At 41.3% G+C, this 125,000-nt stretch overlaps 2 protein-coding genes across 2 annotated transcripts; one reads left to right on the plus strand and one right to left on the minus strand.

The window, feature by feature from the left end:
* Positions 1-35,369: 35,369 nt before the first annotated feature.
* LOC123754977 (carboxypeptidase N subunit 2) lies at positions 35,370-116,606 on the minus strand. Its single transcript, XM_045737335.2, has 2 exons — positions 116,168-116,606; positions 35,370-39,341 (listed from the first exon to the last, which is right to left on the minus strand). Exon 2 carries the CDS (start codon positions 39,339-39,341, stop codon positions 37,227-37,229), a length of 2,115 nt encoding a protein of 704 aa, XP_045593291.2. The 5' UTR covers positions 116,168-116,606; the 3' UTR covers positions 35,370-37,226.
* Positions 60,632-61,315, plus strand: LOC138369418 (uncharacterized). Its single transcript, XM_069332656.1, has one exon. The coding sequence runs from the start codon at positions 60,632-60,634 to the stop codon at positions 61,313-61,315; it is 684 nt and encodes a 227-aa protein (XP_069188757.1).
* Positions 116,607-125,000: the final 8,394 nt, after the last annotated feature.

The raw sequence follows: 125,000 nt of genomic DNA on the forward strand, positions 1-125,000 counted from the left end.
AAAGGTTGAGAGGTGGCGCCCGAGAGCTGAAACTCACTTCCCATAGGTACAGGAAGGTGAGGGCACACACTCAACTACGCCATGGCCACCTATTCACTCCTGACCGGTTGGTTCCTCCTGATCTACCCTCCCATGTCTGCCAGTCAGTAACGTGGCCTCTCACTATCATCATCTGAGTGCTGCTCAACAACTGCTCTCTGTTAGTGGTGGTTGGTGGTAGTCGTGTTCGATGGTTGTTGATGATAGTGGTGATAATGTTAGTAATTGTTATTGTTAGTCCCTGGTGGGGGAGAGGGAGCGTTGCGTAGTGAAACTAGATAACGTGATTACTACTGAAAAGGTCTATAAGGTGATCATGCCTAAATGAGAAAGAGCAAGAGGTTCACCTTGAAGGAAGGAAGGAGAAAGATGACTGGTAGTAATTACGTGGCAGGTATCCACCAGGTATTACATTCACCTGCAGGCCCACCAACCTCATCCAGGTGGCAGTTCCTCATGTGTGAAAGAGAGACGCACTTGGAGTTGATATTGGTTCCGTGCAGGAAGGGTACGCCACGTGATCCCGGTGTAATCCCTGAGCTGTCATTGGTTCGGTGCATGAGGTGTTCAACACGTGACGCGGGGCACCCCCCTCGTACTATTGCTGTGCAAGAAGGCTTTATCACGCAGCTGGCATACTGTAGCTGAGTCCTGCTCGCTAGGGACCTGCAACTTAGATTGCTCCACACAACTGGGGATGTGAGGACGCATATCTAATCGACTAACTTGAAATGTGACGAAGTGGTTGGCGAGACAAAATGACTTCGAGATTGTCTCGAGGCTGAGCTCCAGCCAGTGTTTACACTGCCAACACAATATATATACTTGTGAAGCCTGGTCTTATTATCTTATTACTGTACACTTTACCCATCGACGCTGATTTTCACCACTTCAAAAAATTAGTACATTCCCATTGTTTTTTCATATGTTATAACATTAAAATAATATCCTCGCATATCTAGCGTGCGAATATGACATTAAGTATGGGGTCGGTTGTCCAGATAAGCGAGAGGCAAGGGGTCCGGATAACTGAAGAAGAGTGTCTGAATAAGTGAGTCCGGAATGGCTAGACAATGCAAGATTTTTTACATTTTTGGAAATCACATAAAATACTGAGGAGGAAGTTAATTAAAATGCCGTGGAATTTCAATTTAAGCACCTACTAGGTTTTGAATAGAGTGGATAATTCAGTTTTTTTCGAAAGCCTTTCTTCCGCCTGCTGTAGAGCTCTCCTTCCTAGGTGTGACTTGAGGTGTAGATGGAGAACTTGGCGTCTAAAGTGGCACTTCAGGTACAGAGGATTTACTCTTTTCTCATGGAAGCTCGAGTAGTTCAAAGCCAGTCAAGAAAACAAATAACTAATTAGGAGAAATATCGCAAAAATCTAGAGAGAGAGAGAGAGAGAGAGAGAGAGAGAGAGAGAGAGAGAGAGAGAGAGAGAGAGAGAGAGAGAGAGAGAGAGAGAGAGAGAGAGAGAGCGAGAGAGAGAGAGAGAGAGAGAGAGAGAGAGAGAGAGAGAGAGAGAGAGAGAGAGAGAGAGAGAGAGAGAGAGAGAGAGAGAGAGAGAGAGAGACTTTTCATTTGATATCACTCATCTATGACTACAAGAAAAAAATACCATCTGATCTCATTCATCAATAGCTCTATTTAAAGCGAACCATTTCTACCCAAACATCTACGCTAATATATAGGAGAGAATAGCATGTCCTCCACGGGTGACGGCCGCTCTGTGTACTCTACCTGAGTCAATCGTCTGTACGTAAAAAATCGATATACAATGACCGCTGCTTTCACTGGTTATTTTAATTCTCTCATTTACATGCAAATGATACTCTTGTCAACCATGAATGAAAGAAAGACAATATTAAATGCAGCGTTCCAATTATCACATGTTTAATGTTCGTAAATTCTTTTTTATTTCGTACATGTGCTTATTAATATTGTTCAAATGATTAATATTAATGTTATTGTTTTATAATTGTTTGTTTTTGTTAAGTATTCTTTTAGATTTTCTTTATTGTTGAGTAAATCAAGATTTTTGGTTCATTTAGTAATTATTTGTATTTTCATTACGTTGGTGAAGCATTTTTATTGAGGTATTTTACGAAAATAGGATGTGGGTAATGAACTGTTAGAGACAAAAATTGATCTCCAGTTGACAGGTATTTGTAGGACATCTTTCATTTATACACAGAGATGAAGCGGATGGGTGATGGCCGCTGGATGGACATAAAATGTTTTAAAGATGGACTTCAAAAAGTCAATAAACGTGATCGTCTTTTTATTCCTTGTCTTAGCGTCTAGAATGAAAGCTTTTACAAATGTCTTTTGCTGATGTCACGGTCATATTTGTTGGATATTTAGTAGGAAGTTTAGCTTAACTACGGCTCGTTCTAATAACTAATGATGGTATTCATATTAATCCAGTCGTCAAACTCACTGTTGCTGCATAAAAACACTTTACAAATATTTCAAAACTACTACTTTCAAAATTACTTTCAGATTTAAAATTAAGATATTGCAAAATTACTACTTTTTAACTTTTTTTTTTTAGCAGGGGCTACGCTCTCTTCCTGTTTTCTAATGGCACCTCTCTAAATGCTTCAACAACCCGCTACAAATGAACAATTGCAGAATGAACCAAGATACCTAACCTAACCTATTCTAGGTATAACTACATAAATAATCATATCCAGTAATATGATTTTTTTTTAGAGAAAATACCGTTTTGGGTTTTATTGTATGTTAAAACTGACGAATTCGTCCATGAGGTCAGTCGCAGCTTGGACTTTTCACAGAGGAATCCAATTCCTGGCTAGTACAAGCATTAAATTAGTATATTATATTTGTTTGTTAAGACTAGACAGACAAGGGTTTATTCGGTCCAATTACACTTGCCCCATCCAAACTGCCTCGGGAAACTATCAGTGGTCACGAAGGTAAGGAGAGGACACCAATTTCAAGTGTTTATGATTCCTTCTCACGTAATCAAAGCAAAGTTGCTTCCATTCATAGCTTCATAACGAAAATTTCCTTAGTTAGGAGTTCATTACAAAAAAAAACACTTAAAGGAATCAGTCTTATTTAAACCTCACAAACTAATATATTTTCTTATTCCAACAGAGTTGGTGCTTTTTTTAATAAAAAAAGCTTGAGCATTTTCTTTATTGCACAATAGTATTTGTTTTATCATGACAAAAAATGAACAAAAATGAGAACAAGAAAAAAATAACTTTAACATATGGCAATTCTCGACCATCAAAACTTTTAAAGAGATGACGGTGAAGTACAAAAACACATTAATAATAATAATAATAATAATAATAATAATAATAATAATAATAATAATAATAATAATAATAATAATAATAATAATAATAATAATAATAATAATAATAATAATAACTTACTACTTTGAAAGCACAAGGAAGCGTAGACTGAATATCCACAGTGTTGGGGATAAATTATACAAGAATTATCCCATATTATTTTGTGATCGCTCTCACATGTTAATATAATACTGAGCTTTCTTGGCCGTAACACTCATTGTATATACATATATGTCCCACTAATCACTGGTAATTAAAGTACAATCAAAACAACAAGATTACATTAAGTGTAATTAATAAATCACGTTACCCTCTCCCCGAGCAACTTACAGCACTGGTACAAAATCATAATAATAATTGGATTTGCATCGACCTGTCAGACTGTATTTGTAGTCTAATGAATAGAGGCAATTATCCTAAGTGCTAATGAAAACAAGTTGTTTTATTAAATGAATGATAACAAGACAGCTTCAATTAAATATTATTTATGGAGAGTACAGCTTGTTCTGTCTATATTGGTTTATTATTTTACCTAATTATTACAAATTTAGAAGATAATGTATAACTGTGATTTGTAATATTATTTTTCGTACTGATATGTTATCTAATTGCATAATGTTGTATTATATAATTGTATAATGTATTTTGTAGACAAAGATAACTCGGAATACGCAACTATTTATGAATGAAGACTGTTATCATTATTAATATAAAGTATTATTATATTTAGCAATTTATGTGTTTGTCGTGTAACAACCGTAAAATCTTAAATTATCAACCGTACTATAACGAATGGACCTACACTAACCTTTAGCTGACTGGTTAGTTAGCTAACCTTTCGTTACATGACCCAGAATCATATTTGTCCGAGAAAACGTATAAATCAAATGTCTTTATGCAGTAATTTTTATGCAAATGATGGAGTCACGTTAGTGTGATTAGTCTCTCTATCAGATGTTTTTATTTTTCATAAAATCGTTCCTACTGACCTGAGAAGAGTTGAAGGTTTTTGCTAATGGATATTGTTGAACAATGAGAATTCTAATGCATTTTTTGACCTAATCTTTAAGGTGCCCTTAGTGGACTCTATAACTAGAGCGGTTGCTAGTTTTAATGTTTGAGAGGTTCTGGATCTGATTGTTTGAGAGGTTCAGGGTCTGATCGTGTGAGAGGTTCTGAAATCGGTTACAGTAAGATATTGTAGGTCTTGTAATAATATTATTTTTGTTAGTAGTGATACTGTTGTCATTGTTAACATTATTGTTAGTATTTCTGCTGTTATTTTGTAGTGTTTATATTACTGTTTTAATTGTTCATGTTTTAGTTATTGTTTTTAAAGTAAATTATTATTATTATTTTATTATTATTGAGAAAATCTGTAAGAGACGTGATGAGGATTCGAACCTATGCACTGGGTGTTCCAAGGCACACACGCTAGACGACTAGACCACTACATGGAAACAATATTGCAACCTGGGGTTGCTAGCTTTAATAAAAAAAACGAGGAATCCTTGAGGCTTCCACCAGAGTTTCACACACTCCCCCCCATGCACCCTGGCTCTGTCATCAAGGGAGGTGGAACCTCTGACGCTCCTCTTTCAATACACAGTAAAATGAGTGATGAGTTATCCTCATCACGACTTCTACGGATTTTCTCATTGATGCGATCACTTTCTTGTGATTACTCTCTGTGTATCATTATTGTTATTAATATTATTATCATATTGTTATTATTAACCAGTTTCAGTTTAGCTTCACAACTGAAGACAGGTGCCAGATAATAATGATGTTAATAAGTAATGCTTATTAAATTATCAATAATATTTACAGGAAATAATAACAGTACCATAAACATTAAAAATAATAATAACAGGGGCTTCAGGTGATGAAAGAGACAAGCTACACACACTCAATAGACAACGAAACTAAATATTAGACGGAATCACGAGACGAAGGAAGCCATTGCATCACGTTCCTTGTAATTCTCAGAGACAATTATACTTTCCAACAAGGCACAAAAAGCAGCTCGATGGTAATATAATATAGAATGATATCGTTTAATTTTACCGTTTAATTCTTAGCTTTGCAATTATGGGGATCTTATCTCTTCTTGGGGAGGTGTGTAACTGAGGCAGTGGCAAGGGCGATATGTGTGTATGTGTGTGTACTAGTTGTGCTAGCGGGAATTCAGCTCTGGCTCTTTGGTCCTATCTCTCAATCAACTGATGTACAGATTCCTGAGCCTACTGGCCTCTATCATATCTACAACTGAAACTGTGTATGGAGTCAGCCTCCACCACATCACTGCCTAATGCATTCCATCTGTAAACTACTGTGACACTGAAAAAGTTATTTCTAACGTCTATGTGACTCATTTGGGTACTCAATTTCCAGCTGTGTCCCGTTGTGCGTGTACCACCCGTGTGTGTGTGTGAGTATGTGTATGTTTTCGTATGATAAAGATCTCGTTTTATATTTGTGTTTTTGTTGGATTAAATGGCGGGGTGTTGATATGTTGGATGGGCGGGGGGAGGGGGGGATAGGGGAGGTGGAGGAAGGGTGTTCGGTTGGAGAATTGAAAGGGAAAAGGAGGAGAAAAGAAATGTGAGAGGGGTGCTGGTGAACGCGAAAACAAGAATGAACATTTTGTTTGATGACGCCTTCTCATGTATTCTCATACATACGCACACATACATATATAAGTACGCATGTGTGTATATATATACATATATATATATATATATATATATATATATATATATATATATATATATATATATATATATATATATATATATATATATATATATATATATATATATATATACGGAAAATCCACAGAGAAATGTGAAATCACCTCATTTCATATTTCTCTGTGGATTTTCCGCATAAAATGATCAGTGTTTTGTGATCGTCAATTGCATATATATATATATATATATATATATATATATATATATATATATATATATATATATATATATATATATATATATATATATTATTGGTAGCAGTCTTTCCTGTATGTTTATGTCATGGAATGTGACAAAAGGTGAGATCAGTTATTCTTGCGAGAAGCTTCTCTAATTTCCTTACATCTTCACTTGAGAAGGAAGTTGAACAATTAACTCTCCATAGTTCATTTTAACAGTTTTATTTAACATGACGCAAAGAGTTGCAATTCGGTAACTCTTGTTAACATTGTAAAAGACAGAGTTCGAATGATTACAAAGTGATTGATTGATTGATGGAGATTAAGCCACCCTGAGGTGGCACGGGCACGAGTAGCCCGAAAGATTACAAAGTTGTTGTTATAGATTCAGCTACTCGGAACAAGTTCCAAGTAGCACGGGCTATGGTGAGCCCGTAACTTACCTGGCACAGGAGCATGGCAAGAAGCACGGGCTAATGTTAGCCTCCCATTATAAAGTTTCTTGCTGCATGATAAATATCATGAGATGAGGTGAAGGTGATGAGGTGAAGACGGAGCACTTCATTTATAGGTCAAGTGAATCTTGTCAATCATGCACTGGTTTGCATGATGCCTCGGGCAGTATTTTGTATGTTCCGTCGAGTTCTGAAAGCTGGTCGAGTTGATACATGGTTTGTCTGTGCTTGATACTTATAAATACTTTAGACAGCATCCAAAACGCACTTCTAACTATTATACACGCAAAACATTAATATATATGTGTAGCCATATCTGCACAACTGCGCAAACACATACATCGAGAAACTGGAAAGGTGCAAAGACATGCTACTAAATTGCTTCCGGGAACTGAAAAGCAAGAGCTACGAGGAGAGGCTAGCGGTGCTAAATTTATCAAAGCGGAAAGATAAAAGAAAAAGAAGAGATATGATCACAACTAATAAAATAGTAACAGTAATCGACAAAATTGGCAAGGAAGATATCTTGAAAAATGCAACTTCCAGAACAAGAGGCCATAGCTTTAAGCTAAGGAAACAATGATGCCGAAAAATATTAGAAAATTCTCATTTGCAAACATAGTGGTAGACGGTTGGAACAAGTTAAGTGAGAAGGTGGTGGAGGCCAAAACCGTCAGTAGTTTTAAAGCGTTGTGCGACAAAGAGCACTGGGAAGACGGGACACCACGAGAGCAGCTCTTATCCTTTAACTACACTTAGGTAATTACACACATATATATATATGTAATCACAAAGTAGGATACAAATGAAGAAATTCATACACATGAGAAGTCATCGCAAAGACTTGCCAAGAAAGGTTTTCCTTGTCTCTTTCAGATTTTAGGATTTGAACTAATGGAACCTGGATTCTTTGTTGAGTCTCTTTCGCCAACGATACATTCCAGGAGAAAAGGACTTTTTCCCTGTCGTGTATGACATTTCTTGAGAAACATGTATATGAACACAGACACACGGTTAGAGACCAAATGACACACGCTCGAAGGCCAAGACAGACAGATAGACACACACACACACACAAAAAAAAAAAAAGTTCAGAGGTATGCCACCAGGCTAGTCCCAGAACTAAGAGGCATGAGTTAAGAGGAAAGGCTTAGTGAACTGCATCTCACGTCCCTGGAAGCCAGAAGAGTTCAGGGAGACATGATCACCACATACAAAATTCTCAAGGGAATAGACAAGGAAGACAAGGAAAAATTATTTAACACGGGTGGTAAGCGAACAAAGGGACACAGGTGGAAGCTAAGTACCCAAATGAGCCACAGAGACCTTAGAAAGAACTTTTTTAGTGTCAGAGTAGTTAGTAAATGGAATGCACTAGGAATTGATGTGGTGGAGGCTGACTCCATACACAGTTCCAAATGTAGATAAGATGTAGAGCCTAATAGGCTCAGGAATCTGTACACCAGTTGATTGACAGTTGAGAGGCGGAACCAAAGTGCCAGAGCTCAATCCCCGCAAGCACAACTAGGTGAGTACACAAACACACTTACACACACACATACATACACACATAAACACACATATAAATATGCGTCCGAACTGCAGAGCGGACATCACTTAACAGTGGGGGTCGTAGTCCTAAGGGCCCGGGGCCGAAAGAAATGGGCAGCGTTCCTTTCGCCTGATGCATCTGTTCACCATGCAGTAAATAGGTACCTGGGTGTTATGGACAGCTGCTAAGGGCTGCATCCTGGGTATGTGTGAGTGTGTTATATAGTCGTATATGTAGTAGATATGATTGAGGAAAATAGGTCCGGAATTAGTACAATAGACAACCTACTTTTTGAAAGGCGGAGCCCAGGAGCTAACAGCTCGACCCTGCAGGCACAAATTGTAAATATAAATATTAAATACACTAGAAATGTATTGGGTTCACATAGAAATTCATCCAAACTTGTTTCATCAAATAATGACAAGAGACAAAGCTCACAGAAACAAAAGCAGAGCAGAAATATAGAACAATAATAAAATAAATTGGAAAATAGATGACAACACAAGAAAAGAACAGACTAGAACAGATAAGAAACAGAGAAACGATTCGCAAATTGTATAGCAGCCAAGACTTAGGATCGACAAAACTACAGCATGAGAAAACTGTACATTGACAAGTAACAAGTCAAATTTCCGACATTTCAGATATTTTGAAAACTGCAGGGGAGCTTGGGCAAAACATGACCCATCGCCGTTTTTAGTAATTGGCAAAATTTCGGTATAAAAAGTCGTAATTTGAAAATTAAAATTGATGCAGAGAGTCAGAATTCGAATAAAAAATCACGCCCAGGAGTCAAGTTCCCGACATTTTAAATATTTTGAAAACTGCAAGGGGGTTTGGGCAAAATATGACCCATCGGCTTTTTAAGTAATTGGCATATTTTTGGTATAAAATGTCCTAATTTGAAAATGAAAGTAGGTGCAGAGAGTCAGAATTTGGCTACAAAATCACGCTCAGGAGTCAAATTTCTGACATTTCAGATATTTTGAAAACTGCAGGGGGGTTTGGGCAAAATATGATCCATCGCTGTTTTCAGCAATTGGCATATTTTCGATATAAAAAAGCGTAATTTGAAAATGAAAATGGATGCAGAGAGTCATAATTCGGCTCAATAATCACGCTCAGGAGTCAAATTTTCGATACTTTACATATTTTGAAAATTGCAGGGGGGTTTGGGCAAAATATGACCCATCGTCGTTTTCAGTAATTGGCATATTTTTGGTATAAAAAATCGTAATTTAAAAGTGAAAATAGGTGCAGAGAGTAAAGATTCGGCTCAAAAATCACGCTCAGGAGTCAAATTTCCGATATTTCAGATATTTTGAAAACGGCAGGGGGGTTTGGGCAAAATATGGCCCATCGTCGTTTTCAGTAATTGACATATTTTCGGTAAAAAAAGTCGTAATTTGAAAATGAAAATAGGTGCAGAGAGTCAGAATTCGGCTCAAAAATCACGCTCAGGAGTCAAATTTCTGGAATTTCAGATATTTTGAAAACTGCAGGGGGGTTTGGGCAAAATATGACTCATCGCCGTTTTCAGTAATTGGCATATTATCTGTATAAAAAAGCGTAATTTGAAAATGAAAATAGGTGCAGAGAGTCATAATTCAGCTCAAAAATCATGCTCAGGAGTCAAATTTCCGACGTTTCAGATATTTTGAAAACTGCAGGGGGGTTTGGGCAAAACGCGACCCATCGCTGTTTTCAGTAATTATATATTTTTTGTATGAAAAGTCGTAATTTGAAAATGAAAATAGGTGCAGAGAGTAATAATTCGGCTCAAAAATCACGCTCAGGAGTCAAATTTCCGACATTTCAGATATTCTGCAGGGGGGTTTGGGAAAAACATGACCCATCGTCGTTTTCAGTAATTGGCATATTTTCGGTATAAAAAGTCGTAATTTGAAAATGAAAATAGGTGCGGAGAAACGGAATTCGGCTCAAAAATCACCCTCAAGAGTTAAATTTCCGACATTTCAGATATTTGGAGATCTGCAGGGGTGTTTGGGCAAAACACGACCCATCGCCGTTTTCAGTAATTAGATATTTTTTGTATGAAAAGTCGAAATTTGAAAATGAAAATAGGTGCAGAGATTCATAATTCGGCTCAAAAATCACGCTCAGGAGTGAAAGTTCCGTCATTTCAGATATTTTGAAAACTGCAGGGGAGTTTGGGCAAAATATGACCCATTGCCGTTTTCAGTAATTGGCATATTTTCGGTATAAAAAGTCGTAATATGAAAATGAAAATAGGTGCAGAGAGTCAGACTTCGGCTTAAATATCACGCTCAGGAGTAAAATTTCCTATATTTTAGGTATTTTGAAAACATCTTTGATATTTTGATATTTTGAAATTTTGAAAACTGAACCCCCTAAAGATTGAGAAAAGATGTACACGTTCGTACGTGCTTGCGTAACTGCTTCGTGAATCTAGTCCCTGGTATCTATTTACTGCTAAGTGAACATCTTGAGGTTATCTTGAGATGATTTCGGGGCTTTAGTGTCCCCGCGGCCCGGTCTTCGACCAGGCCTCCACCCCCAGGAAGCAGCCTGTGACAGCTGACTAACACCCAGGCACCTATTTTGCTGCTAGGTAACAGGGGGCATAGAGTGAAAGAAACTCTGCCCATTGTTTCTCGCCGGCGCTCGGGATCGAACCCGGGACCACAGGATCATAAATCCAGCGTGCTGTCCGCTCGGCCGACCGGCTCTCTTAGGCATTAAGATAAAATGGAACGTGCCAACCATTTCTGTACCGCCTGCGAATCAAACTAGAGATCCCTGATTGTGAGTCGATAACGAAGCCAACTGTATTTGTACACATCCTTGTCCTGCTGCAACTCGTTGCCTGTTGGATACATGATTCTCCCACTCTCAAACACACACGTTAATCGTCAGTGTTTCTATTATAAAAGAATGGTGAGGTATTAACTGGCTGGAATCCTTTCACCAGACGTGACTTCAGTTTATACCCTGATCTCATGTGGATGCATTTAAGAGACAATATCATACAAGGAGTTCATATCATAACACTGGTCAAATCATAACAAAGGGTCATGTTATAACAAGAGGTCACGTCATAACAGTAGGTCATGAAACCAGAGCAGACATGATAGACAATGACTGGCCAACATGGAGACCATATGAGACAATGGGTTATATCAAGCAACAACGATCCTGTCCTACAGAGGGTCGCGTTTTCCATGGACCATTGAATACAAAGGGATCTTGCACAACATAACGCCTGTTGAGCCCTAGGTAGCAACCATCAGATCCACTTCCAGAACTGACTTGGGAGCATATCATGGGCCATCCTCTGGAATAGTGTGCTGGAACTACCGTCAACTGGAAACGGCGTCGTCTGCCGGAACATATTTGGGGATGAAAAGCGGCTATTGCGAAGCATCTGGAGGTTGCAGGAACGTATATCGGAAAGTACTTTGATGAGTATTGTGTAAAACAGATGAAAGACGTATTCTGCATATAGATTTATGTGCAAGAACAAATATTCAAATGGAACATCAGTATGCTGTATATTTCTTGTTATTTACCAAGACCGATTGTAATATGTAATAATACAGGTTTATAAAATATATATTTATTCCATGTGAATATTATGTTGAAAATTATATTGAAATTATATTGAAAATAAATGATTTCTTTTGAATATTATATGTACAATAGTCTTCGTGTTGTATAGAGGGCTTCTGTGTCTGTTTGTAGGATATACCATTGGGTTTTGGCTTGAGGTGTTGTGGCAGAGACGAGCGCATCATGGTGCTGGGCGCTGTGGCAGGCGGTGTTGATGTCAGCACCATCACCTGCACTGTGAAATGGTCAGCACTGATTGTGTCAGGCAGACGAAGTGGCTGACATCGCCCACACCAGTTTATTCTCGTACCTCCCCTTCGCCTCCATCATCTCTCTGTCTGTCTCTCTCTCTCTCTCTCTCTCTCTCTCTCTCTCTCTCTCTCTCTCTCTCTCTCTCTCTCTCTCTCTCTCTCTCTCTCTCTCTCTCTCTCTCTCTCTCTCTCTCTCTCTCTCTCTCTCTCTCTCTCTCTCTCTCTCTCACTGCCAGCAACTGGCTGTTAGTAGCTGAGCGCCTTGTGTTGTAGCAGCACTATTCTGGTTGTCCACTCTTTCTCTCGTTGTTCATTCCTGGTTCCTCTGATTTACCTATACAAATACAAACGCACACTAACTAGCACCAATTAAAATAGTGCAATTGCAAAGCTCGAATGGTGTTTGTTCGAGTGTTCAATAGGTGTTGTTTTTCGTTGTGCGGGACATCCTATACAACGTCTCCATATTTATTTCTCAAATATATAGTCAAGAGGAAGCAAAAACATTATGTTGGGAATTCATTTTACTTGAGATACATGTTCTGAGAAGTGGCAAAGTGTTTGTAAGTATGTTAGTCTGTAAGAGTTTTCCCTTCAGCATCTGAAAGGCTGATTTTAAGAAATGTTAAATTTTGTTTTAATTTAACAGACACAAATGCAAATTAGATATTGGATCTTATCATACTAGGAGGAATGTTGTTAACTACGTATGCAACTGACCCTTTTTCTTTATTTCTTAGTGGTTATTGCATTAAACATGTTTAAGGTTGGCATCAACAAGAATATTAAGATTAGCAATGATGAATTTTATCTAGGTTAGATATTTCCTGTTCTTGTTTCCAAGTTGGTACCAAAAATAGATTTTTGGATGCTAAAGCACCTTCTCCTGTTATATTTTGACTGAAGATGCTTAAGACGCGCATCCTCCACCCCAAGATCATAGTACAAATTCTGATTATCACGTATGTTAGTAAGTCTGAATGTGACATATACAACAAATATCCGAGAACGAGTTTTGTATACGATGTAATATTAATCCTTTTTGTTTCTCAAACCTAAATTAATTATATGTCAGGATTTATGCACAGTTTGATCTAAGAAAGGTTAAGTAAGTTGTTTTAGCTGTGTTGATTTAGGTGGTTGAAAAACGTTTATAGTCATAACTTCGAACAATTAGATTGATAAATATATAAAATACAGACTTTTACCGACTGGTTAGTCCACATACTCAACATACACATCATGATGTTTCTGTGACTGGCTAACTTAAGTTGGGAGGAAAAGTTGTAGGTTTTGTACTTTGTAATCTGTCTTATTATTGCTTTGTTGTCATCATCGCCATTGATGTTTAACGCTGCTGATACTGTTGATGTTGATACTGTTGATGTTGATACTGTTGATGTTGCAGTTATTCTGCTGCCACAGGTTACTTGTGCTACTTGCCCCTCTGATACTGATGATACTGCCGTCTCAGCCACTGCTGCTGCTTCTCTGATATATGCATCCTCATCTTCCACTTTCTCCTCATAATTTTACCATTCCCTGATAAACTCTTGATTCACTTTATGAGATATATACGAATCAGTTATGGAAATTTTTGAAAATGCCTTTGTTAGATCATGTTAAACGAGCGTGATATGTAGATTAATCCTCTTTTAGCGAGATCACTCTGTGTTCTTAATGTTCATTCGCGCATACTAACGAAGGCGATATTTGCTTCCAAATATTATAGACACAAATTATGTTATTTCAGCAGCAGTTGATCAGCATTATGAATGCCAGAGTTGACGCTCGAGGGGTAGTGGAGCAAGTCTACTTTGGGTGGATTGTATTGAAGGGTAGATCTGGTGATAAAGCGATACGTACATGCATTGTCTATCAGTAATGGTCTTAGAGAAAGGCTGGTATGATCTTACATTACATACTGAAGGGTTTTATAGTAACAAACTCTGCCAGACGATATTAACGCTTTGTTCTAGCGGGGGAGAACAACCTAATACATAATGTTGGCAGGAAGGACGGTGAGGTCTAGTGAGCGACTCTAAGCAGGCAAGATCTACTCCATTCGCTGCAGTCTAACGAGTAAGTGAAGAAAATACTGTCCACTGGACGAAAAATGAGTGACGACCTTATGAGAAAAACGTCGGACGAGTACGCGAAGACAAGACTATTGAGTGAAAAGAGCTGCGTTTTAACAAAAGGATCTCATGTCATTAAATTCAACACTATCGTGTCTTTGAGATATTCGCCGCTTTTCCTTTTACTCTCACCCATTCCCACCTTCCCCAATTTCTCCTCCTCCTCCTCGCCTGAGTAGTTATAATCCAGAGAAGATCCTCAACGCACCTCCTAATAATTTCCTGCCTCTTATCACGGCCCAAAAGCACATGAAAATTGTTCTAAGTATTTTCACACTTCTGAATTCACTTATATATCTGTTTGGTGTTACATTAGACAGGAATATTTGAATCTGAACAAAATTATATACGACAGAAAGAATATTACCAGTAGAACACACAAACACACCCATCTGATTATAATTACTGATCCGGTTCATTATCCCCCAGCCCTTCAGCCTCGATGGTCTTGGGTTTGTGACCATAGAGCTGAATGTACTTCAGTTGTCCTCAGCTGTGAAGGTAAATCCAGTATGGCGCAGCGAAGCACACTGCCGCCTTCATCATGGGGGTAGCCAGGAGGAACTAACACCCCCTACACACACACACATATACCATGAAAATGGTTAATCACGTCTCTTCAACAAGGGCTCCCATGTGTTCTCCGAATGGTATTAACAGATATCGAGTTCTCTGATTATAAGTCTCGGATTTTGTCTCGTGGGTTTTATTATAGGTCTCTCTCTCTCTCTCTCTCTCTCTCTCTCTCTCTCTCTCTCTCTCTCTCTCTCTCTCTCTCTCTCTCTCTCTCTCTCTCTCTCTCTCTTTCTCTCTTTCTCTCTCTCTCTCTCTCTCTCTCTCTCTCTCTCTCTCTCTCTCTCTCTCTCTCTCTCTCTCTCTCTCTCTCTCTCTCTCTCTCTCTCTCTCTCTCTCTCTCTCTCTCTTTCTTTATCTATCTATCTATCTATCTATCTATCTATCTATCTATCTATCTATCTATCTATCTATCTATCTATCTATTATCAACAGCCTGCACGGGCAAACTTCTGGTGTATTATATAATGATATCCTCTAGAATGGATAAAGTAATTGTAGAGCTCTGTATACATAACACCAGCAAGGTGTAAAACCTTTATCATAGGCTAGGGGTTTTGTACATCAATGTTTAGGGGAAAATAAGTAGGTAATAATATAGCTGATTCCATCTATCGGTAAAAAAACACACTATTAACAACAGGCTAGGCCATCTGAAGCCATACGATACAGCATATGCCATCTATCGACATAAAATTATACTATCAACAACAACCTCTACGATTCACAACTGGCGCCATCTATTTGCAGAACCTTGCACTATCAACTGGCCAACAGCCGCCCATAAGGCGGGTTGTTGGGCTAAAGGAAGCAGTCCCGAGCTTGCATTTGATTGGTAGAAAATCTTTGTTGACATTCGCAACAGCCAATCACAGGAAGGGATCAACTAAAAGTTTCACCCACTATATAATATCGTTATTAAACATACCAGCTCTGCCTATGACATTCTATTTCAACTTGAATCTGTCCAAAAAGTTAAATTTCAACTATCTGAATTTGTTATTTAAGGGATAATGGAATATTTTAGAATACAACCGTTGCCATACAAAAATGTCCTGGCTACCTAACTGTGACGGCATCAGCTGGTGGACTTTATGCTAAATTCTGCCACTAGATGGAACTTCTTGTTAAATGCGCGCGCGCGCACACACACACACACTCATATATTTTATTATATATATATATATATATATATATATATATATATATATATATATATATATATATATATATATATATATATATGATTAAATGGATAAATAGAAGAATAGATAGATGAACAGATAGATGATAAATAAATGGATGGATAGGAGCATGTATGGATAGATAGCTCGAAATTGATAGACGGGTATATATAGATAGATGCTAGCCCCTAGCGTCAGGCCTCCAACTTTGGACAGAGACCAATGTTTACCCAGATTATTTCTGAAACTAAATTTCAGCAATTTTGTATCAGCTGTTTCGTGCTCTATTTTGTATTGATTTATTAACACATTATTTATATAGCCTGTTTTTTACTACTTCGCCTTTTTAGAGAAATTAAGTTAAGCTTTCTTAATCTCTGTTTACATCGAAGGTTTCTAATGCTTGGGGTTAACTTTGTCATCTTTTTCTATACAAATTCTGGTAAATCTATATCAATTTTAGAGTACTGTGACCAAAATTAACTGCATAAGGAAAATGGGCCTAGCAAGAGCTAGATGAAAGTAATGAATAATAACTATGTTCTAATTGTTTGGTTCTCTGTAAACAAATTCCAACACTTCGCATTTTAAATGTTGTTCAGATTATATTCAGTAACTATATTACAAGGAATCAGTATCTCTGCTCATTTAAAATCACATCTAGATCGTCTTGAAGCAGTTTTGAGTCTTCCGAATTTATTTCCCGGTTTATTGTTGTACTGTATGTAAAATTTACAAATGTTGCTGTTCAATTGTGTGTTCAAAACTTTTATATTCATGGCAACCATGAGAGGCCCCCTGGACAGTCTTCGGGGCACTCCACTAACAACGGTTTTAATTTCATTTGTGGTTAGAATTTGTTACCTGTGAAATAGGCAAGTCCTAATCTTACTTAGGATAACTCCTCTATATTATACTCCTCTGACTTTATAACGTCCTTCGTGAGATACAGTACGAAAAGATTTGCTACAGTCAAGGTACAGAATATCGCAATCCTTTCCAATCCGTGTAGGTTCGTACAGAAGGAAGTATGTCAGGGTGTTGCACATTGTGTACAAGGCTGGTGCAAGATGACAGGGCAATACCTAAACTGTTGAAGAAATTCAGATTATTTAAATACTTGAAAGTAGTTCGAACCAGGAAATGCGACCATCATATTTTCCCCGTGAGCCTTGCAGGGTGATAATATACAAATTTAGCCAGCACAATGGAACTTTAATAAGAGTAAATTTAAATTGATAATTTTTAAGCATGCTCATTATATTTAATTGGCTTGAAATCAACAGATCTATTCAGCGTTAACAATTGAGATCATTAAAATGGTACTTGATAATTGGATGTTTTGGTTATGCCTGTAGAGTTGATATGGTGTTACTAAGGCGTTACCGAGAGTAGTTATCGTGACCTGCAAAATTGTCAATTAAAACCTTTCGTGTAAGTTACAAGCAATACAAGTTTTTTAACTTCAAAAATCATCACCGTCGGTTGCTTACTGCATTCTAGCACCATTCGTTCTGACGAATGCTGTAAATTGCTTTTTTTAAGACAAATTCATAAACCTTACAATCAAAGGAAATCAATAAATACCCTTGGATGTAATTGAATTCCCAATGGGGTGAGAATAGCTTGAGCTACCTCATCCCTTTGTGTGTATTTTACCTCAATAAACTTATTTCAATTTCAATTCAATTAATTGAATTCATAATTAAAGTTCTTCACTTACTTCCTATGGTCCAAGCACAGCTCGTATAATGCTTCGTCCGCATACTGGTAACATAAGGGTAGTGCATAATATTGATTTTCATTTCAGCTTGAAATAAGGAGTGCCTGGTTTCCGAGACCCCGGGCTCTGGGACTCATAACCCACAATACTCATGTTCAGGAAGGTCACGGGGGCGGCAGTATTAGAGAGGTGTGGAAGTAGTGAAGATGCATTCCGCATTAAATATTGTTTGTATTGAAGAGGTATGATGTTGGTGGCTGTGTAAGAGAAGTGGTAACCCATGAAATTTGGGTTTGAGAGACAACATGAGAGGCAGGAAAGTAATTGCCTGTAGCAGCGAAGATGTTGCAGTGAAAGAGATCATGAATAATGAAAATGTTACACTTAATTTGATCAGGACTTTATGCGGAAATTTTCAGTTGTGCTGGTGCTAAAGTACTAGACTCAAGTGTCTTGGTTTCTGCTTCAAACATTCACGTTCGTATCGACTAACATGCGACACGAAACATATCAGTACATTATTTTCGAATTTAATTATTAATCGCCATAGAAGGTTTAATAGAGCACAAGAGCCCAAATAGAGAAAAAATACGTTTTATTGTCTACTTTAATAAAAACAGTTTGCATTATTTTATTGAGTAGATATATTATCGAGTCCTACATTGCTTTTCCCAGAGATGCTTCTTGTATATTCTTTTCATCAGGTTTCTCGCTCTTCGTCCCTTCACACTATCTTTGTTCCAGCTGGGCAGCATACTCAAAATGTTTTTGTTATGAATATGCATATGTGCTGTATCTTTGTCTCATCAACACCACACCTATCTACCACCTCCATCACATAATACACCCACTAATCTACCACCACCTTATCTGTCAACACCACCTAATTTCCCAACTTCTCCAACAGCACAGAATTCCCCAACAGTAGCTAAATCTCCAACACCACCTATGCTGACAACACTACCTAACACGACAACACCACCACCACAGTGTTGACTTTCTTCACCACCATCACCACCACTACCACTACCACCACTACCACCATCATCATTATAGAGCATTGAAGATTCCCCCTGACGATCCCTCTCTCTGCAAACTCGTCTTGACACTCAGAAATATAATCTACACTGAAAGAGCACCTGAAGATTTAGAACTAGAATTTATGTAATAGATTTCAGAATTTAGATTGTTAATGTACGCTTTTTTAATCTAGAGTTCAGCATTTTTGCCACGAGGAGCGAATGGTAATTGCTAAGAACACGGGCAAGGGTAATAGGACAAAACTTTTAAATAGGATGCCACGGCTTGTCTTGGGGCTTATGAGGGAGTGAAGATGCTTCAGAATGTGGTGGGTTGTGCCTCCTGTGCAGTGTGTTAGTGTGTGTGTGTGTGTGTGTGTGTGTGTGTGGTTGGTATTGGTATGTGTTTGTTGGTACGTCGAACGCCCTTGCACAAACTTCTTTTAGGACTCTTGTTCAAGTTACATACAACATCGAAAACTTCCTTTCTCGAGGAAAAAGATTTGTATTTTAATTTTTCTTATCATCAGTTTAGATTATTGGAATATTTTCTCCGTTTCCAGACAAAAATATTTATAAAAATATTAACGTCTACCCGTGTATGTAAATTGCACCTTTTTCCTGCCAAATTCTTGTTTAAATTAAATGTTTATTTTTATTTTTATCATTGCACTGGTGGACCCTCTGTTTTCTTCTTGAACAGCTGTTTCTCCTTAAAGCTGCGTTCTGCTCCCTCCGCACTGATGTGTACTTACTTACAGTCACCATAAACGTTCCTATTCCCGTCAAGCTGTTTTCCCTTCTCTTCCACTGAAACTTTTTCCTACAGTAACAGATGTTTGACATCACTTCCCATATTATCTTCCCCCCCTTCTCTCCCAATCATACATTCTTCTCTCTCTCCATCTTCCCTTAATCCACTACCCTTAATCCACATAATATTTGCATGCTTCCCCAGAAACGGGTTTCCCCTCAGCCCCATAATGTTACTTTCCCTTATCTCTCCATAAACATTTCTCCCCCCCCCCCCTCCCTAACTTTCCATATTATTATCTCCCTTCTTCCCTGCCCTAGTTGTGTTCTCTCTCTCTCTCTCTCTCTCTCTCTCTCTCTCTCTCTCTCTCTCTCTCTCTCTCTCTCAAGTGGCTACTTCCATGTTTTTATTCTCAGGATCTTGAAACCTAATCCCCATCTTATCATGTGGAATGGACCTTATATGGACCTCTACAGCTTCCGTCCTCTATCTTCCAAGATCCGTCTATGGAGTTGTTATTTTTACTTGATATTTGACTATTTATTCCTCTTAACCCGGAAAACTAGTTACATATACTACCTTAATTTTTTTCAATGTCTCGATTCCTCTACTGACCTCATAAATACATTGCATTTTTGCGTGAATATTTACTTTAAATTTTGTGTTTTCAAATGTCAATTTGTTATGTTAAGAATTGCAGTATTAAATGTTAAAATTCATATTATCATTTATTTTTTCCAAATATTAGTAAAATAGAATTAAAACCTTGCAGGCTACTTGTCTTCTGAAAAATAAATGTATTTTAAATGAATTGTCACTTCAAATTTCATTGATTTTTTTATTCCTTGATCTTTTATTAATTTTTAACGTTTTACGTTCTCATAATTGTGCACCATATATATAAATTATTATTATTATTATCATTATCCCCGACTTGCAATTATTTTAATTGCAGTCAAATAAGTAAGGCTGAATAATGTAACTTAATAACTAATTACCATTACTAATAAAACTCCAATTCTTAATTACAATATTGCATTTAATATTTGAAAATTATTATATTATATAATCATCTTCCGGTTAATTCTGACATATGTAACTTTACATATATATAGTTACATATATATAGTTATATAGTTACATATATATATATATGTAGCTTTATATATATATATATATACATACTCCAGTATGTATAATCCATCAATTATTGTTCTAAATAATTAAAAAATAATTATATAAATTGATTTCAAAACTTCCATTTTCTTCAATATCCTTATATATCAGCATAGATCTATGTTCTTGACTGAAATACTGAGCAGACCTTGTTACAGTGAAATTGGTAATAGCCAATTATGACCATATTTATATGTACTATATAATAAAAAGAATTATTACGATTTTTAATTACGATTCAGCTTTCCTACCTCACTACATTCTTTTCCTCCCTGCTTCCTCACCAGCCTTTCCCTCCCTCTCCCTCACTTATCACCCTCTGCTTCACTCTTCTCACCCTGCTTCTCCCACATTCACTGTCCTCACTCTTATATCCCATCTCTCTCCTCCACCACTTTCTCCAATCTCTTCTCACTCATCACTCTCCTTTTCCCATGCCATACATAACCCCATCTCCTTCTACCATCCTCCCTCCCATATCCCTCTATACTTCTATCCTTACCTATTTACCCCCTCCGTCCCATAAACATATTTCTTCCCCCTGCATTTCCTCACCTATTTCTTCCCCCTTTCCTATCCTCACCCATTTTCTTTCCTTCCCGTTTCCCTGCCATAAAACTAGGCTGGTGGGTGCCCTCGGGAGTGGCAGCAGCTGGAGGTGAGGGCGGGTCTGGCAGCCCAACTATCAGGTACCATTACAGCACTCTTCACCGTGGCGTGAGCCGGACTTATGGTACTCCCCGTGTCTTAATGTGACAATGTGGGTGGCAGCTTCTGGGTATTATATATATATATATATATATATATATATATATATATATATATATATATATATATATATATATATATATATATATATATATATATATATATATATATATATAGAAGGGAGTACCACCTCTAGCTGGAAGAAGGGGGACCCATAGCCTCGGAGGAAACCACGCATAACGCATTAGAGGGAATGTTTAGATCCCCTCCAATACAGTTTCTGTGTGCTTTTCTCCTACCACCCCCTTCCTATATATATATATATATATGTACAAACACATACACTAGAAGGGGGTACCCGGCGGTGCTCGGAAAACACTGTCTCTTTCCCTCCAACCCCCCCCCCATTCCCCCTATTATCTCCCTACGTACCCCATGGTGCCTACACCCTCCCCTTTTACCTTCCCCCCCTTACCAAACACGCTCCTCCCCCTCCCCAGTGTGTGTAATTACCTGAGCATAGTTACAGGATGAGAGCTACGCTCGTGGTGTCCCGTCTTCCCAGTACTTTTTGTCGTAAAAGTTCTTTGAAGTCGACTTGAGAATAGTCCAGGACGGACCGAAACGTCGTCGTCCCTTCATCTTCTAGTGTGTGGTCTGGTCAACATACTTTAGCCACATTATTGTGACTCATCGCCTGCATTCTTTGAAGTCGTTTTGAAAGTACTGACAGTCTTGACCTCCACCTCCTTCCCATTAGCTTGTTCCAATCGTCTATCATTCTGTTTGCAAAAGAAAACTTTCTAATATTTTTTTGGGGACCTTTGTTTACGGTTTTGAAGTTCTGCAGATGCAGTTTAATGCTGACAAATGTAGAGTTCTTACATTATAAAATAATAATATTACTAGATAGAAGCTGGATAATAATGAAACTACGAAGTCTTAAATCGAAAGGGCTAAGGAAAGACATTTCCTTAGCCTTAGTGTGTGTGTGTGTGTGTGTGTGTGTGTGTGTGTGTGTGTGCGCGCGCGCACGCACTTCACAAGACGTTCCACCTAGTGGCAGAGTTTAGCATAAAGGCTACCCACTGGTGACGTCACAGCTTAGGTAGCCAGGCCATTTTTTTTATAATAACGGTTATATCGTATACTATTTCATTGTCACTTAATTGATAATTTGAAGTGATTGAAAAGTTAACTTTTTTGTACATTATAATTGAAATAGAATGTAATAAGCAGGGTTGTTGTTCTGAACACAGATTATATTATTTAGTGGGCAGAGCATCTCACAGACCCCGTTCTGTGATTGGCTGTTGTGGTGAATGTCAACAGATTTTCTACCAATAAAATCCCACGCGGGAATGCATCCTTCAGTTCAACAACCAGCCAAATGGGTTGCTGTTGCCCTGTTGATAGTACAATGTTATGCCAACAGATGGCGCAAGCTGTATCTTATTGGTTGGCTTGCTAAAAGTGTAATTTTATGCCGATAGATGGCATAAGCTGTATCTTATGGCTGTTGTTTGTCTGGTCTTTTAATAGTGTACTTTTCTACCGATAGATGGTATCAACTGTTCAACTACCATGGAATTTCCTTAAACACTGATGTACAAATTCCATAGCTAACGATGGTTTTATACCCTGATGGTATTAGGTAGCTGGAGCTCTGCACTTATTTTGTACACTGCTAATGATATCATCTTAATGCATCAGAAGCTAATATATATATATATATATATATATATATATATATATATATATATTCAGAACATCTCTTCACTATATCCAGCAGGATTGACCTGTCAGCTTCCCTACATGTCCCGACTTTAGTGTACATCTCTATACAATCCATCTCGCTAGTGTATTCCCTCGCCCTCTCCTTCCATCATCACAATCTCCCTTGCCTCGTCTTTTATTCATGAAATTTCAGCTCTCTCTCTCCATCTCAAAGGACGAACAAATACTGCATAGCAGAGATGGTCAGACATGCATGTAGCTTCCTCAGATGTCAGCTACGTTACCTCCACATCTTTCACAACTGTTTTTGACATCCGCTACGTTCTTTTTTATGTTGGCAATACATATATTTATATAAATCAATATTTCAGAAATTGATTTTCCTCCTGTAATTTTAATTATATTATAAACAGTATGATGAGTGGAAAGGCTACATCTTCATTTTAATAAAAATGACAAGTTTCGGAGTCACAAACTCAATGGTCAGTACTAAAAAGAGAATATATATCGTCGCCCCTAAATCAACAACACCAGAGAATATATACAACGTAGGATTAGCTTAAAATATTAATATATAAATCAGAATTATATGCTCCATGAAACGAAAAATTAATACAAATCGAAACCTAAATCTTAACTATATACAAAATAAAAGAAAGAGATATTCACAAGAAATTAATAATAACAACTGAACAACATACTTCAGAGAAGACGAAAATTAGTGTCAAAACAGCAGAGTCGACGACTCTGAGCTGTTTAACTCATGTTTCACTCTAATGATCGAGATACTTTCTGAAATGTTTAGTTCAAGGCCCAGCCCGTCCTCTAATCAAAAACCCGAAGTCCATTCCATGCACAGCCAAACCCCCTGTTCATGAATGAAAAACGGTTTACACACGACTCACAACTGATGACGTCCGAACACTTGCGGAACAAGTGCTTCACTGACGAATTTTGTTCGAACCACAACGCTGTAAATGCTTCACCCACGTACTACAAATACAAATAATCGCCAACAGAACCTAAATATCTAACCTAACCTATGCATTTATATAGATGCACAATATTCTAATATATTATAATATTAATTTACATTTGAGAAAATTCCCGTTTTGAATGAACAGCATGTAAAAATTTATGAATGCGTCTGTGGGGTCGACCGCTGGATGTAATGAACTTGAGTCGAGGACGGGTTGACAACTACAAATAATCGCCAGCAGAAGCAAAACACTTAACCTAACCTAACAAGTGCCTAAATATGCACACTATGCTAATATATAATAATGTTAATTTATATTAAAAAAAATTACGAACGCTGGATGGAGTGAACTTGATCTGAGGACGGGCTGAAGCGACACGAACTGGAAGACAGAACAGCGAAATCACTGTGAGTGAAAAGGTGGCTGTTATCCTCGCTGTGATCTCTAATAGCTGAGGATACACACATTACCTACGAGGCACACCAGTAAGGTAAGATATACCCAAATGTTTACAAATACGGTGTTTAAGAATATAAACTCGGTCGCGAATACAAATACGGTCGCGAGGCCTTTGCCATATATCGAACATTACAGTTCGAACCTTAAAACCGGTTAACAACACCAGATCTGAGTTCAAAGGGTACTTGATCTTCATGTTTTAAATATCTTCCAATGGTGTTATTGATAATGAACACGAACTGAAAATTAATTTGTGGATAAGCTTGTCTGAGAATGTTCAGAAGTTTCTTCCTATTGTAATAGGTAGCAGTACGTAGTATAAATTTAACATAATGTATGTCTTAAGGGACTGTGGAGACGTCGATAATAGGTTTAAATTTAGTATTTAAAAATCTCATCAGAAATCTATAAAATATCTTACTAAGAAACGCATTTGAAAAAAATATATTAATACAAAACATAACTTCACTATAAAATAATTTCTAATTCAAACATAGATTAAAGGCTCAATTCATTAACGTTTTGATCTTATTCAGTTTATAAAGATTAACGCAAAAATTAAGGTAAATCTAAACATTTTCAGTGAATGTTTGCTTATGGTAAACTGAAGTAACAATTTGACTTCCAATATTAGTAACTGCCGAGTCAAGGAATGAGATTTTAAAATTATCCTCAATTTCGTAAGTAAATGTCAAGTTTGAATGTTTAGAATTGATAAACCTCTCAACGCGTGAACGATCATTAACTATAAGAAAATGAGTCATCAACATACCCACGATGAAAAATATTCTGGAACTGATCAGGACAAGTATCTATCCACATTTTTGTCGACACATATTTTTCTCTTGTGCATCATCACCTACTCTCACAGAAACATTTTATTATGGTTGGTAATCTTTATGCAATATGTGTAATAAAGGAAAATAAGCGATCATAAATATCATTGATATTAGCATTTCAATGCATAAATGTAAATGCTAATGAGAAAAATTAACGAGGTTAAAATGTGATAACATTAAATCAAAATGTTATATAATATAAGCGTGTGTGTGTGTGTGTGTGTGTGTGTGTGTGTGTGTGTGTGTGTGTGTGTGTGTGTGTGTGTGTGTGTGTGTGTTTGCGCATATATGTGAGTGTGTATGAATATGTGTGTGCATTACTTACATTCACTACGTTATCATACCCGCTCCGGTGGTTCTCTTCCTATCAACCCAACACACACATTTCCCTGACAGTTCTTTCCTCTGAAAGCGAGGACGTTTATCTCTCGTTTCATTTGGGGTGGCTGCAGCTTCAAATTACACAGCTGCAACACTTCAGTTATCGCAGCTCTCATAACGACAACCAAATTGCTCTCCTCCTTCACCTCTTCCTTGCACATTCTCTGCCCCACCACCCGGCCCCTTCCTCTCCTCTCCCTTCCTAACGGCACTCCACTCACTTCCCATCAAATGGCAATCCTTATCGCAGGACTCCACAAGCAGGGAGGTTATGTTGGAATGGGGCGTGAAAGAGGCTGCATAGCACTAGAGGGGGCTGCTGGTTTCATGGCCTCTCGTCTTATGGGGCAAGATACTCAACCTCATGAAGCTGTTCTCACGAAGCTGTTTTCTCTTTGCATTGTTAAAAAGAGAGCATTATGATGCCATGCGCATCATCCTGGGTTGTCCTAGAACTGTCAGAATTGTTAACATGAGAAAGGAACTAAAATTACCTTCCATTCTCAGATTAGGCAAAATTGTAATTAATTTTGTCAATAAAGATGTTAATAATAATAAAATTGTCAAAAGAGCAAACCACACGTTTACTACTGAAACGAGAGAATCATTTTCTTATGGTTATTAGCTGAAAATTACTTTACCAATCTACCCCAAATCGCTAGAATACATGGAAGATTCGCAGCTCAACTCTCGGTTTGGGATGGATAATTATTTTTCTTTCCCTCCCGAGTGAAACGTTTGGTTAATTACCGAAACTGGTTCAAATGGTGATGTTTGTAAATTAGCGGGAGCGTCCGGGGTTCAGGTGCGCTTGTGTCTGCATTCTAATGGGTCTCATTACTCGAGTATATCTCACCTGTTGATGGGCGGACGCTAGGCGGGACGATCAATATCTGCACCAAAGGTCACGTACAGGAGAGCACTCATACGCACACCCAGACACACACACACACACACACACACACACACACACACACACACACACACACACACACACACACACACACACACACACACACACACATACACACACACACACACACACACACACACAGGTGGTGGAGGCTGACTCCATACACAGTTTCAAGTGTAGATATGATAGAGCACAATAGGCTCAGGAACCTGTACACCTGTTGATTGACGGTTGAGAGGCGGGACCAAAGAGCCAGAGCTCAACCCCCGCAAGTACAATTAGGTGAATACACATACATGGACACATGAAATGATGAAAGGAGTGGAAGGGGGAGGCGGGAGGGAGGCAAGAGGCAAGAAACAATCACATCCCCCAGCAATTGGGAGCGCAGCACCCACACGGAGGCAATTTAGTGCAAAGACAAGCGAATCCCGCTACAAACACGAGAAGAATAAATTCTAGGCAGGAGGACTCAGCTTCCCAGAATGACAGAAAACATAGCCAGAGTTCTGTGTAACGCGGTGGTTGGCGCAGTCCTGGGTTCGATTCCCGGACAGTGGGAGACGTTGAGGGTACGTTTCCTTACACCCAATGCATCTGTTCACCTAGTTGTAAATATATAATAGAAAGTGCCAAAGTTCTGTCCGTTGGACCAAGTTTTCACAAGTCAAACCTGGCCCCAGGCGGGGCTTAGGGATTAAATTAACTCCCAAAAAATCTCTCCAGGTAAGATCCAGGTAAGAATTCGACTGTTGTGGGTTGCAGGAAAGCCAATCGCATGAAAAGGAAGGATCTCGATAAGCCTAACAGGCATCCTATCCTGGACAATGATAAGCAATTGATTTCCTTCGTTGTGATATACAACTCTACAGGGATGAGTTATTTCAAGTGCAAACTGTGGACGATCTCTGGGCGCATTTTCCCACATCTCTCTCGCCTCACGACTATGATAATTGAAACTCGACTTCCCTTAGACAGTCTCATTAATTAGGTCGTAAGTGTGGTGATCTTTGTAGGTCTTCTTAGCTCGCGTGTTCAATTAACTCGAAAATGAATGGAATGGGGACAGCCACACTCGGGAGGAGCGAATGCGTGTGTGTTGATCTTTGAGGGGGGGGGGGGAGGGTTGGTATGGAGTGTGTGTTGATCTTTGGGGGTATGGAGTGTGTGTTCGTGTTTGGGGGTGGGGGGTGGGGAGTGTGGTGTGTTGGTGTTGGGGGTATATGGAGTATGTGTTGATCTTGGGGGTATGGAATATGTGTTGATCTTGGGGGTATGGAATATGTGTTGATCTTGGGGGGTATGGAATATGTGTTGATCTTGGGGGGTATGGAATATGTGTTGATCTTGGGGGTATGGAGTATGTGTTGATCTTGGGGGGTATGGAATATGTGTTGATTTTGGGGGGTATGGAGTGTGTGTTGATCTTGGGGGGTATGGAGTATCTGTTGATCTTGGAGGGTATGGAGTATCTGTTGATCTTGGAGGGTATGGAGTATCTGTTGATCTTGGGGGGTATGGAGTGTGTGTGTTGGTCTTGGATAAAAGGTAGTGTGTGTGTGTGTGTGTGTGTAATAGTCTCGTGGGAGAAGGCTACGTGAGTTTAGAGAGAATTTTTATTTCTTGATGGGGGAAAGGTGAGGGAAATTGAGTTTTGTTTTGTTTGTCTAGAGGGAAGGAATTGTGTTAGTCGGGGTTAGGTCGGAGTGTGTTCAGATCCCGGGGAGGAGGGAGTGTGTATTTAATATTTGTATTTACTATTTGTGCCTGCAAACTCGAGCTATTGGCTCTTGGACCCGGCCTTTCTAACCAATCTATTTTCCTCTATTATATCTACTGAATATATTTCTCCTAATGCACGCACAAACACACATCCCCAGGAAGCAGCCCGTAGCTGCTGTCTAATTCTCTGGTCCCTATCTACTGATAGGTGAACAGGCGGATCAGGGTGAAATAAACTCTGCCCATTTGTTTCCGCCTCTGCCAGGAATCGAACCCGGGCCATTAGGACCTCTAAACGCTGTCCACCACACAGCCGCGAGGCCCCAATTCTTGCTGCCAATGTGTGTGTGTGTGCGATACTTGTTTTAATTCAATATTCTGATGCATTGCATGTGTCTCATGAACAACAAATGGAAGAAACAAATTAGCACATATTATTTTCGTGCTATAATTTTAATATATGTTTGTACTTCAAATATTACAGGCACAAATATTACAAGAATTTTCTCGCCTTTTAATCCGATGTTTGTTTGCTGGGCTCGACGCTATTTTTCGGACGTTAATGTACTCTGTTTTTTCGTGATTTTTTCTTCTCTGATTTTTTTACAATTCAGAAATCGAGCAGTATTTAATATTTTTAGTTATCTTAATAAGAAATTCAGATTATGATTTATCAAGGTAGTATCTTATTGCAACAGCCCTCAAGGGTCAGCATTGCTGGTCGCGTCTATGCAAATTATATGAAAGTAATTGTTTGTTTTGCCATATTTTGAGTTATTCAAATTTTCGCTTAAAGTGCAAATACCGAATTTCCCTTTTTGTTGCTAAGGAAGAAAGGTTTTGAAGAGAATTAATTCTTTTAGAGTTCAAGGACGCATATGTTTTGGAGTTTGAAAACGTGTATATTTTGGTGTTGTAAAACGTGTATGTTTTATAGTTGAAGGATGTGTATATTTTGGAATTGGTGAACGTGCATGCTTTTGTATTTCCAGGAAGATTAGACTTTTGGTGTTGGAGAATGTGTATGTTTTAGGTGTTAGAAGACGTGTATGTGTTGCGGTTAGAAAGGGTGTAATTTAGGAGTTAGTGGACGTTTATGTTTAGATATTGAGAACGCGTATGATTAGAACTTTGAAGACGTGTTATATACAACATTCTGAGGACGTGTATATTTACTATTTATGCCTGTAGAATTGAGCTATTAGCTCATGGATCCCGTCTTTCTAACCAATCTTTTTTTCCTCTATTATGTCTACTACATATATTTCTTTCTAACACACGCGCACATACACACACATACACGTACACACACACACACACACACACATCCCCAGAAAGCAGCCCGTAGCAGCTGTCTAACACCGAGGTACCTATTTACTGCTAGGTGAATAGGACCATCAAGGTGAAAGAAAATTTGCCATTTGTTGCTGCCTCGGCCGGGAATCGAACCCGAGCACTTAGACCTACGACTCCCGAGTGCTGAGTACTCAGAGGCGAGAGCCCTGTGTGTGTGTCGTTGAGTGTAAGAACGTGTATGATTAAGGCATTTTAACAGTTATATATCATAACAAGCAGTCCGCTGATAGTCATGGACGATCTTGACCTATATTACTTTAATTTATTTGAAGAATAAATTTTAGCACCATATTGGTAACAGATTAATATTTAAAGGGTGACGAATGTTTACTTTTCATGGGGTAACTCCCAGATTTCTCCTGAAAAATGTACAGCTGAATTTTACACCAGAAACAAGATGTGATTTACATTCACTGTTACCTGAGGTACTTTCATAACAGTAGTTACGTAACAGTTAGCATTTTTTGTGGAAGTGGTGACGGAATGTTTGCACCATATAGAGTGATCTTGGTGTACTGACATTTGATGGAAGTGTTAGCATTCCATTAAATGTTAACTCACGCATTGATGTAAGTAATAATCACTCATTCAGGGACAGAACCAGCAGGTATATGACTGAAATACCCGAAGAAAACTGCAATACTATTAGAGATTTTCTTATATGAAAACTATGGAAGACAGAACTCGGAGAAAATACTACACAATATACGGTGGTCAATCACATCGAGAAGTGTCAGGAGGAATTCAACAAATTTGTGCTATCCTAAGAGATAAAAATGAAAAACTCAGGATTAACCCGTGGTTTAACCAAGGGTGAAACAAAGCAAAGCAATTAAGTAAAAAAACATATAGTAATTTAGGGAAAAAGAGAACAGTTGAGGGCAGAACCAAAGGAAGAGGGAGAGTATGTCAGTGTAAGAACGGAGACATACAAATTGAAAATAAATAAAACAAAATAAATAAAACAAAGACCTGACTCAAAACAAAGACCTGACTCAAAACAAAGACCTGACTCAAGCTCCTTCAAAGCTATTTCTGGAGAAAAGTAACGCTCATGGAATTGGTAAGATAACAAAGGATAGAGGATGATACGCCTACAGGGAATGACAGGGATCTTTGTGAGGAACATAACTAGAATTTCTATGTCTTCAAAATTAAACGAGGAAGAGTATTACACCTGAGTAGGACAATGTCGAACAAAGCAGCACTTGCCAACTTTCAGATTACCAAAGATGACGTAAGAAGATATCTGCTGGCACTAGATATGCTTACGGTTGTTGAGCCAGACAGAATCTCAACATGGATAAGACCACAAGCAAAGCAGAAAGAGTGGAGGCCCTTGGTTGGGTAATTTCGTTGATTATAAAATAAATAGAAATAGGACAACTACCAGAATGTTGGAAGAAAGCTAATGCTGTGCCAATATACCAGCAGGGAGACAGACAGGAAGCACTTACATACAGGCCTGTGTCCCTAACTTTCACAGTGAACAAAAGATGTAAAGTGGTGAGCACAAACTAAAACCACAGATTCATATATAATAAAGGAAGATTCATATAATAAAGTCCATTTGGCTCCGAGATTTGTGTACCAGTTAATTGAATTTTGAGAGGCAGGGCCAAAGAGTAGAAATTTAACACCCCAAAAGAACAATTAGGTGAGTACATCAATCATCTATTTGCTGTCTTATCTTTATTCGCTGAAACTCTCACAAACTCACAGTCTCATGCATTGAAAATCTTATGAACTCAGTCTCATGCACTCTCACCCTCCTATTTACATTCATCCCATGTTCAATCACTCATTCCCTGAATACCCACAACACAATCTTCCTCTCTGATATAGTCAATATCTCTCAGTCCCCCATTTAATAATCCCTCCATAAGCTCTTCCCAGCAGTCACATTTATAGTCATCCGCTGACACTAAACTCCGTATAATTTATGCCCCTGTGTACGCTTCGTTCTCTAGTATACATTCTTTCACTTAAATAATCAAGATAAGGTATCCCAGCGTCTCAAAATAATTACGCCAGGCTTTCCTAACTCCTCTTTGTCCATGAGAATATCATCAACGCCCTCAAGGCATTATAACCTTTGTTCTCTCAAAACTATCTCTCCAAGATGGGAGTCTTGTGTGTGTTTTATCATAAAACCGCGAACCTTATTGAACAGAGCTTCTTTATTGGATGGCAGGCTGAGGGTCGTGAAAGGAATTGAGAATGCTGAATCATTTTGACATTATAATAAATGAATAAGCGAATTACCTATATAAAATGCAAATTTAAGAAATATTATCTGTATAATCAAGCACAGAGAAAGGTATCTGTGGTTTATACACATTGTTGTATACTTTAGAATATCGGAAATTGAAATTCGGTCCAAAATGTGGAGTGTAAAGCCTATCACTTGCTGCAGCCATGAAAACTGCCATCCACCATAGTTTTCAGCAGTTAGAGTACTTCAATTCAGAATAGTGATCAGAATAAAAGTAAATTGTGGGTGTATGTACTCTGGTGGAGTAGTAATGCATCTTTAACTAATGCATCATTAGTTTAAGATGAATTTTTTATGATGCATTAGTTAAATGACTTTATAAAGATTTAACAAAATGTGAGAACATCTTGTTTTAAACAGTATACTTTTGTTCTAATACATGACAGCTGTTTAGACACGAGCTGATTAAATGATATATGCTTCCCCTGGCCTGTGCCGTCTTTTGATAATTACTTACTTGATTTGGCCTAATTAACTAAATTATTCCAATCAATATTAATATTTTGATTAATTATAGTGCACAATTAGATCACGTTAAGGTCGGGTATCATTGAGAAAATCCGTCGGAGCCAAATGGAGGATTTGAACCCGCTGACTTGGTACTCCCAAGCAAACGCCCTAGACCATGTCGTGGTGTAGTGGTCTAGGGCGTTTGCTTGAGAGTACTAAGTTAGGGGGGGTTCGAATCCTTCTCATGGCTCCTAATGATTTTCTCTTTAATTATAATAAGTATTTTTATTGTCATGTTTCCATCTGCCTTTTGGTCCTTCTGTTTATTCAACAGTTTTTCCCAATTGTTATATATCCAAGCTTCTACAGAACAATCTTTCTTATGATCTCCATTCCATATTTATTGCCTAATTTTTTTCTTTACATCTCTTTCCCAGTCTCTGCATCTCGATCTCTTTCTCAGTCTCTTTTCCATCTCTCTCTCGCAGTCTCTCCATCTATTTCCTAGTCTCTCCCGCTCCATTTACTTCAAGTCTTTCCCTCACCATCTATCTCCTGGTTCTCCCTCATCTCATCCCACCAGAGAATGCATAAATCGCCAACGCATCACCAGCTAGGTTTAATTTCCTTCCCTCGATCATCCTCTCAAGCTTGATTTCTCTCAAGACACATTCTCCTCCTCAGTTTTGTGCACACATTTCTCCATCTCATTTTCCCTTTATCAGAGCACTTTCCTCTAATCCCGCCCTCATCCATAGAGGTACGTCAACAAGTCACTTCCCTATATCCATATAGGCACTTTCACTTATCAGTATTTGGGACACTTTCTTTAATCTCATCTTCAGCCCTGAAGAACTTTCCGATTCACCATCTCTTCCTAAGCTTAAAGATATTTTCATCATTTTCTTCTCGCCTGGTGAAGATCTACGTCTTTGTGGAAGCAGTCTTCATCTGCATGTTATTGCCTTTGGTTGGAAATAAAATTACTGAGCCTGGATCACTTCGTCTGCCACTGCTGCTCGCTGCTGAGTGAGTGAGTGAGATGGAGTGAATGTGTGTGCACTTACCTAGTTGTGCCTGCAGGGCCTAGCGCTTGCTCTTGGACCCCCGAACTTTTCGGCTGTCAAGTCATCTAATCAGTGGTGACCGACCATCTAGATTTCTATTATATACATGTATGATAAATCTATGTGTGTGGCATTAGTGTCAACAACCCAATTCGCAAATTTATTTACTCACTACTCTTGTATATATTGTTCTAATTTATGGCCTCTCATCCTGCTCTCATTCCTTGTAAACTGTTCTTATCTACTCTGTGTATACTTCTTTATATATATATATATATATATATATATATATATATATATATATATATATATATATATATATATATATATATATATATATAGTCACACTGGTCACATATTATATATTAAATATATATATAATATGTATTTAATGTGTGCATGTGTGTGTTGCTGCTGCTGCTCATGCTGCTACTGCAGTTGTTGATGCTGTTGAGGTTTTTGTTGCTCTTGTTGATACTAATGCTGCTGTTGGACTTGTGTTTATTTTATACTTTTGTTGCTGCTGCTGTTGTCACCACTATTTATGCGGTATCTATTTAGTTAACTAATTTTGAATGAAATTGCTTAAATTATAAGGAAATATTTGAAAATATCATTAATTTAAACAAATTACGGGCCATAAGGCACGAATGAGCTCGGCTCTGTAACATCATTAATATTCCATGTCTATAAAAGAGAAGGCCTGTTTATTTTTCTGTTTGTTCGAGGTTGGGGCCAGACGCAAGGAGCTAGCCTCACCAAACTTTGCAAGGTGACTGTTCTTTGTCTGGGATGGTCATAGGTTGGTCTGGATCAAGCCCCCTTGCACCCTCAATGAAATTGTCAGTCATACTAATTTCCAGTCTCACTAAATAAGGACTCCCTCCTCACTAAGACTCCAGGGGTGAAGGGAAAGCGCATAGTAGAGAAGATAAAGGGTAGGGAAGTTGGTGAATAAAAGGGAAGGTGGTAAATGGTATGGATAGTTGTGATGGGTATGGAAGATGATGAAGGGTAAGGTACGTGGTAAAGGTAAGGAAGGTGGTGAAGGAGGCGAAATGTGGAGAGGGGAAATCATGAAGGGTGCAGAAGATGCTGAAGGATAGAGGGGATGGTGAGGAGTAGGGACGTTGGTGAAGGATAAGAAAGATGGTAATAAGATGAGAGAGTAGTGAAGAATAGGGAAGGTGGTGAAGGGGAGGATAGCTTGTAAAAGAAGAGGGATAGTAATAAAGGATTATGAAGTTTTTTGAAGAGTTAGTAAAGAGACGAAGAAGGGGAAAGGTGTGACGATGCGTGTTAAGATGGTTACTGTGATGAAGATAGTGAGTGGCTAGGATGCAGTGTTTCTCATAAGAGCAGCGCATGGTACACCCCACCCACACACACTAGTTCCAAGAAATACAAAATTTTACCACTGAAATTACAAATATTTTTTTAATTAAGAATAATTCCTAATAGTTGTGCACGCGTGTGTGTGTGTGTTGGGAGGAGGGGGGGGGGGGGGAAGCTCAAGACCGGGGCTCGAGAGCTAGATCTCGCTCCCTGTAGACTCAGATAAGCATCTGATAAAAGTAATGAGTTTGGATATTGAAAATATTTGCCTTATAGTCATTAAATTGGTAATATACATATAATAATTTATAAAAGGATCTCACTGGAATACATATATTTATTTGACTACTGTTGCCACTGATTCACGACTGGAACCCCTTTACTATTTTTTTTTTTGGGTGGGGGCAGACGGGAATAAATAAAAAACAACATATATCTGATGTATTATTATTCATGAGTAGTATAAAATTTGTACATTTAAAATAAGCATAAAAATAACCTATGCACACATACATACCGTATATACAGAAAAAATAAGGACTGGAATAAGAAAAACGTAAGATGACACAGAACATTTTTTGAAAGGAGAACATATGCTTTATAGAGTAAATAATTAGCATCAACCTCAAGAGTTATGTTTGTTGTTGACGGGCCAGAAGGAAACTGTGTTGACCAGACCACACACTAGAAGTTGAAGGGACGACGACGTTTCGGTCCGTCCTGGACCATTCTCAAGTCGATTTGAAGGAAACTGTGTTCGAGCTGAAAGTCCCGAACGCACCCAAATCACTTATAGCTCTTACATTTATGTTGTATATATAGATATATATATTTATTTATTAATATATTTTATAAAAAACAAAGTGATTGACTAGTACAACAAATATGTCATTAACTGCAGGCTATATCATTCTCTTCACAGATACAAAAGTCCCTGTCTTGTTAAGAAAGAAAACTAAATCCGCTCGATGCTTGAGTGCCCCAGACTCCGAGGAGAGCTTAAAGGCTCATCTTCGAAGCACTGGAGATGAAGCAAACGACACAACCCATCCTCAGCTTGTGCTTGTCCTGCCATGACCGCCTCTTAAGACGCATTCGTCAACGTTTCCATACTGTATAATCAAAAATAGTATGTCATCAAATGTAAGTTAATATTATTATATTTTATAGTTTAATGTAGGCCTTGGGGTAGGTTAGAATTGGTGTTTTGGTTTTGTTAACAATTGTTTGAGTTTACGGTGCGTGTGAAGCATTTAGAGAAGCGTTCTTCGAACATAGGAAGTAAAGTTCAGGAAAAGCTGGAATGTAATTAGTTGTGAATCATGTGTAAAGTGTTTTACAATCATCAATTGTGATAACGGCTACTGGATTAACAAGCATTTGGCGATTTTTTTTTTTGAGGATGGGTTGAAATCCGAGTGATAAACACATGGGCCCCGAATCAACAGCAGCATGTTAACTCTACGAGAACGTGAAAAAATACGAAACCACTTCTGCTGCAACATACAAAAACACCCACTTCACAATCGCCAACATTATAGAGTAGGAACGGCACAGACTTACATATGAAAGGCATTTTTTTTCTGTTTAATATCATTATCTATCAAGGAACTAAAAACTCATGGTTCAGGTCACTTATAAAAAGTCTCAAGAGTAAATTGGGGTCAAGCTGCTGCTGCCAGCCTAATGAAGTTATGAACTCAGTTTTTGGAAGACAATCTCGGGTTCTATATTCTTGGCTCAAGGTAACCATTTGTCGGTCATAATGGTGGTGGTCCCAGAGAGAGGAGAACACGCACATATAAACACACACGCACATACACACACGCAATCTTGAAGAACTCATCACAAGCACAAGGAAAGAGGTATATATATATATTTATTTATATATGTTCATAATTATTTATTTTTACATATTTCACGACAATTTCGATTTGATAAAACATCTTTTTTTATCAAGCCGGAGAGTCCATGGAGATCAGTTTGACAGCAGATAATAATCACCAGCCTGAATGGAACATAACTTCCATCAAGAACACCGACAAGAATTTGAAACATTGAAACACTGGCGGCACGAGCAAGTCCCCCCGCGGCTCTAGAAAGCCCGACTACGAAACACCACAATCGTTCTCGCAGTCTTCACAACCCCTGCCAGCTCAAGGAAGATTTTGCTATGAGACCATTCGGGAAATACACTTACTCTGGAAAGTCTCTTTGTTTTCTGAAGTATATCTCTTCAGTTAATTTTCCACCCATAAACGCCTAATATACTACACCGGAACGTCTCACTAAAGGGTTGGATTGCTAGGTCGAGTCTCCATTGGGATATTTTGTTGCTGGCTATTGTTGATTACAGGCGTGTGAGTGTTGTTGGAGACTGGAGTGTGGTTCAGCTCATGGCTGAAGTTGACAGCCGACGTGTGATTGGGAGTGTGGTTTTGAACAGGTGCTTCGATATGGTTCCTCACAATCTCTGGGGTTTGGTTTGGGGCGTGGTTTTGGTCGATCTGGTCGTTCTCTAGAACTTCTTGGGATCCGGCAATGTCTGTCATCTCATCGATGGTGGCGATGGTAGCATCGAGCTGGCTCTTTGCAGGCGTCTTCGGGGTGCCGTTGTTGTTCTTGCTTTCTCTGAACCTCATTAGTTTCTGCTTCTTAGCTGGGTCACCTTCATATGTATAGTAGAAGGCAGAGTGCCGATTATACAGCACGATACCTACTACTATGAGTGCCAGAAGCAAGAGAACGAGAACACATCCTGCTACGATCACCAAATAGATTTCTTCTTTCATCATTTTTTTCACCGACCATCCAATATCAATGTCCTCCTGGCGCGTCAGTTGGCCTCGAGGCAGTTCGGGCTCATCAGTCATGACATCGAGCGAAGGTTCCACCCAGGTGGGCCAAGCAGGGACTGCTGCAGGCGTTGTGAAAGGACAGGCAGGGAGGTCGCCAGGAGGCAGAAGGGCCAGCACCAGGCCTGACACGCCTCGAGGTCCTATACACTTGATGCAGGTCCACACACGTGGCTCGTCGCATCCAGACTCCTGGTCAGGCGCATCCTGGAGCCACCGAAGCAATGGACCCGCGTGGCACTGGTCACACTGCCATGGGTTTCCCTCCAAACGAAGCGTTCGGAGCTCAGTGGCACTGGTCACCGACTCGAAGAAGGCATCATCCAGCCCCCGGAAGCTGTTGAGGGAGAGGTCTAGAGAACGTAAGTGAGGTGCATTGTATAGGACATCTGTAGAAAAAGTTGTAAGGTAGTTGGCCGACACGTTCAGGTGATGTAGATGGCGTGAGTGTCGTAGTAGCTCCGGGGGTAGTCTCGTCAGCCCCATGTCGCCGAGTCCTAACCGGCGAAGCTGGCGGGCCTTTGGCAGCACGGTGAGAAGTTGGTCTACGTGGAGTGAGTTGCCTGAAAGTTGGATGTCATGCAGCTGGTGAAGGGTGTCGTCGAGAGCACTGGACTCCAGGTGAGATAGTCGGTTGTATGACAGGTCAAGGTGCTTAATAGAACTATTAGCAAAGGCATTAATCTCCAGTCGACTGATGCGGTTGTGCGCTAGGTGCAAAGATGTCAAGGGCGAGCCAGCAATGGCTCCTCTTTCCACAAACGAAAGATGGTTTCCGTCAAGTCTAAGAGTGACCAAATGGGGTAAAGCATTGGAGGCAATTCCAAGAGGCACTTGCGTTAGGCGGTTATTTCGAAGGTCGAGGTCACGTAATTGTGGTAAAGTCTGCAGTAAGGAGTTGCTGATGGAGCTGAGATGGCACCCAGCACAAGACAGCTGCCGCAACTCTGGCACATCCGTGAACCGCTCCGGTTGCAGGTCGCCGAGGGGATTATGGCTTAGATCAAGTCGTTCCAATCTTGCCAGACCAAAGAAGATTCTCGGCACCAGCTCCGGGACTATGTTGTTGGCTATGGTGAGAGTACGGAGGTGCCGCACGTAACGGAAGACTGCCGACGGTACTGACTGAATACGATTATGACTCAGATCTAAATGGCGCAGCGCATCGGCGCCACGAAAGTTCGTGTCCATGAGGGCGGAGATGTGGTTGTAGGTGAGGTTGAGGACGTGTAGGCGGTGTAGACCCCAGAAGGAGTGGGCGCCCAGAGCCGGGATTCCTGAATGTGTAATGTGCACCTCCTCCAGGCGACGCAGGTTCTTGAAGATGGGTCCAAGGGTGAAGCTGTTGGGATTACCGGGCGGCGCCGAGATCAACAGCAACTCTGTTTCGGCGCCCATGTTTGTGACCGGAAGAGGGTCCCTCATTCCGCCAGCCTCGCACCGGATGCCTCGCCGCCCACGCTCATCTAGCGAACAGCGGCATTCTCGAGGGCATGCCCACGTAACGCCCACAGACGCCCATAGCAGAAGCAATAGCACGACCGTCATCTGCAAAGAAACAGAAGATCGTTAGATGTCATACATGAAGTTTCAGAATAATCATCAAACTTCCCTGATTCTACAGAGCACCAGGCTGGACTCTATAGAACAAAAAGCAGAATATAAATTAGAAAGACTTTATAGAGCAGATAGGAGGAATGAAAGTAGCAGTGGGGGGTCTAATAGAGATGCATTAGTTTCCAGAAGATTATTAAATAAAGTACTTGTAAAGATAATAATAAACAGAACGCATTGGCATGCTGGAGCTGCTGTTGCTGCAGTGCGTGAGCTGTTGTTGCTAGCAGGAGGGAGAGGCTGCCTTGGATTACGTGACTAGTGCTCACTGTATGTAATTAAACAGATCTCTCACCCCTGTCCATGGAGGACAGAAGAAAATAAAAATATGCTGGTTAGCATTGTAAATGGATTACAATGCCTTTGGAAGGGGGATAAACATGTAGGCTACAGTTGAATAACGGAAATAGCTACTATGACATGCTCGTATATATATATATATATATATATATATATATATATATATATATATATATATATATATATATATGTATATATATATATGTATATATATATATATATATATATATATATATATATATATATATATATATATATATATATATATGTATATATATATATATATATGTATATATATATATGTATATATATATATATATATATATATATATATATATATATATATATATATATATATATATTCCTGCCCGCCATCTGAGGAGCTGGAGGAACTCGACAACCTATGATAGCCATCTTTGTAACCTATATGTAACTCCTTTTTTGTAACAAGGTTCAAATAAAGCAAATATATATGTGTACATACAAAAGAATGGGGGTGGTAGAAGATAATATTAGTGTTCAGTGAGAGACCACAAGGTCTCCTTTGAATACTTTTTATTTTCTTCTCCGAGGCTATGGGTCCCCACATTGGCACCAGAGGTGGTACCCTCACAAATTTATATATATATATATATAAATATATATATATATATAAATATAAATATATAAATATATAAATAAAAATAAATATATAAATATAAATATGTAAATATATAAATAAAAAAAAAAAAAATATATATATATATATATATGTACATATATATATATATATATATATATATATATATATATATATATATATATATATATATATATATATATGTGTATATATATATATATATATATATATATATATATATATATATATATATATATATATATATATATATATATATATATTACAGTATACATATATACTATGACGGTGAAACAGTGTTGGTAGATAAAATGACTCACTGCCTATATATATAATTGCTGGTGATTGTGACAAACAGGTCGGAAATGATGGTGTTAATGGTAGGGTTGATTCGTAATTCTGGAAGGTATTGATGACTGGCTAATCTGCTTCCCTTAGCAGGTGTTGTTAGTCAGCCTGAACGTGCTTTTCTCAGGTGTTACAAAATATAAGCGAAGAGAGAGGCATATGTACTCCATGTAACATAATTTTGTTATATATGAATACATTCGGGTAATAAATTGTGGAAACAACTAGTCACTAAAATTTCAAATTGTCACATTTTAGCATTAAACCCCCAAAAATATTAGAAATGATTGCGTCAATATACTGTCATGTCCATTACTGTGACGGTGAAACAGTGTTGGTAGCTAAAATGACTCACTGCATACAAATTCCAGTCGTGATATATCGCACAGATAATTTGAATGGGAACATTAGTTATCCGTCGGTGAAATACAATGTATCTGCATGGTTTAGCTCATTCTCAATTTTGACTATTAAATTCACGGTATATGCACAGAGCAACAGTGGCTTGGTTGGCATTTACCAGAGTGGATACAAATTCTATTTACTGTGTGTTTCTATACTTTTTGGTGGGTGTGAGAGATAGAGAACTGCCTTGGTTATTGCTCTCAGAGTATTTACTGCTCCCGAGGTAGTGAATTGTGAGCTAAAAAAGGATGATAAGCTGTGCATTGACGGCGCGTATTTTCTGACACGTTGGGGTATGTTGTATTAACGCAAAGTGCATGTTATAACTGGTGCAGGCAGCGCACTAAACATTAGAACTTGGCATACGCATAACTGGTTGTTTAGTGGTCCGGGGAGTATGCATGATTGCCGATTAAAGTGAGTACGAATGACAGCTGGTACAGGTTAAAGTGAGTACGAATGACAGCTGGTACAGGTTAAAGTGAGTACACATGAGGCTCAACATTTAATAGGCGTCATCAAAATACACGTTCAATAACAATATACCTGATCAGCTGGACTTTGTTCCTATGACCAACATCAACAGTTCAGTTGATCAGGTAGTTAGCCAGGACACCAGATGAGAGATAAGGAACGGCGCGACTAGGATTTCAACAACCACATCCAGCAAGAAACAATTCTATTAGCAGTAGCAGCACTAGACACAATAACCTGTCGTTGTTAGAAGTAGAGGCAGATGTGTCGTACAATCACAACGGCGGATGAGTGCTATGAAACAATCACCCATGATCTGTCAACACAATCAGACAGGAGGATGACAACTCTTGACACAATCCCCCATGACCTGTCAACACAAACAGATGGAAAGATATCGTCCCTTGACACAATCACCCATGACCTGTCAACACAAACAGATGGAAAGATGTCGTCCCTTGACACAATCCCCCATGACCTGTCAACACAAACAGATGGAAAGATGTCGTCCCTTGACACAATCACCCATGACCTGCCAACACAAACAGATGGAAAGATGTCGTCCCTTGACACAATCCCCCATGACCTGTCAACACAAACAGATGGAAAGATGTCGTCCCTTGACACAATCCCCCATGATCTGCCAACACAAACAGATGGAAAGATGTCGTCGCTTGACACAATCCCCCATGATCTGTCAACACAAACAGATGGAAAGATATCGTCCCTTGACACAATCCCCCCATGACCTGTCAACACAAACAGATGGAAAGATATCGTCCCTTGACACAATCACCCATGACCTGTCGACACAAACAGATGGAAAGATATCGTCCCTTGACACAATCACCCATGACCTGTCGACACAAACAGATGGAAAGATATCGTCCCTTGACACAATCACCCATGACCTGCCAACACAAACAGATGGAAAGATATCGTCCCTTGACACAATCACCCATGACCTGTCTACACAATCAGAGGGGAAGATGACCACCAGACGGCCAGGGGAGGTAACTGGTTCCCGAGAGCAACATAACTTCCCACAATAACCGCGAGTTATGCCATATCGGATTCCTATACGGGATCCGCTGAGCGCTTTGTAGGCTCCAGCGCGCCCCGCAATGTTTATGGGGAGGCAGCCCTCACCTGCAGAGTCCGACCACTGCTCTTCTGCTTATCCTTCCCTTCGTGTGGCCAATTCAACCCCTTCACACTTCCCCTTCCAAACCATATTTCACACCCTTGCCCCCATTCTGTACCCCCTTTGGGCCTTCCCAGCTTCCCTTTTCTATACTTTTCAACGTTGCGTGACCTTTGTATTCTCCATTTTTGTTATTTTCTCTAACTGCAATTTCTTTCCAAATCTTCTGTCCTCGTCCTTCTGTCCCCTGTTCTGTCTTCTGTCCCCTGTCTTCTGTCCTTACCATACCCAATGTCCCCCAATCCTTTCACAATTTCTACCCTCTTCCATCTTTTCCTCTTGGCTTATACCCCATCTGAGCTCCCTCGACTCCCGTTGACGTAGCGAGTAAAGAAGGTCCAACCGGTTCCTGGAACTTGGGTGGTCATGTCTTGCGTTTTACTCTTTACAATGATTTGTTGTGATGCTTAATTATCATCATAATTTAGTCATCATTACCATCTTCTACCATTGTTTGTTTTTCTATGCCTTCTACTTCATCATTAACCATTTTTGTCTGTTTTTTCCCTTTCTATGTCGTTTACTTCTTCATATATTTTTGTATTGTATTACAATGTGACAATTATTCACATTGTATTCCTTATTTTACTTTTACCATTTTCATGATTCATTTTTACCTCAAGAAATGAGTCTGCATTTGGTCATGAGTCTCAAATGTCGTTTTAGGTCAATTATGAACGTGTGAGGAAAGTAGAAAAGTTTTTTTCTGTAATTAAAGATGCTTGTTTACGAGAGATAAGATACCTTTCGTAGATGAACATTCCTTTCAAGTTTTATAAGTATATATATAGAGATCCAAATGATGAGCAATGCACTCTGTTGTGATCAATAAATGATCGCGGGGGACTGGCGTTAAATTTGTGAGAAATGTTAAATAAAATCTCTGAAATGAACAGATAACAATGACTTAAGGATAAATGTAAACTTCTTTGTTGAGTTATGAAGTATGACAATCCACTGCCCTACAAATTCCACCAGAGAGAGAGAGAGAGAGAGAGAGAGAGAGAGAGAGAGAGAGAGAGAGAGAGAGAGAGAGAGAGAGAGAGAGAGAGAAAACGAATAAATGGGTTGAGGTGAAAATGTAAGTGAGATCTTTGCTGCTAGCTTTCTTCACACAAAGGATATATTTTCACTATATCTCTATAAATAGAGTAATCCTCGAGAGAAACAAGCGCTAAACGTCCATCTTGACGATTGCCAAACATATCTAAAGAAGTATACATGCAGTAAGAGGCTTAAAGAGGCTCAGACCAGCCTTTTCATTCGACTTGGTTCACTCTCCCCACCTCCAGGAGATACAAAAAATTGCTGAGAGAGAGATCAGCAAACCAAGCTTCTTGAATAGGGAATGACTGGTTCTGTTGCTGTCGCTGCTGCCCTTGAAATGTCGCTGTCGCTGATGTTTGTGAATGGCATGTACTCGCTAAGATGTGCATATCCAGGGTAGAGACGGTAAGCCGTCCTCTCAACTAATGTGCTTCAGTTCGTACCATATGGTCTCCAACGTAAAAAAATAAGGGACCAGATTCACGAAGCAGTTACGCAAGTACTTACGAACGTGTACATCTTTCCTCAATCTTTGACGGCTTTGGTTACATTTATTAAACAGTTTAAAAGCATGAAAACTTCCCAATCAACTGTTGTTATTGTTATAAACAGCCTCCTGGTGCTTCGGAGTTCATTAATTGTTTAATAATTGTAAACAATGCCGGCAAAGATTGAGAAAAGATGTACAGGTTCGTAAGTGCTTGCGTAACTGCTTCGTGAATCTGGCCCCAGGGTACTGTGAAAAGTAAGTAGCTCACAAATATCCTCGTTTTCTATGCGTTGGCTGGTTAGGTTCGATGGGAGGCTTGGTACACTTAGTACCCTTTATTTTGTATTTTGTATCATACCAAGAGAACTGTTTGGAGCGTCAGCCATTTAGTGCCGCATTTCGAACATTAGTAATTTAATTACTAATAATTACTAATTTAATTAGTAATTAATAATTTATTAATGAAATGATTTTAGTCACTCTTTTTATCATGCTTTGATTAAACAAGTTAAGCAGTGAAAGTTTGAGCAGTTCAATCAAGACTTTCACAATGTTGTATGAAGTTTTCTGATATCTCTGGGTCCAATTTGCGTCTCTAAGTTCTTTATTGAGTGAACATTGCGAACATTCAAAACAAGGGCTACATGAGCAAAAAAGATTATCAGACTAAACTACAATGGATGACGCATACAATCACCCGGTCTAGACAGTAACTGGTTGTGCGATCGCGCGAACTACCTTTCCCTTGGCTCGACACAACTGGATAAACATAATTAGCTTTCTGTTCCCAACAATGTGAACCAGGGGCCAGATTCACGAAAGCAGTTACGCAAGCACTTACGAACCTGTACATCTTTTCTCAATCTTTGGCGGCTTTGTTTCCAATTATTTAACAGTTAATGAGCTCCGAAGCACCAGAAGGCTGTTTATAACAATAACAACAGTTGAATGGGAAGTTTTCATGCATGTAAACTGTTTAATAAGTGTAACCAAAGCCGTCAAAGATTGAGGAAAGATGTGCACGTTCGTAAATGGTAGCGTAAGAGCTTTCGTGAATCTGGCCCCAACCTTTATTCGTGTTTCACATCGCTCAAAACGTTTATTTCCAATTAAAGTTCCACTGGTAACACTAATATCAAACTAATCCTTCTCATTACGTTACTAAGTAAAACTGACCAGTCACGAAACACCATGCAGTATATCAAATAAATATTGAACATAAAACTAACTACTACTACTAATTCTACTACCACTAGTACTACTATTACTACTAACCACCACGCCAGTAACACTGTCATTAAGTCTTCGAAGCAGGACGCGGGAATCGAACCAACGTCCTGGGTGACTCCCAGACGCACGCCTTACTCATGGACCACTATAATTTATACGTTACACAACCTCTGGAGTCCGCCAGACCACACTAGTAATTGAAGACACATTATTACCCCTTGGTTCATCGTTGTGGAGTTTGATTGATGGAATGGACGGAAGTTATGTTTACTTAAACATTTTACTCTCAAGATAGTGATCATTTGTACTATATTACAACATACGTTTTGAATCGACGTATTTCAGTATTTTAAGGCTTATCTGATAAATAAAATTTAACTGCACATGTTCAGAAACTTTTCCAAGTTTAGTACTGTTGGCAATTTAGTTTTACATCGAATACCTCGTCTTGTTTTGAAAGGGAGAGATTTAGCGATTAATATATTAATAATATTTCTGCGGGGTCGACAACCCAACATGAAGGGTCAAAGCGGAAGGGACAGAGCTGTGTGACTATTGAGAATATCCCTCATTCATCTCATTCTTTCGCCAAAAGAAAGGCTTCTCGAAACTGCAATCCACCCTCCATGGAAAGAATGTGTTCGAAGAGGAGTAAGAACGAAAGGAGAAAGAGGAGTAAGAATAAAGGGAGAAAGATCTCATTCCAACGTCACCATTCAATCTCAGTTCGACTCGTATTAAGAATATTTCCTCTTCACAAAGAGATGGTCGAGAACTGGACAACTGAAAGCTCTAACAGATGGCCCCAGCTTACACCTCAACTTAAACATGAGCATTGAATTAGACAAAAATAAAGAATACAGCTTAATAATCATCTCATAACAAATCAATGTTTTGGCAAAGGCTTTATAATTATCAGACCGGATGACAGCTTAGCTTGTAAGGTTCAATACAAAATCTGAAAGCTAATCCTACAGAACCACGAGACAGAGAGAGAGAGAGAGAGAGAGAGAGAGAGAGAGAGAGAGAGAGAGAGAGAGAGAGAGAGAGAGAGAGAGAGAGAGAGAGAGAGAGAGAGAGAGAGAGAGAGAGAGAGAGAGAGAGAGAGAGAGAGAGAGAGAGGGAGAGAGGGAGAGAGGGAGAGAGAGAGAGAGAGAGAGAGAGAGAGAGAGAGAGAGAGAGAGAGAGAGGGAGAGAGGGAGAGAGGGAGAGAGAGAGAGAGAGAGAGAGAGAGAGAGAGAGAGAGAGAGAGAGAGAGTGGGCAGGCCATGAGTGACGGAAGCTTATCAACGTGATACATAATACGGAAGAATGAGCCATGGAGGGAGAGAGGGATGGAGGGGATGATGAAAGGAGGGACGGGTTAAGGGGAGTCAAGAGCGTGTCGTTGCCAGGGGGGATGTGGGTTGGGAGGGAGTGTGAGGTAAGGGATGGGGATGTGGGTATGGTGTGGGTAGGAAGGGTGAGGGTGATGGGAGAATATTGGAGAAGGGTGGGGCAAACAGACAGGTGGGGAGGGGAGGAGGGGGAGGAGGGGGAGAGCCGGGGTAGGGCAGGGATTATGGAACAGGCTGGGATAAAGAGCGAATGGAGGGTGTTGGAGGGGGAAGTTGTATTGGTCAGGGTAGGGCAAGGTAGAATGGGGTGGGGAGGGGGGGTTGAGAGGGGACAAGGGTGGGCAGCTGCAGGCTGGGACAACACAAAGACGGCTTGGCCCCAGAGTTCACAGGCATTCTGGTGTACCTTTATTCATAATGAGTTTACTCTAAGGTTAGACCATCTCTTCCCACACGCACAAACACACACACACTTACTCATGCACATACACACTTACACACACTCAAGAGTCAGAGAGAGAGAGAGAGAAGGACTTGGGGGTTGATATCACGCCAGACCTGTCCCCTGAAACCCATATCAAGAGAATAACATTAGCGGCATATGCCAGGTTGGCCAACATAAGAACGGCATTTAGAAACTTGTGTAAGGAATCATTCAGATCTTTATATACCATATATGTCAGATCAATCTTGGAGTATGTAGCTTCTGCATGGAGTCCATATCTAGTCAAGTATAAGACTAAACTGGAAAAGGTTCAAAGGTTTACCAACAGATTAGTACCCGAGCTGAGAGGTATGAGTTACGAGGATAGACTATGGGAATTAAACCTCACGTCGCTGGAAGACAGAAGAGTTAGGGGGGACATGATCACCACATACAAGATTCTCAAAGGAATTGATAGGGTAGATAAAGACATGCTATTTAACATAAAGGGCACACGCACTAGGGGACACAGGTGGAAACTGAGTGCCCAAATGAGCCACAGAGATATTAGAAAGAACTATTTTTAATGTCATGGTGGTTGACATATGGAATGCATTAGGAAGTGATGTGGTAGGGGGCTGACTCCATACACAGTTTCAAATGTAGATATGATAGAGCCCAGTAGGCTCAGGAATCTGTACACCAGTTGATTGACAGTTGAGAGGCGGGACCAAAGAGCCAAAGCTCAACCCCGCAAGCACAAATAGGTGAGTACACACACACACACACACACACACACACACACACATTCTGTCTCTCTCTGTCTCTCTCTCTCTCTCTCTCTCTCTCTCTCTCTCTCTCTCTCTCTCTCTCTCTCTCTCTCTCTCTCTTTCTCTCTCTCTCTCTCTCTCTCTCTCTTTAACCACTTAACACCTTGCCTAGTGGGGTGATTATGTCTGCTCATCTGCCTGTCTGAATTTCTGTGGAGCATGTATTTGTTTTTTTAACATTTTGTGTGGAAGTTTTTACTGTCAGTCTGGATGGTTTCCACGCCCTCGTTTGTTCCGCTCCCTTCCACACTCCTCTCCCTCAGAATACTTTACTTCTCTCTCCCTACCATACTCCCCCACACACTCCTCTCCCTCCAGTAGTCCAACACTAATATTCTCCCTCCATTAATCCTTTCTCTTCATTACTCCCTTCCCTTCACCACACGACTCCTTTTCCTACCATACGCCTTCCTCCCATATTACTCATATTTCCACATTATCTCCTATACTAACCGCACAGCTCTTCACATATATGTTTAGTTTAGCCCCCCCTCTCACACAATTTCTATAGTGGACAGGACAAAAGTCCACTATTTGCCAATAAGAGTATTATTGATCATGCAAGCAACCTCGTATCATTGACCTTGCAAGCAACCTGTGCTTGAAAGTATTAAACACGAGTTGGGATATTCGAGGGGTTCCGATTTTTTTTTTTAGCATTGTTCAATTGTATTTTTCTTTATCTTACGCGAGTGACCATGGTTGAGCAGCTTAGGAGAAACGCGTGTATAGATTGAAAGGGACTCTTAGCATACCCTGGACTGGGAGTCGGGTCTAAGAGGACTGCAACCTATCCACAACTGATATGTGGCAGAATTTCTTGCCAGACAGAATAGGTCTTCACTGTAAAATGCAGTATACACTTACTCTTTGTGCTTTCATGGCCAAAACTACTTCATGTCATACCTGGAACATACCTGAAGTGGGTTCTGAGAGTTTTTCTACTTCCCGAGCCCGGGCTGGGGCCAGGTTTAACTTGTAATGACTTGGTTTGCTATATCTAGAGTTTAACTAAGAGGTTGGTGGTGATATCAGAGGGTCGTGATGTCAGTGGTGGTGGTGTGAGGTCAGAGGGGTGTTGGTGAGGTCATGAGGGTGTTGGTGAGGTCATGAGGATGGTGGTGAGGTCATGAGGGTGTTGGTGAGGTCATGAGGGTGGTGGTGAGGTCATGAGGATGGTGGTGGTGGGGCACATCGGTCCAGTGAACGGACAGAGCTAAGCGGAGCCAGTTGCAAAGAGTCATATCCTGTTTTTTGTCCTCTTGCTTTTTCATGCAGCAGTCAACTACATCGGAACTGCTGTGAAGGTCGAATGTGATTTGGGAGTGTTGTGAGGGGGAATGCGGCGAGGGGTGTGGTGAGAGGATTGGTGAGGGATGTGTGGTGAGGGGACGGGTGAGTGAGAGGGTGTAATGAGGTTTATATATGATGAGGCGCGTGTTGCAACTGACTGTGGTGTTAGAAAAGTTAGTTGTGTGGTTGTGTGTTCGATTAATGAGGTGTGAGGGAGTTATGTGATGACGAGAATGTGGTGAATGTGAAAGTTTTATGACAATACATTGTGGGGGGAAATATAGTGAGGGAGTTGTGTGTAATACAATACAGTAGTCCCTCACTCTTACCATTGTAAACAGCTTAATCATTTCCTGTGACACATAAATGTACCCGGAAAAATAATTACATTGTGAATGCTAAAGTGTTGGGGGGAATGGGGGTAGGCAGACACACCCATGAAGCTTCTAAGCTCAGGAGTATGGGTTGGTGAGGCGGAGGGAGAGTCATTTGTACACCAAACATCAGACGAGGAGTCACAATAACGTGACTGAAATATGTTGATCAAACCACACACTAGAAAGTGAAGGGTCGAAGACGTTTCGGTCCGTCCTGGTCCATTCTCAAGTCGATTGAGACTTGACCATTCTCTCAATCGACTTGAGAATGATCCAGGACGGACCGAAACGTCGTCGTCCCTTCACTTTCTAGTGTGTGGTTTGGTCAACACAAAACATCAAATCTTGAGGGAGGATGGGAAGGTGGAAAGTGTAGACACACTTGTACACCAGGTGCCAAAGCTGCCGACGCGACACGCAATAAAAAAAGATGAAGGTTGAGACAGGAAGCGCCCGCTGCCATAAAAAAAAGTAGCCAAAGGAATTGAGGAGAGTGGGAGCTGCCGGGTCCTGCTGTGAATCTTGTTTTCGAATACCGACATAGAATTCCACAAATGCTTTGGTAAAGCAAAGTTGTTCGGCTTAAGCCAAGGGGTCAACGTTTTTGTCAAAATGTATTGAATCTATACGTTTATCAAAAAGAGAGACGAATCAAGATAATATTGATGGAAACAATCAATTGAGACGGCCGATAATTATATTAGAAAGTAGACATTCAGAGTAAGAATTTGAGACAGTTCAGCAAGTCCCAACTTTGTCTGGGTACAAGTGACAGGATGAACAACCCAGCGGGTTTTCTTCCTATTGGAGGGTGTTGTACACGCTGCTATGGCGGTGTGTCCACTCACAGGATGAGCAACGCTGCCCAATAAACTCGCCACTCGGGTCAAAACGTAAAAAAACAAATTCAGAGTGCGAGTAGTTGTGGAAAAAGCAGAATGAGCTATTTCTCGACCCTTTGAACACAACTAGGAGAGGACACACACGCCTCTACATGAACAGGCCCCCACCATACCCGATCCACTTCCTCAGACGGGCTCGACAGCGGATGAACTCGCCGTAGAAGCCTCAGCAGCCGGCAACGACATCGGGAAGCGGGTAATCTTGTCAGTGACGGAATCACTGTCATCATACCTGAGGCGGGGATGGTGCGTTTGGCACACCTCTTAGCCACCTCTGCTATTGTGGCGATGGTATGGTGTGGATCGAGTATGGTGCGACAATGGTATGATTTGGTATGATATGGTGTCTTAGGAGTATGGTGTGGCAGTGGTATTATGTGGCAAGGTGTCTGGTAGTCGTATGGTGTGGTAGGGGTATGGTTTGGTACGGGGTATGGCGTGGTAGGAGTGTAGTGGGATCACTGGTATAATACAGTAGTTGTATGATTACATAGTTGCCGTGATTGTTGGGGGTAGAGACTGTGGTGAAGGTATGATTGTGGAGGCACGTTGATTGTGTAATCCTCGCTCTGATGGAAGCGTGATTGTGGTGGGATTACGATTGCAACTTGATTATGGTGGAACTATGATTATAATGATTGTATGATTGTGACGAATACGTAATGGTAGTAGTTGTGGCGCTGGTGATTGTTAGCAAAAATGTATTAGATGTTTTAGGAAATAAATTGGTTATTCAATTGTATCGATGTATACACAGGTACCCATAAAACTGGTTGGAGTACATGCATTTCCACGCGCACACATAAAGCCGGTTAAATGTGCACACACACACACACACACACACACACACACACACACACACACACACACACACACACACACACACACACACACACACACACACACACACACTCGCCAATAAATATTCGGTTAGGTTAGTTTACAAGCAGGTTCAGGCCGACACACACTCCAGGTAAAGCCAAAAGGATTATAAAATTTGTCTGACTGCTCGACTGAGTGACACCAGACCCGCCAGCTGGTGTTGATTACCTTATAACCCGAGGGATTGGAAGCGTTTTATGTTGTGAATCCTCGCGGTCAAGTCCCCACCGCTCCTCTTAAGCATTCACATCGTTCTATTGATTTACCGCAGCGTACAAAATACAAAGTTATAACCTAGCAGCAACATACGAACCCACCAACCTGACCATACCAACTGGTGCATGGGAAACTGTGTACATTTGTCAGCCGTTACTTTTCATAGTACTTTGTACGTACATATAACGCACATAATGAGACGTACGTACCTTACCTTGAGGTTACCTTGAGGTGCTTCCGGGGCTTAGCGTCCCAGCGGCCCGGTCGTCGACCAGGTCTCCTGTAAGGCCTGTACGTAACGAAGGGTTTGATAACCAATCGTTATCTTTAATTATCACATTCCTCCAGAAGTTTTTGTTTGTTTTAGTTAAGGATTATCTCGTTAATCTGCGTTTTCTACGTTGTGTGTGATGTTTGTATTAAAACAACAAGGGACAAGTTGAGTAATTTTCTTTATAGGAAAATGTTTAATATTGGCAAACATTTTATTCATGTGTTACTCATGTAAAACCTGCAGGTTTTGGCGGGAAGCTTAGGATAATCCTCGCCCTCATGATTAAAATAAATATGATAATTGGTGCAAACTGCAAGTCACATATATTGTAATTTTGTTGGTGCAATGTTAATATCACCATCAGTCCTTAAGTCATCATCAGCAACAATTACAGTTAATCATCCATCATTATCTGTACAATTATGATATTCCAAAATAAATGTCTATGAGCTTAACTGGAATATTGCCCAACAGTTTACTGATAATCTTTTAAAACAAGGGACATTGCTGACCTGGAATAGAAAATTCTTCGTTGGCCGCAGTGGCTTGGTAAACTTCTAGTACTTGGTAAACCTCCTGACGCTTGGTAAACCTCCAGTACTTGGTAAACCTCCAGTACTTGGTAAACCTTCTGAGGCTTGGTAAACCTCCAGTACTTGGTAAACCTCCAGTACTTGGTAAACCTTCTGAGGCTTGGTAAGCCTCCAGTACGTGGTAAACCTTAAACCTCCAGGACTACAGTGAGCACTACGGAGCTCTCAGGCTTGAAAATAATAGTCCCATTGGTTCCAAATGTACACATTGGAATGATCCTACACGAGGCGGGAGGCTCGACAAAATGGGCAAAATCTATTGAAAACTACCGGTAAAAGTGTAGTTGGTCTAATGGAAGTTTTTCCTTAGCAAAGAGACACACTAAAAACCTACAAATCACGAAAAATATAATAAAAATCAAGTTCATTTGCAAATTTATCGACAACCTTTAAAATCTTACATGTCCTCTCTATTAGTACGTCTAATTTTGTGAGTTATAATCCTAACGTACAAATTACAAAGTTGTTCTGTGGAAAGTAGTACCTCTCAAATATCCACGTTTTTTATGGATCAGTAGATTAGGTTAAGTGGGTGGCTTGGGTTTGTACGTTTCTGATAGGCTAGCATTATGCATTTTGTTCGTTGTGGCAAATCAAAAGAATGGGACTGAATACTCAGGAAAAAGATCCGGTGTGACTTGACCACATAAAACGCTTCTAGTCCCTTCTGGTTATAGGTAACGAGGGTGTTGTTGTTGTTATAGATTCAGCCACTTGGAACAAGTTCCAAGTAGCACGGGCTATTGTCAGCCCGTAACTTACCTGGCACAAGAGCGGGGCAAGGAGCACGGGCTCTGGTGAGCCCGTAGTAGACTTACCTGGCACAGAAGCGGTGCGGTAACGAGGGCTCGCTAACGGGTCTTGTGTCATTCAGTTGCCAGAGTCAGACAACCTCTCGAATCCTTTGGGTATTATATAGCATGGGCCTACCTGAACCTTTTTTTTTAAAGTTAAACTACCCGAGTATTTATTGGTGTGTGTGTGTACTCACCTAGTTGTGTTTGCGGGGGTTGAGCTCTGGCTCTTTGGTCCCACACACACACACTGGTGTGTGTGTGTGTGTGTGGGAGCGTGTGTGTGTGTGTGTGTGTGTGTGTGTGTGTGTGTGTGTGTGTGTGTGTGTGTGTGTGTGTGTGTGTGTGTGTGTGTGTTTAGTAACTACCCGACGGTCATAGTCTCACACACCTTTTCATTTTCATCGGAAACATTTTGGGTAATTTAGGGATTAAATCCGATGAGTCACAAATAACTCGAGAGTTGCTGGCCAGTGAAATGAAGAGTCTACCCACAACCCAACACACACACACCTTCTCCCCACTCCCACTCCCACACACTCACACACACACACACACACACACACACACACACACACACACACACACACACACACACACACACACACACACACACACACACACACACACACACACGCTCCCACACACACACACACACACCAGTACTTGTAAGCTCGTTCAGAGCCCAGGGTTACTTAGGATTAAAGAACGCAGCAAACTTTTCGCAAATGAACCTGAAATATTGTAGTTCTGCCGTTCTCTTCTCTGCTTCGTTATGGCGTGCATGAGAAAACGTAGTTAATTTCGTTCAAGGCTGGCAGGGAGGGAATCAAAGCATGTGTGTATCCTCTCTCTCTCTCTCTCTCTCTCTCTCTCTCTCTCTCTCTCTCTCTCTCTCTCTCTCTCTCTCTCTCTCTCTCTCTCTCTCTCTCTAGGTCAAAACTACTGAATACACATCTCTCTGTGGTGAAATATTGTTGCACACTAACAGCCCCATCCAAAGTCGGAGAAATTGTTGACCACGAGAATAAGGAGCGATCTTTTACTGCCAGAATCCACTCAATAAACCATCAAAATTATTGGGAACGTTTAAAAGTGATCAAACTGTATTTTCAAGAGCTCAGGTAGGAGATATATAATAATTTATTCTTGGAAAATATTAGAGGGACTGGTCCCAAACCTGCAACCGGAATCATCAGCTCCTAAGACCAGGAGACAAGGCACGAAACGCAAGCTTTGAAAAGCAGAGGTGTAATAGGTATGTTGAGAGACAATTGTATCACTATCAAGAGGCCCAAGACTCTCACTCTGAACATAGTAGGAATAACTGGCCGACATCTTGCAGGGTCCAAGAGAGAATTTGATAAACACCGCCAAAGGGTATCTGATCAACCGGGCTGTGATCCTTAAATCAGACTTCTAGTAGTGGCGTTTAATAGCCTCATTTACCAGACCACCAGCCAGGAGGCCTGGTCAGAGACCGGGCCGCGGGATATTGATTCCCGGAACCAACAAAAAGTAAAATGTTTGGCAGAGTCTTGTAGAATATCTTGTAGAATCTTGTAGAAAGAGGTGTGGAATAAATTAGGGATTGGCGTGATTGAGATTTCAAAGCTAATACGGAAAAGCGAAAGTCGGGACCTAAGAGCTGAAGCACATTGCTGGCAAACAAAGTCAAGTGAGGTCATAGTGAATGATATATCTGCGTGAGAAACGAATGTCAGGGATTAAGGGGGAAAGGGAGGGGGAAAGGGGGGGGGGGGAGGGGGAATTGGTTGAGGGAGGAAATGTTGGTCAGAAGCAGCAGTGTGAAACTTCTCACACTAATTGTATTTACACTAAATGTCCTCACGCTAACTGTATTTACACTAAACACATATAAACCTAAATGTAAAGTATACACACCAACAAATTTTATGTAATTAGCAAGAATAAACTTCGGAAATTTAACTCATTTCTGGAAAATCAAGAACGTTCAAGCGACGTCATTAAGTTACCGTTTTTGTATTTTAACGTCAAACTGTAAGTAATGGGCGCTAATTACGTGAGAACTGGCTGAATTAACAGTGCCAAAGGAACCCAAAGCCTGATCACCTTTGAAAACTTGCCATAAACGGCGTGAATTTGTGAGTGTGAGCGAGCATAAGAGAAAGAGAGCAAGTCGAGGACAGTGTGAGTTAGTGAGTGTGCAGAAGTATGAGTGAGTGTGCAGGAGTGAGAGAGTATGAGAGAAAGTAAGGCCGAGCCCACCTCACTACAGCACCAGCTGGAGTAACCAAAACAAAAGCTCCCAAAGGCAGCAATCCCCGTGAAAATATCGACTCAGCGTTCCATTGTCTGCAGTAATCTGTTTATCACATCCTAAATGGCGAAGAAGAAATATGATCGCAACTTCCATTATTTTTATAAAGAATTTTTTTCTCTATTTTTTTTTAGCGGATTAGCGCACCAATTTTGGTCAATAATTGGTTTGAGGTTTAATCAGAATAGTTTTTTAATAAATGTATATATATATATATATATATATATATATATATATATATATATATATAATATATATATATATATATATATATATATATATATATATATATATATATATATATAATGTATATATATATATATATATATATATATATATATATATATATATATATGTATATATATATATATATATATATATATATATATATATATATATATATATATATATATATATATATATATGTCGTACCTAGTAGCCAGAACTCACTTCTCAGCCTACTATTCAAGGCCCGATTTGCCTAATAAGCCAAGTTTTCCTGGATTAATATATTTACTATAATTTTTTTCTTATGAAATGATAAAGCAACCCTTTTCTCTATGTATGAGGTCAATTATTTTTTATTGGAGTTAAAATTAACGTAGATATATGACCGAACCTAACCAACCCTACCTAACCTAACCTAACCTATATTTATAGGTAAGGTTAGGTTAGATAGCCAAAAAAAGCTAGGTTAGGTTAGGTTAGGTAGGTTAGGTAGACGAAAAAACATTAATTCATGAAAACTTGGCTTATTAGGCAAATCGGGCCTTGAATAGTAGGCTGAGAAGTGCGTTCTGGCTATTAGGTACGACATATATATATATATGTATATATATATATATATATATATATATATATATATATATATATATATATATATATATATATATATATATATATATATATATATATAATATTTATAAATAGCACATGAGGCGAAATGTAAAATGTATATTAGGTGTAAATTAGACTTTTTCACTTTTCATTATTCATTTGATCTTTGTGATGAGCCAGCTTATCACAAATGAGCCGGTTGCTTATTCTTATATACGCGAAAGTAAAAATTCATTTTTAAACATTATAGCTTCCATTCCCTTCCTCTTCACACCCTCACCCTATCTAACGGGACCAGTCCGACCTCGCTCGGGTGGACAATGGCTTTGTGTTGGGGAGGTTGGTGGGGTTTTCGGCAGGGGTGGAAGGGTAGTGTGAGAATTGGGGGTGGCGTTCGAGGGTCCTCATTACATTTTACTGGTCTTCCGCTCAGTGCTACGCATTATCCTTTTTTTCTACACATACAACATGCAAACACACACACACACACACACACACACATACACACACACACACACACACACACACACACACGCGCTTGCGGGGGTTGAGCTTTGGCTCCGACCAAAGAGCCAAAGCTCAACCCCCGCAAGCACAATTAGGTGAGTACACACACACACACACACACACATAAGTTGAGTTTACAGTTGAGAGGCGGGACCAAAGAGCCAGAGCTCAACCCCCGCAAGCGGAACTAGGTGAGTAGATCTACGTGAGGTGGGGAACAAATTTAACAAATATAGACTGGAAGTTATAAAATAAGTTTCGAAATGTGTTGGGCGGGATTTCTCAAGTGAAAAATGATGATGAATCTGAGAGGAAGCAGGAATTAATTAAGCCACAGCTGGAAGTGCCAAAACTCATGATAAACGCAGCTAATGAGGCCTCGTAGAGAGGAACTGAGGCCTCAAGGGACACCAGTACCTACACTTGAATCATCACTAAAACCTTTGCTTCAGAAACTGCAAGGTTTTACTTTGATTCTTCCACTTCTTCTGGTCTGCTTCCTCCTCACGTATAACTCCTTCCTCCACTCCTGCTTCCCTCGTGCTAATTGCTCTTCCTGCCACCACCCGAGCTGCAAGTGTGCCATGATATTCAAGAGCGGCGTTGGTTCTTCGTTGAATCAAGTTATCAACGTTAATTTGACGTTGATTCGTTATTGAATTGGCGTTGTTCTTGGATATTTACCCATTGGGCGTTTGGGTCTCGACCTGACCCTTTATCTAATTCCTCTTTACCTTACTTTCTTTTTTCCCCCCTTTCCGTCATTACTGCACTCCACTTTGCCTTCTTCCTCTACATCCTCCTCGCACTCACCCCACATGCTAGTACATTCAGCGTAGAATACACACACACACGTTCTCAACCAACCAAACGACGTCGTGTAGTCTTCGTCCACACACCCATTTCGATCATCTATTCGCGCCACGTTCGCTTTTCAGACCAACCAACCAAGACCACCACCACTACACAACCAGGCTACCATGCAAGCTCTGCCTTGCACCAACTCCTCTTTGGCTGCTCCTTCTCTACTCTGCATTTCTAACATAAATTGTATCAGTACACCTTGATGACCTGACTATTTTCTGCTTCTTCTCAGAACCTAGGTGTTGATTATGCTTTAATGTATTGACTAGATCGGATACCCGGCGGTGGCCGGGTCGATCTGGTACCCAGGTCACGCATACATCTTTCCCATCTCCACATACCACCCTCCCTTGTCTCCACACCCTTCCCTCCCAATCCCATTCCGTCTCCAAACACCTACCCCGTTCTCATCACACCGCTTCTCCTGGTATAGCTTCAGCACACCTCATATCCATCTCCAAACACCCACCTCCTTCCCTTCCGTTTCCCTCATCACTGTAACCATTTTCCTCATAAAATTTTGCCACTGTAATCAAATGGTTGACCTTAAAAACGTAAATCTGTCATCTGTTATTCAAATTGAATTGTTATTCAGTCTATGGACTCGGAAATGAATACTTCACATTCAAAGATATTTGCATAAGAATGGCACCATTGGGGCTCTGCCCCCATTTCAGAGGGCACGGGGCAGACCCTGAGCCCCCCTTATATCACTCACGATAAACTTACCATTAACCATAAAATATTTACTTAATTAAGCAGCCCCCAGGGTCTAGCCTCCTACCTCGAATGGACAAGTATTCTCTCTCACAGGAATAGATAGATTCAGACAAGACATATAAACGGGTAGAAATAAAGATATGCAGCTGCTGGAGACAAAGTATTTCGACTGGATATAGATAGTAAAATACATTATAATATGACATGTACATATTATGTGGATAAGTATTCCAACGGATATATTAAAGAGAAATAGACGAATTATAGAGATGTAGACACACGAATATTGATAGGTATAAAGATAAAAGGATAACGATACAGATAGACGATTATAGATGAATATTAATAAAGAGAATAAAGAGGGATGACAATAGAGATATATATGTATATTATATATATATATATATATATATATATATATATATATATATATATATATATATATATATATATATATATATATATATATGGATAATAAACAAAATAATATATATATATATATATATATATATATATATATATATATATATATATATATATATATATATATATATATATATATATATATATTCATTGGCTGCCTGTTCAGCAACACATTGAATTATTATTATTATTATTATTATTATTATTATTATTATTATTATTATTATTTTTACTATTTTTATTATTTTTATTATTATTATTATTATAGAAGTACGTTAGCAGAAATAGAAACAGACATATTTAAATAGAGAAATACGGATAGAAATCCATACCCGAATATATGAGGATAGATGTAAACTGCAAAAGGCTGGTGGGATGCTTGAAATATCGATACTAGGACACGTTCTATCTCTAATATACGTCGTCCGGAAAGAGGAAAATAGAGTCATCTATATTCATGTTTGAGGATAATGAAAAACTGATGATGGGAATTGGAATTGAAGACCACAGGAAGATTTAGATGCCCTCTAGTGATGGCCAGACATATTCCTACTTAAGCTTACCTCTGATCAAGTTATCATGAGAAAAGCTTGTTTCTTAGCCGGGAGGCGAAACCATAAGAACTTTAGAAAGAGTTAATTCTCTCGACCGGTACAGAGAGGAAAGACTCCAAGGAACAGTGCTAGCAAAAATGTTGGCAACTTCCAGAAACAAAGAGAGAGAGACCTATAGTTAAGTCTTGAACACAAAATCTTCTGCCTGAGATGCATTTCATTAAAATATTATCTGCAGCATACATCAATCTGACATGCATCGAGATAACCTTCAGGAACCTAGACAAAGAGGCCTGTATGCAGGCGATGAATCACAATAACGTGGCTGAAGTATGTTGACCAGACCACACACTAGAAGTTGAAGGGGCGACGACGTTTCGGTCCGTCCTGGACCGATTCTCAATCGACTTGAGAATGGTCCAGGACGGACCGAAACGTCGTCGCCCCTTCAACTTCTAGTGTGTGGTCTGGTCAACAAAGAGGCCTGAATATGAAGATTTTAGCTGTTTCAATTATATGCAGGTTTTAGGCGAATTTGTATCGTTCATTCCTCTTTGAAGGTGCTTTCTCCTCTACTTGGGAAATATTTGGATTCTTAACTCTTCCTTTCATGATTTCAACACATCATAGTCATTCTACGGTCACTCTTTACTGCCTCACTCCGTCTCATTTCCTCTCCCTCTTTGTCGGATTGACCATGTGTGGCCACACGGGTCCCAGCTCAAAAGGGGGGATCCCTGGGCATAATGGTGAAAAGTTTCTGATCTTTGTGTGGGTCCTCTTTTGTTATCTTGGCGTCCTCAATTTGTTATTTTAGGGGGAGAAGAGGATGATCTGTTGAAACGGAGAGAAAGAGAGGGCAAGGAAGACATAGTGGACAAAGTGGATCACTGGTGAAGCTGAGTCGTGGGGGGAGGGGGGGGGGACAAAGAGAGAGGGAGACAAAGAATACGATTGCAAATGGATGAAGAAAGAAGTCCAGGAGGGTCACCAGTAAAGGAGGTGCAGGGGGAAAGGGAAAGAATTGCTAAAGCTTTCGACAAGTGTTGCCATGGTGTTATTGCACTCAAAATGCGCACAAAGGTAATTACAGGCAAATTAGGAAGGTGGATTTATAGTTTTCTAACGAACAGAATTCAGTGTGTAATAGTCAACAAAGTAAAATCCGGATCGTCCACTATGAAAGCTTTCTCCAAAAGTAGTGTGCTTGCTCCGGTGCTTTTTCTCATTCTCATATCGGACATGTACAAAGATGCAACCTATAGCACAGTATCATCCTTTGCAGATGGCACTGGAATTTTCACGAGAGCAGAAAATGTAGAGGACACAGCAAACCTCCAAACTTATGTTAATCAGGTTTTTCAATGGACCACAAGAAATAACATGATTAATGAAGATAAGTTCCAGCTAATGCGCTTTGGAAAAAAAAAGAAAATATCTAAACGGAAACCGCGTATAATACGCAGTCAAATCACACTATTAAAAGAAATGGCAATATGGAAGAATTTGCAAGTAATCATGCTGGCAGACCTTACTTGTAAACAACACAATGAAAGTAGCTCTAACAACTGGAAGAAAAATGACAGGTTGGATAAGAAGAACCTTTCTCACAAAAGATGGAAGACCAATAACGATACTTCTTAAGACACTAGTGCTCTCGAGGGCGGAATATACAGCCTCATTCAAAGCAGCAGAAATTGCTGACCTGGAGAACGTGCAAAAGTTTTTTACTGCCCGAATCCGCTCAATTAAACATCCTAGTTATTGGGACCGATTGAGGAATTTAAATATTAATTCTCTAGAGAGCAGGCGGGAGAGATACATAATAATTCACACTGAAAATATTAGACGCACTGGTTCCAAATTTGCACATGGAAATGACTCGTCATGAGACCAAGAGGCATGGCATGCAGTGCAACATTTCCCCGTTGAAAAGCAAAATTGCAATAGGAACACAGAAAAAACTGTGTACTATGTGTTCATGTCAACATGGAGGGCCCGAGACTTTTCAACACTTTCCCTCTACTCATAACGGGCATTACTGACCGACCGCACGTATTGTTCAAGAGAGAAATTAATAAACACCTCCAAACGATATCTGATCAACTGGGCTGTGGCTCATACGTCAAGCTGCTCGCAGCTGCGTCTTACAGCCTGAATGACCAGAACACCAACCAGAAAGCCTGGCCAATGTTCAGAGACCGGGCCGCGGACACGTAGATCCCCGGAACAAACAGGTAGATGACAACAGGGAAGCAGGTAAGAGGAATGAGGTGCTACGGGCAGCTGGAGTAGCGGTAGGGGCAATAGAAGTGGTTCTGAACTGAGAACTTGACTGGAAAGAAGAAGTTCTTCGCCAGAAGTGGCGTCTAGCACCTCCTATGATTCTTTGGCGGGAAGAAGGAAGATGGAAACGCAGCGGAAGGGTAGTCCGGTGACGAGAAATCTAAATGAGATGATGTAGCGAGTGGCAGGTAACTTATGTGATGAAACTTGGAAGTACGACATTTAATGTGATGGATGACCTGAGTGACAGGTCCATTATGCACCGGAGCGGGTGAGTGACGAGTCCCTTGCATAACCAATGGAGGAGAAATTATTGATGCGAGTTTATGCCTTGAGTGATGCGATCTCATGGGATTGGTAGATGAATTTTACATGGCAAGCGCCGAGGCGACAAGGCCGACACCAGCAGCAGAGATCTTCGGGTTTCTTGGTGATCTTTGGGGATCTTTGGGTTTTGCTGTGTGATCAGCAGTGATCTCTTGGTGTGTTAGGTGATCAGCTGTGGTTTTTGGGTTTGTTGGGTGATCAGCTGTGGTTTTTGGGTTTGTTGGGTGATCAGCTGTGGTTTTTGGGTTTGTTGGGTGATCAGCTGTGGTTTTTGGGTTTGTTGGGTGATCAGCTGTGGTTTTTGGGTTTGTTGGGTAATCAGCTGTGGTTTTTGGGTTTGTTGGGTGATCAGCTGTGGTTTTTGGGTTTGTTGGGTGATCAGCTGTGGTTTTTGGGTTTGTTGGGTGATCAGCTGTGGTTTTTGGGTTTGTTGGGTGATCAGCTGTGGTTTTTGGGTTTGTTGGGTGATCAGCTGTGGTTTTTGGGTTTGTTGGGTGATCAGCTGTGGTTTTTGGGTTTGTTGGGTGATCAGCTGTGGTTTTTGGGTTTGTTGGGTGATCAGCTGTGGTTTTTGGGTTTGTTGGGTGATCAGCTGTGGTTTTTGGGTTTGTTGGGTGATCAGCTGTGGTTTTTGGGTTTGTTGGGTGATCAGCTGTGGTTTTTGGGTTTGTTGGGTGATCAGCTGTGGTTTTTGGGTTTGTTGGGTGATCAGCTGTGGTTTTTGGGTTTGTTGGGTAATCAGCTGTGGTTTTTGGGTTTGTTGGGTGATCAACAGTGTTTTTCGGGCTTGTTGGGTGATCAGCTATGATCAATTTCGCTGGGTAATCAACAGTGAGCTTAGCGAAGAGCTCCTAATGTAGCGACCGTTTGCGTGTCATAAGAAGGTTGCTAATTGATTGTTAGCATGCGTTTTATATGAGACGAAATTTATAATACAATGAGGTATTTAATGTTACGAATTATTTAAGCGAATGTATAACTTTGTTATAAGGGGTTAGATCCATGAACGATCTGCCACTTTAGAACTGACGAAGTCTCTAAATATACGTTAAGGGCGCGAATGATCTCAGTGGACTTGTGTTACGTGATTTCCTGACGGAAAGATAACAGTATAATTCACTGTAATATTTCCGGAGGAGGGGGAGGAAAAGGGGAAGAAATGCTGAGGGCTTTGTGATGATCACATTTTGTTGTGTGTGTGTGTGTGTGTGTGTGTGTGTGTGTGTGTGTGTGTGTGTGTGTGTGTGTGTGTGTGTGTGTGTGTGTGTGTGTGTGTGCGCGTGTGTGTGTGTATGTGTGTGTGCGTGTGTGTGTGTGTGTGTGTGTGTGTGTGTGTGTGTGTGTGTGTGTGTGTGTGTGTGTGTGTGTGTGTGTGTGTGTGTGTGTGTGTGTGTGTTCTCACCTAGTTGTTCTCACCTAGTTGTGTTTGCGGGGGTTGAGCTCTGGCTCTTTGGTCCCGCCTCTCAACCGTCAATCAACAGGTGTACAGATTCCTGAGCCTACTGGGCTCTATCATATCTACATTTGAAACTGTGTATGGAGTCAGCCTCCACCACATCACTTCCTAGTGCATTCCATGTGTGTGTGTGTGTGTACTCACCTAGTTGTACTCACCTAGTTGTGTCTGCAGGATCGAGCATTGACTCTTGGATCCCGCCTTTCGAGCATCGGTTGTTTACAGCAATGACTCCTGTCCTATTTCCCTATCATACCTGGTTTTAAAATTATGAATAGTATTTGCTTCCACAACCTGTTCCTGAAGTGCATTCCATTTCCCCACTACTCTCACGCTAAAAGAAAACTTCCTAACATCTCTGTGACTCATCTGAGTTTCAAGCTTCCATCCATGTCCTCTCGTTCTGTTACTATTCCGTGTGAACATTTCGTCTATGTCCACTCTGTCAATTCCTCTGAGTATCTTATACGTTCCTATCATGTCCCCCCTCTCCCTTCTTCTTTCTAGTGTCGTAAGGCACAATTCCCTCAGGCGCTCTTCATACCCCATCCCTCGTAGCTCTGGGACGAGTCTCGTTGCAAACCTCTGAACCTTTTCCAGTTTCATTATATGTTTCTTCAGATGGGGACTCCATGATGAGGCGGCATACTCTAAGACTGGCCTTACGTAGGCAGTGTAAAGCGCCCTAAATGCCTCCTTACTTAGGTTTCTGAATGATGTTCTAACTTTTGCCAGTGTAGAGTACGCTGCTGTCGTTATCCTATTAATATGTGCCTCAGGAGATAGATTAGGTGTTACGTCCACCCCCAGGTCTCTTTCACGCGTCGTTACAGGTAGGCTGTTCCCCTTCATTGTGTACTGTCCCTTTGGTCTCCTATCTCCTAGTCCCATTTCCATAACTTTACATTTGCTCGTGTTGAATTCTAGTAGCCATTTCTCTGACCATCTCTGCAATCTGTTCAGGTCCTCTTGGAGGATCCTGCAATCCTCATCTGTCACAACTCTTCTCATCAACTTTGCATCATCCGCAAACATCGACATGTAGGACTCTACGCCTGTAAACATGTCGTTAACATATACAAGAAATAGAATTGGTCCCAGCACCGATCCTTGTGGTACTCCACTTGTTACTGTTCGCCAGTCCGACTTCTCGCCCCTTACCGTAACTCTTTGGCTCCTTCCTGTTAGGTAGTTCCTTATCCATTCTAGGACCTTTCCCCCCACCCCCGCCTGCCTCTCGAGCTTGAACAGCAGTCTCATGTGCGGTACTGTATCAAAGGCTTTTTGGCAGTCCAGAAATATGCAGTCTGCCCAACCATCTCTGTCCTGTCTTATCCTCGTTATTTTATCATAGAATTCCAGAAGGTTTGTTAGGCACGATTTCCCTGTCCAGAACCCATGTTGATGTTTGTTCACAAACCTAATGTTCTCCAGGTGTGCAACCAGTCGCAGCCTAATTATTCTTTCCAGTATTTTACAGGGGATGCTTGTCAGTGATACAGGTCTGTAGTTAAGTGCCTCCTCCCTATCTCCTTTCTTGAAGATCGGCACGACATTTGCCTTCTTCCAGCAACTGGGCAATTCTCCTGACATAAGTGACTCATTAAAGATCATTGCCAGAGGCACGCTGAGGGCCTGTGCTGCTTCTTTTAGTATCCACGGTGATACTTTGTCTGGTCCAACTGCTTTAGTTGCATCTAGAGTTGTCAACTGTTTCATTACCTCCTCTGCTGTCACCTCTATATCTGATAGTCTTTCATCTAGGGTAACCCCTTCCAACAATGGGAGCTGCTCAGGCTCGGTAGTGAACACTCCATGGAAACTGGCATTCAGTGCCTCGCAGATTTCCTTGTCACTTTCAGTATATGCCCCCTCTGTCTTCCTTAGTCTTGTCACTTGGTCGTTCACCGACATTTTTCTTCTTATATGACTGTGTAGTAACTTGGGTTGTTTTTTCGCTTTGATTGCAATATCGTTCTCATAGTCCCTTTCCGATGTTCGTCTTATGTTAATGTAATCGTTCCTAGCTCTGTTGTATCTGCTTCTGTTGTCCTCTGTTCTTTGTCTTCTGTACTTCCTCCACTCCCGTCTGCTGGCCATTTTTGCTTCCTGACACTGTCTATTAAACCATGGGTTATTATATTCCTTCTTATTTTTTCCCTTTACCGTTGGTATAAATCTCTCTTCGGCCTCCTGGCATTTCTGTATGACTAGGTCCATCATATCTTGGACTGTTTTTCCTCTAATTTCTTCCTCCCACTGCACTTCACCCAGATAGTCCCTTATCCTCATATAGTCCCCTTTCCTGTAGTCAGCTCTCCTTTCCCAGATCTCTTGTCCCATGGTCATAAGTTTGAATTCCATCATGTAGTCAAAGACTAGGACACAATGGTCACTGGCCCCTAGAGGTATTTCATGCTCTAAATTCTCGATATCTTCTACGTTCTGGGTGAAAATCAGGTCTAATAGGCTCGGTGCATCTCCTCCTCTTTCCCTTGTGTCTTCCTTCACATGTTGTGTCAGGAAATTCCTGTCTACAACATCTACTAATTTTGCTCCCCACGTTTCGTCCCCTCCATGGGGATTCCTTGATTCCCAATTTATCTCTCCATGATTTAGGTCCCCCATGATCAGCAGCTTCGCTCTCATTCTGTGGGCTAGTGTTGCTGCCTTCTGCAGTTCATCTATACATGCTTTGTTGTTGTCATCATACTCCTGCCTGGGTCTTCTACTGTTTGATGGGGGATTGTAGATTACCAGGATCACAATCTTCCTCCCATCTACTGTCAGAGTTCCATGTATGAAGCTTGTGCACTCATTGGTAACTCGATTTCCCAGGTCTTCAAACTTCCATTTCCGCTTTATTAGGAGTGCTACTCCCCCTCCCTGTCTCTGTGTCCTCTCTTTTCGTATCACCTGGTACCCTTCAGGAAAGATTGCATCTGAGATCATGTCATTAATTTTAGTTTCCACAATTGCAACTATGTCAGGATCTGCTTCACTCACTCTTTCTTTTATCTCTTCTGCTTTATTAGATACCCCATCAGCATTGGTGTACCAAACCTTGAGATTCTTCATGGAAACTCTTGTACCAGAGTTCTCCCTTTCTCTGGGGGTCTGGGGGGATCTGGGGGATGTCTGGGGGGTGACTGGGGGCAGAGGGGATCTGGGGGATCTGGGGGGTGTCTGGGGGATGACTGGGGGCGGGGAGGGTCCGGGGGATGTCCGGGGGGATCCGGGGGGTGTCTGGGGGGGTCCGGGGGGTGTATGGGGGGTGAAAGAGTTCAGGAGGGGGGTGTTCAGAAAGAGTGCTTGGGGGGCTACTGGGGGCTGGGCTTCTAGGAAGGTAGGTAGGAGGGTCTGGGGTAGGGCCTGGGTAGGTAGGTCTGGAGTAGGAAGGGCATACTGTGTGTGTGTGTGTGTGTGTGTGTGGGTGTGTGTGTGTGTGTGTGTGTGTGTGTGTGTGTGTGTGTGTGTGTGTGTGTGAATACTAGCATAAGTGTGAGCACATGTACTCAAATGCAAAATATCATGTGTGTGTGTGTGTGTGTGAATACTAGCATAAGTGTGAGCACATGTACTCAAATGCAAAATATCATGTGTGTGTGTGTGTGTCTGTCAGTGATTATCAGCTGTTGGTCAAACTATCCTGGAGGAGGGATGAATGAACAAAGCGATGAGGCGAAGGAGGAGGAGAAGGAGGAGATAGAGAAAAGGGGTCGATAAAGCAGATGAATGTCTGTGAGCAAGACGCGTGGAACACATCCTTTCAGGATCACCTCCCTCGACACGCATTCAAATGTCCACGGCTGAACATACGTTGACACGGGAAGGACACGTGCTTGCTGCCAACAGGCAAGGCAGTGATCTCTTGTCAACACGTGCTTGCTGTCAACAGGCAAGGCAGTGATCTCTTGTCAACACGTGCTTGCTGTCAACAGGCAAGACCAGTGTCCAGCACGTGTCAAAATACGTGGTAAAAAACTCGTCAATGGTCAAGGCATGCCGTAGGATAGGGGCCCAGAAAAGAATAGAAAGAATCAAGTGTTAGGAAAAGTTTAACAGGCTAGATATGTCGTCTGAAAGCGGAAATCGGCAAACAATCAGGACACATCAACGGGCTAGAAAAGTTACAAATTAGAATATACCGTACAGGTTGAATATCTGATAGGCGACGATCAGACAGAATAAACTGATTCGCCACTCATCAGGTCGTGAACTGAAAATATAAAACCCGTTTTTCCCAAATATTTCCAAAACGATAATAATTTTCTGTCACTTTCCCGACGCTAATCCATGTATCAGTAGTATTATCTGTCTGAAGGGGCAAACTATCAATCAATTTATATATCGTGTATTTTTATCTGTATCTGTTAGTCTGCAATGGTCGACGAATCTCTGGACATTAAATATTTTACGGTGCACGTCAATGATAAATGTGTCTCTTCTCAAATGGAATAATACTTTTAGTAATAATCGAAAATATGTAATATAAATAATAATAATAATATTAATACAACCTTCGTTAAAATCCACGGTTGATTCTGTAGCTTAGGTTGTATACCATCACACTGAGAGGATGGGCTGTGTACCTTCACACTGAGAAAATTGCCTAGCCAAACCTGCCTCTATCAACACATAGTAATATTTATACAAACTAATTTCTTGGAGTCTTAAAATCCCCCAAAGCCCCGTCTTCCGCTGCTGTTTATAGGACCTTCAACTTGTCCTGAAACGTTGGTCCTTTGGTCTCTGTGTTAGCTCATTCAGACCCGCCATCCGAAATTCCTGTCCCTGCGCACCACCCCGCCAACGTTAATGGCAGACGGCAGGTAGAACTGTCACTGACAAATTGGCCTAATTGACATACGATCTGACACACAGACTTCGACGATAACGCTCAATAATTAAGATATCATGGGCGAAACTGGGAAATTCGGTGGTCTAGTCCACATTTGTGCAAAACGTCTTCAATCATCGGCACAAAAATTGTTGATAGTTCAGTATATTTAATGAGGTGTGGTTTCCTAGCTATATTGTAGTGTTTTAAAGAGTTGCAGCGCGGCATGCAATGTAGGCACTGCATGCAGCCTGGCTGATCAGGTACCTGGGAAAGGTATTTTTGAAGTTCTCTATTGAGCACAATTAGCGGTCGGCTGTTTATTCCTTTTATATTTAGAAGCCAATTAGACTCTGTCCCTCATTCCCCTCTCGTCTTTCTCTTTCTCCCTCTCTATCTACATCTCTCTATTTCTCTCTCTCTCTCTCTCTCTCTCTCTCTCTCTCTCTCTCTCTCTCTCTCTCTCTCTCTCTCTCTCTCTCTCTCTCTCTCTCTCTCTCTCTCTCTCCTTCGCGCTCTTTCCTTCTCACTCTCTCTCAACGTGTGCTTGCTTGAGGACATAATAATTTCGTGCGTGCATGATATCTTTATTAACTTAGACCTTAATATTTGTATCTTGCGGTAATGTGTCGCGTGGTGATGTTTGTGTCGTGGTGATGTTTGTGTCGTGGTGATGTTTGTGTCGTGGTGATGTTTGTGTCCTGGTGATGTTTGTGCTTATCTAGTGGTAACATTTGTCTCTAAGTAACATCCATTCCCAGCAGTGGAATAGATGTTACTATATAATTTTTTTTCCATTGAAAACAGATGAAGAGTTACAAATAAATCCTCTTCATTAATTTATCTGAGGTGAATCCCAGCATTTCAGTCACGTTATCTGATGCTAATTAAGGCATTCAACTCAAACAAAATCCTACTTCATCAAGAGAATATTTGAGAGCTCGTGAAACTTCATGGAACGTAATTAGCCTCAAAAATAGCTCTTTAATTAGCTTTCAGTCGTAAGTTCTGAGAGATACTGAGTGTAATTCTATTAAAGTGCTATTTCTGGTGACGATTATGTTATTATGGGATATATTATTGTTATGGTTATTTAGGGGGGTTACAGTAATTGGGTCAAATAGCGTAAGCGGCTCTGTATAAACATGTTGATGGTATTAATCTGTTTCAATTAGTTTTCTATCTTTCACTTTCTCTCTCTCTTTCTCTTCCTCTCTCTCTCTCTCTCTCTCTCTCTCTCTCTCTCTCTCTCTCTCTCTCTCTCTCTCTCTCTCTCTCTCTCTCTCTCTCTCTCTCTCTCTTTATATATATATATATATATATATATATATATATATATATATATATATATATATATATATATATATATATATATATATATAGAGTGTGTGTGTGTGTGTGATTTGCTATTGGGCTACATTAATGAAATTCAACAACAGCTAAGAGCGTTTGTTCAGAAAAAAGTATATAATGTTCCAAATGAATACGATGTTATGTTCCCAGAAATTGAACGGAAACCTGTCGAAACTAAAAAAAAAAAAAAAACGTGAAAGAGCAAAAATGCAAACGAAAAAGAAAATAAGACTAGGAACCCCTCCCCCCTCCTTTTACGAGTCTTAAGTAGCCCTAACATGGCTGACCAATAAAGTATCTAAGAGGGTCACTACCCCCACTGCTTTCTCCGAGGTTGTATGGAGGAGAGAGAGGATGTAGATGCCAGCCTCCTCGTCCTTTGGAGGCTTAATGGAAGCTCTCGTCCCTTTCCTCGTCAGTACTGTCCCCTTCCTCGTTAGTATTGTCCACTTCCTCGTTAATAATGTCCCCTCCCTCGTCAGTATTATCCCCTCCCTCGTCAGTATTAAAAGGTACAATGAAGGAAGCAGGAGAAGGAGGCGGGATGAAGGAAGTAGAATAAGGAGGCAGGAGAAAGGGGGGGATTGAGGAACTAATGCCCACAGTGGCAGCACAAGGAGGCCAGGCATTCACCGCTCAGCCTCCCGAGCCACTCTTTGTACGGTGTCCAAAAATTCTCTAAAAGAGAGGACACTACAGGGGGGAGATAGTAGATAAAGTATATATAAGAATGTAAAGATATTAAATAACTGATAGTATATAAAGCAGTTAAATACATTAGATAAATCAGGTGTATATATATTACAATAACCAGTTATATATTTTTTAGATAAAATAAACATAGAGGATTGTTGACGGAGATAAAAGTCATATGTATGATAAAGTAAAAATATCTGATGGGAAATGTAGATTCTTATAGGCGATAGCCTAGAGAGATAGATAGTAGACGGCAAAAACTAATGTATAATAAACTTGATATCATTGCGTTACATTATTTTTGGTTGGGCCACATTCACATTTGCTGCTCAGACATAGTACAGCTGGAGCCATCTGTGGCGAGATCTCTTAGAAGGTCAGAGACCACTAGCACACAGAGAACTCCAGCTTTCCCTGGAGGAAATGCGAATGAAGCATAACAAAAGAGACCAGAACTCCGAAATACAAAAGTCCTCATAACATATAATATCTTAGAGCCAGTCTTCAAAATGAGATGAGACAGGATAACAGCTTTTTGGTTGCAGACTTCACAATAAATGGTAATGATAATGTTTTAGAATCCTGAGGGGTAAGTATATAGTAAAAAGATGAATAAGATATATATTCGACAGAAACGAGTACTAAACAGATATAAAGGGGAGAATGGGGATATTTAAGAGAGAAGAGTTAAGGCGAGAAATAGAGAGCACCCATGAATATACGAAAGCGAGAGAAATAGCTAAAGAAGCGAAAGCTTTTGAGACTGTTGAGCCTAAGAGGATGAGGACCCGGGAACGTTGTAAGCATGAATGGGGCGACCCGCTCAAGAATGCAAGATATACAGAAGAAGGTGAAGTCGTATTAGCGCACGCAGGGCTATTGTGTAGGCTTTGTACCGGGAGAGTGCCTCCTGATATGTCCTCTCTCGTGTAGCTCTCCGTCCCTCCTCCTCCACGCGAGGTACTCTCTGATGGAGCCCCCTTTCAAGAGTCCTTTCTTCAGGGCGCTCTTCGAGCTCTTCTCTTGCGAAGGGTCGGCCCTGCGAGAATCTCACAGATAAAAACACCCCTTCCCGTCCCTGCGAGAATTTCACTGATAGATAACCTGTGAGGAACTTCATGCCGAGGGCATCCTCTGAGATCTTCTCTGGTCTGGTACCCTCACTACTACTTTGGTAGTGTCCCCCATGGTCATATTTAGTGGGGATCTACGATGTCCTTACACTCTGTTGGTACCGAGGCTGTTGTCTAAGAATCTCATCCCTCTCTCTCTGTCATCTCTGTACCCCTAGCGTTCATAAGGGTTGTCAAATGAAAAAGGAAACTGCAAGCAAGAGCTGTTATCTTACCTCAGCTCATCTGAAGCATGTTTCTAGAAACTCATTTATTTCATGAGAATGTACATTGAAACTATAACATAGAGAACTATCATATAGTGAAGCTGGTGCAACGGCAAGTAAGAAATTCTACCTCAGCTTAGTTGAAACCTACTCCCAGAGGCCCATTTATTTCATGAGCCTGTTATATGCATCAGTAGCATAAACGTTAACAAATTAAAGTTAAACAAAAACACGGCTTAAAAACAACGAAAAAAATAATAAAGTAGAAAAGTTTTCTGTGTATTACATTTCATAATTTATGATTGACATTTGACAAGCTAAATCCTTTTGCATTATGCTACGTTGGAAGTCCAAGTGCTACTGTGTTGCTAAGTCCCGTGAGGTGGAAGGTTACATGAACTCATAAGTAGCATTCATCTATGCACAGTAATCCCTTACATTATAGGGTAGCAGCACTTTGCTGTTTACACCTATATTTATCCATAGAAACTTTACACGTGCTTCGTTCATATTCCTCATTGTTCTCAGCACATCTAAATCAACCAGCACGAGAAGGAAAGTGCATTCGCCTACTTTAGACAATTAAAAAATCATGTAAATACTCTACTTTTCCCAGTGGACTTTTAGTTAGGAAAACTGTTTACGACTATTTGAATGCAAAATTATTTACGGCACTGAGCTATAAATTCTTCGCAGCTTACAAAATTCATGATAATGCAATTCCTCTCCCTTCTCACCCATGTTATTTTGTCAGCGGGTGGCAGCTTCCCGGCCACAAGATGAGGGGGATCCGGCAACACACTACGATCTGCATGAGAAAGAATGGCCCCAGCTGGTGGTCAGGAAAATGGGGTTTATGCATAGTGTTGACGGATCCTAACTTTACTGACAGGCCAAGTGGGGGACGGGGGGTTAGGGCTCCTCTCTCACCATCTGGGAGGTTTTAACTTGAATGTTTGTCGCGTGCTACCCCTCCATGTTTTAATATAATAACTCAGTTATAATATAATAATTCTGTATAGCTGAGCTGTAGAGTTTTTTCTCTGAAAATGTTGAACTTGTGGACTATCAACCTTAAGATCTTTCTGGCCAACTAGCAAGTATACTTTAATCCCGAACATAGTTAAGCACGACACTAAACTCCTCGTATATACACCGATAATGGTACACCTTTCACTGTACACTGTTTTAAAGTGTGTTGTAATTTATGGACGTCCAATGTGACCCATGATAAATGATTGACGAATGATGGTATTAGGTCCCATTTTGAAAGTTTAGTGCAAACTCACTTTTCATATATTTTTCTCGAAATCTTGGTATTGTGTTATTTTTTCCAGTATCTATATCAACGGTACTCAGCCTTAGGTCTGTAGTGGTAGCTTGGACTGGAGTTTCAGTGGTTCTTATGCATTGTATTTTGTTGTATTTGCCTACAGCTATACAAGGCTTTCTCCTACCTTTTGTCGGCAGCTGTCTTTAAATGACAGAGGCCACCGTAAAAATTCCTTTACCGCCTGCAGAGAGAATGTCTTTCATAATTTATATTGTCTATTGGAAAGGCGGGAGGTTATACTCACCACAGGTCCAGGACATGAAGTGTTTAGCCATCAGATTTCTTGTTCAGCTTCTGTTAGGTAAGGCTGTGTGTATGTGTGTCTTTGCGTGTGTATATACGTGCGTGAATATGCACGCACATTCTATAGGTCTATGAATTCAATATTCATTATATAGCCACACGCTTCTTTATAATATAAAACGCATTGTGATGAGATTATTTGAAAGAAGTCTTCAAATCATCTAACCACAAAGAGAACATGCCAGAAAATCCCGGTATAAATGTCAAACCCGGTTGGTCGGTCGACCAAATAGTCAATAAGAAAACAAAGTCTTTATTCTTTATTTACGACTAAACCTTTAGCGCTAGGTCGTTCAAAGCTGCTGAGATCATTCATGAATGAGAGCTCCATGGTTTTATAAGCTGGCGGCAGCGGCAGCAGCACAAACAAAATAGGAGCAACAGCTACTTTTGTCTTAATATTATTTTATATTATGGGTACAAGTGACTGTGATTATGCAGACAGACAGGCATGCAAAGGATTCACTTTACTGCAGTACAAGTAAATTGCCATGCATACATTTACTTTTAAATTCGATGAGACGAAGCTGGAGAAGCGGGTTCATAGATATGACACTAGACTAATTCCAGAGCTCAGAGGCACGAGGTACGAGAAAAGGCTGTGTGAATTGCACCTCACGTCGCTGGAAGACAGATGACTTCCAGGAAACGTAATCATCACATGTAAAACTCTCAGAGAAATTGACAGGGGTAGATAAGGACAGATTATATAAAACTGGTGTTTACGGGCTATTCATGCCCGTGCCACCTCCAGGGTGATTTAATATTCATCAATTACTCAAACGGGTGGTTGCGTACAAGGGGACGCGTGGAAACTGAGTACCCAGAGAAGCCCCAGAGACATTAGAAAGGACGACGTTTCGGTCCGTCCTGGACCATTCTGAAGTCGATTGTGAGAATGGTCCACAATCATCAATCGACTTGAGAATGGTCCAGGACGGACCGAAACGTCGTCGTCCCCTCACTTTCTAGTGTGTGGTCTGGTCAACATACTTTAGCCACGTTATTGTGGCTCATCGCCTGCATTAGAAAGGACTTTTTTCGTCTCAGAGTAGTTATTAAATGGAATGCATTGGGAACTGGTGTGGTTGACTGACTCCATACACAGTTTCATATGTAGATATGATAGAGCTCAACAAGCTCAGGAACCTTTGACCAGTAGATTGACATGTGAGAAGCGGGACCAAAGAGCCGAAGCTCAACCCCCGGAAGCACAACTAATTGAGTACACAGTTCTTTCGGTGGCGTCGCTCAGCGTTTGAATAAAAGCTAAGTTATACATAACTTATTCATAAAAATTATTTAATCAACATATTTGTCAATTATTTAATCAAACTATTAGTCAATTAAGCAATCAAACTATTAGTCGTGCAATAAATCATGCAATCACCCAATTCACAAATCAGCTAAGCTAATAATTAATAATTCAATTTCCAAAATTATTAACACTTTCATAATTCCACCAGCTAATCAATCACCAAATAACAAGAACTTTTTTAAAATTAGGCCATCAGTCGATCACTCTGGCACTTAGTAAAACCATCAGTAAATAATACACCAATAAGACAATCTGTCCATAAATTAAGAACCAATTAACCAATTCCAGTTACAAATAATTATTCTATATTTGTACATAAAAAAAAACATAGTTGCAGGATTCATCTCGTTCAAAGGTTAATGACTACAGTCTATCATAATATAGTTGAGGAAATAGCTAAGATCAAACTCGCTTTGAATACAGTTAATTTATGTACGCTAACAGAGAGTAGACCAATAAGCTATCGCCCATTGACAATAATTTTGTGATGTGTCTAAGATATTAGACACGTCACTCAATTTCAAACTCTATTTCCACAGAACTGCGTTATTTTATATACTACCATCTACCGCATCCTATATATTTATATACGATATACAGTACTACCATCATTTGACTGCACTTTTTTCATCTAATTGGGTTTTATCAGTAGGCAAGTCAGTCATTCCCATTTTTAAGGAACCAGTTTGTTACCAAATTAATAAACCTGTCTTTTTCCCTAGTTAATGAATCAGCTATTCCCCCCCTGGAGAATTAGTCATTTCTACAATTAGTAAATCACTCCTAATTCATGAATTAGTCGTTCCCTTAATTCATGAATTAGTCTTTCCCGTAATTAATGGACCAGTCACTTAGTCTGCCAGTTAGTGAGCCAGTACATTAGTTTCCGTACCATCGAGTTATTAATAAGTCAGATCCCGAATTAATAAACAATCAATTTTCAAAATAATAAACCAGTCAATTACAATTAGTCAACCATCTGGTCCTCCAATTAGTGACTCAGTAACTTAGCCAGTAAACGAACCAGTAAATGAGTTTCCAAAACAGTGAAACCAATAAATCCTCCAATTAGTAAGCTATCAAGTCCACTAATCAATTACCTAACAAGTTATCCAATTAGTGACCAGTCATTTTACCAGCAATTGAACCAGCCAGTCAGCCAGTTTCCAGGTAAGCCAGGTAGTCATACACTCCCTCATTAAGGAACATCAGTCTGTTTCAGGCACAGACGTAAACATAAGTTTAACATTTCACATATTGACAAAAATGGTAACAACGGTTGCTGACAGCGAGTCCGTTAATTAGGGTTCATCGCTTTGTAGTGTATACTGATATTTGGGCATGTCTACCCACCAATATGTCTCTGTCTCTGTCTCTGTCTGTCTGTCTGTCTGTCTCTCTCTCTCTCTCTCTCTCTCTCTCTCTCTCTCTCTCTCTCTCTCTCTCTCTCTCTCTCTCTCTCTCTCTCTCTCTCTCTCTCTCTCTCTCTCTCTCTCACACACACACACACACACCACAGAACCTTGTATACCACATATGTAAGACCATTCCTGGAGTATGTGGCCCCAGCATGGAGCCCGTACCTTGTCAAGCACAAGACGAAGCTGGAAAACGTTCAGAGGTATGCCACTAGACTAGTCCCAGAACTAAGAGGGATAAGTTACGAGGAAAAACTGCGGAAAATGCACCTCACGACATTGGAAGACAGAAGAGTAAGGGGGAGACATGATCACTACAACAAAATCCTTAGGGGAATTGAAAAGGTAGATAAGGATAAACTGTTTAACACTGGTGGTACGCGAACAAGGGGACACAGGTGGAGACTAAGTACCCACATGAGCCACAGGGACGTTAGAAAGAACTTTTTCAGTGCCAGATTAGTTAGCAGATGGAATGCATTAGGCAGTGATGTGGTGGAGGCTGACTCCATACACAGTTTCAAATATAGATATGATTGAGCCCAATAGGCTCAGGAATCTGTACACTTGTTGATTGACAGTTGAGAGGCGGGACCAAAGAGCCAATGCTCAATCCCCGCAAGCACAAATAAGTGAGTACACAGACACACCCTCCAAAAATCCCTTGGCAACAAGGGGGTGGACAACTTCCCAACTAGGCTGCTCGACGCTATTTAACCCTCACTAGAAAGTTTGATGTTGGGTGCAGACCTCCATTGTTTATGCATGAGGAATCTGGTCCATGGTCGTTAACTCCCTCTCTCTCTCTCTCTCCCCAGTAACTTTAGTCTACCTTTCTCCCCCTCGCCCCGGCTCTATGCTCCCTTCAACTACCCCGCTGCAGCTTCCACCCCTCGTTACAGAGCACTGGTTGCTTCTCCCCACTCCTTTACACCCACACCCTCTCCCCACAAGGCTAGACTTTCATCGCCTCGAAACAGCTGCCCATCACCCTAGCAATTTCCTTCTCGCCCCATTCGATGTCCCCATTACTGTCCCCCTTACTCGTAAAAAGTGGCCTTCCCTCGATTAAGAACTTGTCTACTTACGTGCTTAACAATTTCACCCCTCGCCCAAAAATTTAGTTCCTGTCTTCTATACAAGTTTCCCCTTGTCTCTGTTCTCTCCTCCACCCATTCTCTAGAACACTACGTAGTAGAAGTAGTAGAACCGCCATTGCTTTCTGGTTGATAGCCTGATCAAACAAGTTTTTGGTGCTGGCATCTCGCTTTCCCCAGTCCAGCCGAGCGAGGATTTATCTTATGAACTTGGGAGTCTCCAATGAAAAAAATAAAGAGGTTACTTAACACTTTATCATAAAACCTTACTATGTGGTTACCTTGTGATGGTTCCGGGGATCAATTTCCTTGCGGCTCGGTCAGGCCTCTAGGTTGATGGTCTGCTCAACGAGGCTGTTTGCAGCCTGACGTATGAATCACCACTTGGTTGATCAGGCCAACCTCTCAGGTATCCGTTGGAGGTCGGCCAGTTATGACTTGTGTTTAGGAGGGGAGTGTGGAAAAATCTTGGTCCTTTGATGTTGATAGAGTTCTCTCTCTCTGGGTACTTACTGCATCTCTGTTTTTTCAACGGGTATAGTTTGCACTTCCTGCCATGCATCCTGATCTCATGTGGTGTTATTTCTGTGTGCAGATTTAGAACCAATCCCACTAACATTGTAATTGATCATGTTTCTCTCCCGCCAGCGCTCTAGGAAAATCAGATTTAAAATTTTTTAATCGTTCCCAATAATTTTGATGTTATATTGAGAGGATTCTAACAGTAAAAGATCTTTGCATTTTTGCATGAAACAGCTCCCCATTCTAACATTTTTTTAATATGGCTGTTACTAGGCAACAGTATTCCACTCTAAAGAGCACCAGTCTTAAAGAGTATTAAAATTTGTATGGTATCTCTTGTTTGAAAGGTTCTTGTTATCCGATCTTTAATTTTTCTTGCAGCTACAGCTACTTTATTTTCTTTAGACAGTAAGGTCTTCCGATATGATTACTTCCAAATATTTTATATTGTTTTTTTGTTTTACAGTGAGATTTGTCTGCGTTTCATATGTGGTTTCCGTTTTAATATTTTTCGTTTTTCCACGGCGTAGGAGCTGAAACTAATCTTCATTATGCATCATATTATTTTCTGTGGCCGATTGAAAGACCTGATTTACATTAGTTTGGATGAATATTTATGTCAGGATGGATTTGAGCGATCATGGTCTAATGATAGTTGACGACATATCTCTCACAAGCGTATTAAACTCCTTCCAATTGTTGGAATTATTATGGACGTTCTGGTGTAACTCCCTCTCCTGTATAAGGAATAATATCACCTTGAGTTCTTTCTAAGAATTCAATTCATGCGGCTAATATAATTATATCATCAAGTCTCCTCTTCCATCCTTCCATCTTCTGACTTTCCGCCATCCAACTCAACCCTCTCTTCCTCCTTCCAACCATAAGTGTCCTTTTCCTCCCAATCAGAAGTCCCTCTCTTTACTACAAGCAATACTTGTCCCTTCCTCAATCAACATTACTCACCAACCAACACTTCCCTCCTCCTCCTTACCCCCCCAAACAACCCTTCCCGTTCCCCCAGAACCAGCACACCCCAACCAACACTCCTCCCCCACCCCTTAGAGCGCGGTAAACTGTGATTGATCGTCCATGTCAGCAGCATGAATGGAAGCCAATCTTAGCGTCTCACATTGCTGATGTGGATAGTGCTGGCTCGGCCAGCCTGCTGGATGAGAAGGAATCCCGTTTTTTTATTAGCTGTCCATCAGAGAGACGGTACAAATGCGTGATCTATGTGATCAAAGACAGATAATCGATAATCCTAATTCTAACAAAGCGTTAGGATTAAGGCCAATCAACCTTTTCAAGGGGTGTTAAGACCGACATAAAACCTCACAGGCCTACGAGTAAGTATTCTTTTGTCTTGGAACATAATTTAGAATTGTAAAGTAAACTTTGCGATTACACCGAGAAGCAGAATACTCCTCGTAGGGATAAACTAGTTTGAGTTGGGCTTTAGGGATACCAACTGTGGGAGGGTTATTAAAGCACCCTCTTGAGTAGTCACAGTGGGCAGAAAATGATGTAATAAATTGCCTGAAACTAACCTAACAGGCGACCAACCCATAGAAAACGTGAACTTTTGTGAGCTGCAATGAATAATAGTACTTCATATTATGTCCGTTTGGGGATTTTGAGGTCAAAATGCGACATGTTATTCGGGCGGATAAACGGGAATAAAGCCACAACACTGACCAACCAACAAGTATCCTATAGCCCTCTCCACGGGATGGGTATGGGATGCATAATAAAGAAAGAAAGAAATTTTTTTGTTTTGAGATATATACAAGAGTTGTTACATTCGTGTACAGCCACTAGTACGCGTAGCGTTTCCGGCAGGATAGCAGGATAGTCCTATAGTCCTGAACATAGGCCAGGACTAAACTAAACTCTCGGAATATATACGTTGAGAAATGAAGTACGTCTCTCTGTGCAACCTGTCCTCTTACCAAGAACGTTGCAATTTCGATCGTATGCGATACATAAGGCCAAAAATTTTCATATATGAAAATGGAAAGGGACGTACTGTCCCGTTTTCTGTTTTAGGTCCTCTAATAGGTTAGGAGAGGACACTTTAATTTGATCACATTTTACCATTTATTTTTGATCGTTTTCCTCACGTTGGGAGACCCTAGGAGGACGGGCTGTACTGTGCATATAATCCTGTCGTGACAAGCACAAATTAGATGATAACTTATGGAATAACTGAATAAGTAATCAAGGATACAATAGAATGACTGAAAATTTGAAAAATGAAAAGAAAACTTGAGCTTCAGTTCAACTGCATCACAGTTTTCATTTTATATATCTGAAAAATTCTTTAAGAGAGGTCACATTGACTTTTACAGAGATGATATCATGATCTGATTCGAGATATAGTAAACCACGTTTTTTATACCCAATGGGTGGAAGACTTCGGCAGGAGAATATTCAGATATCAATACCGGTTTCCAATGGCAATAATATGATGTTTATCGGGAAGAAATTTCAATCACTTTGCCATTGAAATAATGTATTGAACTGGGAGCAAAAGAAGAAAAGCAGCCAGGGGCAAATTTATCCACATCGCGGAAGAAAATTTAGCGGGGAAATTGCGCTAGGGTGATTTTTGCTGGCTGACGGTCGTCGTAACGAGGCAATTAATCACGTTCACGAGCACGATGGAAGGCTGGACCCCTAATGACACGCTAAACAAGCGACATGACACTACTGATGACTGTGATAACATCCCTTGTACTTCAGGTGTGAATTTTGATGTATCGAGAGAGCCGGGAGAACAGTGAGCCGGGAGAACAGTGAGCCGGTCGGCCGAGCGGACAGCACACTGGACTTGTGATCCTGTGGTCCCGGTTTCGATCTCGGGCGCCGGCGAGAAACAATGGGCAGAGTTTCTTTCACCCTATGCCCCTGTTACCTAGCAGTAAAATAGGTACCTGGGCGTTAGCCAGCTGTCACGGGCTGCTTCCTGGGGGTGGAGGCCTGGTCGAGGACCGGGCCGAGAGGACACCGAAATCATCTCAAGATAATCTCAAGATAATCGTCACAAACACACACAAACACACACACACACACTCAGCAAAATCACTGCATTAGAAAGTGATGAAGCCCCATGTTGATCACAATGATAACGCCAAGATCTGAAATTCTTGAGACGCACATCGTGGGAACATTAGAACACGCAAAAATAACAACAGAGGAAACTGTCGAAGGTTTGGAATCTATTGGCCTATGGGAGGCAAATATTTGAACCAATCATCCAAAAAAGGATAATTCCTTAAGCAACTATGGATCGAACGCACGAAAATTGACTGTTTTACCCCCTGAAAAAATTCACGTTTTGTTCCATTAAATTTGTAGAGAGCCCAGAAAGAAGGAAACAACCAAACCTAAGCTTTCTTAGGCCTAGTATGGCACACACACACACACACACACACACACACACACACACACACACACACACACACACACACACACACACACATATATATATATATATATATATATATATATATATATATATATATATATATATATATATATATATATATATATATATATATATATATAAAACTGTAAAATATCATTACAGATGTTTTATTAATAACTATCCAGAAAACTAGTCAGTACAAGTGAAGTAGCATGCAATTGATCTTGCTGCATTCGGCTTAGAACAAAAGCCACACTTGAACCAAGAGTATTAATATACATCCTGGCAAGAAAAGTTTCCGACCATCGGAGAATACATGCAAAAATCTGGTTAATGAGTTTCTTCAGAAGAGAATATATAAAGAGTAAGCGGCTAGCGACCAACCTCCAGATTCGCCAGAGGAGGATAATGAGCCCTTGTTGCAAGTGCAGTTGCTAAGGAGAAATCAAAATGCATGAAAGAGCGCCAAATAGTGTGGGCAAGAGACACAGGGAGGGGGGGGAGAAGTAAGAACTCGTCTGGGACACTGGGGCTCGCCAACTAGCATGCGAGGCACTCAAAAACTCATTGAATGTTGTCATGCAGGTGTGTTGGGCGGGCCAGCTGTTGTTTCACCGCCTACTGCACAAAGCCGAGCAACAGCGGGGGTTGGTAGCGAACAAAGGTCCTGCCCCACTTCCACTGGAGCTCGAGCACTCCTAATCTCCCGGTATATATATGAGTGGTCTTGTGTTTCTTCATACCTGTCCTCTCTCTCTCCCTCTCTCCTTTTCCCATCCCCTTGGCCTCTACCGATTATCTGCAGCATTGCAGCACCTCAGTGCGCTGCCCACGCGGGTGCTGCCTCCACGCCAGAACCTCCTCGCTCGCTGAATGTTGAACAAACGAGAAACTCGAATCCCGGAGATAGCTGTTTGTTTTATTCTCTTCATCTGCTCCGTTTGTATCAGCTTCAACGGGGCTTCAGTAATATTTAACGAATGCGCTGGGTGACCTTCGATAGTAAAAGTGCTTACCATCCTCTTGACAAAATCTGTGAACATTTTAGTTTCGCCATATATATATATATATATATGCAATTGACGATCACAAAACACTGATCATTTTATGCGGAAAATCCACAGAGAAATATGAAATGAGGTCAACATGGTCAGTCTGGTGTTGACAAAGGCTTTAACAAAGCCGAAACGTTCACCTCATTTCATATTTCTCTGTGGATTTTCCGCATATATATATATATATATATATATATATATATATATATATATATATATATATATATATATATATATATATATATGTCGTACCTAGTAGCCAGAACGCACTTCTAGGCCTACTATGCAAGGCCCAATTTGCCTAATAAGCCAAGTTTTCATGAATGAATTGTTTTTCGACTACCTAACCTACCTAACCTAACCTAACCTAACTTTTTCGGCTACCTAACCTAACCTAACCTATAGAGATAGGTTAGGTTAGGTTAGGTAGGGTTGGTTAGGTTCGGTCATATACCTACGTTAATTTTAACTCCAATAACAAAAAATTGACCTTATACATAATGAAATGGGTAGCTTTATTATTTCATAAGAAAAAAATTAGAGAAAATATATTAATTCATGAAAACTTGGCTTATTAGGCAAATTGGGCCTTGCATAGTAGGCTGAGAAGTGCGTTCTGGCTACTAGGTACGACATATATATATATATATATATATATATATATATATATATATATATATATATATATATATATATATATATATATGCAGGCGATGAGTCACAATAACGTGGCTGAATTATGTTGACCAGACCACACACTAGAAGTTGAAGGGACGACGACGTTTCGTCCCTTCAATCGACTTGAGAATGGTCCAGGACGGACCGAAACGTCGTCGTCCTTCAACTTCTAGTGTGTGGTCTGGTCATCAATATATATATATATATATATATATATATATATATATATATATATATATATATATATATATATATATATATATATATATATATGCAGCCTACAAGTAGAGGGAGTTCCTAAGACCTTGTAGCAAGCCTCCCATCACACCAACGGTCAACTCGACGAAGGACTTCCCTTGCTATCGAGGGTTTTGTCAATAATGTCCCTTTATGAGGTGCTCGGAGGAAGCATTATGCAAGATTAGGCAGTACAGGCGCTACGGGTAATACCCTCTTGTCTCTTGTTAAGAATTCTCCAACACTCACAGTTTCTCTCTTCGCCTCATTTGGGACAGTAAGTTTCGTTCTTAAGGCATGTCGTATACTCCAACCACTCATGCATGAGCAGCACACAGGCGACATAAGAGGGGGGAAGACGTCTTGAAGCAGCAAATAAAGTTACAAAAGGACTTGTAACGCAGAGTAACATGTACCACAATGGTTAATAAAATGTCATATTATGTTTCTAATCTACATTAATGATGTAACGATAGGAGACGAGTTCTACAAGCCTGTGTTTGCAGACGACAAAATGCAACGAGAATGGTAAAGACGTTAGCAGAGAGTAGGACATCACAGGAGGACTTCGACTAACTTTATAGCTGATTTGAGAACTAACCAAAAATCTTTAATCCAATCAAGCACAAAGAAATGATATGGAGGCAGGATACAAACGACTGATTGAGCAGTACATCATGAATCATTTATGATTTACTGTCCAGGAAGGATATAGTGATAGTGTACCGACTCATAATTACAAAACGAATGGGCAACAGATCTCAGAGCAAAAAAAATAAAAAAATGGCTGAACATCTGCTAGGACGAGACATTACACCAAAATTATTTACCAAGCTCGGACATACTGCCAGGCACGGAACTTAAAGCTGATCCTTAAAAACACACAAAAAACACTCTCTTTGGAAGTTCATTTCAATAAAATAACAGCTAGCGAACATCACAGTGTTGGTTGTGAAAGTAAGTGGAGGGAACTGGCTTTTGGAGAAAGTACATAATTCGCCAGTTATTTGTGACCATTGCTAATTTAAATCACAATAATGTTATTGATTTCTTATAGACCTAATCGTTTTGTTTATTATAAAATCTATTTATTATAGTTTGTGTACATGAAATTATATACCGGATAATTTTTTTGCTTGGGGTGCTCGATAAGGTTAGGTTACGTTAGGGTGTTTTTAGTACGCTATTTTCTGTCCGTTGAGAGGACGGGCAGGGTGAGTGGATCAAGTATATTAGGCTAGCAGGTGTAGCTACGTTGATGAGCTCAACCCCGTCAGGTTCCAGGTAAAATGATCAGCTTCAAGAGGGTAAACGACTATGGGTAGACTGTCAAAAATATATTCAACCAATGAGTAATCTTGATGTGGCTGCGAGGATCAATGTTCCCGCGATCTGGTAGCTGCCCGGGCCACTTGGTCAAGAGTTTCGTCAACTAGGCGTCACTATATGCAGTGCTGCGTATGATCCATAAGAGGGTTGATCACAACCCGGCTATGAATCACGAGCGCCACCGTTTGGAGGCGTCTATAAAGTGTACTGAAAACCAGTCTTCTGTGATATTGTTCAGGGCAAGGTGACTGTCAGGCGTGAGGGGGTTGAAAGTTGGCATCTATGACGCGCTATTGCAGGTTATTCTTGGGACCTGAGGCAACATGACAGTGGTTTTATCCCGCCTGAATACAAGATCAGGGCGATGTAAGTGAAGGTCTTGCGGCTGAGACCAAGTACTTTTCACGTTAAATAGCAAGTTGTGTGAGTCTTCGTCGGTGACCCTTAAAGCCGGTAGGAACATGAATCCTTCTGAAATACAACATATACTACACATTTAGGCTAGCTCCAAAGGTTTCCTAGGGTCTCGGGTGACTGAGCTTTCTGCACGAAGTCTTTGTGATAACGCACAATGAAGGTCACATCAAGAGAAGAAGCCAATGTGGATAAATTTTAGTGGGCAGGTTATGTGACTCGAGTTAACATGAAGGAAGGAAGGAATGGGGGAAGGAGGGGGAAGGGAAGAAAGGGAAGAAAGGACATGAGTTATTGCAAGATCTAGCTGGAGTATCTAAAGCTTCCGTCTCCACTCGTATTTCTCTCTCTCTCTCTCTCTCTCTCTCTCTCTCTCTCTCTCTCTCTCTCTCTCTCTCTCTCTCTCTCTCTCTCTCTCTCTCTCTCTCTCTCTCTCTCTCTCTCTCTCCCTCCCCCTGTCGTCCCATGCCTCCAGCATATCTTTCAGTTGGAAGCTCACAGGAATTGTAGTAAAGTTAGTTTAGGCAAAGTAACATAGATGGCGGTTCTGTAGCCGCCAATATCGCAGAGATCCCTTAATGGTTGCATCTAAATTGCAACGGCCTCCTCAGATTACATATAAAGTACTCTCTACGACCGAGTCGAAAGTCCCATAATTTATACAATAATAATTTTCGAAGAACCTCGTGCCGGCATGTTAAGTTCCCAGCTTCTCGTTCTTCTGTCAGTAAATAGCACAAAAGTTTCTGGAACAAATGCAGAAGATGTCGAGAGAGAACTGGACAAGTTCCTACAGGAGATGGCCAGCTTAAGGAGAGGGATTGTGATGTCATTGTCATCCTGCGGTCTGCAAACTACAGTTGTCTGACTGATCAAATCAAATCACCGGATATAATGCATACACACACAGACACACACACACACACACACACACACACACACACACACACACACACACACACACACACACACACACACACACACACACACGTGTGAGTGTGTATTCACCTAGTTGAATTCACCTAGTTGTGCTTGCGGGGGTTGAGCTCTGCTCTTTTGGCTCGCTTCTCAACTATCAATCAATCAACTACTACTAACTACCAACTAAATTCCCCCCCCCCCCACACACACCCCTAGGAAGCAGCCCGTAACAGCTGTCTAACTCCGAGGTACCTATTGACTGCTAGGTAACAGGGGCATCAGTTCGAAAGAAACTTTGTCCATTTGTTTCTGCCTAGTCCGGGAATCGAACCCGGACCACAGGATTACGAGGTGTTGTCCACTCGTAATGTCCTGCGTCCTGCGCGCTGTCCACTCAGCTACCAGACCCCTGTGTTAAGTGTTGCAAGTTACCTGTGTTAAGTGTTGCAAATCACCTGTGTTCTAGCAGTGGTTGCAAGAGTTGTTAGACAACAGTAGTCGGAAGTACGACACGATGTAACAATGTTTACATCCTCTGTATTGGTCAGTTCCCAGTCAGAAGTCACACATGTACTCCAATAATTCATTAAATATTTTATGGCGTCCTTGAATGTAGACGTGGCCCCAACAAGCTGTGAATGACATGCGAATGTGTCTTTGTTTTGCTGTATATAAATATATGGCTCTACAGAATCAAGACAAAAACGAAAATCCAAGCAAAGAAGTGTTGGTATTTTATTGTTTTTTTTCCTAGGGCGGGAGAAAGGCGAATTAATGTGAAGATAATACACAGCTCAAAATGCCTACGGTTTAAATTGGTTGAGTTAATATTGTGCATATGCTGCTATAACACGCCTTAGGGCATAGATAACTTTGCGGAACAGCATGCATGCTAATGCAACACACCAGAGGGCAAGGGTAACACTGTGTTAACAGAGCCTGTATGCTGATGCAACACACAAGAGGGCAAGGGTAACACTGTGTTAACAGAACCTTTATGCCGTTGCAACACACCAGAGAGCCAAGATAACGCAACTCAGCCAAGTGTGTAGCACAAGAGAACATGAGAGGCTCACAATGAGAGAAGTTGAATGTAAGAAAGCTGCAGGGGTCGTCTCGAGGAGGAGGAAGTGGAGGGTAGTGCTGCCTGAAAGCAAAGCGTTGACTTTGAAATAATTACGAGGCGAAAGCTTAGCATGATGAAGCTTGGAGATAACCAGCTTTCACGAACCCTACTCGTGAAAGCTGCAGATCACGGAAGAGTAAACTTAAACCAAAAACAAATCTGCTTTCACACATTTAACTCAAATAGAGCAGAAAAGGCATTGATGTAGTGACACATAAACAGTCAAGAATAATACAAGAGAGAGAAGAAATGGACACACACCTGGAGGATACCTGGAGAGGGTTTCGGGAGTTCTTCTACTCCACGAGCCCGAGCCTGGGGCCAAGCTCGACTTGAGATAACTTAGTACAGAGTTTCTTAATTGAGTTTCTTCTTCAAATTGAGCTGTAGAGAAGAGAGAGTTCCACAAGAGCCCTCTATAGCTAAATGAATTAAATACTCTATAGCAATGCTGACGTAGAGGGAGTATATCAATAATTATAGCAAGAAAAACAGAGCTGATTTGTACGGCAATCTACAGTGAACATTTAATAAGGAGCTAAATTACAAGGGAGATGAAAGCATTGCAAAAGGACGCGCCCACACGAGGTAACGAAGGTAGTCATGCAATAGGGGCTTATGTTGAGCAGTGAACGTGCACGCCAAGCTCTGCAGAGGGACGGCACAAGGCATATACCTGCAACACACACACACACACACACACACACACACACACACACACACACACACACACACACACACACACACACACACACACACACACGCGCGCACACACACGCAGAGGTCACTACACGCGCTGATCATAGTTATTACACAAGGAGTAATTAAGTAATTATCAAATTAATTCAATTTAATTCAATCAGTTTATTCATAGAGGTTTGTACATTATTAATTTATACAAGAATTTTTTTTAATGATAGCATAGTCTGGGACTAAAATAGTGAGACAGGACTATTATAATACTGAGGCAAAGTACAGATAACTATAGGACTGTACCACTAAGTCAACGACATAGTTACATAATAATATATTGGAAGTTCGCGTAGCGGACTGGTTCGTGTTCACCTGCACCTGGGGCCAGATTTACGAAGCAGTTACGCAAGTACTTACGAACGAGTACAAATTTCATCTATCTTTGACGGCTTTGGTTACATTCATTAAACAGTTTTACAAGCATGAAAACTTCCCGATCAACTGTTGCTATTGTCATAAACAGCCTCCTGGTGCTTCGGAGCTCATTTACTGTTTAATGATTGTTAACAAAGCCGCCAAAGATTGAGAAAAGATGTACAGGTTCGTATGTCCTTGCATAACTGCTTCGTGAATCTGGCCCCTGAACACGAGTGTTTTGAGCAAGAGAACCAGAAAGCCTGGTAAGATATGGGACTGGAGATCGTAGCCTTTGAAACCAGCATGAAGCAGATAGATATTTTTTTAGATTACAAATACAAAACACAGAGAGCGTAGCCGGTATTCATATAACCAATATATCAGCGAACTACATTCGTCCTCCTCCCAACCTGTTAACCACTCAGGCTGTGCGGTAGTGTGGTGAAGCGGTAGTTAGGTCTCAGAGGACTGTAAGTGTGCGGTGAAGGAGGGAGGGAAATGAGGGCACCTGGTGCCCTGAGGACAAAGGCACTGCAGTAACAGCGAGAGGACGGAGGTGGCGGCCGGTGGCACACTTAACAAGTCAGTGTCCACGACATTAACTTCTTCCTGTACCCGTGCTGGCGTCGCCGTCCTAACCAAGTATGGGGCGAGGAGGGGTAGAGAGGATAGGAGAGGGGGTAGAAGGGGGAAGGGGGAAGGGAGGAATGTATTCAGCGAGTGGTGTTGGGTTAGGGGGGATAGGTCATAAGCCTCATCAGCACTAAATCCTTTGTTTACTTTATTAAATGGAAGATATTCGTCTCTATAACCCCTGACAGATGCACCTTTCTGGGAATGATAGAATGGCCGTCCTGGCTTTTACCGTTCTGAAAACTCTCTTGATTACCTTAATGCATTTTTGTATTATGCGTATATCTGTCATTTTCTGTGGTTCCCCCTCATTCGTTCTCTCCCTTCCGTCTCTCCATCCTTCCAAGAAGGAAGGAAGGTTCTCTCTCTCACCACAGAGAGAACCGTCAGCTGTCGCCTGTGTTTTTCTTCCCGTTGCTTCTCTGCTCCTCCAAAACTTGGTCATTACTCCATGATTAGCCTTGATAAAGCCTTAATACGGCCGCGACCAGGACGATGCAGGTATAGCTAATAGGGCGAGTCGAGGAGATTTAGGCGTTTTCACGCACGCAACCCTTGTTTCCGCGGCCCTCCCCTGGGGGGGAACCTCTGTTTTTCAGTCCTCCCGCGGGACGTGTTTGTTTTGTTGAGTCTTGCCGTGGGAAAAGCTTGTTTTGTTGAGTCTTGCCGTGGGAAAAGCTTGTTTTGTTGAGTCTTGCCGTGGGAAAAGCTTGTTTTGTTGAGTCTTGCCGTGGGAAAAGCTTGTTTTGTTGAGTCTTGCCGTGGGAAAAGCTTGTTTTGTTGAGTCTTGCCGTGGGAAAAGCTTGTTTTGTTGAGTCTTGCCGTGGGAAAAGCTTGTTTTGTTGAGTCTTGTCGTGGGAAAAGCTTGTTTTGTTGAGTCTTGCCGTGGGAAAAGCTTGTTTTGTTGAGTCTTGTCGTGGGAAAAGCTTGTTTTGTTGAGTCTTGCCGTGGGAAAAGCTTGTTTTGTTGAGTCTTGCCGTGGGAAAAGCTTGTTTTGTTGAGTCTTGCCGTGGGAAAAGCTTGTTTTGTTGAGTCTTGTCGTGGGAAATGCTTGTTTTCCTCAGCTTTCCCCACTAGGCTAAAATGTTTTTCACAAATATTCCCGCAGAAAATGTTTTTTTCCCCACGGATTTTCAGGTGGATTTTTTTTTTTAATTCTGCGATGTTCCTGGTTGTTACGTGCGTGACGAAGGAGCTTGGGGAGGAGAAAGATGGGTGGGGAGCTGGTGCAGAAACGGGAAGGGGGAGAAGGGTAGTGTTTCTGTTTATTAGTAATTCTCTCTCTCTCTCTCTCTCTCTCTCTCTCTCTCTCTCTCTCTCTCTCTCTCTCTCTCTCTCTCTCTCTCTCTCTCTCTCTCTCTCTCTCTCTCTTGCTCACATCACCCGGGCCCTTCCACACGCCGATGAAATGTACAAGACAAAATGTCTTTTTTGTTTTTGGCTTTGTAAACCACCCACTGACTCCAGATGAACAGCTGTGTATTGTGAAGCACAGCTGTGAATCCCCAACAGAACAGCTGTGTCATGTGACGCACAGCTAAGAGTCTTCAACAGAGCAGTTTTGTCTTTTCAAGCACAGCTGAGAATCTCCACAGAACAGCTTTATCATGTGACACAACCTTCGCTGCTACTGTTCCACACTACTGATAAAATGAAGCTGGTCAATACACACAGAGACCTATCTACCACCGAGAGTGCTCAGCCTAACAGAACCACAAGTTTCGACTTTATACTCTCACAGATTATTCCTGTAGGTTTTAACATATAATGGAAAGTTCAGCAACAGAGACTTGGGTTGCATCACACTACTTTCATTATAATTATTTATGGCTATTCGTGAGTTTTGATATACAAATTATTTTATGATGAAAATGAGAATATTGCAATTAAGGCAATGTTTGACATATTCATTGTTAAACGGAATATTTATTTGACTGGCTAAGTCCTTAATTTTTCTGCTCCATTTGTATACTCATACGTTAAGTAATGTTTCAATTCATGTGTGTTATGTAGCCTATTATCTCGGCTAGTTAGGCACTCGATCGCTTCTCTAGCCCGTTTCTCCATTTTTATAGAAAAAATATTAATGTCCTTTTTATAGAAAAATATAATCTTCCTAGCAATCATGGAAAATACAGTCCTACCTTGAAATAGTTATTATCTCATATAATTATATTAGGTTTGGCCAGATGCTGCCCAATAGGACTGCACCAGACAGGAAAAAATAAAACAATGTAACACAACACATAAGAAAATTCATGGTATTATCTGTGGCTCAAACATTTGCTAATTTACCATAGCACGAATACTTGAAATCTGCCCGGAGGATAATCACGCACATGCAACAAAGTTTAAACCAGTAGCTCATTTGCCGCAGTAACCTTCAACACGTCTTACAAGCCAGCCGGGCGAGTGTCCGTTGACATATCCAAACAACATTGGATATGGACGCGCAAAATGTTGCACACGAACAAAAGAAAATGTTAAATAAATTTCGAAAAACAAGTCGACATTTTAAGCGTTAACAATCCATCACTCGCCACTTATTATTATTTTATTTTTTACAGATATATTTCTGCACGGGCCTCAAGCCTCTGGCTGACCCGTTAATGTAATTGGTGTTAAAATAAACACTCATTATCGCCGCTAATATATCCCATATAAGGCACCCTAGCCTACAGTATAGGGCACCCTAGTAACCAATTTTGGTCACCCTAGTAACCAATTTTGGTCACCCTAGTAACCAATTTTGGTCACCCTAGTAACCAATTTTGGTCACCCTAGTAACCAATTTTGGTCACCCTAGTAACCAATTTTGGTCACCCTAGTAACCAATTTTGGTCACCCTAGTAACCAATTTTGGTCACCCTAGTAACCAATTTTGGTCACCCTAGTAAACAATATAGGTCACTCTAGGGTTTTCTAACAAAGAATATTTGGTTCTCCAGCAAATAATAATCTTTGGGCAACTCAGAATGACTCAGGTGTGGGTGGCACTGGTGTGGGTGGCACTGGTGTGGGTGGCACTGGTGTGGGTGGCACTGGTGTGGGTGGCACTGGTGTGGGTGGCACTGGTGTGGGTGGCACTGGTGTGGGTGGCACTGGTGTGGGTGGCACTGGTGTGGGTGGCACTGGTGTGGGTGGCACTGGTGTGGGTGGCACTGGTGTGGGTGGCATTGGTGTGGGTGGCACTGGTGTGGGTGGCACTGGTGTGGGGTGGCACTGGTGTGGGTGGCACTAGTGTGGAGTGGCACTGGTGTGGGTGGCACTGGTGTGGGGTGGCACTGGTGTGGGGTGGCACTGGTGTGGGGTGGCACTGGTGTGGGTGGCACTGGTGTGGGTGGCACTGGTGTGGGTGGCACTGGTGTGGGGTGGCACTGGTGTGGGTGGCACTGGTGTGGGGTGGCACTGGTGTGGGTGGCACTGGTGCGGGGTAAAGTATGCCGGCTGTAGTTCATATGAATGTGAGTGCCACCATTACAGTAAGTTATTATTGGCACAAATAATGCAGCTGGTTAATGGGTCGCAGCACTGGTGCTGCCAGTAGTGGTGGACAACGGTGCCAGTGGTGGACAACGGTGCCAGTGGTGAACAACGTCACCAGTGGTGAACAACGTCACCAGTGGTGGACAACGGTGCCAGTGGTGGACAACGGTGCCAGTGGTGAACAACGTCACCAGTGGTGAACAACGTCACCAGTGGTGGACAACGGCACCAGTGGTGAACAACGTCACCCGTGGTGGACAACGGCACCAGTGGTGGACAACGTCACCAGTGGTGGACAACGTCACCAGTGGTGAACAACGTCACCAGTGGTGGACAACGGTGCCAGTGGTGAACAACGTCACCAGTGGTGAACAACGTCACCAGTGGTGGACAACGTCACCAGCGGTGAACAACGTCACCAGTGGTGGACAACGTCACCAGTGGTGGACAACGTCACCAGTGGTGAACAACGTCACCAGTGGTGGACAACGTCACCAGTGGTGGACAACGTCACCAGTGGTGGACAACGGTAACAGTAAACATAATGGAGAAGTTGGTAGTGGCCACCAAGAAAAGCCTCTTAAGGGGGCGCAGCCTAAAGTGACCTTCAATAATACTTCTCTGCTCTCCTAGACCTTCGAGTCTTTAGTCTTGATACGCCAGAGTGCGAGCTGCAGCGTCTAACAGCCTGCCTGACCAGACCACCAACCTGGAGACCTAGTCAGAGACCGAGCCACAGGGGGACGTTGATTCCCGGAACCATCACACGAAATATAACAATGGGTTCTAAGCAATGCTATAATTTAAGTCAGCATAATTCACAACGCTGAGGTGAGACGGTAGATCGAAACATTTTCCCAGCGATAAAGTTTTTCAAAGTTTTTCATTTAGAGAACTTCCACGACCTTTAGACACATATTTGAACATGTAGAGCAGAGGTATATATATGGAAAGACCAACAGACAGGTCCCAAATCAACACAGTAAAATAATAACATACTGGAGTGAACGATGTGGAGGAAAGTGCAGAATAGAACCGGTGAAGCGCAGAGGTGCCATTGGCACAATCAGAGAACACTGTATAAACATCAGAGGTTCACGGTTGTTCAACGTCCTCCCAGCGACTATAAGAAATATTGCCGGAACAACCGTGGACATCTTCAAGAGAAAACTGGACTGTTTTCTAAGAGAAGTTCCGGATCAGCCGGGCTGTGGTGGGAATGTGGGCCTGCGGGCCGTTCCAAGCAACAGCCTGGTGGATCAAACTCTCACAAGTCGAGCCTGGCCTCAGGCCGGGCTTGGGGAGTAGAAGAACTCCCAGAACCCCATCAACCAGGTATCAGCCAGGTATCAACCAGCAGTACCCAAATCCTCTATTATACTCATCTAAGTTCACTGGCAGCCTCACCAGCGACTACCTGTGCGCGGTCGTATTTGTTCCGTTATATATATTCACAAAGCACTTGTGCGTCCATTTCCGAGATATATAGACCTCCTATCTCAGTCATGGCCACTTCGTCGGCATTTAATTGAACTGTTTACGAGCTTTCGGAGCCCATAACAATTATAACATTCGGCTTCGGGCGAGCTCGTAGCGCAGCGAAACTTAAGAACTGGTTAGTAAATAACGATTAAGCCACCACGGTCGAAATAAAAGGTACAAGTACCCACGCCAGTGGAAACGCAAATCCTCTGTGATTCAAGACATAACTTGTAGGACTTGTAAACTAAATAAACACAAACTTCTTGTCAAATAATATTTTACAGGTGTTCGAAGGCATAATATTCGTGTCCGTAAAATTGCGAACACTTCTGCAAGGTTGTTAAAACTAAACAACAAATTGTTTTGGTAACAGTCATCAATCATGAGTTGGTGGGTGACACAGACGAGTGACAGTGGTACCTGGGAGTTGGTGGGTGACACAGACGAGTGACAGTGGTACCTGGGAGCAGGTGGATGACACTGACAGGAATGATAGTTACACGAGGGAGAAAATGGGTGACAATGACAACTGAAATGACGTGAAAGTCGGTAGCGCTGGTAGATAGATGGGCGACTGGTACTGGAGAGCAGATGGTCAGTGCTGGCAGGCGGTCGGGGCTGGCAGATGGCTGGGAGGTATTTGGCTGGAAGGCGCTGGTGAGTGGGTTAGTGGGTGGGTTGATTTGGGTTGGTGGGTGGGTTGGTGTGCTGGGTGGTACTTAAGGGTGCTTGTTGGAGAGAGAGTCAGCTGCACTGGACGGTGTGAGAGGGTACATTAGATGATGGATGCTTGGCACGGATAGTTGGGTCTTGGGTGGGTCGTAATTAAAGGTGGCTAGAAGCTAGGTTGACGGGTGGGTGTCCAGTGGGCTATCTGGTGGGTGGAGGGTGGGCTGCATGAGGAGCTCTGTGCGGCTGGGTTGGGAGTGCAGGTAGGAATATACTGCCTTTTCCCTAAAATTACACTCGACGTGGAAAACTTGTGAGCCACAATGCAGAAATAATTGGTCCATTTGTTATTGTGTGCGTCAGTGTTTGGACGTGTGTGTGTGTGTGTGTGTGTGTGTGTGTGTGTGTGTGTGTGTGTGTGTGTGTGTGTGTGTGTGTGTGTGTGTGTGTATTCACCTGCACGTTCAGGCTGTTAGCTCTTGGGCCCTGCCTTTCTAGCATTCGGTTGACACTGAATGTCGACCTATTTTCTTTATCCTGTCTACTAAATATTTCTCTCTCACACAAACGCATCCATAGGATGCACCCCACGGCAGCTCTCTAGCTTTCATGTACATATTTATCGCTAGATGAACAGACACATCAGGTGAAAGAAACGCTACTTGACTGTCCAAGGGACATCTTGAGGTTTCTTGAGATGATTTCAGGGCTTTTTAGTGCCCCCGCGGCCCGGTCCTTGACCAGGCCTCCACCCCCAGGAAGCAGCCCGTGACAGCTGACTAACACCCTGGTACCTATTTTACTGCTAAAATTGTGAATTGTGGAGGCTGACCGCTGAGCTGCGAGACAGTGTGTGTGTATTTGCTATTTGTGTCTACAGAATCGAGCTATTAGCTCTTGAACCCGCCTTTTCTAACCAATCTATTTTTCCTTTATTATGTTTACTACATATATTTATCTTTAACACACGCACACACACACACACATCCCCGGGAAGCAGCCCGTAACAGCTGTCTAACTCCCAGGTACCTATTTACTGCTAGGTGAATAGGAGCATCAGGATGAAAGAAACTCTGGCCATTTGTTTCCTCCTCGTATCATATCTACATTTGAAACTGTGTATGGAGTCTGCCTCCACCATATCACTGTCTAATGCATTCTATTTGTTAACTACTCTGACACTGAAAAAATAACTTTCTAATGTCTCGGCAGCTTATTTGGGTACTCAGTTTCCACCTGTGTCCCCTTGTTCGTGTTCCACCTGTGCTAAATAGTGTCTGAGTGTGGGGCGGAATATCAGGTGTTTTTTTAAACATATTTGGTTGAAGGTGATCGCATTGCTAGCGTCGTTGACTTTGCTGTTCAGGCATTCGGTGCACCTGACAATCTTCTTTGCATCAGAGTCGTGTTGGGTAATTAAGTTACCGAAATTCACAGTTGATTTTTACAATTTCTCTCATACACAATTCTGGGTATGGGAGAATAAAACAACAAGAATAACTATATGATAATTCATATGTTATGCACATCGTTTCGTTCCGGCCTGGAACATCTTCAGATAAGATAGAATGTTTAGCATGATTGATTAAGATTAAGCCACCCAAGAGGTGGCACGAGCATGAATGGCCCGTACGTTTAGCATGTGTTTGCTGTCGTTTTAGATTCAGCTACTAGGAACAAAAAGTTCCAAGTAGCACGGGCTATGGTGAGCCCGTAGTGGACTTACCTGGCACAGGAGCGGGGCTGAAAGTGAAGCATGTATGGTAAAGATGATATATAGTCTTTTAGTGGTGAAGTAGAGGTTAGGTGCGCCAAGCTGCGGAGCTCAGGTGCCAGCGAATGGGGCTATTTCCTCTGCTGTGACGTCATGTTGGTAGTGAGGTAAAGTCGTTGTTTTCTGTATTCATATTAGGTCATTTTTCTCTAATGATGATTGCTTCTAGGATTTGTAGTCTCCTGACGTCAGTTGCAAAATCGTGCATGTCTGTGATTTCCTCGAGCATATTTCTAGTCAGTTGCCACATTGTAATTAGTTCACATATGGATTTTTGGAGCTCCTGATTGTAGGTGACAAGTCAGCCTTCTTGAAAGCTGTGTAGTGGGTAGTGGGTATGTCAGTATAAGCTGATCAAAGGTTACATCCTTCATGGGGACAAGTGAACTGGTATACCACGTTGACTTCCTGCAGAGGGTTGCGTGTTCTGTTTGGACTCTTCTTCATTACTAAACCTACTGTCTTTTGGGTCTCATAGTACATTGAGTTCAAGTTTTTGGTTGTGGCCAACTGGTTGTACTTCTGACAATGTTGGTTTGAAACGGTTCTATGAATCTGTGGTATTGAATATTGGAAAAATTTGAGATTTTTGTAGATACGCAGTTGGAGCTAATTGCTTTATTTTCCTTTTGACAAGATTGGAAATCTATGTACTTTTCAGTTGAGTTTATTGTGATGTCTGCACGCTAGGGGAAAGGCATAGTTTAACCATACCTTACTACTAGGGGAAAAATTAATAATTTATCCATAAACTGTCAGAAAGTGTCTTTTGTTTTGTAATAAATGCGTGACACATGAGTCAGCAGCTCACGAAACATTTCACTGCCGAGCAGACAATAGTTAATTACCTTTTGTTTGTATTCGGTTGCCATGTGGTTCATCAATGTTGTTTTATATATCACATGTTACGTTTTAAATTTTATTCGAATTCTCAAAGTGATATCGCAGATACAGTGAAGGGAGGTGGAAAGAGCATCTGACCATGTGTGAAATGAGAGCTGTATGCCACTAAAAACAGAGCTGCCTGTCTACTACAAACAGAGCTGCCTGGCCAATACAAACATGGCTGCCTGTCCAGTCCAGAATTGTCTGTTCAATACAAACAGAACTCTCTGGTCACTAGAACAGAACTGCAGTTGTCCTGATGGGAGTGTCGTCCTGCGGGAAGGATTGTTGGAGGTCGTGGAGGTGGATCTGTAGGTGGAGGTCGTGGTGGTAGGTCTGTAGGTGGAGGTCGTGGTGGTGGGTCTGCAGGTGGAGGTGGTTCGGGCAGGTCTGAAAGAGGCCGTGTACCCAAGCTTCCTGCAGCTTGGGTGCAGGAAGCGTACACCACCTCCAACGAGATTATAATCACAACGAATGGCTGGGGGGAGCTCTCGTGCCATGCATAGCGTCAAGGTAAAGTACACACAATTTTCTGCAGACTATTTCCTCTGTTTCGTCTGCGTGTGTGTGTGTGTGTGTGTGTGCATGTGTGAGTATATGTGCGTGTTTGTGTGTGTGTTTGTATTTGTATGTGTTATTATATCTGTGTGTAGTATATAGTCACTTTAAATATTTAAAAGCGTGACCATCAACCCCTCCTCCCCCCCCCTCCCCCCACAATCACCAATACCTTCTACTTATGAAATCAGTGAATCACCGAATCACCTCTTAACTCATTAATCTTGAAACAATCAAATGTTGCGATGGATTAGAAGCTTTACGAGCAATGGAAAACCGGTCCTGTTTTTAAGGGATCAAGTACTGATAATACACTGGCAGACGAGTCGCTACTCGAGTGGTCAGAGGCCCAGGTCTTCGAAGCGTGCTAAAGCTACCAGATGATTTATTTAGCCCCATTTCTCCGTGCTGGATAAGATCTCCGGGTTGGCAAATTCGCTTCCTGGAAAAATGTTGTTTAGATAAAAATATTTTATGGCTTCCGGATTGATAAACATGCTTGTAAATAACATTTTATAAGATTAGAATACAGGATTAGATTGTGGGGGTAATGAAGTTGGCTTCTCTCTGTACTCCAACCTCTCGAGCGAGGGCTTCTAACTGCTTTCTTAGCAGAGAAAACTGAATGAGTTATGTACCTTCATTCTCGTTTTCAATCTTACTATTCTTCTGTCTTCTGTTCTTTCACTGCCTCCTCTACCACCACTATGTTTGAAACGGGGATACGCATGGTAAGGTACCCTCTCCTCCCCGCACATTTTTCATTTGAAGATGAAAGAGTTATGGAAGGGTATCTCTCTCTTCCCTCCCACCTCCTCCCTCACACCGCGCTCCTCACATCCTTAACTCACACGAAGGTGTTGAATATGTTTTACTCGTACACTCCACGTGGTATACTTCACACGATTAACTCCACACGGTATACTTCCAACGTTACACGTCACGCAGTAAGCTTAATTAAACGTTAAAGACAAAACAAAGCTGGAGACAGTTCAGAGTTATTCCATCAGAGTAGCCCAGAGCTAAGAGGTATAAGCTACGAGTAAAGACTACAGATTTAAATCCTCACGTCACTTGAAGGCAAAAGAAACAGGGGAGATATGATTAACATACAAAATTCTCAGAGGAATACACAGTGCAGACAAGAACTGACTATTTAGGAGGTGTAACACACGAACAAAGGGAAACATATATAACTTTTTGAGTCGAACTACGTGAGTACACCCCAGCAGTATCCTTCCAGCACGATCCACTTCACGTAGTAGGCAACATGCAATACACTGTTCTCTCAACACTATACCAGTTTCGAGGTGATGTATCCACGCAGGACGCTTCACATAATACACAGCACATGCATCCAGTCTTGTAAGTGATGTGTATTATACATGCAGTTATACACCACATGGGATCATCCTCACCCTGTATCAAATACTCTCCAGAAGAAACTCATCCTTATTGTATCGGGACCAAAGTTAGACAAGATGATGATTAGAAATTGGACACAAATGCGTACTTTATTATATGAGTTGATTTATTAAGAGTGAGCTTCTACTGGGGGTTCAGATTTCTTGGGTTTTTTATAGATACAAGACAATACAAGCCATCTCGTGACAACACAAGTTGCTCCATGACAGCCCAGCTGCCTCATGACAATGCAGGGTTGCCCACGGCAACACAAGTTCTCCCACGGCGCCATAAGTTGTCCCATGACAACACAAGTTGCCTTATGACAACAAGAGCTGCGTCGCGTCCCCTCCTAACCAGACCTCGTCGGATTGCAAAACACACGTCATCAGTCATAACCTCCAGCGCCTGTCTGCGATTTACAGTTCATTTTGACCTTGTTCTTGACTCTAATTCTCGTTTTCACATCTTTTTTTTCTCCTCTTTCTCTCCTCCTTGTATTCTTCGCTTGTTTTTACTTCCTCTGTTAAGCCACTATTTCCTCCAACTATTCTTCTCCTTGTTACCCTTTTTTCCTTCCACTATCCCTTTATTCTTTCTGCTCTTTTTTTTATTTTCTTCTGCCGTCATCTCTCTTTCGTGTGTGTCTTCCTCCTCCTCCTCCTCCTCCTTCCATCCTGGAGATAAACGTGTTAAAACTAACCCTTCATCCCGGCCCTTCCACGCCTTCCAGCTCAGGCGCGTGAGTTACGGCAGTGCCCCCTCGCTCCCCCTCTCATCCGTCCCGATTTGTGGCGTTCGAGGTCCCCACTTCTGATCCCCTTCATCGTCCCTTTCCATCCCCCTCCTTCCAACCATCAAACTTTTCCTATCCCCTTTCGTAACGTGTCCTCCGCCTACTACCAGCCTCCCCCCGTCGCTCACTCAGCGTCGGTCATCAGGGCAGAAGGGGCGAGAGGGTCATTATCCTTCTCACTGTGGCACTCCCACGCTAACTCGGGGGTTGACGAGCTAACTTACTGTTTACGTCTCCGTTGTATAGCCTCTCCAGGACCCGCCCACGTTTATGGACCGACTCCGGATGGCGGAGAGGGTCCTCCTCGAGGCCCGTCAGCGCCTCCTCCGAAGGGATTTCGCAGCAAAAATGTGATTTGTAGCCTGAGGGAGGGGGGGGGGGGGCCTTTCACGCCGGGTCTTGTGGGTAATAATGGATCGGAAAGTCTCGGCTAATTTTATAGGACGCCAGCCCTTCAAGGACAAGCTGAGACCCAAAGGAAGGTATAAAATGCATCTTGGATATATAGCATTTTTTTTTTGTCAGTTTGGCGACTCCTTCGCGAGACTTAAGAGGCGTTAAAAGTTAATTTAAGGCGGACGGAACGGCCGACGAGGAAGAGAAAATTTCCTTGATTGGTATTGGGGGGGTGGTAGGGGGTAATGCTGATGGTTAGGACGTAGGTGGGGTCTGTGGTGAGGGTGATTGAGGTGGATGTGGTGCTGGTGGATGTGGGTGTAGGTGTTGATGGAGGTGCTGGTATATTGAGGGAGAAGGTGGAGATGATAGTGGTGGTGATTGTGGTTTAGGAAATGATTGTGGTGCTGTTGATTGGGAAGGTGTGGTTAGTAGTGCTGGTAGTTGGGGTGTCGGTCGAGATGGTGATGATTGTGGTTGAGCTGTCGGTTGGAACTGTGGTAGACTAATGTAATTAATGTTATCGAATCTTCTGTTGCGATATTATTGGATATCAGCAGCAGTGGCCAAGGTTACAGCAACTAATGTCAGTAATGGCGCAGATGATGGTAAACGAGATGACCGTAGACAAACGAGACACCGTAGATGACTGCACACCCAACAACCATTCCCTTCCACCAGTCACACAACGGTCCGAGAACTATGGTGATGGTATCGAACCCCTTCATTTCATACCCATAAAACTTTGACTGTCTTGTTGGCGTAATACCATTCGCATTGGGATGGGTAGTAGCAATACTATCCTTCATGAGTGGTGTTACTAGCATATACGATGAGTCCTACTATCCTCCCCCCTCTCCCCTTTCCTACTTCCTATTCCTTGGGAATAGAAACGACTCTCTCTCTCTCTCTCTCTCTCTCTCTCTCTCTCTCTCTCTCTCTCTCTCTCTCTCTCTCTCTCTCTCTCTCTCTCTCTCTCTCTCTCTCTCTATATATATATATATATATATATATATATATATATATATAGAGAGAGAGAGAGAGAGTATATATATACTTGCGTTCTCTTGTGTTCAGACTACCAACTGTCACAGCTTACCACACTCCGGCAACTTATGCTTCATTACTGCGTTCAGTCTGACAGATGTCAGAGTATTTCCCCAGCATTCAACCCCACAACAACGCCACTCTCTATTCTAGAGAATACGAACACAGGTAAACATAATAATCACGACCAAATTTCGCCTCAAATTTAGCTTCCACAAGCTTTCTACCGAATCTCATTAGCAGCAACAATATTAATTTTAATATTAATGCTCGCTGATGTTTCATCATATGGTCCACTTTCCCTTAACAAAAACAAAAACAATTGATAGACCAAAATATCAAATTCTGCAGATATACCTAAGAAAGTATCAAAACTTTTCTGCCTGGGAACTTGATAAACTTCGGAGGATATCTGATCATTGAGGCGGTAATTCATACGTCAGCCGCGTATGAATTATGAATTAATTCATAATTCGGTTGCGTCGAACAGCCTGGTTGACGAGATCACCAACCAGGAAGCCAGGTTAGAGACTGGGCCGCCGGGACGTTGATACTCGAAATCTCTGAAATGCAACCAAATGGTAAGAGGCCACTTGCGAAACATATACATATTTCAACAGTCGTTCAGGCTTGTATGAAAAAAAAAAAATATTTTCGAAATTCGAAACTTCACAATATAAGGGCCCAGATTCACGAAGCAGTTACGCAAGTACATACGAACGTGAACATCTTTCCTCAACCTTTGACGGCTTTGGTTACATTTATTAAACAGTTTACAAGCATGAAAACTTTCCAATCAACTGTTGTTATTGTTATAAACAGCCTCCTGGTGCTTAGGCACTCATTAACTGTCTAACAAGTGTAAACTAAGCCCCCTAAAGATTGAGAAAAGATGTACGGGTTCGTAAGTGCTTGCGTAACTGCTTCGTGAATCTAACCCAAGGATATTAATGTTAAAAACAATCTCATAGTGCTTAATAAAAATCTCACAAACGGCTTAATATATGTAAACAAAGCCGCTATGACTGTTGAAAGCTGAACGGGACTCTTTAAATGGGTACGTAAATTCTTGACACCCCAGCCCCTGTCAAGTGTATTAACCCGCCTCAATCCGTCAGAGCCGGTGTCAAGAACGCCGCCCCCCATGGGAAGGGGGGGGGAGGATACTCTGGACTCGTTAGTGCTCGTCCCACTAAACGTTGCCATAATCGCGGTGGGGGATTATACAAACGAGTCTACTTGTCAGTTAATGTACATTATACATGTGCCGTGTATGCGGCGGCGAGGTGTTCATGAAGTATGACAGGAAGTTGCTTAGGATCTACCGGAATGGAATATATTCTACATATATATATATATATATATATATATATATATATATATATATATATATATATATATATATATATATATATATATATATATATATATATATATATTCACCACCACCACTGGCAGTTCCTTCACTCCCAGCACGTATTCTCATCTCCCAGACATTACGGCCCATATATACACACACACACACACTACTTGGGGCTATAATCCTGACGCTCTCGGCTAGACTTTCAATTTTGCCATTCAACAGATAGCTTGGCAATATGTTGCAACGTTAACGCTCATAATTCTCTGATATTCTTGTTCATACGCTGCGTCGTATACCCCCGTGGGAAGGGGAGGGGGACACAGTAGCCCACAGCTGGAGCTTATATGTCGTGGAGCTCAAATATTAATCTGGTATAGTATTGCAAGGAGTGTGGTGGTGGTGGTGTGGTAGTAGTGGTGGTGGTTGGGCCTTGTGGTCCTCCCCAGTCAGTGTGTTAACTGTTACTAGCCGTTCTCTTCTGCTGACCCTATCCTGAATTTTCCTATTATTCACTAGTCCTTAATCCACTAGTCCTTAATCTACCTATCCACTCCTCTTGCGTCTGGTCTCACAGTATAGAGCGGACCATATTAAACATCCGTCTCGGAAATATCACACTGTACCCTTCAGTTAATATCGGCAGTACACTGTATACTCATCCCTACACAAAAAAATATATATTTTAGGAGAAGCAGCAGGGTGTCCCTCATACTTCCATAGAGAGTGACAGACATCACGTCATAATGACAGGCAGGCCACAGAGGATGACAGATATTACATCATAGGGGATGACATACATCACGTCCTAATGACAGGTCACACGAAACAGGCATAAATGTTTCATCTACAAGTCAGGGGTCATCACGAAACTGCCGACCGTCCTTGTGCCTCATGCTATTTCTATGCCCATGTCAGTCTCACATTGTCACTGCAGACAGTGATTTTCATTGCATGTGATGTACTGTGTTGCCAAGTCCACCAAGGTCGGACTACTGACCCGACCTCAGGATGCAACCTCACAACAGTTGTCTAACTCCCGGATACTTATTAACTGTTAGGTGAACAAAGGCATTAGGTGAAGAGAAACGTGCCCAACCACTTCTGTCCCGCCCGGCTAACGAACCCGGGATCCTCAATTCAGTTAAGGCTTGACTGAATGAGAGTATAAGTTACGAACACCTGAAGGTTTATAAATGCTGCGCATACATTGCCAAAATTTTCAAAAGATACAATATAAGCTCCATTTTCTATTTTGCAAATAATCTTTCAAATCAAAATAATCAATGAAGAGAAAATCGACAGGAGCCATGATGAGGGGGTTCGAACCTATGCGCTGGGTGTTCCCAGATGCACGCTCTAGTCGACTACGCCACGACATGGTCAAAAGAATTGTAACCTGGGGTACTGCTGGACCCACAAGGATCCCGAGGCTTCCACTGAAGCAGAACCAGGGGTTTCACACAATTCCCCCCCCCCCCCTCCCCATGAACTCTGGCTCTGTCGTCCAGTAATTCTACCTCTGACGCCTTTTCTCTGATGCAGAAAAAATAAATAAATCACCAAGGAGTAAAAAATGTAAAATAATGTTAACAATGTTAGGCTTCTCACCTGTGAATTAACACACTAAATATTCCACGAAGTAATCGAAGCTAAAGCAACACAGTGAAGAAGAAAATTAGGGAGAGGTTAGAAAAGAGATGGAGAGACGTTTCAAGGGTGAGAGGAGAAGCGTGTAGAGTGAGAGAAGAGTGAAGGGTGAAGGGAGAAGTGAGGAGGGTGGGAAGAAAAGGGAGGGTGTAAAGAGTGAGGGGAGAAGGGTAAAGAGTGACGGGAGAAGGATAAAATGTAAGGGGAGAAGCGTGAAGGACAATGACGAGGGGAGAAATTGGGAGGACGAAAATATACAAAAAGAGAGGAAGGAAGAGACAGCAATAACGAGTAACCTAAACAGCTGAAGGTGAGTTGGTCAAGCGAGGCGAAAATGAAAGAGAAAGATGGGAGAGGAGTCAGAGGGAAGGATAGAAGGGAGGGAGGGAAGAGAAAGCCTGAGAAAGAGAAGGCTGAGGAATGGGCAAAGGAAAAGGGAGCATGGAAGGTAGCCTAAAAGGACCTTTCAGAAGACAAGAGCAGCTTCAGGAGGTTTAAGGGTGAAGGGAGTCAGGTAAAAACTTAAGATGGCAAGGAAGCAAAGTAGAAAGTTTGAAAAGGAATAAGAGAAGTAAACGAGGGGGTCGAATTTTACCTTTGTTGACATTGGGTTTGTTTCAAGAGTTGTTTGACTTTTGCAACCTGATCCTCTACAGGTTGCAGCAACTTGGCCAATTGCCGCTTCAAAATTTCAACCCGTGTTGCTCTGGCACTTCTTAGCCTATATTTATTAGAAGATTGAAAAGTCAAGTCTTAATATTTTGGTGCTTACAGATGAATTTTGAGAGAGAGAGAGAGAGAGAGAGAGAGAGAGAGAGAGAGAGAGAGAGAGAGAGAGAGAGAGAGAGAGAGATATTATAGGACACCAAAAAGGATGGAAGGACGCAGACTAACTCCTGCTGCTTTCGACATTAAACACCCCTGGTGACGGCCCACAAATAGTGAGTTGGGGGTCATAATAGTGGTGGATTTGGAGAGCGGCGGCAATATTATACGACTGGCCAGGGAGCCACTCGACTCTGAGGATTGTTCAAGCGGGAGGGAAGGAAGGAAGGAAGAAAGGAAGGAAGGAAGGAAGGAAGGAAGGAAGGAAGGAAGGAAGGAAGGAAGGAAGGAAGGAAGGAAGGAAGGAAGGAGAGAAGGGAATATGGGAAACATTGCACTCTTTGGGATGCGAGAAAGGCGGACGAAAAAGAGAAGAAACAGACAATATGAGAGAGAGTCTGAAGAAAAGATTCATGGTAATAACACTATAATCTTGACAAAATAGGCTAGGTTAAAGCTGCAATGTTGGCAGCTGAAGTCGCAGGGTCAGATTCCATAAGCCACGAGACTCCATATAAGCACCTTATATGTACAGATCAGATCCCTTTTTGGCCTAAGAGAAAAACGGCCAAAGAAGAGTCTAAAAAAAAAACGTAGTATATACAATGTGAGATAAAAGATAAGAGATAAGAGATAGGAAAACCTTCAGGTCAAGCTTAGCACTAGAACAACGAATAGAAATATAATAAATTTACAAAGCACAAATCAGTTTAATTCTTAGCCTGGAATTCGGAATATATGTGTGCAGGAAAGAGAGAAGAGGCAAGAGCACCCCGTCTAGAATCAAGAGGCAAGAAAGTGGAAAGCCTGTTAAATGATAAAGGAGGAAATAGGATGGAGATAAAGCGAAGAAGAGAAAAATTAAGCCTGCAGCTAAAGACAATGGAGGAGGGAGGACAGTATCACGGATCACTGAAATTTTGCGAAAGTTCAAAGTTGTGTCAAATGTGCTGGAAGGTCGCTGGAAAACAAGATGAGAGAGAGAGAGAGAGAGAGAGAGAGAGAGAGAGAGAGAGAGAGAGAGAGAGAGAGAGAGAGAGAGAGAGGGGGGGGGGATTTATCAGGGAAAAGCACCAAACCATTGCGACTATATAGCACTTGGAAGGGATCAGGATATGGATTTGGGATGGGAAGGGGGAGTAGGAATGGTGCCCAGCCACTTGGACGGTCGGGGATCGAACGCCGTCCTGCATGAAGCGAAGTTGGCTTCATTCAGTAGCCAACTTTCGATACCGCAGAAACAGAAATAATATGACAATATTATCATGTAAATCATCATTATTACTTCATTAACAGAACAACATCATTCCAGAACCAACCCTGTTCTAGGATATTAACAGAAACACAGAAAAATACATCGAATAGGACATACTGAAACCACTAATGCATCAGCAACACCACAAGAGAAACATCACAAAACCAGGGCTCCCGCACCAGTCTATTAGCCTAGATCTACCTCAAAATTCGAACCAAATCCCCAGCAACACAACATATTTTACCAGCAAGTCAGCGCCAGCACATCAGAAGCACAAGCATAGTAGATCCGTCGAATATACATCTTCACATCAGCAGTAACATTCAGAATATACCCTTAGCGCTGACCTTAACTGAAGTAATATATAAAAAACTAGATGGTATCCGGTTGTGTCCGGGTCTATCGCCCCTTCCTTCTCTCCCTCCTCTCCCACTAACGCTCCCCTCACTCTAGCTAACTCTCCCCTCCCACTCACCCTCCTCTTCCTCTCATCCCTTCTCCTTCCCTAACCCTCTCCCCCCCTTCTCTTCTAACATCCCACAACCCTTCCCGTCAAATTCCCCTCTCCTTCTAACTATTTCCCCTCCTCTCAGAAAATTTAATGTTATATTTTTTTCTTATTATCACATTAGGTATATCTGCATTTGTGCAGCTACCCTAGACTACATGAAGCAGAGTACAGTGTGTCATAAAGTGGTGCTAAAAATCCCCATCACACAGGAAGGTTAGTCATACAGAGACATGTGAAAAGTAGTTACGCAAAAAAAAAAAAGATATCTAATATTTCAAACCATGACAATTGCTGGGGGTTAATATAGATGCTGATATTTCTTGAAGGTTGTATGTCGGGCCGATTTCGAGTGGATTACAACTCTCCCTAAACCCCCCCCCCCCCATGTATCATCTTTGGTAAGCTGTTTAAAGCTAGACTGAAGCGCCTGGTCTCCAACGTCGGATAAACAGGCAGGCAAACATTATTTTTTTATAGAAAAAGATAGTACCAATCAATATAAGAATTTCAACCCCCAACCAAGGAAGGTAAAGCAAAACTGGGGGAGGGGCGGGGGCGGGATGATGGGGAAAGGTGAGGACTTGTTTTGCAGTTCACAGTGGAGTTACGTTGATGTTAGAGTAACGATAACTTTATTGGTCTCACATACACATTCTGAGGGTGTTTCCAACAAAATAAATGAGATGAAGGCAAACTTCTAAGATGATTATTGATGCTAATTTCTAAAGTGAGGGCAATAGGGTGGACTCTTTTAATTTAGACTAACATAAGTTAGTGAAACTGGCCCATACGTAGTTATATTAACATAGGTTAATATAATGGTTAAGATAATGGAACAAGAAAGTTAAGGTTTGTGGCTTAACCATTTGGATAATTACGGTCCCCTAACAATTTGGATTTAAGCCTAGGACAGTCAATTTCGGACCAGTCCTATGAAATCTCGTGAATTTCTGTGATAGACTTACTAAAATTATTAAGGAACGAAATTGATGAGCAGGTTATTTAGGCCTGTAGCTAATTTGAAATAAAAAGAAAAATTGACAAACTTCCACACAATCCGCTAATTTAGGAACAGAAAATTCTACACTACTAAAAATTCTACACAACTGAAAAATTGTACACTGTCATTGCAGAGTTTGACAGTTGCTTTAGTAGGCATACTCTTAGGGACAGATGTCACTTTAGGCCTAATATTAGAAGTGCAAAACACCACTTTAGGCTTAGTACTGACAGAGAGACACCCCTTTAGACCTAATACTAACAGTAACAGACACCGTTTTAGCGCTGACAACGGCCGTCACCAACTACATTGGTACTGGCAGCAATAGAGACAATAATGTCAGCATAAAGAAACTAACCAATAACGGTGAGAGAGGTTACGGGCTCACCATAGCCCGTGCTACTTGGAACTTGTTCCGAGTAGCTGAATCTATAATAACAACAGGTGAGAGAGACAATCACCAGCAGTAAGTAGTTAACACCTACACATAAGACACACCTTCAACTGTAAATCAAATGCTCGCCGGTAAATGCTGACATCAACAGGAGGATAAATCCAGAGAAACGCTTTTACACTGAGGTGCACCAGCTGGACGTGGTACACTGGAACAAGCAGGGAGCCAGCTGGATGTGGTACACTGGAACAAGCAGGGAACCAGCTGGACGTGGTACAATGGAACAAGCAGGGAGCCAGCTGGACGTGGTACAATGGAACATGCAGGGAGCCAGCCGGATGTGGTACACTGGAACAAGCAGGGAGCCAACTGGACGTGGTACACTGGAACAAGCAAGTAGCCAGCTGGACGTGGTACAATGGAACAAGGAGGGAGCCAGCTGGACGTGGTACACTGGAACAAGCAGGGAGCCAGCTGGACGTGGTACACTGGAACAAGCAAGTAGCCAGCTGGACGTGGTACACTGGAACAAGCAGGGAGCCAGCTGGACGTGGTACACTGTAACAAGCAGGGAGCCAGCTGGAAGTGGTACACTGGAACAAGCAGGGAGCCAGCTGGACGTGGTACAATGGAACAAGCAAGGAGCCAGCTGGATGTGGTACAATGGAACAAGCAAGGAGCCAGCTAGACACATGTGTATTTGTGTTGCAACGCTCCTGGCGTTGATCAGGACAAAAGGTTTTGGTGACTGTAGTAATAATGTATGCAATACAACAGGGAACATTGTTTTATCTTTGTTTCTGTTGTATATGTTTGTCTGTCTCTTTCAGTCTGTCTCTTTCTGTATCTGTGTGTCTGTCTCTCACTCTCCCATAACTAAATTATAATATATCAATACAGACCTTAAATCAAAGATAATATTACTTCGTTAGTGCACAAGTTAATAAATGATAGCCTGGCTCGGGATGTATATGGTAACATGCCCGTACTTAGGATTATAATCCAAAATTCGGATTATTGTATCAGTGTCATATTAAACGAATCACAGACGATATAAAAGATTAGTTCAGGGTTCCCACATATACTTCTATATTTATTAGCTATTTAAAGACCTCCTGGCGTCCATAAAAACTACTAGCGATCACCTGACAAGACTAAAACGTGTGAATGTTTCGTGAAAAGAGAGAACCACAGTCTTAAAATTACTCACTCATCGTTCTTCTTTACGACTTCGTTAATATATTGGTGGCCGAAACACTAGTTCCTTGCACGCACATTCTTGCAATAGATTATACAGAAAGATCATATGAGTGAGAGAGTGTGTGTGTATGTGTGTGTGTGTGTGTGTGTGTGTGTGTGTGTGTGTGTGTGTGTGTGTGTGTGTGTGTGTGTGTGTGTGTGCATACAATGTGACAGCTATAAATTCCCCCACGCAGGAGGGCTTTCTTTCAACAGGACTTCTGCCTGCAACAAACTCAAGTCTAGACCCAGGGACCTTCCGTATTGCAATGTCCTTTAGTTGGATTACAGAAAGATCTGTCACACTGATCGAGGTGATTTCCGGATCGATTCCGGCAAGGCCATACGCATCAGAAGCCTATCATGCGTGGGTGATGCGTGCGTCTTGGGTGCGCCAAGATGCGAATTTGATTTCATCGTCCAGCTCCAAATATTTTTTCGTTGATATATCAAGCAATTGCGATTTAACTTCGTTATTATTGTTGTTACATGAACCTGTAACAATGTCCTAGGTCCCTGTACTTAAGGGAAAGACGTCTCACTACAAATAAAATAACGGATAGTCAAAGTATAGGTTAAATATCTCCGGTCATCCAGTCAAATTAAGCCACATCTGACCAATTCATACAACTCATCACACGGTCAATCATACATAGATAACGTAACCCGAGCAACAAAGATCAACAACGATAGGCTGACGCCATCAACACATCATCCAGTCCTCTCCGTCATGTACATTAAATCTATTTCCAAGACACATCATTCAAGCAGTGCCAGATCATCAACAGTGACGCGCCACTGTCACGTGTCTCCCAATAAAACCAATCGTGTAGTCATCAAGAGAAAACCTTCATGCAATTTGCATGTACCAAAAAGAAGAAGAGAGTATAAGTGCATTTGCAACATGGTGGAAGCCAACCGGTATGGCTTGCATATTCTGCACTGCTGGTGCTCTGAGAGTTTGCATGCAAAAGTCAGTTAATGAGATCATTAAGAGAAGCTGTGTCACAGCTCGGTACCCAGCAGAGAGAGGCCCTCGATTTCTACAGTGTGTAGTGATGTCCAGATGCCCAACTTGGATCACAGTATATCTCATAAAGATTGGTAAATATCTTGTGTATGACTTCACGTGAATATTCACCTTGCCTTCAGTGTTGGTCAGACAGGCGGCCCAGCCAACACTAGGGGACGTACTCGAGTCCAACAAGTAAAGGCAACGTGGCTAAATGAATACGCTTGACTTAAGACTTCTGAAATTCTTGTTCCCTGGTGAAAGAGTGCCAGAGGCTTTCTCAAAGAACTGGGTTCCATGTTCACTGACACTACCAGAGACCCATGGGCTACCAGTCTCCTGCTGCAGTGCCTTTGTGAGGCATTCCAGTGGGCAAGTGCCTGGTGTTCCTACGGTTCCTGTTCGAACTTTGAGAAACTCTAAGTGATTCACAACCTTCGACCATGCATGTAATCATCAAGTTTTATCATGTCATTAATTTTCTTTTTCGAGGCTAATAGTCCTCACAAATCCAAACAGAGGATTTGGGTCGACCAAAAGAGTACCTTTTTTGCCAGTACCAAAAAGTTGCACCATTTAAGTGTTGGGAACCCTGGTCGACCCACAGGGCCAGGTCTCAAATCTACACAGTAAAATAACAACATACTGGAGTGAACGATATGGAAGAAAATGCAAAATAAAACCAGTGAAGAGCAGGGGTGCCATAGGCACAACCAGAGAACACTGAATAAACATCAGAGGTCCACGGCTGTTCAACATCCTCCCAGCGACTATAAGAAATATTGTCGGAACAACCGTGGACATCTTCAAGAGAGAACTAGATAGTTTACTTCAAGAAGTGCCGGACCAACCGGGCTGTGGTGGTTATGTGGGCCCTGCGGGCCGCTCCAAGCAACAGCCTGTTGAACCAAGCTCTCACAAGTCAAGCCTGGCCTCGGGCTAAGCTTGGGGTAATAGAACAACTCCCGGAACTCCATATCAAGCAGAGGTTGGGTCTACCTGGGAACCATCTACTTGTTTTGGTTACACTATGTACGACTAACCATCTTCACTACACACTATCTTCATCACAGTAACCATCTTAATCATCAAGTAGAAAATAAAATGATGCCTGAAATTTATGAGGATTGAATATGGTATACAGAGTTTGTATTTATTGAATTTTTAACCACACAAACACACACATACACACACACACACACACACACACACACACACACACACACACACACACACACACATATATATATATATATATACATATATATATATATATATATATATATATATATATATATATATATATATATATATATATATATATATATATATATATATATTATATATATATTATATATATATAATATAAACTATACTGGTAAAAATGATTGTAGAGTGTACCAGTCATGCGCTACCGTCTACGATTTGTCATGCAAACATGGATGAAAAATTATGTGTATAGTTCCTCGACACGAGATGGACTTTACCTACACGGCGCCCTCCACGGTACCTCGGAATGCCAACTGTGTCGCGACTTCTCCAGCTTGTTTAGGCAACCTTTAAAGGGGGTCCATCTTATATCATGTTAAAATACTTTTCTTAGTTACAACCCCAGTGAGCTGTGTCATGTCCAATAATAATGAGGTTTACGTAGTTCCTTTTGGGGTACCTTCTTCATGCCTCTCATTTCTTCAGTATCCTGTGTACTACTAACTACAGTGTATCAGTCATGCATTCATTTGTAGCATAGTTGATATCGTGATTAATCCCACAGAGACGCACCACACTCTTCTGCCACCTTGAAATAAGATACCATCATGAACTTCTCCAAAATATGCTGGTTTAACACGACATGCAAACTTATAAACCTGATACATCTCTCCTTTACATGGCATGTAAATATTGTGGCACATTATCCATCCTCCTTCCCTTCCCTTCCCTTCCCTTCCCTTCCCTTCCCTTCCCTTCCCTTCCCTTCCCTTCCCTTCCCTTCCTCACCCATCCTCTCATTCGTCATATCTTGCTATGTATGAGCAGAATTTGCACAAACATACTATCATCTCTCTGCACATCTACCACATTACACCCCCCTTCATCCCCACACACACACACACACACCACACACACACACACACACCACACACACACACACACACACACACACACACACACACACACACACACAAACACACACACACACACACACACACACACACACACACACACACACACACAGATAATGAGAAAGATTTGAACGAAAGATAACTGCAGAGTGCTCCATGAAGATCAGAATAAACTACAGAACTTTTCTAATAAGTAGCTCCTCGATTTCAATCCCAGCAAATTCAACACTAAGGAACGGATAAAGAAGATCAGAATCGGAGAATGAAAAGAACATACGAGTTGATTAAACACCAAACCTGTCGCCTGAAGCACACACAGCATGAATAAAATACAGATTTGCGACGCTAGCAAATAATAAAAAAAAATGTAATCTTAATAAAGTTAGTTTCATTGAACACTGTGAATCAGCCTTATCGTAGACGTAGCACCAGCGTTGGAGCACCATTATTGGTGCTCCAACGCTGGAGCACCAATAATGATCCTCTAATTATTGAGCACCACCTCAATAATTAGAGGATCAGGTAAGAAAATTTAACATCACTAGGACTAGAGACATGATTACAACGTACGAGATAGGAATATCCAACTGAAGCTTAAAGTATCTACAAAGCTGACAAACTGAGTTAAGAATGCGCAAAACAAAGAGACAAGAATGAAAATTACGTGTTTCAAATGTCTAAAGGACGTAAAGAAGCCTTTTTGGTTTATTGTGAGGACAATGAACAGCAAAAACGAGTTAGAAAATGACACCGCAATCAGCTCTCAACTGATCGGGCCCGAGTTCAGTTCCCGAGAAAGTGAAAGTTTTGTAAATGTTTCTTTTCATCTGATGTCTATGTTCAGCTTGAATTAAATATGTACCTGAGAGTTAGTAGATGTTGTAGGTCAGTCGCATGCTCTAAAAAAACCTAGATAACCAAACAGGTTTCCTATTCCTAGTAATAGAAAACCCATAACAACTGGATAGGCTACAGGGATCATTGCATCATGGCCAACGAAAGGCGGGATCTAGGAGCTAAAGCCCTACACAACATGTTCTGAACGCCGAGCATTTAGCACCTTAGCGTGGCAAGGGAAATTTAAACAAGTAATTACAGGCCTGTCAGCAGGGTGTTTTCCTCGTTAGAGAGGCAGGCTTGCGGGTGCAAGGGTGAATCAGAGTGACATCTGGCAATTAAGAGTGCCAAGCGTGTAATTCCTCTTGAGTGTTAGTGTCACACCTCTCTTGTTACAGAGGCATGTGGAATAATACTTGTCGTTAAGCATCGCTTTCTCACCCTAAGAGTCGTACTAGGCTACGATCTTATCACCCTAAGAGTCGTACCAGGCTACGATCACCTTAAGAGTCGTACTAGGCTACGATCTTATCTCCCTAAGAGTCGTACTAGGCTACGATCTTATCACCCTAAGAGTCGTACCAGGCTACGATCACCTTAAGAGTCGTGCCAGGCTACGATCACCCTAAGAGTCGTACTAGGCTACGATCTTATCACCCTAAGAGTCGTACCAGGCTACGATCACCCTAAGAGTCGTACCAGGCTGCGATCACCCTAAGAGTCGTACTAGGCTACGATCTTATCACCCTAAGAGTCGTACTAGGCTACGAGGTTAGCAAAGCCCGGCACTACTGTCTTATCACCAAAAGATACACAACGTTAATCGCATTCAAAATCTGCAGAGTTACTATATTATCAATAGCCTTGCATAATGCTCAAATCTTGTAACTAAACAGTGTATCCCTGTCTCTCATCCTAAATATAGTGTTATCTTGTCACACTAAGTATAGTATTATCTTGTCACCCTAAGCGTAGTGTTTACCCTAAGTATGCATCACCACCATTTTCCCCAAAGCGTTCATCTTTATCTTTTCACTCTAAACGAAGTCACCTTATTATCTTTAACTTTCATCGTCACTGTAGGTATAGTGTCTGTGTAATTGTTAATGTACATTTGACACAGTACATCGTAAGTGTTTGTTATTTGAAGGATAGTCTTCAGTATATTCGTATATATTGCAAAATTATTTACACTGTGCGTCACTGTCACCCAAGATACAGAATCTCTCTTGGCCATTCTTTATTCATCTGTATTCACCATAATTCACTATTATTATTCTGCTAACGCAGAATTACATTAAGGAAACCAGTATTGCCCTTATACACAAGGAATGCAATTTTATCCTAGAAAAGCCACCTCACCATTGAGGAGTCGTCTCTGCCACCCGATGAGCTCTCCATCAGTGTTAATAATTCCTAAGTAAAGATAAGGCGCGGATACCTGGGGCCATTTACCATGTTTAACTCATTAAAGGCTTTTAAAGTTGTCCAAGTCACGCCATTATTACTCCTTAAACACACACACACACACTCGCATATTCACACACACACACACTCTCTCTCTCTCTCACACACACACACACACACACACACACACACACACACACACACACACACACACACACACACTCGCATATTCACACACACACACACTCTCTCACACACACACACATTCACACACACACACACACACACACACACACACACACACACACACACACACACACACACACACACACACACACACACAGCGCTCTATGACCTATAATTGCAAACGATCAGGATTTAAATTTTATTTTCTAACTAGGCAGTAAAGACGGTAATAACTAGCGAGTACCATTTCATGCGGCAATTTGTTATAACGAGTTCAAATTATGGCTCGTCTAATGACGCGCCCGAGTTGCTTGTTCAGTGGGGCACGAGGTCAGAGTTTGGAGCGGGGAAAAAAGGGGCTAAGTTCGAGGCTAAGCGGCGTCACATGGGGGATTATATTCGTTATAAATGAAGTTAAACTAGAAGTAAGGGAGTCGATGTATTTCCGGATTTCGTTACTGGAGGTAAAATCTAGACCGCTAGATGATATTGTAATGTAAAAAAAATAATCACGCAGTTCTGCTTCTTTATGTCTAATTAACATGTACAAGAATGTGGATTATAGTGTGTGACTGAATCCTAATGCACGTAGAAGTGACTCATCTTTTAAGACAATTCCCGGCTTCTTCGTAGTTCTGTCTCGTTACTCTGAGAAGTTTTCATAAACACAAAGTCATATTTTTTTATGATAAGCTCTCCAGAAACAGAGTTAATTGGCTCTCATTATAGCAGCGTCATCTTGTTTACCATCTCAGCGGGAGTAAATTAAGCGTATAAAAGTTCGTCCGAATCTTGTACGAATTGCAATTAAAATATCAGCCTTATCCTAAATCAATAAATAATTGAATTTATCTATAAAAAAATATCGCTCTATTGAAATTAAAAACAAAACACATATCAAAAGAAACCTCAATACAAGCAACACAAGCAAAAAATCGACAGAAACACCAGTAAACCCAGACAACATAGATTAGCTTACCTTAAAGGATCTGTGTCTTCACTGTAGCGCAAGACTTTGCTCCTGGTTATCTTACACTGATCATCTCCAGAGCTTTATATCCCTCCCCAGGGGCAGAAAAAGTCACTTGCGGGAACAAGCATTAAACAATTTTATTTCGCATGCACTCCGCTATGGATCACTCCATAGCGCCAGTCTGGCAATAAACGTGTAGAACTTCACATGAATATATTCCTATTCACTGTCATCTCTAATAAATCATTCAAACCCCTTTCCTACAACCAATGCGTCTTATGCACTCCACGGTCGCGAAAACACACAAATACGATAAATTTAACTGAAATCCCTCATGGGAAATCGGTATATATATATATTTGGGCGGAGCGCGCGAGCGAGCCACCTCTTGAGAGGAGCCGAGGGGAGGAAGGTGGAACCGCCACGTCCTCGCTCGGTCGTGTCTGCAGGGAAACTGAACCGATTGACGCAGTGACGCTCGCGGGGTCGGTCGTGGATGGTAGTGGGAGGGATTGAAGGGGAAGAGAGGGACGGGGGCGAGATGGTTGATGGAAGGGGGGAATGAGGGAGGGATGGGTGTAAGGGTGAGAACATTGAGTAGAGGAAGCCGGAGATATATATAAGAGTTTGTGGCGAATAGGAGAGAATAGCTAATGTGGTGTTGGTTTGTGGTAAAGAGATAAAATATGATATTTAATGCAGGGGGGGAAAAGAAGCTGAAAAAGGAGAAAATATTACCTTAAGAAGGATTAATTTCATTTAATTTTTATGCACCTTCACTGATGGGATTAATAAACTCGTCTTACAATTACAAGGTTTTTTTTAGAAGCTGTAAAACCCAGCTTAAAACGGTTGAACAGGGCAGCCAAGGAGATAAATGGATACACGGATGGAAAAGATTTAAGCGGGAGATTACAAGAAGAATCAGAGGAGATTATCTGAGAGAATGAGAGCAGGAAAGAGGAAAGGAACAGACTGACAAGGTGAAGACTTACTCAAGAAGAGTAAGTCGAGACAGGAGAGGAAAGAAAATAACGTGATCCCGAGAGGTACGGACGCGTCTCAGTGTGTGGACGGGCTGTGGAGTTTGCCAGTGAGGCAGAGGAGGGTACAAGTGCATTTGGGGAGCGGAGAAATGAGGGAATTTAATGTGAGGGATAATAAAGGCAGAAATTAGTTATGCCTGCGAGGGGATGAGGTGGAATCGTGGTGGTGGTGTTTAGGACGTCTATGGTGGTGCTGGGTAGGACGTCTGTGGTGGTGTTGTTTAGGACGTCTGTAGTGGTGCTGGGTAGGACGTCTGTGGTAGTGTTGTTTAGGACGTCTGTGGTGGTGCTGGGTAGGACGTCTGTGGTAGTGTTGTTTAGGACGTCTGTGGTGGTGCTGGGTAGGACGTCTGTGGTGGTGCTGGGTAGGACGTCTGTGGTGGTGCTGGGTAGGACGTCTGTGGTAGTGTTGTTTAGGACGTCTGTGGTGGTGCTGGGTAGGACGTCTGTGGTAGTGTTGTTTAGGACGTCTGTGCTGGTGCTGGGTAGGACGTCTGTGGTGGTGCTGGGTAGGACGTCTGTGGTAGTGTTGTTTAGGACGTCTGTGGTGATGGTGCTGCTGCTGAGATGAGCATCAGCGCGCGGGTAGTCCTGACAGGAATATGAAAGAGAACACTGGTGACTATATAATATTTCTAACATTATTACCTTCTATGTGTGAAGCATGGACATGCAATAAAATATTTCTTGCATGTGAATGAATATTCCGAAACTAATGACGTATATGAACACATTACATTTTAAAACATTATCCCATTATCGAACCTTTCTGCCAATTACCCACAGAATGAGCATAATACTATAAATAAACGTAAAAGAATATTACCTCTAATGCAACATTTAGAAATATTACTGCAAGATAAAGCATACGTAATAATATTATTGCTGGCTGCAAAACGGATATAACTATTACTCTTAGCTACGAAGCGATAAGGAATACGCACGATGCTAAGAACGTGCCTAGAACACTCTGCTGATAAGAACAGCAAGTGAAGGCACATATATGACTCGTGCCTCAGACCTGCAGTGGAGGAGAAGGTGGTAGTGAACGTAAGGAGATAAGAGAAAGAGAGTGAGAGTGAGAGAGAGAGAGAGAGAGAGAGAGAGAGAGAGAGAGAGAGAGAGAGAGAGAGAGAGAGAGAGAGAGAGAGAGAGAGAGGGGGGGGGGGAGGGAGGGAGGGAGGGAAGGAGAATGGAGGGAAGGAGAATGGAGGGAAAGGAAGGGAATTATCAGGATAAATGTCCAATTTATTACTACTATGTAGCACTGGGAAAGAATCAAGGTAAGGATTTGGAAAGGGAAGGAAGAAGGAAAATAGAAGGAGGGAGTGAAGGAATGATAACAGCAGGTGGAAGAAAGTATAATTTGAAGCAAAAATGGAGTAAAATATAGAGAAGGAATGATAATAGAGAAACGAATGAAAGGAGACTAGAGGGAGGGAGGGAGGAAAGAAGAATAAAGAACGGGAGAAGAGAGGTAGGGGAGGGGGAAGGATAATAAAGAGATGGAGAATGGAGAGAGATAAAATGAATATAGCGAATAAAAGAATCATGCAACTATATAATTTATTAGAAGTATGGATTTATAAAGTAGAAGAGAAATGGAGGAAGAAGAGTCTGAAAGAACCAGAGAAGGAGGAGGAGGAGGAAGAAGAAGAAGAGAAAGGGAAGGAGGGTAGAAGCACGGAAGAGAGTGAGGTAAGCAGGAAGAGCAGAAAGTGGTTGCTACGACAGTGCTGTGTAGTACCCCGCCCACCATTCACAAACCGAGACAATGAATTGGTTTTTTTTGTACGATCAATATATTCGTTCTTTTCAAGGACACTGGAAACATCTGACTTGACGGCTGGAACAGGGGCAGATATAGGGTAAAATATGACAGATATGTGGGAAAACAAAACAGTTATGTTTGACATCAGGTAGATATTAACAAAGTCGTTTTGTCGGGGACAGGAAGCCTCTGTATATATATATTTTAGGCTTGTATCGAGGTCCCCCCAATGGTCGAACTACTGATCTCTCCCAGGATGTAACACTCACAACAGTTACCTAACTCCCGGGTACCTATTTACTGCTAGGTGAACATAAGCATTAGGCGAAAGAAACGGGCCAAAATATTTCTGACCGGCCCGGTAATCAAACCTGAGATATGGTGGAAAATTTAACAGATATGGGTGAAATTAAACACGAGAATGCGCGAAAAATTAGGAACCATAGGCAATACTGGGAAAGAATAGACAGAAATATTGAAAATCGAGAAACGGTAAAAATAAAATATAATTTTTAGAAATAGGGGGAATTAGGCATAAATGGTGAACAAGGAACAGAAATGGAAAACATGGGAATAAATTGGTGTGAGTAATCATAACGCGCATTAAGAAGAGGGGGAGGCAAGCCTAAATAAAGCAAGACCGATAAGAAGCATTAAAATTAATAAAAAAAATGTATTTTGTGAAAAAGAGGCATAGAAAAAATAATATACTGTAGAGGCATGAATGTATCTACAAGGGAAACAAATATACCCAAAGAAATCGTGACAAGAGCATTGATTGTTTACGACGTTACAAACAATTACCTGCTATATTGTGGTTCTTGACACCTGAGATACACTATGATTTCAGACCGAGAGTAGACAGGTGAACCAGTCCACGAGGCAAGAGAGTGCCTTAGGAGGCGGGGTCCCATCAGTTCAATTAAGTTTACCTAATTCCATCAGTTCAATTAGGTTTACCTGATTGAAATGATGGGTACATTTGTTAAAATTACAAATTTTCTCTGTTTCTCACTGCTATAGTCAAAGTATGATGATTTGAAAATTTATGTTAATTTTCCTAAGATCAGTGCATAATGTTTTGTAATACTAAAATAACAATTATCGTATTTTTATTTTTCAGTCATTTGGGCAAATGGGAGAAAACCATTGGAAAAATCGTTTTGGGGGGTGAGTATTTAACTATTGGCTGCTGTTCTCTTTATTGAAATTTTACAACCGCCAGGCCTTTATTTTTTTAATAACACATTTAGATACATATACATTTATGTGGCTAGATTTGATTGTCTGAAAGGGTACTTAGTGTCTCACGATCTAGCTATGTACCTGACCATGTTGAACACATATCTCACAGGAATCAGAGTGCTAAATTAGAATCAGAGAACGGGGTTAATTGAAGTGCGCACGTATAAGTACCACCGGTGACTTAGAAGTGCACCAACGTACCATTAAGTGCTTATTGTACCAAGGTACTATTGAACCAAGGTACTACTGAGAGGTTCTTGTACCAAGTTACCATTGAGTGCTAATAGTGTGCTCAAAGTTTACCACAGAGGAGCCAAAGCTCTCATTGCAAGTGTAGTCGTTGTGAAACCTAACCTGAGGTGTCCGTGGCGTCGAGCAGTCTGAGGCTGTTAACGGCAGGAACCATCCACGGTGGCTAATTAGCCGTCGCAGTTGGAACTGGAAGAATTAAACGTGATTCCGAGCACTGGATGGTTGTTAGTGAGTGATGACAGTCATGACGATGATAATTGTGATGATGAGAATATTGACAATTAGAATCAGGATGGAATCTGGAGGAAGAGATGAAAGTTAAATAGAATGAAACAGGAAGAAAACAATAAGATAGAGATGAGTGAAAAACGGAAAGACATTGAAGTAAAGTGAAAGAAGGACAAGACAGGCAGAGAAATCATTCTGGCAGACAGATAAAACATACTTAAGAGACAAAAATAATACCACAAAAGAATGCAGGAATGCGGACAATTAAAAAAGTTATATAATAGCTCATAAACATAGTGTTGAGGGTAGAGATATCAGAGGAATGGAAGTTGCAAAGCAAGTTACAGAAGCAGTTTAAGGGGTCAATTGAAGGGTGGGGGGCATGTGAAGGGGTTATTTGAAGGGGGCAGTTGAAGAGAATCACAATCACAAATTTTTCTGATTATTCTGAGTACAAACATTTACACGAACACAAACACACACACACACACATATCTTTCCCTCTCTCCTAGTCTGACAGGGTAAGATAGCTGTTATATAAACTAGTGAGTTATTAAGCACTCAACCACAGAAGGTGATTAATGTGGTTTTATAATTACATCCCATACATCACATAACTGGTGCATTACATAATAAATCTTAGGTACTGGTCCGGTACATCATCAAGTGTTCCAGTTGTATTTACAAAGTTTGGCATATTTCATCCCATGCCTGGCTTTAATTGTGAGGAATATATGGCCACTATTATCACTACCCCCGACTTGCTGACCCCCCTTCAACCACAGCCATCTGACGTCACCATCCACTACCATCAGACTTCACCATCCACAACCATCTAACGTCATCCACCAAAGCCATCAGATCCAATCACCCAATCTCCTGACCCATATCCAACTACCATAATGGTGATAATGATGACGCAAATGAAGATAAAAATGATACACCGCTTTCCTCGATTGTCTTCAATTATTTCAGGAATTTTACGTCGTGAAGGTTTTTGTCTACTCTAATTTGGATGTAGTGGTTCCGAGCCCGAGGTACTCAGAGAGGGGTAAGAGATAACACGGCCCCAGACCGGCAGTGAGGGGGAGAGGTGAGGAGTCGATTTGAGAAAATAAATTGGTGAAATGAGAGAGTTGAGGGAAGACGAAGCAGATAAGGTGAGAGAAAGTACGTGAAGGGAGAGAAAGAAGTGAGGAGAGGAAGTGAGAGGAAAGGAAGCGGGTGAGGGGAAAGAAGGTAGATAAGAAAAAATAGATGAGTTGAGTGGAAGTGGGGAAGGGGAGATTAAATAGGTGAAAGGAGACGAAATAGGTGAGGGTTAGGAAGTAGATGATTGGAGAAAAAAGTTCCTTCCTCAAAAGGTTAATAAGTGATAGCAGCCCGTGTAACAGCTCAAAGGGCGAGATCAAGAGAGTTTAAGCGCCACAAAGTCTTACATATGATTACCTACCTATAAGCACAGACCGCGTATTGTACCTTAACTTCTGCAAATCCAAAACGCACACGTAACGTAAGTTACTGTTAGTCTAAGAGTACATTCTCAAACATGTAGCAAATCCTCGGTGCAGGTCATACTCTGTCTGGGATCTTAAGTCGACTTTAATAAAATTCAAAAGTACAGCAAAGACAAAATAAAATAAATAGCTTCAAATGAAGATACAACTGAGCCAAATAGGTCATGGATTATATACACAAGTTAACTGAAGACTGAGAGGCGGGACCAAAGAGCTGAATCTCATCCCCCGCAAGTACAACTAGGTAATAAACACACACACACACACAAAGGAAAAGGAAGGAATGCATATACATGAGAAAATTATTGGAAAGAAACTATGAAAATGATATTGCTTCCAAAACAAGCAACCAAAACTACTACATAGCCATAGAATATATGTAAATGACAGTAAGCGATCAAAGGGGAAAAGGGGAGGTGAATATACAGGAAATAACAAGGAAATTTTAGAAGAGCTAAATTCCAGTGTCCATGGAGCAATTACGACTGAGTCAGAACAGCTTCCAGTGCTAGAGAGGAGGTAATTCTAGATGAGAGACTAACAGATGTGTAAGTCACACCCGAAGGAGAAAAACTAGCATCACTAGATGACATTAAAGCTATTGGACCCGTAATGTATCACTATAAATGTTAATAGAAGTTGCACAGGACCTGAACATACTTCTAACATTGATATTTATTGACTCAACTGCAAAGGGAGAATTGCCCATCTACTAGGAGACAGCATATATGATATCAATTTAATATGTAAGTGACAGAGTGGAGGCACTAAACTGCAGTCCAATGCCACCGGCAAACGTCCTCTGAAAAGTACTCAAAATAATAATTATAATAATCAAAGGCTAGTTACACACCTAGAGATAATCAAGTATGTAATCAAATATCAACATTGATTTAGGGAAGGAAAATCACGCCTAACGAACCAACTTGAGTTCTGTGATAAGATACCAAAAACATGGCTGGACCGGTTGAGCAGTCTGTATTTCTGGATTGCCATAACATAACACCAAGCCTAATTCCAAGGTCAAATATAAATAGGATAACATCATGAGCATATTCTGCGCTATGAAAACTCAGAACATCATTCATTAATCTAAATAATGAGGTATTTAGGTCACTGTACACTGCTTGTGTGAGACCAGGTTTAGAGTATGCAGCACCGTCGTGGATCCCCAGCCAAAAAATTACGTGAGAAAACTCGAAACGGTTTGGAAGTTTGCAATGAAGCTCATTCTAGAAATGGCAGGGATGTGATTGGAAGAAAGAGTGAAAAAACTAGACCTCACGATGCGAAAAGAGGAGAGAGAGGAAACACATGATAGTTAGAGCTATGCGGTGTATCATATATTAATTTTTCTTTTAAAGACGTATACAAATGGCTTTTGCAATTATCGATTCAAGAACTTTATCCAAAATAAACGTTAAAATTGGGTTTTACGTTAAAACCCAAAATGACTAATTAAATATATATTATTATCATTACTACGCGCTACTCAAATCCACTTAGTGTGGTTGTAAACAAGACCGGATACTAGCTCAAGTGTTGGATGAATTACGTCTTAATTAGGTCATGGTTATATTAGTCAGAAAAAATAACGCACACAAACAATTTTTAAGAGTAACAGGAATTCCATTTGATTTTTTAATGCGATATTTTTGTTTTACATTACTCGTTACTTTTACGATTTTTCTTTACATATAAAACTGTCCAGACGGTATTTTTTCCAAACATAAATCACACTGAACAATGGAACCGGAGCCAAGTGAATATTTCAGAATATCGCTTTACCAATTAGGAAGAGGAATTTTTAATTTTGACGTGGGAGAAAAAATTAATATATGTACTATTAATATTTTGATTATTTTTTTTTTGATTAGCCTGAATAAAAAAAACCTATAATGATTCAGACAAAATGCATATACGTAATGTCAACAACAGGCCTAAGTAAAATGGAAAATTTGTGCACTAGGAAATCTGATATTACTTAGTTCTCTACTAGGATGTGTAACATGAGGCTTGGCTTTATGGTGAGGGAGGTGGTTGTGTGGTGAGGGAGGTGGTTGTGTGGTGAGGGAGGTGGTTGTGTGGTGAGGGAGGTGGTTGTGTGGTGAGGGAGGTGGTTGTGTGGTGAGGGAGGTGGTTGTGTGGTGAGGGAGGTGGTTGTGTGGTGAGGGAGGTGGTTGTGTTGTGAGGGAGGTGGTTGTATGGTGAGGGAGGTGGTTGTGGTGAGGGTGGTGGTTGTGGTGACGGTGGCGGTGGGTTAGATTTCCGCGAATTTTCATGATTTGCAATGAACTGTGTTACAGTGATGAAAATAGTGAGTAGGGAAGATGGTTACGGTGATGAAGATAGTATATTTAATGAAGACTGTATGCAGTGACAATATCAGATGAGGGTAGAGATAGGGACAGGAGGAAACAGAGGAGAGATTAGGGGGAAAGGGACAGAAGGAAGATGAGGGGGGGAATGGGGGGTAATGTTATTGTATAAAATTCACTTTCCCCACTCAGGATAATCTCTCCACCCCCGGCCCTGAGAAGCACAAAGGGGGGATAATGCGTTAAACATTAATGTATTTACCGAGAGAATAAACTGATAATATATCAGACCATATAAATTTTACAGGCACCAAGGCAGCCAAACACTGCATTTAGTAGTCTGTGAGACCATTGAATAAGTTTAAAACACCCCCCCAGACATTCAGAAAGAGGAAAGTAGGCAGAAAAGCGTAGACAGATTGAAGCAAACTTTCAGAGAGAATCAAACAGGGAAGAGCAGAC

The sequence above is a fragment of the Procambarus clarkii genome, chromosome 28, assembly GCF_040958095.1.
Source record: "Procambarus clarkii isolate CNS0578487 chromosome 28, FALCON_Pclarkii_2.0, whole genome shotgun sequence".
Lineage (NCBI taxonomy): Eukaryota > Metazoa > Arthropoda > Malacostraca > Decapoda > Cambaridae > Procambarus > Procambarus clarkii.

What these genes read in the sequence shown, in the direction of transcription:
- LOC123754977 (XM_045737335.2), bottom strand. Translation starts at nt 39,341, where the DNA reads ATGACGGTCGTGCTATTGCTTCTGCTATGGGCGTCTGTGGGCGTTACG.
- LOC138369418 (XM_069332656.1), top strand. Translation starts at nt 60,632, where the DNA reads ATGGATGAAGAAAGAAGTCCAGGAGGGTCACCAGTAAAGGAGGTGCAG.